The sequence below is a fragment of the Oncorhynchus keta genome, chromosome 30, assembly GCF_023373465.1.
Source record: "Oncorhynchus keta strain PuntledgeMale-10-30-2019 chromosome 30, Oket_V2, whole genome shotgun sequence".
NCBI classification, from domain to species: Eukaryota; Metazoa; Chordata; class Actinopteri; order Salmoniformes; family Salmonidae; genus Oncorhynchus; species Oncorhynchus keta.
The window spans coordinates 37,190,960-37,310,926 of NC_068450.1; the positions used below are offsets into that span (position 1 = coordinate 37,190,960).

General features: G+C 44.9%; 5 protein-coding genes and 1 pseudogene across 8 annotated transcripts; 1 reads left to right on the forward strand and 5 right to left on the reverse strand.

Annotated features, from left to right (window-relative positions):
- Nucleotides 1-438: 438 nt before the first annotated feature.
- Nucleotides 439-23,309, reverse strand: LOC118363107 (neuronal acetylcholine receptor subunit beta-2). The gene is made up of 5 exons (XM_035743818.2): nt 22,824-23,309; nt 9,363-9,508; nt 8,935-9,089; nt 1,092-2,094; nt 439-876 (listed from the first exon to the last, which is right to left on the reverse strand). The coding sequence occupies exons 1-5, from the start codon at nt 22,873-22,875 to the stop codon at nt 721-723; spliced, it is 1,512 nt and encodes a 503-aa protein (XP_035599711.2). The 5' UTR covers nt 22,876-23,309; the 3' UTR covers nt 439-720.
- Nucleotides 23,310-50,187: 26,878 nt separating this feature from the next.
- LOC118363493 (E3 ubiquitin-protein ligase RNF38-like) lies at nt 50,188-72,967 on the reverse strand (annotated as a pseudogene).
- Nucleotides 72,968-73,107: 140 nt separating this feature from the next.
- Nucleotides 73,108-79,251, reverse strand: LOC118363492 (zinc finger CCHC domain-containing protein 7). Of its 2 annotated transcripts, none has more exons than XM_035744403.2 (9): nt 79,089-79,251; nt 76,303-76,740; nt 75,026-75,087; nt 74,791-74,886; nt 74,539-74,709; nt 74,385-74,420; nt 74,189-74,293; nt 73,936-74,053; nt 73,108-73,842 (listed from the first exon to the last, which is right to left on the reverse strand). In XM_035744403.2, exons 2-9 carry the CDS (start codon nt 76,706-76,708, stop codon nt 73,340-73,342), a joined length of 1,497 nt encoding a protein of 498 aa, XP_035600296.1. In that variant the 5' UTR covers nt 76,709-76,740; nt 79,089-79,251; the 3' UTR covers nt 73,108-73,339. The 2 variants fall into 2 exon arrangements, with proteins under 2 accessions (XP_035600296.1, XP_035600295.1); XM_035744402.2 differs by lacking the exon at nt 79,089-79,251 and adding an exon at nt 78,928-79,080.
- Nucleotides 79,252-85,334: 6,083 nt separating this feature from the next.
- On the forward strand, nt 85,335-89,773 carry LOC118363496 (signal-transducing adaptor protein 1-like). Of its 2 annotated transcripts, XM_035744408.2 has the most exons (10): nt 85,337-85,679; nt 85,898-85,969; nt 86,076-86,192; nt 86,338-86,394; nt 86,609-86,787; nt 86,880-87,011; nt 87,235-87,304; nt 87,497-87,599; nt 88,928-89,104; nt 89,209-89,773. In XM_035744408.2, the coding sequence occupies exons 1-10, from the start codon at nt 85,578-85,580 to the stop codon at nt 89,310-89,312; spliced, it is 1,113 nt and encodes a 370-aa protein (XP_035600301.1). In that variant the 5' UTR covers nt 85,337-85,577; the 3' UTR covers nt 89,313-89,773. The 2 variants fall into 2 exon arrangements, with proteins under 2 accessions (XP_035600302.1, XP_035600301.1); XM_035744409.2 differs by lacking the exon at nt 89,209-89,773 and having other exon boundaries at nt 85,335-85,679; nt 88,909-89,054.
- A 65-nt stretch (nt 89,774-89,838) lies between these two features.
- On the reverse strand, nt 89,839-100,938 carry LOC118363495 (ankyrin repeat domain-containing protein 13D-like). Of its 2 annotated transcripts, none has more exons than XM_035744407.2 (16): nt 99,899-100,938; nt 99,628-99,763; nt 97,832-97,956; nt 97,351-97,396; nt 97,042-97,185; nt 96,687-96,876; nt 96,472-96,538; nt 96,298-96,379; nt 96,155-96,216; nt 95,911-96,041; nt 95,642-95,799; nt 93,003-93,116; nt 91,212-91,384; nt 90,963-90,997; nt 90,618-90,842; nt 89,839-90,430 (listed from the first exon to the last, which is right to left on the reverse strand). In XM_035744407.2, exons 1-16 carry the CDS (start codon nt 99,980-99,982, stop codon nt 90,367-90,369), a joined length of 1,836 nt encoding a protein of 611 aa, XP_035600300.1. In that variant the 5' UTR covers nt 99,983-100,938; the 3' UTR covers nt 89,839-90,366. The 2 variants fall into 2 exon arrangements, with proteins under 2 accessions (XP_035600300.1, XP_035600299.1); XM_035744406.2 differs by having other exon boundaries at nt 90,963-91,051.
- A 128-nt stretch (nt 100,939-101,066) lies between these two features.
- LOC118363494 (lysine-specific demethylase 2A-like) lies at nt 101,067-116,696 on the reverse strand. The gene is made up of 23 exons (XM_035744405.2): nt 116,406-116,696; nt 115,636-115,674; nt 113,009-113,147; nt 112,734-112,812; nt 112,535-112,581; nt 112,232-112,410; nt 110,366-110,472; nt 109,617-109,710; nt 109,281-109,434; nt 109,093-109,208; nt 108,817-108,943; nt 108,407-108,720; nt 106,358-106,435; nt 105,960-106,214; nt 105,745-105,885; nt 105,432-105,521; nt 104,551-104,796; nt 104,413-104,445; nt 103,282-104,303; nt 102,966-103,129; nt 102,737-102,883; nt 102,305-102,520; nt 101,067-102,218 (listed from the first exon to the last, which is right to left on the reverse strand). Exons 2-23 carry the CDS (start codon nt 115,669-115,671, stop codon nt 102,037-102,039), a joined length of 3,966 nt encoding a protein of 1,321 aa, XP_035600298.1. The 5' UTR covers nt 115,672-115,674; nt 116,406-116,696; the 3' UTR covers nt 101,067-102,036.
- Between the last annotated feature and the right edge of the window lie 3,271 nt (nt 116,697-119,967).

Here is a 119,967-nt window from a genome sequence, read left to right on the forward strand (position 1 = left end):
ACGAGTTGTAAAGGAGGGATTTGAATCAAAGCAGGGTGGAGGAGAATCAATACAGAGGAAGAAGGAGAGTCCTATCCTGAGTGGTTCCTGTCCTTTTGACCTTCTGTGGGTGACAGAGGGGGAGGAGAGGATAGAGGGATGGACTGATGTGGGGATGACGGTATGAGGGGTGGGGTCACTTTGTTTCATAGACGATGTTATAGTTCATTTAATTTACAAAATTACATATTGATGTCCTTACCCTGTAAACAGTCTATGGACAAGATATGACAGCAATCCATGATTTGGTTTAATTCCAATGGCACTGTTTCTAAAGGCTAATGTTTTAGCATTTGTAGCACAAATCCTAATATCGGTACCATGACTTGAATGGGATTTGTGCTACAAATGCTAAATTATTAGCATTTAGAAACAGTGCCAATTGAAACTAAACCAAAGAATGGATTGCTGTCATACCTTGTCCACAGACTGTTTACAAGGTAAGGAAACCAATGTGTCATTTTGTAATTTGGATGAACTATCCCTTTAAGAGGGAGGATGAGGGGCGTTGGTTGGTGTTGTGGGGGCGGGTGTGCTGTGTGCGTACAGTATGTGAGTGTGTCAAAATGACACAGTTCTGTTTCAAGGTGTTGGTAAGTAGCTGTTTCCCTCGAGGTGTTTTTTCCCCATGAGGGTGTTGGGGGGGGCGTCAGGGTCATGTTTCAGGTCAAAGGTCGTAGGTCAGTTCTGCTCCAGGTCATCTGCCGTGGGTGTGTTGTAGCTCTGAAAGAGGGGCTGCATGAACAGCCCCAACGTCCCGGTGATGCACACAAACACAAATATCCACAGGAACAGCCGGTCTATCACCATGGCAACGTACTTCCAGTCCTCGATGACCTGTGGCAGGAAACAAAAAGAGCGGTCCACGATTTCAGATTTGGAAGACAACAGAAGCACAACAATATTGTGTCAAAACTATTGAAAGGGCTCCGAGTGAATAGACATACAAACTGTCAGAGATACGACGTGATGTACTATATCCGCTGTAAATGTCACCTCAGCTCATATCATCTCAAGGCTATTGCTCCTCACACACACACACACACACTCACCCCCTCATCGTTATCCTCGATCTTCATCTTCTCGGCGACGTAGCGCACCCCGTCCACTGCCTCCTCCACATCTGCGTGACACTTCACCGTCATCCTCTTCCTGAACTCTGTATTCTCTGACAGGTCACTGATCTTCCAGCCGTACCGCTTGGCCGACTCCTCATTCACATAGAAGGAGTCAGCGCTACCCATCCCAGACCCCCCTGCCACCCCCATCCCCCCCGCGGCCACCGCCCCGTCTCTCAGCTTCAGGTCGGAGTAGGAACGCCGCTGGTGCTTCTGGCGGAACCTCTCCCGGATGTTGGAGCTGCCCGGCCGACGCATGAACAGGAAGGAGGGGAGGCGGTGCAGGAAGAGGCGTTTAACCCAGCGGGGCATGGTGTGTGTGGAGGGCGTGCGGTGGTGCACGTTGAGCACACACACACTGGTGACGATGGAGAAGGTGACCAGCACCATGGCAAACATCAGATACTTCCCTATGAGAGGGACAGCCAGGGACGTAGGCGGGACGATCTTGGAGATCAGCAGCAGGAACACAGTGAGGGCCAGGAGGACCGAGATACAGAGAGTCATCTTCTCTCCACAGTCAGACGGCAGGTAGAACACCAGAATGGCCAGAGAGGTGATCAGCACACAGGGGATGATGAGGTTGATGGTGTAGAACAGTGGCTTGCGCTTGATGATGAAGTCATAGGTAATGTCCAGGTAGGTGATGTCAGAGGGGTCTTCGTTCTTGCGTCCCGGCAGAGACACGATGTCCCACTCGCCACTGGGCTTGAAGTCGTCGCGGCTGGCGAAGTCGCTGAGCAGGATCAGGTCGATCTCCGTGTGGTCGTAGGTCCAGGACCGGAACTTGAGCGTGCAGTTCTGCTGGTCGAAGGGGAAGTCGCGGACCTCGATCTTGCAGGCCGACTTGTAGATGGCGGGGGGCAGCCAGTACACCTCTCCATTGTTGGAGACCAACGCGTTGGAGTAGAATGACACCTCGTAGTTCCCATCCGCACTGAGGTGAAGACAAGACAGAAAGGAGTCAGAAGCAGCACATGTACACAGACACATATTAGAAGGATACTTTTTTTTAAAAATACACTTAACTTGCACTTGACCCCCCCCACCTCCCCTCCTAGCTCTGACTCTACTGACAGCTACGTTATTGAGGAAAAATGTACTTTCTATGCGGTTGTCCCACCTAGCTATCTTAAGATGAACGCACCAACCGTAAGTCGCTCTGGATACGAGCGTCTGCTAAATGACTAAAGTGTCAATGTGAAATGAGACCTGGTAGTTCCTATCAGCGTTTACAAGACAGGAGAGCACGGGGAGAGAGAGAGGAGAGGAGTCAGAGACACCGCACAGATACATGCGTAGAAGTCGTCCGTTCAACACACACGATGAAACACACGTGAACAGTACCCACTATAACACAGACCACTCAAAAAGACAAAGGAACAGAAAGTTGAGAGACAACGGGTGGGAGGGGGGATGCCAGCGTTAGATTAAGACACACACAGGAAGAGAGATGTTAAGTGGTGTTGTCGACTGGGCATTTGGGTTGTTGTGCTTGGGGACAAGGGACAGAGGCGGGGACAGGGGGGGAACAGGGGGGGGGCACTGCGTCAGACACACCCCCTGTCACAGGACAGGCCAGAATCTGCGGAGGTTTCGATTTTAGATGCTCACCAGGCTGCAGGTGTTGCATTATACATTAAAGTGTTGTCAATTATAGAGCAGGTCAGGAGGAATCCAGCCATCACACTGCTCTGCTCCTAACAACACACACACACACACGCAGACACACACACACACACACACACACAACACACACACACACACACACACACACACACACACACACACACACACACACACACACACAAACCCGATACTCCTCTATAGTCTCTGCGTGTTCTAAATATGCAGCTGCGTAAAAGTCTCTATATAGCTCTATACACAAACAACTATAGCTCTATACCAAAACAACTATAGCTCTATAAACACACAACTATAGCTGTATACACAAACAACTATAGCTCTATACACAAACAACTATAGCTCTATACACAAACAACTATAGCTCTATACCAAAACAACTATAGCTCTATAAACACACAACTATAGCTGTATACACAAACAACTATAGCGCTATACCCAAACAACTATAGCTCTATACCAAAACAACTATAGCTCTATAAACACACAACTATAGCTCTATAAACACACAACTATAGCTGTATACACAAACAACTATAGCTCTATACCCAAACAACTATAGCTCTATACCAAAACAACTATAGCTCTATAAACACACAACTATAGCTCTATACACAAACAACTATAGCTCTATACACAAACAACTATAGCTCTATACCAAAACAACTATAGCTCTATACCAAAACAACTATAGCTCTATACACAAACAACTATAGCTCTATACACAAACAACTATAGCTCTATACTAAAACAACTATAGCTCTATACCAAAACAACTATAGCTCTATAAACACTCAAACAACTATAGCTGTATACACAAACAACTATAGCTCTATACCCAAACAACTATAGCTCTATACCAAAACAACTATAGCTCTATAAACACACAACTATAGCTCTATACACAAACAACTATAGCTCTATACACAAACAACTATAGCTCTATACACAAACAACTATAGCTCTATAAACAAACAACTATAGCTCTATACACAAACAACTATAGCTCTATACACAAACAACTATAGCTCTATAAACACACAACTATAGCTCTATACCCAAACAACTATAGCTCTATACACAAACAACTATAGCTCTATACCAAAACAACTATAGCTCTATACACAAACAACTATAGCTCTATACCAAAACAACTACAGCTCTCTACTCAAACAACTATAGCTCTATACCAAAACAACTATAGCTCTATACCCAAACAACTATAGCTCTATACCAAAACAACTACAGCTCTATACTCAAAACAACTATAGCTCTATACCAAAACAACTATAGCTCTATACACAAACAACTATAGCTCTATACACAAACAACTATAGCTCTATACACAAACAACTATAGCTCTATACACAAACAACTATAGCTCTATACCAAAACAACTATAGCTCTATACACAAACAACTATAGCTCTATACTAAAACAACTATAGCTCTATACCAAAACAACTACAGCTCTCTACTCAAACAACTATAGCTCTATACACAAACAACTCTAGCTCTATACCCAAACAACTGTAGCTCTATACCCAAACAACTGTAGCGCTACACCCAAACAACTATCTCTACAACCAAATAACTATAGCTCTACACCCAAACAACTGTAGCTCTATACCCAAATAACAATAGCTCTATACCCAAATAACAATAGCTCTATACCCAAATAACAATAGCTCTATACCCAAACCACCTGACCTGGCCCGTGATCACACTCATCACACAGGCATTTCATAATCCAAATCTCCTCTGTACAGATTTCACAGTGCACATCTGTCCCCTCTCTCTAAGCCCTCATATCTGTCTCCTGTTCCCGCCCTTCAAACTGTTATAGTAAGCACATCTTTACTTTAGCTGCTGCTATTACCACCTCCACCTTTCTCATGATGGGACTATAAGCCCACACTTCAATCAAGGTGTTACCAAGCTTTTCCTTTCACTCATTATCCTGATGCCAAGTGACAAATAGGAGGAGATTATTCAGGGACGACATCACTTCAATGATTGCTAGATAGTTTGTGCCTATGTATTTATATGTAGGCTACGTGTGCCTTTTTCAAATGGATGTAGTTCTGTCCTTGAGCTGTCCTTGTCTATTAACGTTCTGTATTTGTCACACCCTGATCTGTTTCACCTGTCTTTGTGCTTGTCTCCACTTATTGACCCCTGCCTGCCCTGACCCTGAACCTGCCTGCCATTCTATACCTTGCCCCGCCTCACTGGATTATTGACCCCTGCCTGCCCTAACCCTGAGACTGCATGCCATTCTGGACCTTTTGCACACTCTCTGGATTACTGACCTCTGCCTGCCTTTGACCTGTCTTTTGCCTGTCCCTGTACTAGAAATACATTTTTGTTTCTTCGTCTGCATTTGGGTCATACTTGAAACCTGATAGTACAAACTGGCCCTGACGGACCCCAGCACACTCGGACCAGCTCCGCAATGCCCTCTCCTCCCAAGGAGCCACCATTGGAAGGCACAGGGAGCTGCTTCGTGGTCTCATAGAATGGTTCCAGACCTTGGCCAAACGATATGACCGAGCGTTTAACACATTGCTGGAGCAATTCCGTGGGTTGTCGGTTGTGATCTCCCAGCCTACCCCAGTTTCCCGAGAATCCCGCTTACCTCCTCCGATACGCTACGCTGGGGATTACAGAACCTGCCAGGATTTTCTCTCCCAGTGCTCCCTCATTTTTGAGCTGCAGCCCTCTTCGTTCCCCACGGACCACTCGAGGATAGCGTACATCATAACGCTGATGTCCGGGAGGGCACTCGCGTGGGCCACGGCAGTATGGGAGCAACAATCCACCATCTGCCTCAGTCTGGAGGAGTTTGTGGAGGAGGTTCGGAAGGTGTTTGATTTTCCATTGTCCTGCTCGCAAGCTGCTCCAGCTATGTCAAGACTCCCATAGTGTGGCAGACTACGCAGTGGATTTCCGCATGTTGGCAGAGGAGAGTGCTTGGAACCCAGAAGCGCTATTCTACATGTTCCTACACAGAGTATCGGTGGAAGTAAAGGACAGAGCTTGCAGCCAGGGAACTACCAACGGATCTCGACTCGCTCATCACCTTTACCATTCAGATCGATGGGCGACTATGGGAACAAAGGAAAGAGAGGAGATTCGATTTCAATCGCTAGTCCAACGATTCCACCTCACCTTCGAGGTATACCGGAAGTCCCCGACGGCTCTGTTGCCAAGAATACCCGAGGCTGTCTCCAGCTGAATGGCTATAAAAGTTTCACACTAAGAGCTGACTGTACTGAGCGACTACTGGTCATTTCGTCTCCACCTGTCCACTAAAAGACCAGGCTCACCGGTAGGAGCGAGTACTCTGGTGGGCCATACGGAGAACTTTTCCTCTCCCCTTACGCGCATCCCTTTTCATGCCATGTTGCTGTGTTGGAACCAGTAGAAATCTCTTCGGGTACTCATCAACTCTGGGGCTGATGATTACTTTATGGACGCTACCCTGGCTTCCGAGCTGGATATCTCCACTCAGCCACTCTTCATTCCCATGGACATTAGAGCTCTGGACGGGCGCTCTATAGGCCGGGTCATCCACAATACCACCCCCATCAACCTACGCCTGTCAGCGAACCACAGCGAGACGATCCAGTTCCTGCTCATTAATTCTCCTCAGGTTCCTGTGGAATTGGGATTCTCCTGGCTCCAGCGATACAATCCCCTCTGACTGGTCTGCCGGTGCCATCATGGGCTGGAGCCCGTTCTGCCACGCCCATTGCCTGAAGTCAACTGTACTCTCTGTCGGGTCCGGAGACCAAAGCTATGGAGACCTACTTTGAGGACGCCCAAGTTGCTGGGTTCATCTGTCCTTCTGACTCCCCCGCTGGCGAAGGGGTCTTCTTTGTGGAGAAGAAGGACAAAACCCTGCGCCTGTGCATCAACTACCGAGGTCTCAACGACATCACAGTGAAGAACCGCTACCCGCTACCTCTCATGTCCTCACCCTCGAGCCACACCAGGGGGCCACCGTGTTTTCTAAGCTGGACCTACGGAATGCCTACCACCTGGTGCGGATACGGGAAGGGGACGAGTGGAAGACTGCCTTCAACACGGCCAGCGTCCACAATGAGTATCTGGTTATGCCATTTGTCCTTACCAACGCCCCTGCTGTGTTCCAGGCTTGGGTTAATGATATTCTCCATGACATGTTGAACCGGTTTATCTTCATCTACCTCGATGACATCCTCGTCTTCTCCTGCTCCACCCAAGATCACGTGCTCCACGTCCGACAGGTTCTCCAACGTCTCCTGGAGAACCAGCTTTTTGTAAAAGCAGAGAAGTGCGAATTCCATTGCTCCACCATACCCTTTCTGGGTCACATCATCGCTGCAGGGAGTGTACAGATGGATCCCGGGAAGATGAGAGCGGTGGGGGATTGGCCCCAGCCTACGTCCAGAGTGCAGCTGCAATGTTTCATGGGCTTCTCCAACTTTTATTGCCGCCTTAACTGGGGCTACAGCACCCTGGCTTCCCCCCCTGTCTGCACTCACCTCTCCCAAAGTTCCGTTCACATGGTCCCCAGCTGCTGACCGGGCATTTCGGGATCTCAAACACCGCTTCACCACCGCACCCATCTTGGTTTCTTCCTGACCCGTCCCACCAGTTCGTTGTGGAGGCCGATGCTTCGGATGTCGGAGTGGCGGCTGTCCAGTCCCAGCGGTCTGCCCTGGACCTCAAGTTACATCCCTGTGCCTTCTTCTCCTCCCGCCTCAACACTACGGAGAGGAACTACAATGTGAGGAATCGTGAGCTTCTCACAGTGAAGATGGCGTTGGAGGAGTGGGGGCACTGGCTGGAGAGGGCGGAACATCCTTTCATTGTGTGGACCGACCACAAGAACCTGGAATATCGCACCGCCACGTGCCTCAATTCCAGGCAAGCTAGGTGGGCCCTACTGTTCACCTGGTTCAACTTCTCCCTCTCATATTGGCTGGGATCCAAGCATGTCAAGCTGGATGCACTGTCACGCCGCTATAGCCCCACGGCTACTACCCCGGAACCTGAGACCATCCTTCCCACCTCGTGCCTGGCGACGGCACTCAGCTGGGGAATAGGGAAGTAGGTTCGTGAGGCACAGCTTTCCCAGCAGAACAGCAGGGAGGGCCCAGATAACCGGATGTTCGTTCCTGGTGCGGTCCGCTCCTCAGCTCCTTGCCTGCCACCCATGCTCCCGTTGGACCCTGGCTTTTGTGCGACAACGCTTTTGGTGGCCACACATGATTCCTGATGTCTCTGCATTTGTTGCCGCTTGCACGGTCTGTGCACAGAACAAGACTCTTCTGCAAGCTCCGGCTGGTCTCCTCCAACATCTGCCTGTCCCTCACCGTCCCTAGTGTCACATCTCCCTGGACTTTGTCACGTGTCTCCCCCCGTCTGATGGCAACACCGCCATCCTTACCGTAGTGGATCGGTTTTCCAAAGCCGCCCACTTCATTCCTCTCCCCAAGCTACCCTCTGTCAAAGAGACGGCCCAGCTCATGGTGCAGCATGTCGTCTGGATCCATGGACTGCCAGTGGACATGGTCTCTGACCGGGGTCCTCAGTTCTCATCCCGGTTCTGGTAGGCGTTCTGCACACTCATTAGGTCATCGGCCAGCCTGTCCTCCGGGTTCCACCCCCAGTCCAACGGCCAGTCGGAGTGAGCCAACCAGGAGCTAGAAACTACTCTGCGCTACCTGGTCTCCGCCAACCCCACCACCTGGAGCCAGCAGCTTGTGTGGGTCGAATACGCCCACAACACCGTTCCGACCTTCCTCAAGACCACCTCCAGGTATCGATGACAAGCAGACCACCATCCAACTTCCGTGTGTCCAGAGTTAAACCCATGTCTCACAGCGCCTTGTCTCCTGTTTCTAGGTCATACCCAAAACCTGATAGTATTATGTCATGTTTCATGTTTTGTGTGGACCCCAGGAAGAGTAGCTCCTGCTTTCCCAACAGCTAATGGGGATCCTAATAAAATACCAAAAAACAACACTTGTATTGAGCAATAGTTTGAGATGACTATAATATATAGTTTGAGATGACGATAAACACACCCATAGTGTCTGAACTATGGATATGGATCATATTCACATAGCACACAGCTCACTCACTTGTTGTAGAGGACGATGTCAGGCAGCCAGATGTGTTGAGACGGGAGGCGAACCTTCTTAATGCCCTCATACTCTTCTGGGTCCCACACCAACCTGTAGTCATTCCATACCTGAGTCAGCCAGCAGTTGGTGGTCATGATCTGTTCTCTTTCATTCTGTAACAAACACACAGACATGGAGAGAAAAGCATGAGAGAGAATGAGAGAGAGAGTGTGTGTGTGTGTGTGTGTCCGTGTGTGTGTGTGTGTGTGTGTGTGTGTGTGTGTGTGTGTGTGTGTGTGTGTGTGTGTGTGTGTGTGTGTGTGTGTGTGTGTGTGTGTGTGTGTGTGTGTGTGTGTGTGTGTGTGTGTGTGTGTGTGTGTGTGTGTGTGTGTGTGTGTGTGTGTGTGTGTGTGTGTGTGTGTGTGTGTGTGTGTGTGTGTGCTCACCACATTAATGAGCTGGGCTAGGGACACCTGTATATGGATGGTGACCTGTTGGCTCTTGTTGACAGCAGGTCTGATCAGTTTGTTGTAGCGCTCTGGAGACAGCAGGTGGGTCACCAGTCGCTCCTCTATCTCCGCACCCAAGGCAGCTACACATACACACACAGAGAGGGAGAGAGAGAAAAAAACGATGTAACAACTGGCAGATAAGGCAAAAATAAACCTTTATTCAGACAACATGCCATGTTGTTGCGCCACACCCACATTTGATGCTCAGTGATTCAAGTGTCCCAGTCTGTGTCTGCCGGGTGAACTTTCCAAGTGGACTCTAAGCCAAATACATAGAGAGCAGCACCCCAAAACACCATTGACAGTATATATTCCTACTGGCCTAATGTCATCATCACTGGTTTGTGTACAACTCATCAGATCACCATTATAGTACATCATCATATTGAACTAATGACCTCTCTATAAATACATACTGAAGACTTATTACCGTTTCATTTTGCCCTATAAAACAAACCCTGCTAGTTCATATTCATACTCATGGTACATATTTCAACTGAGTGGACAAAACACTAGGAACACCTGCTCTTTCTATGACATAGACTGACCAGGTGAATCCATGTGAAAGCTATGATCCCTTATTGATGTCACCTGTTAAATCCACTTCAATCAGTGTAGATGAAGGGGAGGAGCATTTTTAAGCTTTGAGACAATTGAGACATGGACTGTGTATATTGAACTTTAAAAAATCTTATATATTTCACTCTACAACTACCCTTCTACTTGATATTTGTACTACACTGAACTAAAATATAAACGCAACATGTAAAGTGTTGGTCCCATGTTTCATGAGCTGAAATAAAATATTCCAGAAATGTTCCATTCGCACAAAAAGCTTGTTTCTCTCAAATGTTGCCCACAAATTTGTTTACTTCCCTGTTAGTGAGCATTTCTCCTTTACCAAGATAATCCATCCACAGGACAGGTGTGGCATTTCAAGAAGCTGATTAAACAGCATGATCATTACACAGGTGCACCTTGTGCTGGGGACAATAAAAGGCCATTCTAAAATGTGCAGTTTTGTCACACAACACAATACCAAACATGTCTCAAGTATTGAAGGAGCATGCAATTAGAATGCTGACTGCAGGAATATCCAGCAGAGCTGTTGCCAGAGAATTGAATGTAACTTCTCTACCAAGAGCCGCCTCCTTTGTAATTTTTGAGAATTTGGCAGTACGTCCAACCGACCTCACAACCGCAGACCATGTGTAACCATGCCAGCCCAGGACCTCCACATCCGGCTTCTTCACCTGCGTGATCGTCTGAGACCAGCCACCAGGACAGATTATGAAACTGAGGAGTATTTCAGTGTGTAATAAAGCCCTTTTGTACGGCCTCCCGGGTGGTGCAGTTGTCTACGGCACTGCATCGCAGTGCTAGCTGTGCCACCAGAGATTCTGGGTTCAAGCCCAGGCTCTGTCGCAGCTTTCGCGACCGGGAGGCCCATGGGGCGGCGCACAATTGGCCCAGCGTCATCCGGGTTAGGGAAGGTTTGGCTGGCAGGGATGTCCTTGTCTCATTGTGCACTAGCGACTCCTGTGGCGGACCGGGCGCAGTGCACACTGACACAGTCGCCAGGTGTACAGTGTTTCCTCCGACACATTGGTGCGGCTGGCTTCTGGGTTGGATGGGTATTGTGTCAAGATGCAGTGTGGCTTGGTTGGGTTGTGTTTCGGAGGACGCATGGCTCTTCACCTTCACCTCTCCTGAGTTCATACGGGAGTTGCAGCGATGAGACAAGACCGGAACTACTACCACGAAATTAGGTGAAAAAAATACAAAATAAAGCCCTTTTGTGAGGAAAAAATCATTCTGATTGGCAGGGCCTAGCTCCCCAGTGGGTGGGCCTATGTCCTCCCAGGCCCACCCATGGCTGCTCCCCTGCCCAGTCATGTGAAATCCATAGATTAGGGCCTAATGAATTTATTTCAATGACCTGATTTCCTTATATGAACTGTAACTCATTGAAATAGTACAATTGTTGAAATAGTTGCATGTTGCGTTTATATTTTTGTTCATATCATCAAGTCCATATTCATAATGCCCTGGTATCATCCTCACTGTGCATATCTTTACATAACACAGCCTAACAGAATATGTATAAACCTTCCACAGAGGACTGTCATTTTGCAGTGAGCCAGTGAGCCGCAACATTAGACGATGCAGTCTACAGCTGACTCACAGGGTTTCATGGGCTTCTGAACTAACTGCCTCTTGATTAGCATAATTGGATGCTTGATTAGTGGACACACACACAAACACACCCTCGTACACAAAAACACACAAACACACATCAGACACGCACACATATACACACGCAGTGTTTAGTGAAGTGAGATTTCAATCTTGCACAGAGCGAAGATCCTTCTAATTTGGACTGCAGGGTCGTGGGATGTTCTCACCGCCTGTTGCCGCTGCAATGAGTATGCAATATGCAACATCCCCCCAGAGATGTGTATGTACATTATATAGTCTCTGATCTGACAAACAGTTGTGACGTGACTGTGTCTTTACTGACGGTCCGATACACCCACCTACACACACACACACACACACACACACACACACACACACACCCCACACACACACACACACAGCTCACTGTGTTCCACACACACACACACACACACACACACACACACACACACACACACACAGTACTAGTGAGCAATAGTGAGGTTTCTAAACCCCCACAGTCCAGTGGCTGCAGTATGATGGGGAGTTGAGGTTATGGTTTTCTCCAGTTGACTGGATTAGCCACATGGTTCACGTCAGCTCACTGTGTTCCACTCACCCGTTCCCCTCCATTAGGCTATTCTCACCCCTGTAATACACTTCAAATGATGGCACCGTTTACATGTTTGTGATTTACAGTAGCAGACGCTCTTATCCAGAGTGACTTGCAGTTAGTGCATTCTTCTTAAGGTAGCTCGTTGAAACAATCACATCACAGTACTAGTGAGCAATAGTGAGGTTTAAAAAAAGACAAGTGTGGGGCGGGGCGGAGGAGGCATCTGAGAGGTGGTGACATGATGCTGATGCACACAGGAGGCATCTGAGAGGTGGTGACATGATGCTGATACACACAGGAGGCATCTGAGAGGTGGTGACATGATGCTGATACACACAGGAGGCATCTGAGAGGTGATGACATGATGCTGATACACACAGGAGGCATCTGAGAGGTGATGACATGATGCTGATACACACAGGAGGCATCTGAGAGGTGGTGACATGATGCTGATACACACAGGAGGCATCTGAGAGGTGATGACATGATGCTGATACACACAGGAGGCATCTGAGAGGTGGTGACATGATGCTGATACACACAGGAGGCATCTGAGAGGTGGTGACATGATGCTGATACACACAGGAGGCATCTGAGAGGTGGTGACATGATGCTGATACACACAGGAGGCATCTGAGAGGTGGTGACATGATGCTGATACACACAGGAGGCATCTGAGAGGTGGTGGCATGATGCTGATACACACAGGAGGCATCTGAGAGGTGGTGACATGATGCTGATACACACAGGAGGCATCTGAGAGGTGGTGACATTGATGCATGATGCTGATACACACAGGAGGTATCCTGAGAGGTGTGATACTGATGCTGATGAACAATCAGCCAGGATTAGACAAACAGACAGAGACAGAGGCATCTGAGAGAGAGCTGAGACAGAGGCATCTGAGAGATGATGCTGAGAGGCATCTGAGAGGTGGTGAGAGATACACACAGAGCAGAGAGAGAGAGAGAGCAGAGAGAGAGACACAGAGAGAGAGGTGGTGACATGAGAGAGCATCTGAGAGAGAGAGAGAGAGCATCTGAGAGGTGAGACATGATGCTGAGAGAGGCATCTGAGAGAGAGAGGAGCAGAGAGAGACATGATGCTGAGAGAGAGAGAGAGGCAGAGAGGTGGTGACAGAGAGAGAGAGAGAGAGAGAGAGAGAGAGGAGAGAGAGAGAGAGAGAGAGAGAGAGAGAGAGAGACAGAGAGAGAGAGAGAGAGAGAGAGAGAGAGAGAGAGAGAGAGAGACAGACAGACAGACAGACAGACAGACAGACAGACAGACAGACAGACAGACAGACAGACAGAGAGAGAGAGAGAGAGAGAGAGAGAGAGAGAGAGAGAGAGAGAGAGAGAGAGAGAGAGAGAGAGAGAGAGAGATGGGAGAGAGAGCAGTGAGCATTGAGGGGAATAGAGCTCAGTACAACAGAGTTGAGATTTGGAGAAACAGAGACATGGAAACAATGAGCAGATTAGGATAGTCATTTGATTGGGTTATGTTGCCTTCGTTTACAGTCTCTTTCCAGGAACACCATTTGATTTGTAAGATTCAGTGAATCAGGATGAAAACCTGTTAACCTTTTCTCCGTTCAGACACACATGTCTTTATTTTAAACCTAAACAGGACACACAGGTCTTTACTTTAAACCTAAACAGGACACACAGGTCTTCACTTTAAACCTAAACAGGACACACAGGTCTTTACTTTGTAAACAGGACACACAGGACCTAAACAGATGACCTACTGATGAACACAGGTCTTTATTTTCCTCACTGAGACCAGCAAACTGGCACCCTATGTCTTACACTCTTTACTTTGGCTGTCCCCATTAGGAGAACCCTTTTGTTCCTAAACTAGGAACTCTTTTTTAAACAGGGGTTCCAAACAGGAACACAGGTCTTTATTTTAAACCTAAACGGGACACACAGGTCTTTACAAACCAAACAGGACTTTAAACCTACAGGTCTTTACTTTTAAACAGGACACACAGGCTATAGGTTGAGATAAACAGGACACACAACTAAACAGGAAAATACTTCAGACAGGTCTTTACTTTAAACCTAAACAGGACACACAGGTCTTTACTTTAAACCTAAACAGGACACACAGGTCTTTACTTTAAACCTAAACAGGACACACAGGTCTTTACTTTAAACCTAAACAGGACACACAGGTCTTTACTTTAAACCTAAACAGGACACACAGGTCTTTACTTTAAACCTAAACAGGACACACAGGTCTTTACTTTAAACCTAAACAGGACACACAGGTCTTTACTTTAAACCTAAACAGGACACACAGGTCTTTACTTTAAACCTAAACAGGACACACAGGTCTTTACTTTAAACCTAAACAGGACACACAGGTCTTTACTTTAAACCTAAACAGGACACACAGGTCTTTATTTTAAACCTAAACAGGACACACAGGTCTTTACTTTAAACCTAAACAGGACACACAGGTCTTTACTTTAAACCTAAACAGGACACACAGGTCTTTACTTTAAACCTAAACAGGACACACAGCTGTCTACATCTAAACAGGACACACAGGTCTTTACTTTAAACCTAAACAGGACACACAGGTCTTTACTTTAAACCTAAACAGGACACACAGGTCTTTACTTTAAACCTAAACAGGACACACAGGTCTTTACTTTAAACCTAAACAGGACACACAGGTCTTTACTTTAAACCTAAACAGGACACACAGGTCTTTACTTTAAACCTAAACAGGACACACAGGTCTTTACTTTAAACCTAAACAGGACACACAGGTCTTTACTTTAAACCTAAACAGGACACACAGGTCTTTACTTTAAACCTAAACAGGACACACAGGTCTTTACTTTAAACCTAAACAGGACACACAGGTCTTTACTTTAAACCTAAACAGGACACACAGCTGTCTACATCTAAACAGGACACACAGGTCTTTATTTTAAACCTAAACAGGAAACCCAGGTCTTTACTTTAAACCTAGACAGGACACACAGGTCTTTACTTTAAACCTAAACAGGACACACAGGTCTTTACTTTAAACCTAAACAGGACACACAGCTGTCTACATCTAAACAGGACACACAGGTCTTTATTTTAAACCTAAACAGGAAACCCAGGTCTTTACTTTAAACCTAAACAGGACACACAGGTCTTTACTTTAAACCTAAACAGGAAACCCAGGTCTTTACTTTAAACCTAAACAGGACACACAGGTCTTTACTTTAAACCTAAACAGGACACACAGGTCTTTACTTTAAACCTAAACAGGACACACAGGTCTTTACTTTAAACCTAAACAGGACACACAGGTCTTTACTTTAAACCTAAACAGGACACACAGGTCTTTACTTTAAACCTAAACAGGACACACAGGTCTTTACTTTAAACCTAAACTTTAAACCTAAACAGGACACACAGGTCTTTACTTTAAACCTAAACAGGACACACAGGTCTTTACTTTAAACCTAAACAGGACACACAGGTCTTTACTTTAAACCTAAACAGGACACACAGGTCTTTAGGTCTTTAAACCTAAACAGGACACACAGGTCTTTCTTTAAACCTAAACAGGACACACAGGTCTTTATTTTAAACCTAAACAGGACACACAGGTCTTTACTTTAAACCTAAACAGGACACACAGGTCTTTACTTTAAACCTAAACAGGACACACAGGTCTTTACTTTAAACCTAAACAGGACACACAGGTCTTTACTTTAAACCTAAACAGGACACACAGGTCTTACTTTAAACCTAAACAGGACACACAGGTCTTTACTTTAAACCTAAACAGGACACACAGGTCTTTTAAACAGGACACACTTTAAACCTAAACAGGACACACAGGTCTACTTTAAACCTAAACAGGACACACAGGTCTTTACTTTAAACCTAAACAGGACACAAGGTCTTTACTTTAAACCTAAACAGGACACACAGGTCTTTACTTTAAACCTAAACTAAACAGGGACTTTAAACCTAAACAGGACACACAGGTCTTTACTTTAAACCTAGGTCTTTACTTTAAACCTAAACAGGACAACAGGTCTTTACTTTAAACCTAAACAGGACACACAGGTCTTTACTTTAAACCTAAACAGGACACACAGTCTTTACTTTAAACCTAAACAGGACACACAGGTCTTACACTTTTAAACAAACACAGGTCTTTACTTTAAACCTAAACAGGACACACAGGTCTTTACTTTAAACCTAAACAGGACACACAGGTCTTTACTTTAAACCTAAACAGGACACACAGGTCTTTAAACCTTTACAACCTAAACAGGACACACAGGTCTTTATTTTAAACCTAAACAGGACACACAGGTCTTTACTTTACATTAAACCTAAACAGGACACACAGGTCTTTACTTTAAACCTAAACAGGACACACAGGTCTTTATTTTAAACCTAAACAGGACACCCAGGTCTTTAAACCTAAACAGGACACACAGGTCTTTACTTTAAACCTAAACAGGACACACAGGTCTTTACTTTAAACCTAAAACAGGTCTTTACTTTAAACTAAACAGGACACACAGGTCTTTATTTTTAAACAGGACACACAGGTCTTTACTTTAAACCTAAACAGGACACACAGGTCTTTACTTTAAACCTAAACAGGACACACAGGTCTTTACTTTAAACCTAAACAGGACACACAGGTCTTTACTTTAAACCTAAACAGGACACACAGGTCTTTACTTTAAACCTAAACAGGACACACAGGTCTTTACTTTAAACCTAAACAGGACACACAGCTCTTTACACCTAAACAGGACACACAGGTCTTTACTTTAAACCTAAACAGGACACACAGGTCTTTACTTTAAACCTAAACAGGACACACAGGTCTTTACTTTAAACCTAAACAGGACACACACTTTAAACCTAAACAGGACACACAGGTCTTAAACCTAAACAGGACACACACTTTAAACCTAAACAGGACACACAGGTCTTTACTTTTAAACCTAAACAGGACACACAGGTCTTTATTTTAAACCTAAACAGGACACACAGGTCTTTACTTTAAACCTAAACAGGACTCACAGGTCTACATCTAAACAGGACACACAGGTCTTACTTTAAACCTAAACAGGACACACAGGTCTTTACTTTAAACCTAAACAGGACACACAGGTCTTTACTTTAAACCTAAACCTAAACAGGACACACAGGTCTTTATTTTAAACCTAAACAGGACACACAGGTCTTTACTTTAAACCTAAACAGGACACACAGGTCTTTATTTTAAACCTAAACAGGACACACAGGTCTACTTTAAACCTGAACAGGACACACAGGTCTTCACTTTAAACCTAAACAGGACACACAGGTCTTTATTTTTAAACAGGACACACAGGTCTACTTTAAACCTAAACAGGACACACAGGTCTTCACTTTTAAACCTAAACAGGACACACAGGTCTTTACTTTAAACCTAAACAGGACACACAGGTCTACTTTAAACCTAAACAGGACACACATGTCTTTATTTTAAACCTAAACAGGACACACAGGTCTTTACTTTAAACCTAAACAGGACACACAGGTCTTTACTTTAAACCTAAACAGGACACACAGGTCTTTACTTTAAACCTAAACAGGACACACAGGTCTTTACTTTAAACCTAAACAGGACACATAGGTCTTCACTTTAAACCTAAACAGGACACACAGCTGTCTACATCTAAACAGGACACACAGGTCTTTACTTTAAACCTAAACAGGACACACAGGTCTTTACTTTAAACCTAAACAGGACACATAGGTCTTCACTTTAAACCTAAACAGGACACACAGCTGTCTACATCTAAACAGGACACACAGCTCTCTAACCCCAATGATTCTTACAATCCTCCTCCTCCTCTTCCTCCACCTCCTCTTCCTCCTCCCCCCCTCTTCCTCCACCCCCTCTTCTATCTCCTCCTCCTCCTCCTCCTCCACCTTGCTGCACTCTAACTGCTTCAATAATTCATCTGTACTCAAATAAAAACAGCATCATCTCACATGCAGAAAGCCTGAAACTCAAATATTTTACTATGACTCTTTTATTTCCTACCGGGCAAAACAACAACAGTCTCTTCCGCGAAGCACAAACATACAAACACACCTTGGTTGTACTTCAGACAAATGATCAACGTAAGATATTTTGGTTTAATGTGGGAAAAGACACCATCTCCCGCATAATCTGCTTCTTCGTGGGCAGAAGAAGTATCCAGTGTGTAAATGATTTAATGACCTATGTTGGTGATATTGCCTTGTCAGGGTCAACCTTTTCAGCCTTCCCTTCCACTGTGTCTGCCTCTACCCTGCACCTACATCTACCAGAATTCAGCTATATACAGTATATTCAGTGTGAGACTCTGGTTATGATGTATAAGATACTATGTCTGTAGCTGCCTATGGTGGCCTGTTTCGGTTAACCTTGTGTTTTGGCTGCTCTGACTGTGAATCTTGTAATGGTGGTAATTGTGCTGACTGTGATCATTGTTGTAACTGTGCAGGCCGTGTTTGAACTCTGGTTGTTGCTGGTGGTAGTGTGTGTGTGTGTGTGTGTGTGTGTGTGTGTGTGTGTGTGTGTGTGTGTGTGTGTGTGTGTGTGTGTGTGTGTGTGTGTGTGTGTGTGTGTGTGTGTGTGTGTGTGTGTGTGTGTGTGTGTGTGTGTGTGTGTGTGTGTGTGTGTGTGTGTGTGTTCTGCTCCCAGTCTCAGGGGCACTTGTGTTCCAGCTGACAGGCAACATTACACTCCCACGCTGCGAATAACTACACCCTCACGGAACACCCTGCCGCACTTCTTCACATCAGCCCTCCTCCAGCCTGTTCTCCTCCCCCAACTCCCCTCCTCTCTTCCATTGCCCTCAGGCACGTGCACAGACACAAGTCTTTGTGACGTCGTGAAGTTCGCCACAACCCGCCCAGTCCTGTCCATTGGTCTGCCCTGTGCAGAGATTGCATGCGCCCGGTTGTGCCTTTTTCCCAGTATGCCCTGTCCAAACATGCATGGCTTAAGTTGCGTTCACTGGTCCAGTGTGTGTAGCAGGCTACCTAGTTCAAATATCAACAGTATTGCCACAGCAGAATAACACTTGATTTCCATCATCAATATGTCTGCTTGGCTGATACGCGCATCAGAGAGAGATGCAGAGTGACATAGAAATGGACCCAGTGTCACGTTCTGACCTTTATTTCCTTTGTTTTGTCATTATTTAGTATGGTCAGGGCGTGAGTAGGGTGGGCAGTCTATGTTTGTTTTTCTATGATTTGGGTATTTCTATGTTTCGGCCTAGTATGGTTCTCAATCAGAGTCAGGTGTCATTAGTTGTCTCTGATTGAGAATCATACTTAGGTAGCCTGGGTTTCACTGTGTGTTTGTGGGTGATTGTTCCTGTCTCTGTGTTTTGCACCAGATAGGGCTGTTTTTGGTCTTCCACGTTTATTGTTTTGTAGTGTTCATGTTTATCTGTTTTTATTAAACATGAGTCAATATAACCACGCTGCGTTTTGGTCCTCCTCTACTTCACCACAGGAAAACCCTTACACCCAGCTCCATCCCTTCCTGTCGGAGGTTTCACATGTGTATCAGGGCAGCAGAAACACAGCTAGTCTAGACTCTAGCTAACCGCAGGCTATCAGCCAACCAGGCTGAATATATATGATGATGAAAATCAAGTGTTATCAAGTGTTGATCAAATGGTACGCTGCTGTGGCAGTACTGTTATCTTTTAACTACTCCACACAAGCCACTATCCAGACGTATACCAGTTAGAAGATGATTCATATATGTTTTAAAAGCATTGAAAACAAGTCACAATCGGTAAAAAATAAATGGGGGGTGCCGAGAGGTGCCCTTTTTTCATTTTGAGCACCTGCCCCCTGAATGGTCTGTGCACGGCCCTGTTTTCCTCCTCCCATCTCCTCTCTTCCCTTGCTCTCCTCTCTCCTCCCCCTCCTCTCTCCTCTCCCTCCTCTCTTCCCTTGCTCTCCTCTCTCCTCCCCCTCCTCTCTTCCCTTGCTCTCCTCTCTCCTCCCCCTCCTCTCTTCCCTTGCTCTCCTCTCTCCTCCCCCTCCTCTCTTCCCTTGCTCTCCTCTCTCCTCCCCCTCCTCTCTTCCCTTGCTCTCCTCTCTCCTCCCCCTCCTCTCTTCCCTTGCTCTCCTCTCTCCTCCCCCTCCTCTCTTCCCTTGCTCTTCCTCTCCTCTCTTTCTTTGTCCCCCTTTGCTCCGCTCTCCACTCTCGTTTCCAGCGACAGTAACAGGTTACAAGTGCAGGTCGAGCGGAACAAAGGCATGTGAGGGAGAGTGGTTTTCTTCTCTTCTCATTTCCCTGTCTGTCATTCTCACATCAACTAATGTGGCCATGGGAAGGAGCGGGAGTAGAGCCTGGTTTCTAAAACCAACTGATGCAACTCCTGCTGCTGGCTCTCACAGAACGGCATCTACATAAGAGACCACTCTACTTCTCTCTCTCTTTTTCTCTCTTCCTCGCTCTCTCGTTCTCCGATGTCTCTCTCTCTCTCCCTCTATCGTATGTTTTTCTGCTCTATGAAAATGGTCACCTGATTAACCAGGGAAGTATTCTATTCTTTGGGGTGGGTGTGCATGCGTGCATTAAGCTGAAGACTACTAGCGTGTGATTCCCTCTCCTGCACTCCTGGGCATTGAGAACCAGTGAACAAACAAGAGATCTAATCAGAGTTAGCTTTAGCACGCGTTAGCACACCCGCACTATAGGCTACCACTACAGCATGCAGCTGCTACTGGGGGAAAGAGGGGTTAGAGGAGGAGGGAGGGAGGGAGGGAGGGAGCGAGAGAGAGAGAGAGAGAGAGAGAGAGAGAGAGAGAGAGAGAGAGAGAGAGAGAGAGAGAGAGAGAGAGAGAGAGAGAGAGAGAGAGAGAGAGAGAGAGAGAGAGAGAGAGAGAGAAAAAAGTAAAAATAGAGAGAGAGAGAGAGAGAGAGAGAGAGAGAGAGAGAGAGAGAGAGAGAGAGAGAGAGAGAGAGAGAGAGGATGGAGTATATATGAGAGAGAATAGAGACAGGCAGATGAAAAGAAAAGAGTATGTGAATGAGAGAGTTGCAGCCAGACAGAAAGATAGTGAGTAAAAGAGACTAATCTTTACAACCCTCCAAACTTTACAGGCACCCCCCTCCAAAAAAAAGAGAGAGAGAGTGCAAGACAGTAAGAGCATGAAGCTAAACTCTACAGAGGCGGTTGCCAGATTGAGTGGTTTCCAGACAGAGTGAGACAAGAGGTGACAGTGACACAGTCACGCTATGTTGTCTCCCGAGACAGCTCTCGGAGAACAGGCTGAGCATCCAGTCTGCAGGTGCTCACTACATGTCCTCAGGAGGAAGATAAGGGAATTTGAGAAAACATTCACAGGGTGACCACTCATTAGGCTTATCTGAGAATCCAAGTATCTAATCTTGGGAGACTTGTGCTTTTGGAGTGAAACAGTGTTTTCCAACAGCCCCAGTTGAATAGCATGACTAAACTGATTCAGCACCTTGGACAGCGTCTGTAAAAGTGGCCCTTATTCAGCACCTTGGACAGTGTCCTTAAAAGAGCCCGTATTCAGCACCTTGGATAGCGTTGGTAAAAGGGGCAGAAATTCAGCACCATGACTTCATTAGCATACTATTAAAGATGTGACGCACCGACATATCTACAATGTAAAGGTAAGTCAAAGGAACGTATTTTAATTCCTCTTTGGGTTTGAGTAAAACGTATATATTCCAAATCAAGGGTGGAAAGGCACCTTAATGTCCTAATCATCATCAGCAGTGAACCATTAAGCACAATTAGCCATTATGAAATCATAAAAGCCTAATCAAGCAGGTTTATTTGGCATTGTGTGTGTTCAATTAGACACAACATTTAAATGGCTGTCATAAAAGACCTATATTGTCAAAAGATTTCAAAGAAGTGTTATGATGAGTCAGTTTGATCATTTCTACAATTCGGCCAAAAGATTTCAACCTTAGGCCTATTAGCTTCAAGCCTAATAAAGATGAATACTGTGTGTGAAATTCGCAGACCTCTCTCTGGGCCTGTGTGTGTATGTCACACATTGCTGCGTAGTGCATAACAGCCAGCGTGTATGTTGTGTAAAAAGCGAGCACGTTAGTTAACGGAGCCGTTAGAATCACGTGTCTAAACACAATCTGACGCACCGAATACCTGCAATACGTCCCCCCACTGGTCTGTCCGTTGAAAATATATAATGTTATCAAAGCAGGGAAATCATTTGAACATCATCATAATGTACAACAGTAGGCTAGCCTCTCATAGATACAACTATTAACATAACCCCCGTTACGCATAGCCTAGGTGCTATCCAGACAGGAATTCGAATATTTGTCTTTTGACTTTTTATGTCTTGATATTCAAACCAAATTATGAATAATTAGAATCGTTAAAAATAGGCTGCCCCCATCCTGTAACGACCATGGATATGCAGGATGTTTCGCGGCCGAATCACAATATGAAGAGCCACGGTAAGCTATAGTTATGGTCCAGTCTAAGTATACCCAGGGTACCCCGGGGGTCCCGGTCCCGCACAGGGCCGAGTAGATTTGGAGAGATTACTCACTTGCCAAGGTGAGAACCAGGAGAGCGAGCGCTGCTGTCACCGGGTCTGCCATCGCCTCTCGCTCCCTCCACTGCGACCGACAACCCGAAAACTTGGAGATGTACGAGTTGTCTGTTTCCCCCCTTTTCGCCCTCAGTGTGAAAATGAAAAATAATACCAGAGACAGCACACACCAGCGCGCGGTAAGAGGGTGACTTAAAGTGTCATTATAAATCGTTGGTATCCGACGATGTCCGTTGGTTTGATAAAGGGAGAGGCTTCAAATCTCGTTACGAGGCGAGGAGAAGATTGTTCACTCTTCCCAGATGCGGAGGCTTGTTTCTGTCACAAGGCGTCTGAGTGGGGCTATGCGTCCGAACCCACCAGGAACTGTGAGCGCACAGCAAACCCGGGGCGCAGAAAACGTTTCCCTAGTTTGACTTGAGTTTTGAAACGTTATTTTCCCTGAAATATGGCGGCTATGGAGATGAATGACCAGCTACTGGAGATAGGGTGGTCCTGTAGATGAATGATTAAAGGGGTCGTCCTCACTTTGCCCTGCCCGCCTGGTGCGCTCTCCGTCGGGCGGCGATAGGTTCCGGTCTCCATATATCGCTCAGTTTTGATCTACACGGTTGACATTTGTGACAACAAACATGAAGCAATTACAGTAGAGATCCCCGAGGCGGTCGTTCGGGAAAGCCTTTCAGACATAGGCTGCATTTACTTATTTTAATTGAAGGGGGATTAATCGTTGGAAAAATAAATGTTGGTTTAAATTAAACCCATTCTCCATGGGGCGCCACTCCAATAACACAAAATACGGATTTTAATCTGACAAATAAAATAACAACTTTTTCTTTTCAGGCTTCCAAGCAGTCATCACCATAACGCATGATCATGACAGAGACAAAAAGTTGCCCCTAACGATTTAAATAGAGCGAGATTGATAGCCCATGCAGAATAACTATGTGGGCACCATGATGCCCGATATCAACGTTATCTGCATTAAACATATTAGACCCGGCGAATGAGTGCGTCAAGGGGCAGGGCTTTGGCTTTGCGGAAGAATCATCAACCCATCACAGAAATATCCGATAAATTCATGAAGGGTTATCAACAAACAAAAAAACAAGTGGATATTCCAAGGGCCATTTAGAGTGTTGGTTGAAAAGTTGACTCACTCTGGTCGAAATGTCAACTGCCACTTTGGACAAGGTCTGCATTGTAGTATATCACACAAGTGAATGTGCGCTAACCACGCTGCCTAGCATACAGTGACACATACACATTGGATATACCACACTTAATAATTATACTCAAAAATTGTCGGGCCCACTTCACTCAAGCCAATTATGAGTGTAGTGATGGCTGAACGCCTCATGACTGACTGAGTATGCTGTACGGTGAAGAGTGAGATGTCAATGCTGAAACCATGCGAAGCGTTTCAATTTCATTACCCGAGAATTAACACAACTTCAGCCTCGCACTGCGGCCTCAGCTGGTAAGGCACTAAGTAATAACTATGGAGTGAGATTATGCAATTAACTCTGCGTGAACTTAATTAAACACGGTTTAGCCGAGACCCGTGCTAAACCGTGCTAACTTCCCAGGGATATTTCTGTAGTGTGGAATGAAGGGAGGAGGAAGATGAATAGCTAGCGAGGAATTGAGAGAAGAGAAACAGCTACGAACTCCTCTCGTCAACTCCAACCCTAAACCCGCACAACACACAGATTCACAGGACAACAGTATATATTTACGTTAAAGCAGTATATCTCAGCGCAACGTGAAGTGAGCATGACATAGCAGAGACACATCAAATTAGCATTTATCATTATACTTGCCCCCCTTCACTCCCGGTCACCCAGAGAGAGGAACATAATAGTAATGACCATTAGGCCTGCTCCTAAAAGATGTTATGTGGTGGGTGTAGGGAGGGAGGGAGGTGGAGGGCTGAGGATGGAGGGTGGAGAGAGAGTGGAAAATGCATGAAATCTAATCAGAGCTACTTAGAGATCACTGACGGCTGTGCCACAGGACACTGAGACCAAGTCCCTGAGAGGAGCAGCCCCCAACTACAAGCAAACCAACAAAACACTCTAAATCCCTATCACTTTGACCTCCTCACGGGACCAGCCATGACGTGTGGCAATGGCAATATAATGACCACTTATCTACACAGCTTCTACTAGTAGTTCAACACCCGCGCCAAACTCTCTCCTCAGCCACGTCGACACCTTCCCCACCAACCTACCCATAGCAGTATCTACCTTCCTGTCTCTTGCCATTCTCCTCTCCCCCTGACTCACACCTCTCTCCTCTCTTCTCCCCTGACTCACACCTCTCTCCTCTCCTCTCCCCCTGACCCACACATCTCTCCTCTCCTCTCCCCCTGACCCACACCCTCTCCTCTCCTCTCCCCTGACTCACACATCTCTCTGACCCACACCTCTCTCCTCTCCCCCTGACCCACACCTCTCTCCTCTCCTCTCCCCTGACCACACATCTCTCCTCTCCTCTCCCCCTGACCCACACCTCTCTCCTCTCCTCTCCCCCTGACCCACACCTCTCTCCTCTCCTCTCCCCCTGACTCACACCTCTCTCCTCTCCCCCTGACCCACACCTCTCTCCTCTCTTCTCCCCTGACTCACACCTCTCTACTCTCCTCTCCCCCTGCCCCACACCTCTCTCCTCTCCTCTCCCCCTGACTAACACCTCTCTCCTCTCCTCTCCCCCTGACTCACACCTCTCTCCTCTCCTCTCCCCCTGACTCACACCTCTCTCCTCTCCTCTCCCCCTGACTCACACCTCTCTCCTCTCCTCTCCCCCTGACTCACACCTCTCTCCTCTCCTCTCCCCTGACTCACACCTCTCTCCTCTCCTCTCCCCCTGACTCACACCTCTCTCCTCTCCTCTCCCCCTGACTCACACCTCTCTCTCCTCTCTTTTCCCCTGACTCACACCTCTCTCCTCTCTTTTCCCCTGACTCACACCTCTCTCCTCTCCTCTCCCCCTGACCCACACATCTCTCCTCTCCTCTCCCCCTGACCCACACCTCTCTCCTCTCCTCTCCCCCTGACCCACACCTCTCTCCTCTCCTCTCCCCTGACTCACACCTCTCTCCTCTCCCCCTGACCCACACCTCTCTCCTCTCTTCTCCCCTGACTCACACCTCTCTCCTCTCCTCTCCCCCTGACCCACCTCTCTCCTCTCCTCTCCTCTCCCCTGACTAACACCTCTCTCCTCTCCTCTCCCCTGACTCACACCTCTCTCCCTCTCCTCTCCCCTGACTCACACCTCTCTCCTCTCCTCTCCCCTGACTCACACCTCTCCTCTCCTCTCCCCCTGACTCACACCTATCTCCTCTCCTCTCCCCTGACTCACACCTATCTCCTCTCCTCTCCCCTGACTCACACCTCTCTCCTCTCCCTCCCCCCTGACTCACACCTCTCTCCTCTCATTTCTCCCCTGACTCACACCTTTCTCCTGTTCTCTTTTCCCCTGACTCACACCTCTCTCCTCTCCTCTCCCCTGACTCACACCTATCTGGGACTCTCCTCTCCCTGACTCACACCTCTCTCCTCTCCTCTCCCCTGACTCACACCTATCTCCTCTCCTCTCCCCTGACTCACACCTCTCTCCTCTCCCCCTCCCCTGACTACACTCTCTCTCCTCTTTCTCTCTTCATGTATTTTTTTCTTTTCCCTGACTCACACCTCCCCTCTCTCCTCTCCTCTCCTCCTGACTCACACCCATCTCCTCTCCTCTCCCCTGACTCACACCTCTCTCCTCTCCTCTCCCCCTGACTCACACCTCTCTCCTCTCTTCTCCCCTGACTCACACCTATATCCTCTCCTCTCCTCTCCCCCTGACTCACACCTCTCTCTCTCCTCTCCTCTCCTCTCCCCCTGACTCACACCTATCTCCTCTCCTCTCCCCTGACTCACACCTCTCTCCTCTCCTCTCCCCCTGACTCACACCTCTCTCCTCTCCTCTCCTCCTGACTCACACCTCTCTCCTCTCTTCTCCCCTGACTCACACCTCTCTCCTCTCCATTTCCCTTTTAACCCACGCTTCTCTACCCATTCATTTGTCACACTGTTGGCTTGCTTGTAGGTTTCAGTCCTGTTTCTTTACCTTCATGTGCTCATCGACCAAGCCGTTGTGTAGGAGGCGATTCCGATTGAAATTCAGTTGGTGTATGTGTAATATAATAAATTCATATAACTGTGGGACATTTGTGTTCCCATATGACAGGCAGGAACGGGGCGTTCCCTAATTCCAGGCTGATGGTCTGTCACAACCAGACACTGTCCTACTCTGATGACTACAATTCACCCTGATGGTTCAGTCTCTGGACAGGACCTCATACACTCAGTCCCCCTCCCCTGACAACTACTATACTCTTCTTCTCCTCTTTCTCTCCACTTCATGTATTTTCTCCCCCTCTGTCTTTTCTCCATCTCCCTTCCCCTTCTCTCCTCTGCATATATCACCCTTCCCCCTCTCTCTTCTCTGCTCTGCAAATCTCACCCTCTTTCCTCTCTCCTCTGCATATCTCACCCTCTCTCCTCTCCTCTCTCCTCTGCATATCTCACACTCTCTCCTCTCTCCTCTGCATATCTCCCCCTCTCTCCTCTCTCCTCTGCATATATCACCCTCTCTCATCTCTCCTCTCTCCTCTGCATATATCACACTCTCTCCTCTCTCCTCTGCATATTTCCCCCTCTCTCCTATCTCCTCTGCATATATCCCCCTCTCTCCTCCCTCCTCTGCATATATCCCCCTCTCTCCTCTCTCCTCTGCATATATCACACTCTCTCCTCTGTCCTCTGCATATTTCCCCCTCTCTCCTATCTCCTCTGCATATATCCCCCTCTCTCCTCCCTCCTCTGCATATCTCCCCCTCTCTCCTCTCTCCTCTCTCCTCTCTCCTCTCTCCTCTGCATATATCACACTCTCTCCTCTCCCCTTTCTGCATATTTCCCCCTCTCTCCTCTCTCCTCTGCATATATCCCCCTCTCTCCTCCCTCCTCTGCATATTTCTCCCTCTCTCCTCTCTCCTCTGCATGTCTCCTCCACTCTCCTCTGCATATATCACCCTCTCCACTCTCTCCTATCTCCTCTCTCCTCTCTCCTCTCTCCTCTCTCCTCTCTCCTCTCTCCTCTGCATATATCACCCTCTCTCCTCTCTCCTCTGAATATATCCTCCTCTCTCCTCTCTCCTCTCTCTCTCTCCTCTCTCCTCTCTCCTCTGCATATATCACCCTCTCTCCTCTCTCCTCTGAATATATCCTCCTCTCTCCTCTCTCCTCTGCATATATCACCCTCTCTCCTCTCTCCTCTCTCCTCTGCATATATAACCCTCTCTACTCTCTCCTCTCTCCTCTCTCCTCTGCATATATCACCCTCTCTCCTCTCTCCTCTCTCTCTCCTCTCTCCTCTCTCCTCTCTCTCCTCTCTCCTCTGCATATCACCCTCTCTCCTCTCTCCTCTGCATGTCTCCTCCTCTCTCCTCTGCATATCTCACCCTCTCTCCTCTCTCCGCTGCATATCTCACCCTCTCTTCTCTCTCCTCTGCATATCTCACACTCTCTCCTCTCTCCTCCCTCCTCTGCATATATCCCCCTCTCTCCTCTCTCCTCTGCATATTTCCCCCTCTCTCCTATCTCCTCTGCATATATCCCCCTCTCTCCTCCCTCCTCTGCATATCTCCCCCTCTCTCCTCTCTCCTCTGCATATCTCCCCCTCTCTCCTCTCTCCTATCTCCTCTCTCCTCTGCATATATCACACTCTCTCCTCTCCCCTTTCTGCATATTTCCCCCTCTCTCCTCTCTCCTCTGCATATATCCCCCTCTCTCCTCCCTCCTCTGCATATTTCTCCCTCTCTCCTCTCTCCTCTGCATGTCTCCTCCACTCTCCTCTGCATATATCACCCTCTCCACTCTCTCCTATCTCCTCTGAATGTATCCTCCTCTCTCCTCTCTCCTCTCTCCTCTCTCCTCTCTCCTCTGCATATATCACCCTCTCTCCTCTCTCCTCTGAATATATCCTCATGTCATATGTAATCTCAGTATTCAATCGAACTCTCTCCTCTGCATATATCACCCTGCATGCCTCTCAGGCCCTCATAGAAACCTCTCTCCTCTGCATATATCACCCTCTCTCCTCTCTCCTCTCTCCTCTCTCCTCTCTCCTCTGCATATCACCCTCTCTCCTCTCTCCTCTGCATGTCTCCTCCTCTCTCCTCTGCATATATCACCTCTCTCCTCTCTCCTCTCTCCTATCTCCTCTGAATATATCCTCCTCTCTCCTCTGCATATCTCACCCTCTCTCCTCTCTCCGCTGCATATCTCACCCTCTCTTCTCTCTCCTCTGCATATCTCACACTCTCTCCTCTCTCCTCTGCATATCTCACCCTCTCTTCTCTCTCTGCTGCATATCTCACCCTCTCTTCTCTCTCCTCTGCATATCTCACACTCTCTCCTCTCTCCTCTGCATATCTCACCCTCTCTTCTCTCTCCTCTGCATATCTCACACTCTCTCCTCTCTCCTCTGCATATCTCACCCTCTCTTCTCTCTCCTCTGCATATATCACCCTCTCTCCTCTCTCCTCTGCATGTCTCCTCCTCTCTCCTCTGCATATATCACCCTCTCTCCTCTCTCCTCTCTCCTATCTCCTCTGAATATATCCTCCTCTCTCCTCTGCATATCTCACTCTCTCTTCTCTCTCCTCTGCATATCTCACCCTCTCTTCTCTCTCCTCTCTCCTCTGCATATATCACCCTTCCCACTCTCTCCTCTCCCCTCTGAATATCTCACCCTCTCTCATATCTCCTCTGCATATCTCACCCTCTCTCCTCTCTCCTCTGCATATCTCACCTTCTCTCCTCTGCATATCTCACCCTCTCTCCTATCGCTTCTGCATATCTCACCCTCTCTCCTCTGCATGTCTCCTCCTCTCTCCTCTCTCCTCTGCATATATCCCTCTCTGTCCTCCCTCCTCTGCATATTTCCCCCTCTCCTCTCTCCTCTGCATGCCTCCCCCTCTCTCCTCTCTCCGCTGCATATCTCACCCTCTCTCCTCTCTCCTCTGCATATGTCCCCCTCTCTCCTCCGCAAATGTCTCCCTCTCCATCTTCTCCATCTTTTCCACCCCCTTCTCCTCCTTTCTCTCTCTCCTCTTCTCTCTTCATCTCTTCCCCCCCCCCCTCTCTGTAGTAAGCATGTCTACTGTGTCTCTGGTCAGAGCTGTCTCAGTGGAATCCAGTGTTGTCTGTGTAACCAAGAGTCTCTTCATGTCATATGTAATAGTACCCTGCAGTATTCAATCGAACTACGCTGTGATCTTGATAGTCATACATGCACTAACATATAACCACCACGACAGGCTTGCATGCCATCACTGTCCAGGCCTGTATAGCATAGAAACATTAATGTGTTGTCCAAGCCTGTATAGTATAGAAAGATGATTGTGTTGCCCAGGCCTGTATAGTATAGAATCATGAATGTGTTGTCTAGGCCTGTATAGAAACATTAATGTGCTGTCCAGGCCTGTATAGAATAGAAACATTAAGGTCCAGGCCTGTATAGAAACATTAATGGGTTGTCTGGGTCTATATAGAAACATTAATGTGTTGTCCAGGCCTGTATAGAAACATTAATGGGTTGTAGAAACATTAATGTGTTGTCCTGTATAGTATAGAAACATTAATGTGTTGTCCAGGCCTGTATATAGAAACATTAATGTGTTGTCCAGGCCTGTATAGTATAGAAACATTAATGTGTTGTCCAGGCCTGTATAGTATAGAAACATTAATGTGTTGTCCAGGCCTGTGTAGTATAGAAACATTAATGTGTTGTCCAGGCCTGTAATAGAAACATTAATGTGTTGTCCAGGCCTGTATAGTATAGAAACATTAGGCCTGTATAGTATAGAAACATTGTCCAGGCCTGTATAGTATAGAAACATTAATGTGTTGTCCAGGCCTGTATAGTATAGAAACATTAATGTGTTGTCCAGGCCTGTATAGTATAGAAACATTAATGTGTTGTCCAGGCCTGTATAGAATAGAAACATTAATGTGTTGTCCAGGCCTGTATAGTATAGAAACATTAATGTGTTGTCCAGGCCTGTATAGTATAGAAACATTAATGTGTTGTCCAGGCCTGTATAGTATAGAAACATTAATGTGTTGTCCAGGCCTGTATAGTATAGAAACATTAATGTGTTGTCCAGGCCTGTATAGTATAGAAACATTAATGTGTTGTCCAGGCCTGTATAGTATAGAAACATTAATGTGTTGTCCAGGCCTGTATAGTATAGAAACATTAATGTGTTGTCCAGGCCTGTATAGTATAGAAACATTAATGTGTTGTCCAGGCCTGTATAGTATAGAAACATTAATGTGTTGTCCAGGCCATAGAATAGAAACTAATGTGTTAGAAACATTAATGTGTTGTCCAGGCCTGTATAGTATAGAAACATTAATGTGTTGTCCAGGCCTGTATAGAATAGAAACATTAATGTGTTGTCCAGGCCTGTATAGAATAGAAACATTAATGTGTTGTCCAGGCCTGTATAGTATAGAAACATTAATGTGTTGTCCAGGCCTGTATATGTGTTGTCCAGGCCTGTATAGTATAGAAACATTAATGTGTTGTCCAGGCCTGTATAGAATAGAAACATTAATGTGTTGTCCAGGCCTGTATAGAATAGAAACATTAATGTGTTGTCCAGGCCTGTATAGTATAGAAACATTAATGTGTTATAGGCCTGTATAGTATAGAAACATTAATGTGTTGTCCAGGCCTGTATAGTATAGAAACATTAATGTGTTGTCCAGGCCTGTATAGTATAGAAACATTAATGTGTTGTCCAGGCCTGTATAGTATAGAAACATTAATGTGTTGTATAGTATAGAAACATTAATGTATAGGCCTGTATAGTATAGAAACATTAATGTGTTGTCCAGGCCTGTATAGTATAGAAACATTAATGTGTTGTCCAGGCCTGTATAGAATAGAAACATTAATGTGTTGTCCATAGAATAGAAACATTAATGTGTTGTCCAGGCCTGTATAGAATAGAAACATTAATGTGTTGTCCAGGCCTGTATAGAATAGAAACATTAATGTGTTGTCCAGGCCTGTATAGAATAGAAACATTAATGTGTTGTCCAGGCCTGTATAGTATAGAAACATTAATGTGTTGTATAGGCCTGTATAGAATAGAAACATTAATGTGTTGTCCAGGCCTGTATAGTATAGAAACATTAATGTGTTGTCCAGGCCTGTATAGTATAGAAACATTAATGTGTTGTCCAGGCCTGTATAGTATAGAAACATTAATGTGTTGTCCAGGCCTGTATAGTATAGAAACATTAATGTGTTGTCCAGGCCTGTATAGTATAGAAACATTAATGTGTTGTCCAGGCCTGTATAGTATAGAAACATTAATGTGTTGTCCAGGCCTGTATAGTATAGAAACATTAATGTGTTGTCCAGGCCTGTATAGTATAGAAACATTAATGTGTTGTCCAGGCCTGTATAGTATAGAAACATTAATGTGTTGTATAGGCCTGTATAGTATAGAAACATTAATGTGTTGTCCAGGCCTGTATAGAAACATTAATGTGTTGTCCAGGCCTGTATAGAATAGAAACATTAATGTGTTGTCCAGGCCTGTATAGTATAGAAACATTAATGTGTTGTCCAGGCCTGTATAGTATAGAAACATTAATGTGTTGTCCAGGCCTGTATAGAATAGAAACATTAATGTGTTGTCCAGGCCTGTATAGAATAGAAACATTAATGTGTTGTCCAGGCCTGTATAGAATAGAAACATTAATGTGTTGTCCAGGCCTGTATAGTATAGAAACATTAATGTGTTGTCCAGGCCTGTATAGTATAGAAACATTAATGTGTTGTCCAGGCCTGTATAGTATAGAAACATTAATGTGTTGTCCAGGCCTGTATAGTATAGAAACATTAATGTGTTGTATAGAAACATTAATGTGTTGTATAGGCCTGTATAGTATAGAAACATTAATGTGTTGTCCAGGCCTGTATAGTATAGAAACATTAATGTGTTGTCCAGGCCTGTATAGTATAGAAACATTAATGTGTTGTCCAGGCCTGTATAGTATAGAAACATTAATGTGTTGTCCAGGCCTGTATAGTATAGAAACATTAATGTGTTGTCCAGGCCTGTATAGTATAGAAACATTAATGTGTTGTATAGGCCTGTATAGTATAGAAACATTAATGTGTTGTCCAGGCCTGTATAGTATAGAAACATTAATGTGTTGTCCAGGCCTGTATAGTATAGAAACATTAATGTGTTGTCCAGGCCTGTATAGAATAGAAACATTAATGTGTTGTCCAGGCCTGTATAGTATAGAAACATTAATGTGTTGTCCAGGCCTGTATAGTATAGAAACATTAATGTGTTGTCCAGGCCTGTATAGTATAGAAACATTAATGTGTTGTCTGTATAGTATAGAAACAGGCCTGTATAGTATAGAAACATTAATGTGTTGTCCAGGCCTGTATAGAATAGAAACATTAATGTGTTGTCCAGGCCTGTATAGTATAGAAACATTAATTAATGTAGTTGAAACATTAATGTGTTGTCCAGGCCTGTATAGTATAGAAACATTAATGTGTTGTCCAGGCCTGTATAGTATAGAAACATTAATGTGTTGTCCAGGCCTGTATAGTATAGAAACATTAATGTGTTGTCCAGGCCTGTATAGTATAGAAACATTAATGTGTTGTCCAGGCCTGTATAGTATAGAAACATTAATGTGTTGTCCAGGCCTGTATAGTATAGAAACATTAATGTGTTGTCCAGGCCTGTATAGTATAGAAACATTAATGTGTTGAAACATTAATAGGCCTGTATAGTATAGAAACATTAATGTGTTGTCCAGGCCTGTATAGTATAGAAACATTAATGTGTTGTCCAGGCCTGTATAGTATAGAAACATTAATGTGTTGTCCAGGCCTGTATAGTATAGAAACATTAATGTGTTGTCCAGGCCTGTATAGTATAGAAACATTAATGTGTTGTCCAGGCCTGTATAGTATAGAAACATTAATGTGTTGTCCAGGCCTGTATAGAATAGAAACATTAAACTGTATAGTATAGAAACATTAATGTGTTGTCCAGGCCTGTATAGTATAGAAACATTAATGTGTTGTCCAGGCCTGTATAGTATAGAAACATTAATGTGTTGTCCAGGCCTGTATAGTATAGAAACATGTGTTGTCCAGGCCTGTAATGAAACATTAATGTGTTGTCCAGGCCTGTATAGTATAGAAACATTAATGTGTTGTCCAGGCCTGTATAGTATAGAAACATTAATGTGTTGTGTATAGTATAGGCCTGTATAGTATAGAAACATTAATGTGTTGTCCAGGCCTGTATAGTATAGAAACATTAATGTGTTGTCCAGGCCTGTATAGAATAGAAACATTAATGTGTTGTCCAGGCCTGTATAGAATAGAAACATTAATGTGTTGTCCAGGCCTGTATAGAATAGAAACATTAATGTGTTGTCCAGGCCTGTATAGAATAGAAACATTAATGTGTTGTCCAGGCCTGTATAGAATAGAAACATTAATGTGTTGTCCAGGCCTGTATAGAATAGAAACATGAGTGTGTTGTCCAGGCCTGTATAGTATAGAAACATGAGTGTGTTTTCCAGGCTTGTATAGTATAGAAACATGAGTGTGTTGTCCAGGCTTGTATAGAATAGAAACATGAGTGTGTTGTCCAGGCCTGTATAGAATAGAAACATTAATGTGTTGTCCATGACTGTATAGAAACATTGTGTTGAAAATGTTTTGCATAGCCGACTTCAAATGTATGTGTAAGTTGATAGTTTACATACTCTTAGGTTGGAGTCATTAACTTGTTTTTCAACCACGCCACAATTTTGTGTTAACAAACTATAGTTTTCTTAAAACTGACTATCCTACCAATCCTTGACTTCGGCAATGTAATTTACAAAATAGCCTCCAACACTCTACTCAGCAAATTTGATGCAGTTTCTCACAGTGCCATCCCTTTGGTCACCAAAGCCACATATACTACCCACCACTGCGACCTGTATGCTCTCATTGGCTGGTCCTCGTTACATATTTGTCGCCAAACCCACTGGCTCCAGGTCATCTACAAGTCTTTGCTCGGTAAAGCTCTGCCTTACCTCATATCACTGGTCACCATAGCAACACCCACCCGTAGCAAGCGCTACAGTAGGTGTATTTCACTGGTCATCCCCAAAGCAAACACCCCCTTTGGCCGCCTCTCCTTGCAGTTCTCTGCTCCCAATGACTGGAAAGCTATGCAAAAATCACTGAAGTTGGAGGCTTATAGTAAAAATAAAGAAACCCTTGAATAATAGGTAGGTGTTTTTTCAAACTTTTGACTGGTACTGTAGATTACCCCCAAAAGAAATACTAGACAGTTAAAACATTGTCACGGAGAAAAGCACCAGGAATGGATAGCTCTAACTCAGAATTCTATTTAACATTTTGGGACTAGTAGTACTCATATTTACCCAGATGACGACACATTTCACTCAATTCGGTGCTTCTCAGTTCCATGTATGAAACTTATCTCAGTTATGTAAATACCAGGGACATCTGGAGAGTCCACTGCTGACTCCAGACGTTTTATAAATTGCGACAATAAAATAATAACAAACTCATAAGCAATAGAATGGCAAACGTTTTAAAAGACAATTAAACAGGGCTTATTAAAAATAGACAATAGACAAATAAAGTGTCATGTTTCAATGTAATACCGTTCCATGTGTTATTTCATAGTGTTGATGTCTTCACTATTATTCTACAATGTAGAAAATAGTAAAAAAAATCAAGAAACTCTTGAATGAGGTGTTTCCAAACTTTTGATTGGTGCTATAAATATATATATATATATATTACACACACATTCAAATACAAAAACAGTCATGAGAAGCACAAATGGAACATCACAAATCACCTAGTTAAAAAGTGACATTCCTCCACAAATAAGTCCCCAATCAATACCTTAAATTGCCTGTACTGCACTAGAACATCAAGATGAAATGTATTTTAGATTTTGTTCCATCAATACGGTGCATTAAAACTAAAAGCAGATTTACCTAGCTCAGTGGAGAGAGTTAACCAAATCCTGTGAATGGGTTAGGCAACTCGGGTGTCGATACTTCAACAGCAAAGTTAAACAAGACAGAAGTTTATGAAGTAGGGCCTTGTAAACCAAAAGGAAGTCATGTGGAGATCTATGGGTCTTTAGCGAAGTCCAGCCAACCTTTTTATACGGGATGCAGTGATTAGTAACACAACGGTTAAGTTGAGTTGATTGGCTGCAGGCAACTTCTAACTGCTACGTGTCCTTTATGTTGGGTTGGTGTGTACTGTGTGCTTAGTTATTATATTCCTACAGGGAACACTGGGCCTGAGTCTTATAGGGATGATTGTGTTGTCTGTTGTTGATTCCTGTAGGGAGGAGGTGTGTCCTGGACACGGTTATGTCACCAGGATTCATACTGTGTTCAACCCTAGCCAGACAGTTACACACCTGATTCAGACTGCGCCATGACCCAGCGACAACACTGTGTGCACGCACGCACACGCACACACACACACACACACACACACACACACACACACACACACACACACACACACACACACACACACACACACACACACACACACACACACACACACACACACACACACACACACACACACACACACACACACACACACACACACACACACACACACACACACACACACACACACACACACACACACACACGCACACGCACGCACACACACAAACCTTGTCCCTAACACCATCTCAAGCAAACACACACACACATTTTCTCGAACACGCGTTCTAATGCATCAACATCTCACACACGCACACACACACACACACACACACACACACACACACACACACACACACACACACACACACACACACACACACACACACACACACACACACACACACACACACACACACACACACACACACACACACAGACCCTCTCAAACGTGCACACAGATGGTCATGACTTTTTTGTTCTCCTCTGAGACTTCTGCTTTCTCTTTCCTCACATTCTCCTTTTCTACTTTTCCATCGTCGTTCTTGTGCTGTTTCTGTTTTCATCTCTCTAACAGACTATGACCAGTACAGGCCACTGGCGTCCACAGATGCCTGTTTACAGTGGCCGGGGTCAAACTGACCGCTAATAGCGAATCGATGCCGACAGGACAAAAAGACTGCTGCATCCTATGACTCAGCCCAGCCCGGTCACCCATGATTCACGTCGGTATTCCATGTCTGAGTACGTTGGGAGATGGTGTGGAAACCGGCCACTTGGGTCAACAGTGAGCGCTGTTACCTTCACGTAGGTTTCGGTTTTGATAGGGTGTTGTGGATGGCGATGGGTGTAGGCATCTGTCTCTGGCTCAAAAGGTTGCATATTTTGGTTTTAAGCCTATCCCAAACCGAACCCTTACCTTAAACATTGAGAGTTAATGCCTCAACTTAACCCTAACCTTAAAAATGGAGAGTTAATTCCTAAACTTAACCTTAAACATCTTTGGAACAACTTCGACATTTTAAGTTTGAGAAACATGGATGAACGTCTATTCTGACTTGAGTCTGTGAGAGCTTGTTGCTCAGCCAGCATCCTTAAGATGCTGGACACTGTATCACAGGCGCTAAGATTTAGAACCAATGCAAGACCACTCGCCCGTCCCTGTGATCTATACGACATGGTGAAGTGGCCTTTTCGTCCTACCAGAAGGCTGAAGCATTGCTACATCTTTGTGGGCAAAGCATTTCTTGTACTATTGCCCTCGTATCTGTGATCCTCACTTACAAGGTCATCACAGACCTACAGTCTCCGCGCTCGACTGCTACGATCTTTCACGGTTCCGAAGGACAGGACGGAACCGGGAAAAAGGTCATTCCCCTATAATTCTACGTTGTCTTAGAACGAGCTGCAAAACAGTGTAGAACCGGAGGAGAGGGCATCGTTTGAGTTTAAAGCTCTGGTAGAGGACAATGCTTGGGATTGTTTTTAAAGTATTGTATTGTGACCTTTGTATAAACATGCTGACCACTTCCTGCTGACCTCCGCCAGGTCCCCCTCGTAAAGGAGGTTTCTTAGCTCAAAGGTATTTTGCTGGTAAATAATACACCCTACTGCATCTACCAAGAACATCTCCCTCTCTGCTCTCAAAAACCGCCTCCTTCTCTCACACACACACACGCACACACACACACACACACACACACACACACACACACACACACACACACACACACACAGGACCCTCTCCAAGTCTAAATAATCCGTCTGGTTTTTGTCTGTGTGCCACCAGGCGTGTGTTCTGATGCACTATCCTGTTATTTCATGGTGTCCTTTCCTCTACCCCTCTACTGGGAGACCCTGGAAGCTTATAATTCAAATGAAGATCATTAACTAACTACTTTAGGCCATTCCATAACTTGTTTATAACATGCAGTCATAACTTCTAAATGACTAATAAAATAAAGTTGCTCCTTTAAACACGGGAACACTTGGGAGGGAGGCTAAACCAGTTTCATTTAAACATGTCAAAGAAGGTTGATAAGGTCATAGAAGTATTTAACCTTGAAGTTCAAGTTATGGCTCTCTGGCTCAGTGGAGTCTGAGATCGCCCTGCAGGGCTTGAGTTGAGAAGTAAAGCTCAAGGTTTTAAACCTCGGATTATTACTGGTCCCACTGACTGGATCAATGCCCGTTCCCCAGCACAGGCCCAACAAGGAAAACAGATGCACCTCAATATGTTGAAAACAACCATAGATCATAGAGAGAGGAGTGCAGGCAGAGCACATCATATAAACACATTAACACTTGAAGCAAAGCCGACTCCGATAACATTAGCAATGAGACAGAGAGAAAGCAGAGGAGACAAAGACAATGATAAGAGGCTTCTCGGGGGAGGAGAGAGGGTGGGAAAGTTCTACAGATACAGGTTCAGAGGGAGAATGGGGGGAGATGGGGAGAGAGAATTATATATCACATGCTGTATCCTCACTGTTAGGGATGCAGTCCAGGTCTCTCCCAATATTATTTATTAATTCCTCTGTTCCTCAAGAATTACCTCCATTAAATATCCTATAAACCCACTTACAGCAGCCATCCTACTGGCTAGTGCATAGACTGTATCTATCGTTTAATTTAACATATACAATTCTAGATTCTGGACGGTATTATTTCAGATTCCCCCTACATTCCCCAGGTCAAGTTGATGAGCTCCAGACAGTCTACAAGGTCAATTAAAAAATATATATATTCTTGGGGATCAATAAAAAGGGTCAATATTATGAGGGAAACCAGCACTGTGAGGGGAAACCAGCACTGTGAGGGGAAACCAACACTGTGAGGGGAAACCAGCACTGTGAGGGGAAACCAGCACTGTGAGGGGAAACCAACACTGTGAGGGGAAACCAGCACTGTGAGGGGAAACCAACAGCGTGAGGGGAAACCAACAGCGTGAGGGGAAACCAACAGCGTGAGGGGAAACCAACAGCGTGAGGGAAACCAACAGTGTGAGGGAAACCAACAGTGTGAGGGAAACCAACAGTGTGAGGGAAACCAACAGTGTGAGGGAAACCAACAGCGTGAGGGAAACCAACAGTGTGAGGGAAACCAACAGTGTGAGGGAAACCAACAGTGTGAGGGAAACCAACAGTGTGAGGGAAACCAACACTGTGAGGGGAAACCAACAGTGTGAGGGAAACCAACAGCGTGAGGGGAAACCAACAGCGTGAGGGGAAACCAACAGCGTGAGGGGAAACCAATAGCGTGAGGGGAAACCAACAGCGTGAGGGGAAACCAACAGCGTGAGGGGAAACCAACAGTGTGAGGGGAAACCAACAGTGTGAGGGAAACCAACAGTGTGAGGGAAACCAACAGTGTGAGGGAAACCAACAGCGTGAGGGGAAACCAACAGCGTGAGGGGAAACCAACAGTGTGAGGGAAACCAACAGCGTGAGGGGAAACCAACAGTGTGAGGGAAACCAACAGCGTGAGGGAAACCAACAGCGTGAGGGAAATCAACAGAGTGAGGGGAAACCAACAGTGTGAGGGAAACCAACAGCGTGAGGGAAACCAACAGCGTGAGGGAAACCAACAGTGTGAGGGAAACCAACAGTGTGAGGGGAAACCAACAGTGTGAGGGAAACCAACAGCGTGAGGGAAACCAACAGCGTGAGGGAAACCAACAGTGTGAGGGAAACCAACAGTGTGAGGGAAACCAACAGCGTGAGGGGAAACCAACAGTGTGAGGGAAACCAACAGTGTGAGGGAAACCAACAGCGTGAGGGGAAACCAACAGTGTGAGGGAAACCAACAGCGTGAGGGGAAACCAACAGCGTGAGGGGAAACCAACAGTGTGAGGGAAACCAACAGTGTGAGGGGAAACCAACAGTGTGAGGGAAACCAACAGAGTGAGGGGAAACCAACAGTGTGAGGGAAACCAACAGTGTGAGGGAAACCAACAGCGTGAGGGAAACCAACAGTGTGAGGGAAACCAACAGTGTGAGGGAAACCAACAGCGTGAGGGGAAACCAACAGTGTGAGGGAAACCAACAGTGTGAGGGAAACCAACAGCGTGAGGGGAAACCAACAGTGTGAGGGAAACCAACAGCGTGAGGGGAAACCAACAGCGTGAGGGAAACCAACAGCGTGAGGGAAACCAACAGTGTGAGGGAAACCAACAGTGTGAGGGAAACCAACAGTGTGAGGGAAACCAACAGCGTGAGGGGAAACCAACAGTGTGAGGGAAACCAACAGTGTGAGGGAAACCAACAGCGTGAGGGAAACCAACAGTGTGAGGGAAACCAACAGCGTGAGGGGAAACCAACAGTGTGAGGGAAACCAACAGTGTGAGGGAAACCAACAGTGTGAGGGAAACCAACAGTGTGAGGGAAACCAACAGTGTGAGGGGAAACCAACAGTGTGAGGGAAACCAACAGTGTGAGGGAAACCAACAGTGTGAGAGGGAAACCAACAGTGTGAGAGGGAAACCAACAGTGTGAGGGAAACCAACAGCGTGAGGGAAACCAACAGTGTGAGGGAAACCAACAGCGTGAGGGGAAACCAACAGTGTGAGGGAAACCAACAGCGTGAGGGAAACCAACAGCGTGAGGGGAAACCAACAGTTTGAGGGAAACCAACAGTGTGAGGGAAACCAACAGCGTGAGGGGAAACCAACAGTGTGAGGGAAACCAACAGTGTGAGGGAAACCAACACTGTGAGGGGAAACCAACAGCGTGAGGGGAAACCAACAGCGTGAGGGGAAACCAACAGCGTGAGGGGAAACCAACAGCGTGAGGGGAAACCAACAGTGTGAGGGGAAACCAACAGTGTGAGGGAAACCAACAGTGTGAGGGAAACCAACACTGTGAGGGGAAACCAACAGCGTGAGAGGAAACCAACAGCGTGAGGGGAAACCAACAGCGTGAGGGGAAACCAACAGCGTGAGGGGAAACCAACAGCGTGAGGGGAAACCAACAGCGTGAGGGGAAACGAACATTGCGGAAAGTTATTTCACTTATATAAGTTATATTCAGCCCCTGTATTTGAATGTTGTCATTAAGAAACGTGTATCTGCTTAGTGCTGATCAGCCCCGTTATAAGGATCGGCTCTCCTCTTCATCCTTCTCCTCCTCTTCTGCACGTGATTACACATATGAATCAGCATTAGTTCAAGCCAACACACACAAACACTTTGCTCTATCCCGTTTAAGTTATGCCCTTCTGCTCCTCACGAATCACTGGCAGGACCTTCCAAATACCCAGAAAGAGGGAGCGAGGGAGAGAGATGAGAAAGAAGGGTAAAAAAGGAGTATTAAGGTTGGATATGAAGATAAAGCCAATTGGTTCTTCACTCAAATTAGTGAACATGAGCATTAAGGCATAGACACTTCATTAGCAGAGAAAGATGGGGGAAGAGAGAGAGGAGAGGGGGGAGAAAGAGGAATAAGAGGTTGTTTAATTCCTCCTGAGCCCTCAGACTTATGGTCAGGGGTTGACTGAAGGAACATGGGAAAAACAGATAGTGAATCATTTCAACACAGATAGGTCATAACACACACAGACACACAGACAGTGCGTACCTTCTGTCACTGTGTTTGGCCTTCTGTCACTGTAATCAGTTCAGAGTTTCACTGCTTGAACCATGAAAACCCTCTGGCTGAGCAGAGATTCAACATGACTAACTACACACACACACGCTCCATATGACTGTGCCAAGATAAGGTGTGACACGTGACGATGTGCCTCATGCTTTAGGCTTCTGGCCTTTTGCTGCACCTGCTCTCCTGAGTGTGTGTGTGTGTGTGTGTGTGTGTGTGTGTGTGTGTGTGTGTGTGTGTGTGTGTGTGTGTGTGTGTGTGTGTGTGTGTGTGTGTGTGTGTGTGTGTGTGTGTGTGTGTGTGTGTGTGCGTGCGTGCGTGCGTGCGTGCGTGCGTGCGTGCGTGCGTGCGTGCGTGCGTGCGTGCGTGCGTGCGTGTGTGTGTCTGTCCTTGTTTGATATTATTTACTTGGCTCATCGCTCTCTAACGACTTTTGTTGACCATAATATTGCAAACACATTTGTGTTACAGAAAGCCAAACCGCCTCCTTAGCTGGACCCAAACACAATTTCCAACACATTTTGCATGACAGATAGTCTGGAGCCTCCATAAATAACATGAATAAAACCAAAATGTTACATTTGTTTTTGTTGGTCAAAAGAAATCTTTCAAGCAAGCCTACAGCATCCCCCAGGCCAGTCATAAATACCTCTTCCCCCCCTTTTCCTCTCTCTACCCTACTGATGTTACATTTGCAAACCCTTGGTTAACATAGAGATTCTGGGAACATCAGAAGGTGGGGGGAAATTAACTATATTCTGGCAATGCGACCAATTGAACATATGCGGTGGTACTTAATGAATAGGATGTCAGTTCGGTTGTCATCTGAGACATTCTCATCAATGATAAGATGACATAAACTCTACAGTAGAAAGTTTACACATCAGAGTTATCAGATTCACATGGAATTGTTGTTCAATTTAAATGTTTGAATATGAAATGATTCGTGATGGGATGAAATGTGATTTTAGCTTCGAAAATGTGAAATTTGGGTTTTCAGAAGACAGGGCTCTACTCAATCAGTGGTCCGCCCCTGTGAAGGGACATGGGCTATAAAACTTTTCAAACACGCCCTCCTCCCCCTTCCTATATGACGACAATATAACCTCCTGTTCCGAGGACGTGAGGATGATGGTCCTATGTTAGAATGGTTCAGATAATAACTACGGAACGAAGCCAACATCAGCGTGAGCTTTGGTTTGCGAATGGTATGAACTTTGAACTCTTATTCACTACAGAAGTGATACCTCCTAGCCGTTGAGTTAGCAACAGCAGATGCAAATGAGGGTTAGGAAGGAACAGACAGAGTATCCCGTCTATCACACAACGACGTTACTACAACGTATTCAATTGACAACCAGAGACATTCATCAAAGGACTCGGTTGGGCAACACAGCCTTCCATCTACCACCAACTTGCAGCTCAGAGTAAATATTTATTGCATTTTCCTTTTCCAAATGGACGGTAATTTAGAATGCATAAAATACTGTATTTACGATAGCACAGATTCTTCCCTTTGTTCCTCAGTCTTCCTGCTCTGTCACTCAAACCCAGCCCCTTTTCTTTCGTGTAACAAGCTGTCATATCTGTTCCGCCGACTAGCGCCGTTTTCCTTTATGACGTCATTTGTAATCAAGTTATGGTTTAATTATGTGTATGTGTAATTCTGTGTAATTCTGTTCTAAACCCAATTTTGTATTGCTTGTTAGCCAGGGTTCGTGCAGATAACCAAGAATTTACAACTTTCAGATGAGACTCAATTAAGATGACGGTTAATATTGACTGCTATTGATGTAAAATATTACTAGGTCTTTAAGAGTTTATTCGGAAGATAACAGCTCTATAAATATTATTTTGTGGTGCCCGACTCTCTAGTTAATTACATTTACATGATTAGCTCAATCGGGTAATATTAATTACGGAGAAATTGTTTTATAGAATAGCATGTCATAGCACTTAATTCGGCATAGCCAAAGACACGACACTAGCAATAACCCTATCACACATGATTGAATGAATATCACTGACATAGTGTGTATCACACAGTCACATGTACACAAACACAGTTCAGATTTTCGCCATATGTGTCACTTGAAATCAGTGGAGGTTGGTGGGAGGAGCTGTAGGAGGACGGGCTCATTGTAATGGCTGTAATGGAATAAAGTCAAACATGTGGTTTCCATATGTTTGATACTGATACACAGTACACCATGAGTATAGATCAGATGCCACACACACACACACACACAACAGAATCCTCACTGAAACACACATGGTGGATAACTACAAACACACATCGCAAACCACACACAAATATGAAATGCACACGATACAAAAGGAAAATAGGATTGAGAGAGAGAGAGAGAGAGAGAGAGAGAGAGAGAGAGAGAGAGAGAGAGAGAGAGAGAGAGTGTCAGAGAGAGAGAGTGTCAGAGAGAGAGAGAGAGAGAGAGCAACCACCCAAGGACTATTACCATCATCCAGAAACACACATTGATCCAGTCAGCAGAGGGATTTTACTGCTGTTTTGAACAGAAGGAACAGACAAAAGTGTTGAAATGAGGGTGAGACAAAGCGGTGAAACAAAACAGGCAGAAACAAAAGCCTAGCTGGGCCCATTGTGGACCCCAGGGGGAAGCTGATGGAATACCTCTCTATTCTCTCTCAGACTGGCGAGGTGGAATCAGCACAAACGTCTCACCCTGCCATTTTGGCTTTGTTCAGGATGCGTCCCGTGCCTGGGAATGGAGACGCCTTAAGACGCGTTTCTCCTGTGGAAAGAGATTCCTGAACACGTTCATGCGGATGCAACACAGAACACACAGCCACACTGTGTACAGTTGGTGCTCCATTTGATGTGCTACGTTTGCCTTGCCTTGCACTGCAGCAAAACGCGTCAAATGGCGTTCCCCAACATTCCCTCCACCGCAAGCCCCTGTGCTTCTCCTTGCTTGCTCTCTTCAGCAAGAGACTGGGTGCAGAGCATGCATGAGCACACACACACACACACACACACACACACACACACACACACACACACACACACACACACACACACACACACACACACACACACACACACACACACACACACACCTTGTGTGCTGGGGGGGACAGTGATAGCCTGTGACAGCTCAGAACATGATGACATGGCCAGCAGTCACAGCACATGCAGTGTGGGAAATCCCCATGAAATACATATAACAAACAGAAGACCAGAAATCCCCAAAAGGTCAAATGCTATTTATAGGAGGTTTAGGGTTAAGGTTAGAATTAGGTTTAGCTAGGGTTAGTTTTAGGGTTAGGTTTTTGGGTTATGGGTAGGGGTTAGGTAAAATAGGATTTTGAATGGGACCGAATTGTCTGTCCCCACAAGGTTAGTTATACAAGACTGTGTGTGTGTGTGTGTGTGCGTGTGTGACAATGTACCAAGCCGCGTGTAAGTGAATCGGGCAGAGCTTGGCGCCTCGGCTACCTTCTAAAGTGGCAGGATGGATATTCCATGTACCCTGTCAATCTGGGACACTTTGCATAGAAATACTTTGCACAGAAATACACACATACAGGCAGTAGGATTCTCAAAGAGAGAAAAATAGATGGGAGAGGGAATAAGGAGGGGGGAAAGAGTGAGAAACACCTTATAGAGGGACTAAGAGGGAATTGAATGGAGAGAGGTAAGATGTCTGGTTAGACTGTAAACTCTCCTTCCAGACTCACATTAAACATCTCCAATCCAAAATGAAATCTAGAATTGGCTTCCTATTTCGCAACAAAGCACCCTTCACTCATGCTGCCAAACATACCCTCGTAAAACTGACCATCCTACCGATCCTCGACTTTGGCGATGTCATTTACAAAATAGCCTCCAACACTCTACTCAGCGAATTGGATGCAGTCTATCACAGTGCCACCTGTTTTGTCGCAAAAGCCCCATATTCTACCCGCCATTGTGACCTGTATGCTCTCGTTGGCTGGTCCTTGCTTCATACTCGTCGCCAAACCCACTGGCTCCAGGTCATCTACAACAAGTCTCTGCAAGGTAAAGCCCTGCCTTATTTCAGTTCACTGGTCACCATAGCAGCACCCACCCGTAGCACACGCTCAAGCAGGTATCACTCACTGGTCACCCCCAAAGCCAATTCTTCCTTTGGCCGCCTCTCCTTCCAGTTCTCTGCTGCCAATGACTGGAACGAACTGCAAAAATCTCTGAAGCTGGAGACTCATATCTCCCTCACTATCTTTAAGCACCAGATGTCAGAGCAGCTCACAGATCACTGCACCTGTACATAGCTCATAGGTAAATAGCCCATCCAATCATCCCCATACTGTATTTATTTATTTATCTTGCTCCTTTGCACCCCAGTATCTCTACTTGCACAGTCATCTTCTGCACAACCTACCACTCCAGTGTTGAATTGCTATATTGTAATTACTTCGCCACCATGGTCTATTTATTGCCTTACCTCTCTTCTCCTACCTCATTTGCACATGCTCTATATATTTTTTTTTACTGTATTATTGATTGTATGTTTGTTTATTCCATGTGAAACTCTGTGTGTTGTTGTGTGTCAAACTGCTTTGCTTTATCTTGGCCAGGTCTCAGTTGCAAATAAGAACTTGTTTTCAACTGGTCTACCTGGTTAAATAAAGGTGAAATAAAATAAATAAAAGATGGATAGAAGAGGGACAGAGAGAGAGAGAGAGAGACAAGGATTCAGCTCGTTTTGGTATAATAGAACAGTTGTAAGAGTTTGTCTAGCGTGATATGAATCAGGAGTTCAAGACCCCCTCAGTGGCTTGGCACCCTCATGGCATTGTGAGTACCCCCTAACAGTGCCCGAGGGTCTGCCCTATGGAGTACTGTGATGTCAGACCACTTACATCACATCTTGAAATCCAGCATGACAGCAACAGTTGACATCAGTTACTGTACTTAGAATTAACGTTTCCTTCTTTGGGTGGACGCACACACACACTCCAATATTTACGGGCTCAACCAAATGTATAGCATAGTATGGCATAAAGAGACCAATCTATGACATAAGAAATACACAAGAGACAGGAAAAGTGTTTATGTGAGGGACCAACCGAGGAATCCGAGGTCGTTCCGTTCATGTGTCTTCAAATAAGCACAACTCCGCCGCTCCTCTCCCCTACAACAAATCCAAGCGCAGCCCTGAGGACATGCCACCAATCAAGAAACAGCTAGAGGATTTACAGCAAATCAGTGAACAGCTTTAGGAGAGCCAACCAACCAGAGATTCAAAGCCAAAATCTTATGAGTTGGACCGGTAATTGGAAGCTGCAAGTTAAACTAATGTTAATTTCTCCATGTGTGACACGGAGATAATGTATGTGTGGTAATGCTGCGATGGCGCATCAGTTTGAAGGACAACATTATGCGTGCCTGTATCTGTCTGTGTGTGGCTGAATCTGAATAAGAGAGAGAGAGAGAGAGAGAGAGAGAGAGAGAGAGGGAGAGAGACAGAGAGAGAGAGAGAGAGAGAGAGAAAGAGCGAGAGACAGAGCGAGAGAGAGAGAGAGAGAGAAAGCGAGAGACTGAGTGGGAGAGGATGTGAAACATAGTGCTCAGTGAATTCAATCAGATTTAACTGGAGAGAGGCAGAAAGGCAGAAATCCCATATCTCTTCCATTTCATTACTCTGCGAGGGGTGGAGGATGGTTTGGAGGAGGGGATGGGCGGTGGTCACAGTGGAGGAAAGAGGAAAAGAGAGGTATTTAGGGTGAAGGACGTGGGAAGGGTTGCCTCTCCTCTGCTTAATGTTCTGAGTCATCATTTAGACCAAAGGGCATCTGATTCAATTAAACTTGAACTCCCAAACTAAACTCTCGGATTCGCTCTCTTTCATCTCTCTTGGTTTCTCACGCTTCTGTCACACACACACACACACACACACACACACACACACACACACACACACACACTCTCTCTTTCTCTCGCATTCCTGCTTTGCTGTTCGGGAATCAACTGTCAATGTAATGCCGCGGCATAATTAGTGAAAGTGGTACAGTTGATAGAATGTTCATCTGCTGATAGAATCCTCATATTTACACCCGGTTCTGGTCAGGGCTGAGATGCATCTCTCTGTATATAGAAATAAACCTGCTGTTATCAGTTACTCTCGCTCACTCCATCCACATCTCCCTTTACCTACCACTCACTCCCCCCCTCTCTACCCTCCCTCTGCACATTCCACGACACAAGGCAAGTGTCGCCTGTGTGTTTAGGTCCGTCTGCATCTGCGAGCCCAGTGGAATGTGCGGCGGGTCAGATGAATCCCGACAGTATCTCTGTAACAGACAAGAGTTGTGAGCTCCGGTTCCAAAACAGGCCCAACGCACCAGTGTGGCGTGAAGGGACAATGTGCAGAACGGATCTCGTTAACTCTCCATTACATCAGGTTACTTCGAGTCGAGGCATGAAGTGTGGAATAATAACCGTCTCTCTCTGACTCTCTCCTCAGAATCCAGTTTTTTTTTTTTACCCTAACACTATACAGCGAACTCAAATTGTGATGATTAGTTGATTATTTGAATCAGCTGTGTTGTGTTAGCGTGCATCCTTTGGGGTCCCGAGCACCGAGTCTGGGAAACGCTGCTGTCTGATCATGAGTCAGACAAAATATGAAGGAGAGTAAAAGAAATTAAAAAGGTGAGGCAGGCAGAGCGAGAGAAAACAATGAGGCAGCAGGGTGAAATCAAGAAAAATGGAGAGGGAGAATAACAAGAGTGGAAGAGAACTAGAAGATAGAGAAGGAAGAGAGAGAAAATGTCTGCAATGAACGAGACTAAAAGAAGTGAAAGTAATCCTGTATGGTCACATTATGCAGGTCAGAGGGCACATTGCCTGGAGACAGTCTGCCGAGAGAGACACTCAATGGACAATCAGACGACAACCCCCTCCATGTGATGTAGCTAACAGGCGTGCGCTAGGTAACTAACACCACAATGATGTACTGTATATCAACCCTGGATTGCTGATGCTATGCATTGGCCATTGAGGCTTTGACGCCACTGGGCGGTTCTATCAGCACTCCCCATTAGAGGCAATCCTCCATAGGAATGAATGGAATTCTACAGTATTTCAATGACAGTACAAAATAACATGTATTTAAGTATGTTGTACCTCTTTAATACTTGAAGGAAAATGTTATTTTTTTTTTAGCTCACAATTTAAAGTATGCATTAAGGTATCTGTAATAAAATAAATGTGGCAAAAATGTTATGTAGACATTAATAAAAGTCTATAACTTCCAAATATTTTTACAATGGAGGCACAGTAGCATCGACATAGCGCCCCCTATCAGTCATCCAGTGTGCATATCAATCATTGGTTCACACTAGTTATTGTAATGATCATTGCACGTCTCATAGGCCAGACTGGAAATGTACTATTCCTTAAAGTGTCAAACGCATACGCCTATCCTGCTGTCGAGGACTTGCTCATTCTCGTCTTCTGGGACAAATTTGATCTAGTGCCAAATCCTTAACAAACCCCTAAACGTATAACTGGAAGGGTTACTGATCTGAGGATTACATTATCACCACCATTGGTCAATTGTACACAAGGTCCAACCGAAATGTGATTTCAGCTTTTAACCCAACCCTTCTGAAAGACACTTGTTGAGGTGCGGGGGAATGCCACACTGGCGGTTAAGGGCCTTGCTTAAGGGCACAACTGCATGTAGGATTTCATACCAGAAACCCTCCTGTTGCCAGCTCACTTGGCGTTAGATTTTTGTCCCCCGTCGGACCCGGGATTTGATAGCAGAAACCGTCCGGTTGCTCGACCCTTCAATTGAGACCCATCTCCTCTGTAAAATAAATCGTGCCTTACAAAGAACAGTAACGCCGCCTGTTGGCAGTATGCCGTCATTACAGTTGAAGACTAAATACAGAAGTCACCATCTATTGGAGAGAAGAAACACAGCAGAACTACTAACGGCTAAAAGCAGCAGGTGGTCCGTGGGGTAAGGAAATCACCTTCCCGGTGTTGACAAGCATGGAAAATCGTCGGGAAACTGACGGACCGCGTTCCGTGGTGAGAGGCGATAGGACGCCCAGCTTCTACTTTGGAAGTTCACTCTGCCATCGTTTGCTCTGGCGTGTCCGCTCAACATGAACCAGACAACAGACAGATCAGTGTATCATGTATTTTATTAATTAACCACCACGTAAAGTCTAACATCCAGAACAGACTAATCAATCCAGCACAATCAAACCCAACTGCATCACATCTCATAATTCATTTTTAAAAAACGGTCCAAAAATGTGATAAAAAAAAAAAAAAAAGTTAATATCAAGCCTTTTATTTGGTATACAGATATTCATATATTTATACAGTATATAACACATGTGCCACTGCAAAGTCAGACAAACTAATCATCTTTTAAGGAACAAAAATAAAGATAAAAATAATGAGAAACTTCAGAGGAATACAGTGAAGCGTGTCGTCGTGGTAACAATGACCAACAGGAATGATGAGGTAAACTGCCAGGCAGAGAAACTAAACAAAAAGCAACTAGTTCAGGCTACAGAGAGGCAGCGGAGTGGCATGGGCCCTTAAGTGTCAGCTACATGTGGATACCCAAGTCTAAACACACAAATACATGATCGGAGACTAACTAAAAATACAGTCTCATACACACAAACCCAACGCTGGCACATACCAGCGGACAGGAATCATACGTGTGGACATTGGCTTGTGTGCACACACCCACCCACCCTCCAGCAGGTTCAGCTGAGGGACATCCAGAGCTAGAGAGACACAAGGGGGGGGGGGGGGGCTGGACCAGAGGGAATGGATGTGTGAGGATGAAGAGGACAGAAGGGAAAAAGGGCTAAAGGAGAGATGGAGGGCAGAGTTAGAGGAGGCTGAAACACTTCAAAAAGAGATTGAAAGTGAAGTGAGGGCAGTAGTTACAGGAGGAGGAAAAAGAGATGCAGGGGAGGGATGGGGGGGGGCAGTGCTAAAACTGTTTGACAGTCAGTGGTTGTCTCCCCCTGGTGGTCACTCTGAGTCTCGCTGGACCTCAGAGGCATCAGCCCGACAGATGGGACACGTCCTGTTAGCCTGGAGCAAGAGACAACCAGAGAGGGAGACATAGTCCGTTAACATGCAGGGATGACTTGATCATTACAGGAGAACTTCAGATAAAAATTAATATTATATATATATATTAATTAAGAGGGCGCTTCAGTTGGATCAAGAACTAGGTATGAAGACATAAGATGTTTCACAGTATCTAGAAACGTGTGTTTGCAAACTACACAGAAAGAAACGTTAAAAGCAACATGAAAAAAATAGATATATTTCACCAACCTTGGCTTTATACCTGTTCAGATAACTCTCCAGCTGGAGTGTTACCAACTCAGAAGTAAACCGAACAAAAATATAAAACGCAACATACAACAATTTAAAAAGAGTTAACTAACTTACAGTTCATAAGGAAATTGGAAGAAATTCATTCGGCCCTAATCAAAGTATTTCACATGACTTGGTATACAGATATCTTAAAAAATATATATTTTAAAAAAGGGCCATGATCAGGAGTCCAGTCAGTAACTGGTGCGACCATCGTTTACCTCAGGCAGCGCGATACATCTCCTTCGCATCGAGTTGATTGTGGCCTGTGGAATGTTGTCCAACTCTTCAAATGTTGTGAAAGGTTGCTGGATATTGGCGGGAACACGGTCATACACTTTGATCCAGAGCATGGAAGAGCGGACACCTTTTTCAGCTTCCAGGAACGGTGTACAGATCCTTGCGACACGGGGCCTTGCATTACCGTGCTGAAACATGAGGTGATGGCGGCAGATGAATGGCAACGACAACGGGCCTCAGGATCTCAGCACGGTATCTCTGTGCTTTCAAGTTGCCGTCGATAAAATCCAATTGTGTTTATTCTCCGTAGCTTATGCCTGCCCATAACCCCACTGCCATTATTGGGCACTCATGTTCACAACGTTGACGTCAGCAACCCGCTCTCCCACATGAAAAAAAACAGTCTGCCATCTGCCCAGTACAGTTGAAACCGGGATTCAGCCATGACGAGAACACTTCTCCAGCGTGCCAGTGGCAATCGAAAGTTAGCATTTGACCACTAAAGTCAGGTCAAGAACCTGGTGAAGACCACAAACACACAGATGAGCTTCCCTGAGACAGTTTCTGAGTTTGTGCAGAAATTCTTCAGGTTGTGCAAACCCAGTTGTGTCAGGTGGCTGGTCTCAGACGACCACGCAGGTGAAGAAGCCGGATGTGGAGGTCCTGGGATGGCGTAGATGTGGTCTGCGGTTGCGAGGCCGGGTGGACGTACTGCCAAATTCTCAAAAACGATGTTAGAGGCAGCTTATGGTAGAGAAATTAACATTAAATTATCTGGCAACAGCTCTGGTGGACATTCCTGCAGTCAACACGCCAATTGCACGCTCCATCAAAACTTAGAGACAGCTGTGGCATTGTGTTGTGTGACAAAACAGCACACTTTAGAGCTGACTTTTATTGTCCCCAGCACAAGATGCACCTGTGTAATGGTCATGCTGTTTAATCAGCTTCTTGATATGCCACACGTGACAGGTGGATGGATTATCTTAGCAAAGAAGAAATGGTCACTAACAGGGAGGTAAACAAAACATCTGCTCTAAAATTGGAGAGAAATACGCTTCTTGTGCGTGTGGAACATTTCTGTGATCATTTATTTCAGCTCATGAAACATGGGACCAGCACTTTACATGTTGCGTTTTATATTTTTGTTCAGTGTAGTTGATTGTGCTTCGTGAAATACTAGAGTGAGAGACTCACCCGGAGCCACTTGTCGACACACTTCCCGTGAAACTCATGACTGCAGGGCAGAACTCGCAGTAGCTGACGAGACTCAAAGTCACTCATACACACCACACACCTGCAACAGAACTTCATTACAACATTTCAACAAAACCACCAGCTGTATACTCGTCGAGGAGGATAGCATCCTCGGTTCTGGTAGGTCCAGGGGAAGTACTCACAGCGTCTGTTCTGATTGGTGATTGTTGGGGTTGAACCTATAGGAAGGCAGCTGCTCGATGTCTCCCTTAGTCAGTCCTCGGAGTTTGGCCTCTCCCAGACGCTCGGCCAGGTTGAGAAGAGCCTCGTAGTTCTCCACCTCGCCGTCATCTACGTCCAGCTCCAGGCTGATGGCAGGGCCTGTAGGCTGGACTGGCAGCATAGAGCTGACAGACGGGGAGAAAAACTCACTTACCTACAGACACTGCGCATGCACAGCTCATGTGACAGAGTACAAAAGAGCTTGACTGTATTCGCACAAATACGCTATGCCACAAGAGTCGGCTAATTCCAACCAATAGGGCAGAGTCTCCCGATTGTCTAAGCTACAACACCCATGTTGTAGAGCTAGAGATGAATGGTGACTTACAGGAAGTAAGGCAGGAAACTGGGGTGGTAAGGCGAGGGTGGCAGTGGCTGCTGGGAGCGGTAGCGTCGTCCAGGGATACGCCGTGGCATGAAGTTGGGATACGACTGAAAGGGAGAAATAATTACTGGATTTCATATGACCAACTGAAAAAACATCCAACACAGGACTTTAAAGATAATGATGCAACAATCCCTCTGGTGTTGCATGAAAGGGTTACAAGGTAATGAGCAGAGGCAAGAGACACTCACCACGCCAAAGAACTCCTGTGGCAGAGGCTCATGGGAGAGGAAATGGAGCTGAGTGGAGTGGGGGGGCAGGCCGGGGTGGGCCGCAGGGGGGTAGTGTAGACCCGCCCCTAACGACAAGTGCTCCCCCAACAGCTCCACGTCATTCTCTATCCTCTGTAACGGCTAGGGTAAAAAGAGTGAGAGAGATGTCATTAATGAGCTTCAAATGGCTTGTAATGAATGCTAGACTGAACACACACACGCGCCGCACCCTCCCCCATTTTGTAAAACCCTAGCGCCACTCACCGATCTGGCCTGCTGTGTGGGGTAGGATCCAAACTGTCCGGGCTGGGGGATGTGAGGGGGATGGTGGGACAGGTGGGGAGGGGGCAGGAGAAAGGTGGGGTCACTGGAAAGCAGAGAGGGGAACGGGTAGGGCATGGGCAGATGTTGCACAGAGCACGTCTGCAGAACCTGAGAGAGCGAGAGAGAGCGAAAAATACCATATTACATTATGATTTCATCTCTCCTCTATACAAAGTGTATTGGTTGCAGATATTATAGCAGGTGCGGTGAAATGCTGGTGGGTGTGTTACTAGCTCCTAACAGGGCAGAAAAAATGCTGGTGCTGGTGGGTGTGTTACTAGCTCCTAACAGGGCAGCAAAATGCTAGTGGGTGTGTTACTAGCTCCTAACAGGGCAGCAAAATGCAGGTGGGTGTGTTACTAGCTAACAGGGCAGCAAAATGCTAACAGGGCAGCAAAATGCAGGTGGGTGTGTTACTAGCTCCTAACAGGGCAGCAAAATGCAGGTGGGTGTGTTACTAGCTCCTAACAGGGCAGCAAAATGCAGGGCAGCAAAATGCAGGTGGGTGTGTTACTAGCTCCTAACAGGTCAGTAAAATGCTGGTAACAGGGCAGCAAAATGGTGTGTTACTAGCTCCTAACAGGTCAGTAAAATGCTGGTGGGTGTGTTACTAGCTCCTAACAGGGCAGCAAAATGCTGGTGGGTGTGTTACTAGCTCCTAACAGGGCAGCAAAATGCAGGTGGGTGTGTTACTAGCTCCTAACAGGGCAGCAAAATGCAGGTGGGTGTGTTACTAGCTCCTAACAGGGCAGTATAATGCTGGTGGGTGTGTTACTAGCTCCTAACAGGGCAGTATAATGCTGGTGGGTGTGTTACTAGCTCCTAACAGGGCAGTAGAATGCTGGTGGGTGTGTTACTAGCTCCTAACAGGGCAGCAAAATGCTGATGGGTGTGTTACTAGCTCCTAACAGGGCAGCAAAATGCTCATGGGTGTGTTACTAGCTCCTAACAGGGCAGCAAAATGCTGATGGGTGTGTTACTAGCTCCTAACAGGGCAGCAAAATGCTGATGGGTGTGTTACGAGCTCCTAACAGGTCAGTAAAATGCTGGTGGGTGTGTTACTAGCTCCTAACAGGGCAGCAAAATGCAGGTGGGTGTGTTACTAGCTCCTAACAGGGCAGCAAAATGCTGGTGGGTGTGTTACTAGCTCCTAACAGGGCAGCAAAATGCAGGTGGGTGTGTTACTAGCTCCTAACAGGGCAGCAAAATGCTGATGGGTGTGTTACGAGCTCCTAACAGGTCAGTAAAATGCTGGTGGGTGTGTTACTAGCTCCTAACAGGGCAGCAAAATGCAGGTGGGTGTGTTACTAACAGCATAGCTCCTAACAGGGCAGCAAAATAACAGGGCAGCAAAATGCTGGTGGGTGTGTTACTAGCTCCTAACAGGGCAGCAAAATGCTGGTGGGTGTGTTACTAGCTAACAGGGCAGCAAAATGCTGATGGGTGTGTTAACAGGGCAGGTCAGTAAAATGCTGATGGGTGTGTTACTAGCTCCTAACAGGTCAGCAAAATGCTGGTGGGTGTGTTACTAGCTCCTAACAGGGCAGCAAAAACAGGGCAGCAGAATGCTCCTAACAGGGCAGCAAAATGGTGGGTGTGTTACTAGATCCTAACAGGGCAGCAAAATGCTGGTGGGTGTGTTACTAGCTCCTAACAGGGCAGCAAAATGCTGATGGGTGTGTTACTAGCTCCTAACAGGGCAGTAGAATGCTGGTGGGTGTGTTATGAGCTCCTAACAGGTCAGTAAAATGCTGGTGGGTGTGTTACTAGCTCCTAACAGGGCAGCAAAATGCAGGTGGGTGTGTTACTAGCTCCTAACAGGGCAGCAAATGCAGGTGGGTGTGCTAACAGGGCAGCAAAATGCTGGTGGGTGTGTTACTAGCTCCTAACAGGGCAGCAAAATGCTGGTGGGTGTGTTACTAGCTCCTAACAGGGCAGCAAAATGCTGATGGGTGTGTTACTAGCTCCTAACAGGGCAGTAGAATGCTGGTGGGTGTGTTATGAGCTCCTAACAGGTCAGTAAAATGCTGGTGGGTGTGTTACTAGCTCCTAACAGCTCCTAACCAATCCAAACATGACCAGTAACCCAAATGCAATCTATGACCCAAATGCAATCTATGAGTACATGCACCAGAAATATATACTAGGAATGATACACAGAAGTAGATCTACTACAGTGAGCTGTCTAGAATCCAGGATAAATACAGTGGAGAAACAGTAAAGGAAACAGTCCTGAATAGATACACAAAAGGCTCCAATTATTGACACCCATGACAGAGCTGCATTACCTACACATTGATATGAACACACATACTGATGGAAAACAGGGTGGGAAGGAGGTACAGTGCCTTCAGGAAGTTCACACCCCTTGACCTTTCCCACATCATCACTGGCCTACACACAAAACCCCATCATGTCAAAGTGGAATTTTTTTCACATTATTTTTGTAATTCATAAAAAATGAAAATACAACAAAACTGTCTCGAGTCAATAACTATTCAACCCTTTTGTTTTGGCAAGCTTACATAAAAGGTGATGAGTCAAATTGTGTGTTAAGAATTCACATAAGTTGCATGAACTCGCTGTGTGCAATAGTGTTGAACATTATTTTTGTATTACTACCTCATCTCTGGAACCCGCATACACAGAACATTGTGAGGTCCCTCAGGTTGAGCAGTGAATTTCAAACAGAGATTCAACCACAAAGACCAGGGAGGTTTTCCAATGCCTCGCAAAGGGCACCTATTGGTAAAAAAGAAAGTAGCCATTGAATATCCCTTTGATCACGGTGAAGTTTTTAATTAGACTTCGGATGGTGCTGCAACACACCCAGTCACGACAAAGATACAGGCGTCCTCCCTAACTCAGCTCCCAGAGAGGTAGGAAACCATTCAGCCATTTCACCATGAGGCCAATAGTGATTTTAAAACAGTTAAGAGTTTAATAGCTGTGATAGGAGAAAACGGAGGATGGAACAACATTGTAGTTACTCCACAACACTAACCTCAATGAGTGAAAAGGAAGCCTGTACAGAATACACATATTCCAAAACATGCATTGTTTGCAACAAGACAATAAAGCAGTGGTTCCCAAACGTTTTATAGTCCCGTACCCCTTCAAACATTCACCCTCCAGCTGCGTACCCCCTCCAGCACCAGGGTCAGCACACTCAAATGTTTTTTTTGCCATCATTGTAAGCCTGCCACACACACACACACACACACACAATACATTTATTAAACATAAGAATGAGTGAGTTTGTCACAACCCGGTAACAAAGGGCTCTTATAGGACCAGGGATCTAATAATATAATAATCAATCATTTTGCTCTTTATTTAACCTTCTTACATAAAACCTTATTTGTTCATCAAATTGTTAAGGAGGTTAAGGAGAAGTGTGTGCTTGAAAGGATGCACATAATTCTGCAATGTTGGGTTGTATCCCACAGAGTCCGTGCCTGTATTTAGTTTTCATGCTAGCGAGGGCTGAGAATCCACTCATAGGTACGTGGTTGCAAAGGGCATCAGTGTCTTAAAAGCGCGATTTGCCAAGGCAGGATAGCGCAGCCCTATCCAGAAATCTGGCAGTGGCTTCAATTGAATTTTAATAATTCACAGAAGCGCTTGTTGCAATATCGACGAGGCTCTCTTGTTCAGATATCGATAAGTGGACTGGAGGCAGGGCATGAAAAGGATAACGAATCCAGTTTCTGTGGTCCGTTTCGAGAAAGTACCTGCGTAATTACGCACCCAGCTCACTCAGGTGCTTCGCTATATCACATTTGACATTGTCCGTAAGCTTGAGTTAATTTGCATACAATAATGGAAAGACCTGTGTGTTGTCCTTCTTAATGCAGACAGAAAAGAGCTCCAACTTCTTAACAATTGCCTCAATTTTGTCCCACACGTTGAATATAGTTGTGGAGAGTCCCTGTCAATCCTAGATTCAGATCATTCAGGAGAGAAAAATTATCGTCCTGATAGGCCAGTCGTGTGAAAAAAATCGTCACCATGCAAGTGGTCAGACAAGTAAAACTTGTGGTCGGTATAGGAGGACTTTAACCTCGTCTCTCCATTTTAAAAAGTGTCAATACTTTTCCCCTTGATAACCAACATCTCAGCACCCCCAGCAGCAACTTGCCCAAGCCCCACCCCTGCTTCTCCTTCACCCAAATCCAGACAGCTGATGTTCTGAAAGAGCTGCAAAATCTGGATCCCTACAAATCAACTGGGCTAGACAATCTGGACCCTCTCTTAAAATGATTTTCCGAAATTGTTGCAACCCCTATTACAAGCCTATTTAACCAATTTCGTATCGTCTGAGATCCCCAAAGATTGGAAAGCTGCCGCGGTCATCTCCCTCTTCAAAAAGGGAGAGACACTCTAGACCCAAACTGTTATAGACCGATATCCATCCTGCCCTGCCTTTCTAAAGTCCTCGAAAGCCAAATTAACAAACAGATCACCAAACATTTCAAATCCCACCGTACCTTCTCCGCTATGCAATCTGGTTTCCGAGCGTGTCATGAGGGCACCTCAGCCACGTTCAAGGTCCTAAACGATATCATAACCGCTATAGATAAAAGACAATACTGTGCAGCCGTATTTATTAATTGAACTGGCCAAGGCTTTCGACTCTTAGCAGACTCAATAGCCTTGGTTTCTCTAATGACTGCCTCGCCAGGTTCACCAACTACTTATCAGATAGAGATCAGTGTGTCAAATCGGAAGGCTTGTTGTCCGGACCTCTGGCAATCTATGGGGGTGCCACAGGGTTCAATTCTCGGGCCGACTCTTTTCTCTGTAAACATCAATGATGTCGTTCTTGCTGCTGGTGATTCTCTGATCCACCTATGCAGACGACACCATTCTGTATACATCTGGCTATTCTTTGGACACTGTTAACAAACCTCCAAACGAGCTTCAACACCATACAACACTCCTTCCGTGGCCTCCAACTGCAAGTAAAACTAAATGCATTCTCTTCAACCGATTGCTGCCCGCACCCGCCCGCCCGGCTTCACTATATGGAAGGTTTTGACTCGACTTAGAATATATGGATAACTACAAATACCTAGGTGTCTGGTTAGACTAAACTCTCCTTCCAGACTCACATTAAACATGTTCAATCCAAAATTAAATCTAGAATCGGCTTCCTATTTCGCAACAAAGCATCCTTCAATCATGCTGCCAAACATACCCTTGTAGAACTGACTATCCTACCGATCTTTGACTTCGGCATTGTCATTTACAAAATAGCCTCCAACACTCTACTAAGGCAAATTGGATGCAGTCTATCACAGTGCCACCCATTTTGTCGCCAAAGCCCCATATACTACCCACCACTGTGACCTGTATGCTCTCGTTGGCTGGCCCTCAATACATATTTGTCGCCAAACCCACTGGCTTCAGGTCATCTATAAGTCTTTGCTAGGTAAAGCCCCGCCTTCTCATCTCACCATAGCAACACCCACCCTTGGCACGTGCTCCAGCAGGTTTATTTCACTGGTCATCCCCAAAGCCAACACTTCCTTTGGTTGCTTTTCCTTCCAGTTCTCTGCTGCCAATGACTGGAACGAATTGCAGAAAAAAAAGAAAAAAAATCTGAAGCTTGAGTCTTATATCTCCCTCTCTAACTTTAAAGCATCAGCTGTCAGAGGAGCTTACCGATCACTGTACCTGTACACGGCCAATCTATAAATAGAACACCCAACTACCTCCTCCCCATATTATTACTTACCTTCTTGCACCCCAGTATCTCTACTTGCACATCTATCACTCCAGTATTAATGATAAATTGTAATTATTTCACCTCTATGGCCTATTTATTGCCTTACCTCCCTAACCTTATTACATTTGCACACACTGTACATAGATTTTTCTATTGTGTTATGTTTGTGTGTAACTGTGTTCTTGTCGTCGCACTGCTTTGCTTTATCTTGGCCCGGTCGCAGTTGTAAATGAGAACTTGTTCTCAACTTGCTTACCTGGTTAAATAAAAAATATATATAAAATAAAACCAGTGCACTTCTGTACGCTGTAAAAGCGTTCCATGGTCGCTGCCCATATCATTGCATGGTGCAGAAGATTCACGAGAGTTCAGGGGCCTTGCTTTAACAAAGTCCTCGTCAGTGGATGCTGCAATGTACCCAAGTGGCCTTGGGAGCAGCTGCTTGCACGCGCGTTACCACTCCACTAGGTCTTCCCGTCATGGCTTTTGCGCCATCAGTACAGATACAAACACATCTTGACCAACAAAGTGCATTTAATGTCACAAAGCTGTCCAGTAGAAATATCATATATATCATGTTATCCAGGTTTCCAGTGGTTTGCAGAAGAGGTCTTCTTCCTTAATTGATCCGCCATAAATGTAACAGACATACCAGGAGCTGTGCCAGGCCCACCACGTCTGTTGACTAATCCAGCTGTAACGTATACAATTCACTGGCTTATATGCGAAGCAGTAATTGTTTCAAAAACATCTCCTGCCATGTCACTGATGGGTCAGGAAACAGTGTTGTTTGATGAAGACATTGTCTGTATAGTTTTGGCCTTTACCCCCAGCATTGTCCCAGCAGCAAGAATTAAGTCCTCCATAACAGTATTTGGCTTGCCTGTCGTAGCCAATTGGTAGCTCACCATATAAGACGTTTCTAGCCCCTTCACATTAATGGTATCTGTTGCTTTTATTACATGTTTTACTACACAAAAGTAGTCTTTATTCTCACCCAAACTCATGTGGCTTATTTTTTAAATTTTTAATTGTTATGTTTTGTTTCTAAATGTCTGTGCAAGAGTGAAGGTTTCCCATGAGAGTAACGATTAATGTGATTGGATGTTAATTATTTGACATGGCATTATTTTGCTTAACACTAGATGGTTAAAAAAAATATTTGGCAGTGAAACGAGGCTACTCAGGCAAAAGAAAAAACCTCACCCATTGGAAAACATAAATGTACTGTTTGAAAATGTGAAGATTTAAAAAAAAAAAAAAAAAATTTTTTAATATGAATCATATTTTTATTTGGCGTACCCCCGATGGCATTGCACGTACCTTAGTTTGGGAATAGTTTCACTAAAGTAACAGCAAAACAATGTGGCAAAGCTAATCACTTTTTGTCCTGAATACAAAGTGTTATGTTTGGGGCAAATCCAATTCAAGACATTACAGAGTACCACTCTCCATATTTTCAAGCAAAGTAGTGGCTGCATCATGTTATGGGTATGCTTGTAATCATTAAGGAGTGATGAGTTTTCCAGGATTAAAAAAAACCCAGAAAGAGTTAAACACAGGCAAAAATCCTAGAGGAAAACCTGCTTCAGTCTGCTTTCCACCAGACACTGGGATATTAATTGTATTGTTCTGTTAAAAAGGTCAAGGCCAAATCTACACTGGAGTTGCTTACCAAGAAGACAATGTTTGAGTGGTAGAGTTCATTTTGACATAAATCTACTTGAAAACCCCTGTCAAAATCTGAAAATTGTCTAGTAATGATCAACAACCATTTTGACAGAGCTTAAAGAATAATGGGCAAATATTGCACAATCCAGGTATGGAAAGCTCTTAGACTCACCCAGAAAAACTCAAAGCAGTGATTTCTGCCAAAGGTGCTTCTACAAAGTATTGGCTCGGGTGTGAATACTTATGCAAATTAGATATTTATGCATTTTCAATACAATAATATTTCTAAAAACATGTTTTCACTTTGTTATTATGGGGTAGTGTGTGTAGATGGGTGAATTATTTTGTATTAATCAATTTTGCAATCGGGCTGTAACAACAAAATGTGGAATAAATCAAGGGGTATAAATACTTTCTGAAGGCACTGTACATGAAGTAGGCATACGATCAGTGTCAAGAGTATCAAAGAGATACAAGTCAGACAGTCAGGCTAGTTGAACTCACAGATGGAGGGACACTGCAGACAGGGTAGTGCTGCCCACTAAAGACCACCGAGCATGCTGGGAGCTGCTGGGGGGCCGAGTGGGAGGGCAGGCCGGGGGGGCCGCCAGGGGGAGAGACTGGGTACGACACCTGAGCAGAAGTCAAAGATCAGAGTTCAAACAACCACACTACCTGAACTCCCACGTAGAAGGATTAAGGATTACCCTAATCAAATTCAATAATGCTCTATTGACAACTGTAAAAAGCAGCTTCCTGTTTCCTCACTGACCTGGTCATGGAGGTCCAGCACCATACTGCTCTGCTGCTGAGGGGGGTGAGGCTGGGGGTGAGGGTGCATCAGCCTGGGGGACAGGTTAGCAGGGTGGTGGAGGGGGCGAGGGGACAGGTTGGGGGGTGGTAGGGGCGTTCCTCAGGCTGGTTATAGGGGTAACTCTGAGGGGGGACGGGGTGGCGGTAGTTCTCATCCTGAAGTCCTGCTGAGAGGCTGTGGTGGGGGTGATGGTGCGGGTTGTGGTAATGGTGGTGGTAGTGGTGGTGATGAGGGTGAGGGTGGGGGGGGTGGTGGTGGGGGAGACGGTCACGGCGGCCTCGCTGGCGTCTCATTGGAGGACTGGGGGAGGGGAATTCAGATGTCAGTCTCTTTCTACCAAACATCCTCATCACAACAGATAATGTCCCGAGGAAAAATTACTCTACAATGATGCTGAACCAATTTTAACACACACACACTTACCTGCGGCGGTTGCGGACAGGAGTGTGGCATCGCTCTGGCATGTAGTGTGGGTGTGGTCTGCGACTGGGTGGGGGTGGGGCCCAGGTAGTGGGGGTGTGGGGTAGCTCCCAGGGGCGAATGGGAGAAGATGGGGTGGGGGGAGGGGCAGAGCTGAGATCTATCATAGACTGCTGGGAAAGACGCTGTCGCTTAGGGCTAGGACTGTCCTCCATCTACAGAGAGAGAGAGAGAGGGGGGATACTTTTTTTTTTAAGTAGAACCGACAGAACTACTTTGCCGATATTTAAACAGAATTATACATCAAAAACACCAAATTCACAATTTTATGAACAAAACGCAAATTCATAAGGTTTAAAAAATAGCATTTTTAGCGAAATAGGACCTGACGCAGAGTAGGGTACTGTTGGCAGAATAGATGGATGCAGTTTAATATAAATTCACCATTACATTTCTTGGTAGTCCAACAAAGATTGCTCTGGTCATAAATCACAGCTGGTACATTGTTTGCTGCTTACAGCCATTCATACAGATACACAGTTTCAGGTAAATCAATATTTGACAACAAAAAAAACAAGACAAAATGAAGGCCAATACAATCAAACGAGGGCATCACAAGTCTATCATAACGTGGCTAATAGGCTAGCTTATCTATTCATGTTGCCATTTATTTAGTAAGCTAAAAGCACAGAGGCAAGCAAGCTAACTGTTGGAAGGATGTCAAGTCACCAATGAGTGGGTGAGTGGCCAACTTCCCCCATATACATTTTTCAATGGCTGCAGCTAAAGATATTGGTGTCATTTGGTTAGCTAGCAAGAAATGTGAATCATTTGGCTGTTTAGCTAGGCTGAACTTAAAAACGACGTATCCATAGTTCGCATATCTCTCGATTGTAAAATGTATTTGGCATCGATCAAACGGGCTGGAAAGTTCCCATTGACTTGTCAAAACCTGGGTTGGGACAGGCATGCATTGGCAGGCAGGCTACCACTATTCCCCATCATTTATCAGTGCAATTTTGACAGCCAAATACAAGCTGAGAAGGTTTGAGTGGGTTTGTCCACTGTTAGCGTTAGATTTAACCTCATCTTGTTCTGGCTAACAGTTGTTGATCTAATAGTCAAAGGGAGGAGATCCCTTCCTGTTCATGGTTTGATCAATAGGACTGTATATTTCCCAAATGGAAGACGACTCTGTGGTATTTACATACAGTACCAGTCAAAAGCGGACACCTACTCATTCAAGGGTTTCTTTATTTTTTACTATTTTCTACATTGTAGAATAATAGTGAAGACATCAAAACTATATGGAATCATGTAGTAAGCAAAAGAAAGTGTTAAAACAAAATATATTTTATGTTTGTGGTTCATCAAAGTAGCCACCCTTTGCCTTTGACAGCTTTGCATTACCTCAACCAGCTTCACCTGGAATGCTTTGAGAACATATGCTGAGCACTTGTTGGCTGCTTTTCCTTCACTCTGCGGTCCAACTCATCCCAAACCATCTCAATTGGGTTGAGGTTGGGTGACTGCGAAGGCCAGGTCATCTGATTGAGCACTCAATCACTCTCCTTGGTCAAATAGCCCTTACAGTCTGGAGGTGTGTTTTGAGTCATTGTCCTGTTAAAAAGAACAAAGTCCCACTAAGTGCAAACCAGATGGGATGGCGTATCGCTGCAGAATGCTGTGGTAGCCATACTGGTTAAGTATGCCATGAATTCTAAATAAATCATGACAGTGTTACCAGCAAAGCACCCCCCCACCACCTCCATGCTTCAAAGTGGGAACCACACATGCGGAGATCATACATTCGTTCACCTCTGCGTCTCACAAAGACACAGCGGTTGTAACCAAAAACCTCCAATTTTGACTCATCAGACCAAGGACAGATGCCCAACAGTCTAATGTCCATCGCTCGTGTTTCTTGGTCCAAGCAAGTCTCTTCTTATTGTTGTCCTTTAGTAGTGGTTTCTTTGCAGCATTTAACCATGAAGGCCTGTTTCACACAGTCACCCCTGAACAATTGATGTTGAGATGTGTGTTACTTGAATTATGAAGCATTTATTTGGCCTGCAATTTCTGAAGCTGGTAACTAAATTAACTTATCCTCTACAGCAGAGGTAACTCTGGGTCTTCCTTTCCTGTAGCGGTCCTCATGAGAGCCAGTTTCATCATAGCGCTTGATGTTTTTTGCAACTGCAGTGGAAGAAACTTTCAAAGTTCTTGAAATGTTCCGTATTGACTGACCTTCATGTGTTAAAGTAATGATGGACTGTCATTTCTATTTGCTTATTTGAGCTGTTCTTGCCATAATATGGACTTTGTATTTTATCAAATAGGGCTATCTTCTTTATACCACCCCTACCTGGTAAAAACACAACAACTTGGCTCAAACGCATTAAGGAAATAAATTCCTGAAATTAACAAGGCACACCTGTTAATTGAAATGCATTCCAGGTGACTACCTCATTAAGCTGGTTGACAGAACACCAAGAGTGTGCAAAGCTATCAAGGCAAAGGGTGGAGACTGAAGAATCTGAAATATATTTAGATTTGTTTAACACTTTTTTGCTTACTACATGATTCCATGTGTTATTTCATAGTTTTGATGTCTTCACTATTATTCTTAAACTTGAATGAGTAGGCGCGACCAAACTTTCGACTGGTACTGTATGTGCAGAAATCCAGTCATGTGTATTTTGTGGCTTTTGGCAAATGCTTTCTAATGATCTAAAGTCGTGCTGTTGCTACTGCCTGTAAACAGTCTAGTTCAAAGTGAGTGATGGCAGTCCCTTGTGGCAAATGGCTTATTTGCATATAGGCCTACTGTAGCTCTGATTGGCTATGATGCTACAATCTGTGTAGCCTGGATAAGACTGCCATTTTTATTTGGTGTTATTTACTGCACTGTCTTAATTGTCCAAACGCACAGCCACTTTCCCACTCTATATTGCTATAAAATTGTAAACACAAATGCCTTACTCTACATCATTCTATGAAAGTTTGACACAGTGAAAATGACCATATCTATGTGCCCGCTAGACAGAACATGTTCTAAAAAAATTTAAAAGCATCATATTTTTATAAGATTTCATGCTGCTAAAACACTGTCAGTTCCACTTTAACAACATGCTACAGCATTCCAGCTGTCCTGGTACTAGGTGTAATAGGGAAAGGGAAATATACTCACCTTGTCCCGCTCATCACTGCAGACGTTATCAGGGTGGAAGTGAAGGACACCTATAGGCCAGAGAGAGAATAACAGGAGGGTCAAACCAGGCAGTAGGCTATACAAAGACTCAAACAGACCTGGACAGGCCTGGTTAACATATACAGCAGCAGTCATGCTCCTTTTAACCCTCTCTGCGATTACCATCCGTAGAGAAAGTAGCAGCCCAAATTATATTTTAACTTTGAGGGAACATATACACACTTGGTATATTTGGATAAAGTCTGCTCAGTCTAGGTCTGAATGTGTCTTTGAATGGCCTGGTTTAAAAATCAGACAATGTTCTGTCTTCCACTGACAAGAGGGAGAACCATGCTCTCGACAACGTAACAATCTCTCCGATCTCACGTTTAAAACTACCCCCTCTGCTGCCTCACAGACACACTACAATATTACACAGACACACTCCAATCTTTCACAGGCAGATGCCCTTGAACTGTGCTGACGGAGTTTCCTGAAAACCAACCCCCCCCCCCCCAACTAGCCCCCCTCAGTCTCTTCAGAAGAAAAAAAAACAGATCGGAGCGCGCTCCTCTCCCAGCGCTCCTCTCCTTGCGACGCCACAGCTCTATGAAGTCGGGGGAGACTGACAGCTCAAAGACGCGCAGCCAGTGGCAGCAGAACAGAAAAGAGCAGCCAGGCGACTGGCGCTCAGCTCCGACAGGGAGGGACACAGAGATCCAGACACTGAGCCGTGTGATGTGCCACAGGGGAAGGATTGGGCCGGGTTGGGTGACGTTTGCCAGGTTATATAGGCCTTCGTCCTAGTATCTGGGCCTCGGTACAGAAAGGGCACTTATTTGAGCCAGTGGCAGCATGATTCGTACAACCCTGGCTCCGGGATTGAGCCACAAGGCCAAAACATGCAGTCAGTCTGTTCGAGCTCAGACCAAGGGAGAGAAACAGTGGTGAAATTAAGTCCCATATTCAGCACCTCCAAATCCAGTAGACACATTCCCCTGAAAGTAATGTTAAGAGGCGTGACATGCCAAGAGCTCTGCTCACAGCACACTAAACCAAATACGCTGTAACCCCCCCACACACAGTATTCAAGAGACATCTGCTTAGAGCAGGGAGGAGGATCAAACAGCTGGGAGATACAGAATTTCAGTCAAACCCATAAATCCCTCTTTGTAGTGCGTCAGTGTGTGTTGGCAAGTGAGCCTAATGTGTGTAGGTTTGTGAGCCGCACAAGTGTGGAGCCAGGTGTGTCTGTGTGTGCACATATTCCTCTGTGTGGGTTATTTATTAGGTCCGGATGGCGGGCAGAGCTATTACAAAAGCTCTTCATTAAAAGCTTGCATTCATTCATATGCCTTTCTGCCTCGAGGTAATCCAGTCTGTTCTAATGGTATGTTTCCTCAGAGCAAAGTTTTCATAATCTCCGGCTGTCGGCTGAACAGCCGATAACAGACTCATTGTCAGCCAGCTACTTTTTCCACTTCATAAATTAACTGGGCTTCTTTCCATTTAAAAAGTTTCATTTCGCTAGTCAGAGAAGTCTGTATAGCCTTCTCCCGCTAGAATGAACGATACGCAACTTCTATGGATGAACGATAGGACGGCGCCTGTCAATCACAAAGTCGAGCGATGACAGGGAACCACTGCTGTTTTTGTCAGTCTGCTGTCTGTCCCGACTCTCGGCACCCGTGTTATTTTTGTGCGCTGGACTTGGCTGCAGTCAAATGTATTATTTTTCATGGAGGGAGCGCATGATGCTTCATCTCCTGTGAGAGTGAATTTACACATGCCACATCAGTGATAATAATAGAGTTGAAATCCACATTGAGGCACATTCATTTAATTTCTTTGCATGTTTCATAGGCCTACGGCCAGCCACAAAGTCAGGGCGCCTAGGCTATTTACGGTTATTTGAGCAAACAGTTTACATTTCAAGAGTTTTTTTTAAAAAGGTGTAGAACTGACTGAATAAAGTCAACCTCCTATATCCCATTACTAATCTTAAATCCAGTGATGCTGGCGATATCGTGCCGGGGGCGGCACAGGGCACCTGCACAAAAAAAAATAGTATAATAAGTCGGAATAGTGACATTTGCGCAATCTGTTTTCTATCGCTCATTTGCACGTCATGTTAATTATGTCACCGTAATGGACTGTGGTTCAATTAACCAATGGCCGATTTCAAGTTTTCATAACAATCAGAAATCTGTATTTTTGGGCGCCGATTTTGCAGATTAAAGAAAACAAAATGTTATACCTTTATTTAACTAGGCAAGTCAGTTAAGAACACATTCTTATTTTCAATGACGGCCAAGGAACGGTGGGTTAACTGCCTTGTTCATTGGCAGAACGACAGATTTTCACCTTGTCAGCTCGGGGGATGCAATCTTGCAACCTTACAGTTAACTTGTTCAACGCTCTAACCACCTGCCTCTCGTTGCACTCCACAAATGCAGTAGAAGCTAAGGTAGGTTGCTAGCTAGCATAAAACTTAACTTATAAAAAACAATCATTATCACTAGTTAACTACACAAGGTGAATGCACCAATTTGTAAGTCGCTCTGGATAAGAGCGTCTGCTAAATGACTTAAATGTAAATGTAAATATTACTCGTTTATCTAGCGTGTCCTGCATTGCATATAATCGATGCAACGCTGGGGGATGATTTAACAAAAGCGCATTTGCGAAAAAAAGCACAAATGTTGGACGGCTGTACCTAACCATAAACACCAATGCCTTTCTTAAAATCAATACACAGAAGTATATATATGTTTAACCTGCATATTTGGCTAAAAAGAAATCCAGGTTAGCAGGCAATATTAAGCAGGTGAAATTGTGTCACTTTTCCTGCTTTCATTGCACGCAGAGTCAGGGTATATGCAACAGTTTGGGCAGCCTGGCTCACTGCGAACAAATTAGCCAGAATTTTATGTAATCATGACATAACATTGAAGGTTGTGCAATGTAAAAAATAATATTTAGACTTAGGGATGCCATCCGTTAGATAAAATACCGAATGGTTCCGTATTTCACTGAAATAATAAATGTTTTGTTTTCAAAATGATAGTTTCCGGATTCGACCATATTAATGACCAGAGGCTCGTATTTCTGTGTGTTATGTTATAATTAAGTCTATGATTTGATAGAGCAGTCTGACTGAGCGATGGGAGGCAGCAGCAGGCTCGTAAGCATTCATTCAAACAGAACTTTTGTGCGTTTTGCCAGCAGCTCTTAGCAAGCACAGCGCTGTTTATGACTTCAAGCCTATCAGCCTAATGGCTGGTGTAACCGATGTGAAATGGCTAGCTAGTTAGCGGTGTGCGCGCTAATAGCGTTTCAAAAGTCACTCGCTCTGAGACTTGGAGTAGTTACTCCCCTTGCTCTGCAAGGGCCGCGGCTTTTGTGGAGCGATGGGTAACGCTGCTTCGAGTGTGGCTGTTGTCAATGTGTTCCTGGTTCGAGCCCAGGTAGGGACGAGGAGGGGGACAGAAGCTATTCTGTTACACTGGCAATACTATAGTGCCTATAAGAACATCCAATAGTCAAAGGTATATGAAATACAAATGGTACAGAGAGAAATACTCCTATAAATACTATATTAACTACAACCTAAAACCTCCTACCTTGGAATATTGAAGTCCTGAGCAAGGAACTCAAATATTAGCTTTTTTTACATGGCACATATTGCACTTTTACTTCTCCAACACTTTGTTTTTGCATTATTTAAACCAAATTGAACATGTTTCATTATTTATATGAGGCTAAATGGATTTTTATTGATGTATTATATTAAGTTCAAATAAGTATCGTTTTAATTGTCATTATTACAAATGTAAAAAAAAAAAAAAAAAAAAAAAAAAAAGTGGTCCTCCGATAATCGGTATCGGCGTTGAAAAATCATAATCGGTCGACCTCTAGTACTAACGCAATTAGTTGTGCAATTTAGTTTGTGTGTTTCTTGTTTGAAGTACAATATAATGTATGCACTCACTACTGAGTCTCTGGATAAGAGTCTGCTAAATGACTAAAATGTAAATTAGAACGTACCAGAGCCAACCAAAATAGAGCTTGTTCTAAAAAAAAAAAAATGTAATGACGTGCGTCCTCTCTAATGCCCAGGAAGCTCCGGTTCAAAACACCCATTAGACAGCTTTGCAAGCGTAATGTCAAAACACTTTCGTTACTCACAAAATAAGGAGTTTCAAAGAAACCATCTTCATTTAGTCCCGTCACAGCCAATATATACATCCCAAAAATGTCTAAATATCTATTTTACAAGCAACCCAAAAATTGCCTCTTCAATGTATTGAGCTGATACTGTATATGCAGTAATCTATTCTACTGTATTTTAGTCAATGCCACTCCGACATTGCTCATCCTAATATTTGAATATTGCTTAAATTATTTTACTTTTAGATGTCAATCAAATCAAATGTATTTATACAGCCCTTCTTACATCAGTTGATATCTCAAAGTGCTGTACAGAAACCCAGCCTAAAACTCCAAACAGCAATCAATGCAGATGTAGAAGCACGGTGGCTTGGAAAAACTCCCTAGAAAGGCCAAAACCTAGGAAGATACCAGGCTATGAGGGGTGGCCAGTCCTCTTCTGGCTGTACGTCGACAGATGTGTGTATTGTTAGATATGTTAGCATTGTTGGGGCTAGAAACAATCATTTCGCTACACCCACAAGAACATATGCTAAATATGTGTATGTGATCATTATAATTGTATTTGAGAGGTTGTTGACATCTGACCTGTGTGTGACAGAAATTAGTGATTCATGCATTGGAGGTGTGGAATATTTTTTTTAATTCTCCAGTTGCTTGGAAAATGGTCAATTTTTGGAAGTCCATACTGCCTGTAACATGGGTGTAAATAAAGAGTTGCACAGCAAAACTGCATATTTTGTGAGTAACAAAATTACTTTACATAATTGCAGAGCTGTCTAATGAGAGTTTGAATAGGAACTTCCTGGGTTTTAAAAAGAATACGTTGACATCTCGAACGCAAGTGGAACCCACAAAACACTACTGGGTAACTAACACAGATTGAATTCCCTGTATATAAAACAACAAAATTGCTAAGCGCAAATAATGAGCGTCTATTCTTGAAATCAATTTGGGCTATCAATTCAAAAACATACCCCCACGTGCTAATTTACCATGTCCAAAACTGTCTCATTCAGCTCCCATTTGTCCAAAGCTCCCATAAAAATGCTCTTTGGAGGCAGTATGAGTCATCTTTCAATAATTGAAAAATATGAATGTTTGGAAATGTAGGCAATTTATTGATCAAACAGGCAGTTCAGGCCTTTCACAAAAGCAGTGAGGATGCTACTAACAGTTTCTGTCCATACCCCTCAGTCACCTGACTACAGACAACACTGGATGGATGAGAAAATATTTTCAGACAAACAGCTAGAACCCTGCACTGAAGATGCATGTTATACAGCTAAGAGGAACACTACACTGTTTACATGTCAAGCCTGACACCTGCTAAATTGCATGGTACACTCATCCATGCACGAGGTGTGATGTATCAAGATTAGTAGGGAAAGGGGAGGGAGCCGTTGAAGCTTACCAGTGCCGGGGTGTCTGTGTGCTCCATGCGAAGTGTGGCGTTGCGCCCCGCTAGACAGGTAGTTCCCCTGGGTGTGCTGGTTCTCTGTATAGCTGCGCGCTGTGTGCGGAGCCCAGCCGGTGTTGGTCTGTTGCGGGTAGTTCACCCCGATCCCCCCGCTGGCATTCATGTTCCCGTTGTTGATTGCGTTATTGCCGTTGCCACTACCGTTCATTCCATAGTGAAAAAAACCTGACCGTGACCGCGACCGAGTCCTCGGGGGGTCCATGGCTGAAGGGGGCGGTGGTAGGTGGACGTAATGGAAGTATCTGGGCGAGATGGAGGTTTGCCGTAGCCTACTTCCCTCGCCTTGCTATCTTCCTTCGCACGAAACGCTCGGTTTGGGGCGTAGGTACAACTGGAAGCAGCGGGTATTCGAGCCGTCCTCTCTACGGTCGTTCGTGCAGTCTCTTGGTCTGTGTTGCGCGTCACCGTCAGTCAAAAACGTTCCAAATATGGATTTATTATTTTACCCCTATAGGAGGTCAATTTGGTATATTAGTTTGTTCGGTCAGAGCAATGCACATAATGAAAACATCCAAAACAATCCAGATAGGTACATAACACAAATATTTAGTGTATGTATCTGGGCTGTACCCGTTTCGGTTTTTCTATTGTCTCATATGAAGCTTGCCTGCCTACTACTGGCTTTCTAGCTACTTGTCAGTGAGAAATGACACAAGCTCGCCAGTTACACATTCAGTTACACTATTTGATGGTTGGATAATGTTAACGCACAACTTATATTAAAGTAAATAATATTACTACAACTGTAGCTACCTAGCCAGCCAACGAACTTAGGTTGTTGATATTTAATGTTAGCATAGGCTAGTTAACGTTAGCTAATAAACCACAGCTCAGAAATGCAGTTTGTTAACGTTACATACATTTGTAATATTCCCAATTTCCCACATTCCAATTGGTAACCCTCCACAAATTCTATATGGCAAACTAGCTACGTTTTTTTGCTACTAAATTGTTAGCTCAACCCGTCGTTGTCTACGTTAGCGAGCTTATTGCTAACAGGAAAGCTAACGAGCTAGAAAAACAATATAACTAGCTAGCGGCCGAGATGCGTTGCTAGAATTTCTGCTCATTGTTGGCAACCATGCTGCTAACCTTTTCAGGCGGTGTTGGTTGATCCCAGATAGAAGCGGCCGAATGCCTTGTCTGATCTTCAGAGAATGTTGGTCTTCGTCTGATTTAAATCCCCACCACGCATTGTACAATCACTGTTGAAGCTGGTGATGTTTTCTCTGTAGATGTCAGTGTGGAGCGTAAGTGGATATCAATCAATGGGGATGTTAGCATCTCTGGTCAGACCACTCTAATCGAGCACAGAAATATCTGAAGACGCATTTCTTGCGATGTGCAAAAATCATCAGACTCCGCGAGTACATTTATTTGAGTATTTGTTCGATATAAAACGAGTGGTGTCTCTTCAAGCCATATTATTGATTATCCCGAAAACAAACAATCGATCACTGCGTCGATTAACTATGTCTGGTAAGCGAGGGGGAGGAACCAACCAAATAAATAATGTAGTAGTCTTGTTTCAGTATTTGGTATTGTGAACGAATCGGTATAAAGAAAATAAAGACATCGCCCTAGCCTAATGCTTTATTTGTCAATCATTCAAGTAGGGTGAATACGTTAAAAATATATACTTGTTTAACCTTTCCTATACCCCAACAGTGTCCTGCAATGTCACAACCCAGCCATTTCTAGCAAAAAGAGTAAAACCCACATTTGTTCATAAAATGTGACTAAAATTCTCAAGACACTCATCAGCTATTCAAACATAATGGAATACATACAAACACAACATCTCTGTTTTCTTATAAAATTCGCACCCTATTTTGGGGGGAGATGAGGTAATCATTCATGGGTCCCAAGTCATCACGGGAGTACAGGTACCCACGCTTCAGCCCTCCTCTTTTCTTCCACCTCTCTGCTTCTCTATTCTTCCTACTGCTCTCTTTACTTCTGCCCTTCCTACTCCTCTCCTCACTCTTGCTCTCCCTCCTTTCCTCACGGCGTCTCTTCTTCTGAGGGGGAGGTATGGGTTCTCTGTGGAGGTTCTTAAAATGGTCCCTGGTGTAAACAATCTCGTCTGAGCCCCATTTGGTCGTCCCAACCGCCCTCCTGGCTTGGGCCTCTCTCCTCAGCTTCTTCACCTCCCGTCTCTCCCTGCGTCTCTCCGGCCACGTCTTCCTCCTGCCCTCCAGGCTTCTCCTCCTCCCTGGAGCTGGGGAGGGCCGCTCCTCTTCACTACTGCCCCCTGGTGTCACGTAGGTCCTCTGGTGCTCTAACAGAGGCATGAAGCCCTCCACCCTTAGCTCTGGAGACAGCATGCAAAACACATTCAACAACAAATACAATACATGCTGCGACACATTTGTGTGTGTTTGTGTGTGTGTGTGTGGTGCATCACCTCTGGCTTTTCTGTGTATCCTGGTGTTCAGTTTGACGATGTCCTGCTTGTTGTCGTAGTGACAGACGTAGGGGAGCGAGGCAAACGTCCCACTGACCATCCTCCTCTGAGTACACTCCTGAAAGAAGGGGGGAAGGGTGAGCAAAAAATACAGAGGGAAAGGGAAATAGAGGGACAATAAGTTATTTTTTAAAGGACAAACAGAGAAAGAAAGAGAAACAGAAAGACAGACACCGGATGTAGATGGTCTCACATGGCCGAGGTGTCCTCTCCTGGAGCAGTTGTAGCAGTGAGCGGTGTGTCTGCAGTGTTTGTGGGTGTGGTCAACGTGTGGCCTGAGGGGAACCTCCTGCTGAGTCTAAAGCAAGAAGACAAAACAGTCAGGGGACATGTTCCAATATTTTAATAATTCACCCTTCCTCCCTCCCCTCCTTTCCATGGTCACTCACTGTGAAGTGGAATTGTCTCCATGTATCCGGACAAGCCTGGGAAGGACACAGAACACATTAACTCAACACAAAGACACACACATGAACACATACTGCACATGCTCATGGCTACATGCAAACACACACACAAACACACATAAACGCACACACTCACATCTGATAGGTGGCCAGCCATCCCACAGCGGTGGCAGTGCTGGTTCCAGAAAGGGGGTTCAGGGCAGGGCTGGTACCCGTGTGAGGGGAGCCCACAGCTGTGGCAGTGCCGGCCTGGACAGGCCCTCTGGACATGGCCCTGGAGCCCACACAACACACAGGTGGGTCGCCTCTGTTTACAGAGAAACACAACGTGAGCCGTGTTGGAGCACGTGTGTCTGTGTGTGTGTGTGTGTGTGTGTGTGTGTCTTACCCTCGGGGTGGTACAGCCCTTGGCCAGGTGTCCAGTTTTGTTGCAGTTGTGACAGGTGAGACTCCGGTCAGAGCTGAAATAGCGGTATGGGCGTGGCTGGTTTTCACAGGACCGGAACAGGGCAGAAACAGGATAAAGAATCGTTTGAACAAGCCAATCCTCTGAGACCTGAGGGCTTCATGAAGACTGAAACTGACCTAAACTCCAGAGTAGTGATAACTAATGATAGTAGTACCTTGTCCTTCTCTATTATGGCCCAGTTGTGTTTGAGAGCATATTTTGCATTCAGTTCTTCATCTGTGAGAGAGACAACAAGCATAGCGCCTTTATAACACATGCAAACCATTGTGTCCAAACAAGTCATTGATATCCATATACTGCTGCTCTGTGTCACAAATATGTATCTCTACGAGGGATACATTCAAATACGTAGAGGATAATCAACGAGAGGCTATGTGTTCTATGGAAAACAACGACGCGCTAGCGGAGTGGAACTGATCTTCCACAGAGTTGGATTATTTTACATAGAATGCATAGAGTCCCGAGTTGATTATCCCTTTTAAACTACGGCAATAATTTAACACATTTGCTGCTATAAATGTATTAATTTGCAGGTAGAAATGTGTTCAACATCCACTGAAGTAGCTAGCAGGTTTCCTAGATATCTAAAGTAGTTGCCTTGGTAACCAAACAGACTTGCTAGTTTAGCTAACCAAACCATCAGTTCTAGCTTGCTATTATGAAAATCCAATACAACAATGCCTATAATGTTTTAAAATCAACATTATCAAATATAGAACATCTAAGAAAGAACTAGCTGGCCTCCCGAGTGGCTCAGTGGTCTAAGGCTATGTCACTAGAGATCCTGGTTCGAGTCCAGGCTCTGTCGGCCGCGACCTGGAGACCCAAGGGGTGGCGCACAATTAGCCCAGGGTCGTCTGGGTTAGGGGAGGGTTTAGCCGGCAGGGATGTTCTTGTCCTATCGCGCACTAGCGACTCCTGTGGAGGACTGGGCGCAGTGCACGCTGACATGGTCGCCAGGTGTACAGTGTTTCCTCCGACACATTGGTGCGGCTGGCTTCCGGGTTAAGCGGGCATTGTGTCAAGAAGCAGTGAGGCTTGGCTGGGTTATGTGCCTCTCCCAAGTCATATGAGAGTTGCAGCGATGGGACAAGACTGTAACTACCAATTGGATACCATTAAATTATAAAGGTGTAAAAAAAAAAACTATAAATAAAAAGTAAACCTTTATTTTTATTTTTTATGAACTAGTCATTGAATTCTACTGTGCTGATATTCCGTGGCGTTACAGGGAAATAATGCACGCTCTAGCCAACCTTCAAGCCAATCAGAAACTAGTATTCAACAATGGTATAAATCAATATAACATCCATAGAACTCCATCTGAGTAACTCCTTAAGTCTGTGGAATTATCCATCTGCTGAACTTTTCTCTGTCTGAGGAACTCTCATCTGCAGAACTCTGTCAAGTGTTAAACTGTATGGTCCTCACCCTCTGTTCCAGAATGAGACTCTGAGCTGCTGCTGCTCCAGTACCCCAGGTTGAGCTGAATGTCCCCATCTCCCTCCTGCTCCTCTCCTCCCAGGATCATCCACTCCTCTAGGACTTCATCATCATACTCCAGGTCCAGGACCTGCTCTGAGTGGAGGCTTCGCCTGGAGTTCGGGCTTGGGCTCCTGTCCAGTGGCGACACGTCCCGTAGAGCCCGGCCAGACGAGAGAGGGAAGGCCAGAACTAGTGGAGAGTTTCCTCCAGTGGCCTGGGGAGCTCTTGGTGAGCTGGACTGTTTGTACTGACTAAACCCCAGCTCACCTTCTGAGCTACTGGAGGCCTCGATGTAGAATCTGTTGTCTTTATTACCACCCTCTTCCTCATCATTCTGGTGGCCCATCATCATCACACTCTGATGGCAAGGTGTAACAGATCTCCCTGTTTTAAACACAACACCACACAGTCAACAAAATGTGGCAAATTTGTATGGTCCTTTATACCAACCTCAGTACTATCAACGTAACTAACTAAACTACAGCTGTGTAAATATTATAGCTTTGTGTTTCGCCAGTCCGTTGACTTCCATCACCGGCAGACGTGCCACAACTTGTCCTGCTGGCTGAAAAACACATTATCTGTGTCATTTCATCCTGCCTCCTCTCCAACACCCAGAAAGCTCCAATTCAAACTCCCATTAGACAGCTCTGCAAGCGTTATAATGCCAAAATACATTTGTTAAGCACAAAATACGTAGTTTCGCTGAGCAACTATCTTCATTTGATGTAAACCTTTTTTGGAAGTACATACTGGCTGTAACGGGTGTAAATTAAGATAGTTGCTCGGCGAAACTCCATATTTTGTGTGTAACAAATGTATTTTGACATTATAACACTTGCACAGCTGTCTAATGGGAGTTTGAATTGGAGCTTCCTGGGCGTTAGAGCGGAGACAAGTCATACTCATCTCTAACACACACAGATACTGGAGCACCTGCCCTCTATGGAAATGGCATAGGGCGTGTTTGAGTGGTAAGGTGAAGCAACCGACTGGGAGTAAAGTCAGGGGAGATGTATCTGCGACAGCCGAAAGTCTGACAATGTGGTTTTCTGACAGCAAGGCTCAGATCAACATGGCAATGTTGCCATTGTTAATACAACTTTGTCTTTATAATGTCGAAATAAACATGGTTCCAACCCCGATATCACACACTCACAAAATTAACTCATATGTGTGTACATTTTACAATCAGTGACAGTGTCAAATATCACATTCATTTATACTATGCCACTGTATGCATGCATTTGTGGCAAAGTTGGTTCCTGTTTCAGTCATGTCTGGTCACGTTCGCGTGGGTCAAACAAAAACCCTAATGATTGGTTGACAATAGATCCTCCCACAATAAAGATAAATAGTAATGGCGTCTTTTTGTAGGCACTCCGCCATGGTTCGTTGGACAAAGCCTATTGGGAAATTAATGGCATTTTTTAATAAATGCCCGAAAATGAGGTCTGTGGTAAACACAGGCTTAGGAGATTTGATATGTTTTGTTCTATGAGATAATATTCATCAGCTAACATCACTTTTTGTGAATGTAAGCATTAATATAATTTTAAAAAGCACATAAAGGCTTCATAATTAATCAACTTAATGTTAACTGATGAAATATTATCTCACAGGACAAAACGTATAAGATCTCCTAAGCCTGTGTTAACATCAGACATTATTTTAGGCGTTTATCGAACCTGAGGTAACTCATTTCTGAGTTTTAGGACTACAAGCTGGCGAGCTCTATGCAAGGCGATGGCCGTAGGATAATTAATTTTTTATTTTGTACATTTAACCTTTCTTTAACTAGGCAAGTCAATTAAGAACAAATTCTTATTTTACAATGATGGCCTACCACTGCCAAACCCTCCCCTAACCTGGACGAAGCTGGGCCAATTATATGCCGCCCTATGGGACTCCCAATCACGGCCAGTTGTGATACAGTCCGGGATTGAACCAGGGTCTGTAGTGACGCCTCTAGCACTGAAATGCAGTGCCTTAGACCACTGCGCTCGAACGCACCCAATGCTAACTGAAATTTGAATCTCACGATTAATATTTACACCGGACCAAGTAGCCTAGTGGTTAGAGCGTTTGACTAGTAACCAAAAGGTTGCAAGATCGAATCCCCGAGCTGACGAGGTACACATCTGTCGTTCTGCCCCTGAACAAGGCAGTTAACCCACTGTTCCTAGGCCATTATTGAAAATGAGAATTTGTTCTTAAATTACTTGCCAAGTTAAATAAAAACTTCATTAGTGAATTTAGCTTCTGACATTTTTCCAACAGACGTCAGCTAACTAAGTTCATTTCTCATCTTCTTTTGTAAATTATAGCTGACATTAGCATTCGCGAATTTAGCTGCTTACATTATTCCAACTAACGAGACACCCAGCTGACGTTACTGCACTCCATGATTTTGACATCAATTGATTTGACATCATTAGCTTATTTTATTATTATTTGTCTATGATTTTTGTTGTTAGCTTATAGGTTATTCAGTGTTATTTACAACTGTAACTTAACGTTACTATTTAATTTGTGCTGACAGTGTCCTCGTGTAGCGTACTGCTAACTTACCGCGATGGCTTGTTAAAAGTCCACTAAAAATGTAAAATGGGAGAGTTATGAAATAGTGTATTTAAAATATGTTAGCTAGTGTATTTAAAATATGTTAGCTATCTAATTTGGTAATCCAGCTTGCTATCACTTTTAGCTAAATGGGAAATTGATTTACCAACCGTTTCAGTGTTGGACAGACTTCGGGTAATAATGTTCCCGGGGTTTCCCCACCCCTTACATTTGGCTGGACAACAAAAACATCCACATGCTGTCGAGGGGTTTGAAGCTGTCACTTGTCCCGGTAGGAGAAGTTGCACCTGAACCGCAGGCGACCTGTCCTTGACAAAAACGTTTAGTTTTTCAAAGGACGATGTGATGCCTTTAATAAATTCTAAATTATATTTCTGGGCCCATGATAAAAAACTCATATTGGCCTAACTTTGTGTTTATATTCAATGTATTCATACAGTACACAAAACCATTCTTTAAGGTCCAATGCAGCTGTTTTTATCTAAGTTTCAAATCATTTATGGGTAACAATTAAGTACCTTACTGTGATTATTTTAAATTAAAATTGTCAAAAAGAAACAAAAACTGCTTCTCAAGCAAGAATTGTGTTAGGACTGTCTGGGAGTGGTCAGAGTGGTGAGGGGGAAACTGAAAATTAGCTATTATTGCCAGAGGTTTGGAACTCTCTTTCTTGTTGGTCTATTAACCAATTTACCGCCTGGTGATGTCACCAGGCAGGCCAAAACTCCATCCTACCAAAAATGGTGAATATTTCAGACAGTCTTTTCAAAAAGCTTTTACACTAAAAGGGCCTTATCATCATTTTCACAATTTCACAGTATTATTCCAACCTCATAGTGTGGAAGTACAGTGCATTCGGAAAGTATTCAGATCACTTGACTTTTTCCACATTTTGTTACATTTACAACCTTATTCAAAAGTTGATTAAATACATTTTTTTCCTCGTCAATCTACACACAACCCATAATGACAAAGTGAAAATACTTTTTTAGACATTTTTGCAAATGTATTAAAAATAAAAAACAGAAACTTGTTTACATAAGTATTCAGAGATTTTTCAAAGAGACTCGAAATTGAGCTCAGGTGCATCCTGTTTGCATTGATCATCCTTAAGATAGTTCTACAACTTGATTGGAGTCCACCTGTGGTAAATTAAATTGATTGGACATGATTTGGAAAGGCAGACATCTGTCTAAATAAGGTCCCACAGTTGGCAGTGCATGTCAGAGCAAAAACCAAGCCATGAGGTCAAAGGAATTGTCAGTGGAGCTCCGAGACAGGATTGTGTCGAGGCACAGATCTGGGGAAGGGGACCAAAACATTTATATAGCATTGAAGATCCCCAAGAACACAGTGGCCTCCATCATTCCTAAATGGAAGATGTTTGGAACCACCAAGACCACCAAGATGTCAGAGCAAAAACCAAGCCATGAGGTCAAAGGAATTGTCAGTGGAGCTCCGAGACAGGATTGTGTCGAGGCACAGATCTGGGGAAGGGGACCAAAACATTTATATAGCATTGAAGATCCCCAAGAACACAGTGGCCTCCATCATTCCTAAATGGAAGATGTTTGGAACCACCAAGACCACCAAGACTTCCTGGAGCTGGCTGCCCGGCAAAACTGAGCAATCGGGGGAGAAGGGCCTTGGTCAGGGAGGTGACCAAGAATGTGATGGTCACTCTGACAGAGCTCCAGAGTACCTCTGTGGAGATGGGAGAACCTTCCAGAAGGACAACCATTTCTGCAGCACTCCACCAATCAGGCCTTTATGGTAGAGTGGCCAGATGGAAGTCACTCCTCAGTAAAAGGCATGACAGCTCGCTTGGAGCTTGCCAAGAGGCACCCGAAGGACTCTGACCACAAGAAACAAGATTTTCTGGTCTGATGAAACCAAGATTGAACTCTATGGCCTGAATGCCAAGTGTCATGTCTGGAGCAAACCTGGCACCATCCCGATGGTGAAGCATGGTGGTGGCAACATCATGCTGTGGGAATGTTTTTCCGCAGCAGGGACTGGTTGACTAGTCAGGATCGAGGGAAAGATGAACGGAGCAAAGTACAGAGATCTTTAAAAAGAAAGGGGAGGACCAAGGCACTCTTCATATAATTGAAATGCCTTAATTTGTATGGCATGTTCAATATTTATTTTTGATGACCACTTTACCCCTTTTACCAAAATCTACTATTGTTTACCTTAGCAGCGCTTCCCTTCCTCATTTTTTTCTACATAGAGATCCTGGTTCACCTTCCAACAGGACAACAACCCTAAGCACACAGCCAAGACAACGCAGGTGTGGCTTTGGGACACGTCTCTGAATTTCCTTGAATGGCACAGCCAGAGCCCAGACTTGAACCCGATTGAACGTCTCTGGAGAGACCTGAAAATAGCTGTGCAGGGTCGCTCCCCATCAAACATTACAGAGCTTGAGAGGATCTGCAGAGATGAATAGGAGAAACTCCCCAAATACAGGTGTGCCAAGCTTGTAGTGTCATACCCAAGAAGACCTGAGGGTGTAATCACCCAGGCACTTTAACAATGTACTGAGTAAAGGGTCTGAATGCTTATATAAATTAAATCGTTCAGTTTTTTATTTGTAATAAATTTGCACACATTTCTAAACTTGTTTTTGCTTTGTCATTATGGGGTATTCTGTGTAGATTGATTAGGGGGGAGGGGCAATTTCATGCATTTTAGATTAAGGCTGTAATGTAAGAATGTGGAAAAAGTTAAGGGCCTCCACTGGACCTCAAATAAGATGATTGAGTGTCTAAAAAAAACAAGTCCATGGTACCAGGCCATGGTAAGATAGATTTGGTTGGGGGGCCCCACACCTCGCAAAAAAAAAACATTTAGGTGGCACCCCTCTTGATGGCAGAGAAACATTTTAGTACATTTCCTGCAATTATAAACATTTTGCCATGGGGCAGAAAGAATAGAAAACCTGCAGTTTCCTGCAGCTCTACCCATTTTGCCATGACTTACGACATGTTCATATATCTGAGTGACAATGACTAACAAAATCAAGGGGGTCCCCCTAGAGGTCAGGGCCCCAGGGCACGTGCCCGGTCTGTATTCTACAACTTTACAGAGCTGGCTAGAGTAGTTACCGATCTAAAAATTGTTAGCTGACATCGATGGCTAATTGAATGACATAAGAGAAACTGCTGATGCACAACCACATTTTTCTTAATTACACCTGGTGTATTCTACTATTCTTTCTCTCAATAGTAAGTTGAGGCCCCGACTGAGTTCCAAAAAAAAAAGGAACACATGGGGTGCCCTAGCATCCAGGGCCGGCCCTTAATGGTACAGAAACTACCAGGGCAACATTCTGTACATCATATGTTAAGCACTAAGGCTACTTCACACGGCCACCATATCATGCCTGATGTCTGCAATCTTATACAGAATTCAAGGAAAAACCACAAGCACACACAATGGTGTTGAATGTAATGTATGTAACACTGCACAACAGACCAATAACCTGGAAGTGACACGACGTGTTAAACCCCACGCTCAAATAGACCAGGGACAATAGGGTGTAGGTGAGCCACCACAACACTCACAGGAGGAGCCAAAGGATCTGGAGGAGCAGGGATTCAAATCAAATCTAACTTTATTTGTCACATCCACTGAATAAAACAAGTGTAGACTTCACTGTGAAATGTTTACTTACAAGCCCTTAACTCTCCTTAAACTGCGTTATTGTTTAAGAAAATATTTACCAAAGAAACTAAAGCGAAAATAAAATTATTAGTTCTTTTTTGAACTACTACGTTTTTCATAAATAAATACAACAACAAAAATATAACACAATGACATAACAATAACGAGGCTATATACAGGGGGTACCGGTACCGTGTCAGTGTGCGGGGGTACAGGTTAGTTGAGGTCATTTGTACATGTAGGTAGGGGTGAAGTGACTATGCTTAGATAATAAACCATGAGTAGCAGCAGTGTACAAAACAAATTTAGGGGGGTCAATGTAATAGTCCGGTGGCCAGTCTTATGGCTTGGGTGTAGAAGCTGTTAAGGAGCCTTTTGGTCCTAGACTTGGCGCTCCAGTACACTGTAGCAGAGAAAACAGTCTATGACTTGGGTGACTGGTTCTCTCTGACAATTTTATGGGCTTTCCTCTGACACCACCTAGTATATAGGTCCTGGATGGCAGGAAGCTGTTCCCCAGTGATGTACTTGGCCGTACGCGCTACCCTCTGTAGCACCTTACGGTCAGATAACCGAGCCGTTGCCATACCAGGCTGTGATGCAACCAGTGGTGCAGCTGTATAACTTTTATAACTTGAACGCTGAGCTGTAGTCAATGAATAGCATTCTCACATAGGTGTTCCTTTTGTCCCGGTGGGAAAGGGCAGTTTGGAGTGCGAAAGAGATTGCTTCATCTGTTGACCTGTTGGAGCGGTATGAGAATTGGAGTGGGTCTAGGGTATCCTGGAGGATGCTGTTGATGTGAGCCATGACCAGCCTTTCAAAGCACTTCATGGCTCCTGACGTGAGTGCTACGGGGCGGTAATAATTTAGGCAGGTTACCTTCACTTCCTTGGGCACAGGGACTCTAGTGGCTTGAAACATGTAGGTTTACAGAATCAGTCGGGGAGAGGTTGAAAATGTCAGTGAAGACACTTGCCAGTTGGTCGGCGCATGCTTTAAATTAAGTACACGTCCTGGTAATCCATCTGGCCCCGTGGCTCCCATGGGAATGTTGACCTGTTTAAAGGTTTTGGCTACCGAGAGCGTTATCACACAGTCATTCAGAACAGCTGGTGCTCTCGTGCATGCTTCAATGTTGCTTGCTTCGAAGCGAGCATAAAAGGCATTTAGCTCGTCTGGTAGGCTCACGTCACTAGGAAGCTCGCGTCTGGGTTTCCCTTTGTAGCCTGTAATAGTTTTCAAGCCCTGACACATCCGACAAGCGTCGGAGCCGGCATAGTAAGATTCCATCTTAATCCTGTATTGATGCTTTGCTTGTTTGATGGTGTGTCTGAGGGCATAGCGGGATTTCTTCTAAGTGTCCAGATTAGTTTCCCGCTCCTTGAAAGCGGCAGCTCTAGCCTTTAGCTCGATGCGGATGTTGCCTGTAATCTATGGCTTCTGGTTGGGATATGTACATACGGTCTTATTGATGAAGCCGATGACTAAGGTGATATACTCCTCAATATCATTGGATGAATCCCGGAATATATTCCAGTCTGTGCTAACAAAATAGCCCTGTAGCGTAGCATCTACCTCATCTGACCACTTTTTATTGACCGAGTCACTGGTTCTTCCTGTTTTAGTTTTTGCTTGTAAGCAGGAATCAGGAGGATCGAATTATGGTCAGATTTGTCAAATGGAGGGCGAGGGAGAGCTTTGTATGCATCTCTGTGTGTGGAGTAAAGGTTGTCTATATTTTTTTTTACCTCTGGTTGCACAGGTGACATGCTGGTGAAAATGTTGTAAAACTGATTTAAGTTTGCCTCCATTAAAGTCCCCGGACACTAGGAGCGTCGCTTCTGGATGAACATTTCCTTGTTTGCTAATGGCCTTATAGAGTTGGTTGAGTGAGGTCTTAGTATAATAATATAGATGAGAACTCTCTTCGTAGACAGTGTGGTCTACAGCTTATCGTAAGGTACTCTACCTCAGGCAAGCAATACCTCAAGACTTTTTTAATATTAGACATCACGCGCCACGTTGTTGACAAAAAGACACACACCCCCACCCTTCGTCGTACCAGATTGTATAGATACTAGTGTCCAGATAAGTCCAGGCAGAGAGAGACCATCGTGCTGGGCAATATTAAAGAGATATGGGAAATAAGGTCAGGATTATAGAACATAACACTTTTAAATCTAGTTCGATAACACTTTTAATATTGGTTTATAAAATGGATCTGGCCGCAGTTTGGGAGGAGTTGGAGAGGGGAGCAAAGCTGGTTTGGTTGGTCTGATGGGTGATACATTTCCAAACGTGTCAGAGATTCAGGATGTTCTTTGTCTGCAATCTCCCAAAGGTGGACATGACTTCTGGGAAGAGCGCAGTTTGAGGAACACAGTCAGTCATGTGCTCATCTAATGACATGATCTCGATCTATCCAGTTGTGTATTTCCCCCCAACGGTTTAATTACAATTCTATATTGTTAATGGGAAGAACTGGTTTGTATACTCATTGAGGGCAGTGGTCTTTAGGCGATACATCCGGAAAAACAAAGTCAATTTTGGGAAACAGTCCAACATAAAGCACACTTCTAAAAAAATAAAGCAAAAGGAAAGTGAGTATGCTGGTGCGTGTGTATGTGTGTATATATGTGTGTGTGTGTGCGCGTGCAGGCGCTTGCGCGTGTCAGTCCCGGGTCAAAGTGCTAAAGGGCGACCTACCTAGTGGTGGTACATTTCCCTCAGTAAGCCACTACACTGCTTCCTCAGTCCCTATACTGACCGAGGACTGAGGGAGAGAGGAGACGATAAGCTAAATCAAAGAATCACACAAAATGATTCTGCAGGAGTAAAAGTTGAGTGAATCGTTCCAGTGGTGGACTGGGTCACAGAGGGCTATCTCAGGGACCCAATTGGTCTGGGTTATAGTGAACTGAACTAGAACGAACTGACCTGACTTGAACCTGGGAATAAGTAGGATCATGGCAGAATCTCCTGTAGGGGTGTACAAGAGGAGGGACACCATCACAGCTCTACCTCTGTACTATTCCGGACACCTGCTGAAGAAATACACTGGAGAGAAAGTAAGGAGGTAGAGAATGGTGGAGTGGGAATAAGGAATCGTAGAGAGAGAATGACAGACTAAGCACGAGGGAGAGAGGAGAGAATGAAAATGATAGTGAATTTATCAAAGTTAGATTTAGAATTAGGTATGTTTACTGTATCAAGTAAAGCTGTTGGGCATGTCTCTGCTCGTATAGAGTAGTGGACTTCCTTTTGATTCTGGTTTGACAATTTCCAGGACTTCAAGAAATGTTATGGAGAGCTCCGTGGATCTACAATCTTTCTGTACACAGACCAGATGCACGACACAGTAAGAGAATAGCTGCATTCATCTAATCTCTCAGTTTTATTATATTTGAATCAAGTATTGGAATCGATCTATGGCTTGACTAATCGTATACGCAATTTCCTGTCAGTACTCAGAGAAACTGGACCTTCAGATGTTGAAGTCGATGGTGATGGATGCTCCCTATCAAAAGAACAGGTCGACCATCTACACTCTCACCCTGTCCAATGAGGAAGTGCAGCTTAAGGTAATTTATGTTACATTCAGTCATATTGCTGACACTACTATACATAATGTCTTACTGGCAAATAGTCATATAAAATGTGTTGTGCAATAGTGCAGCCATAACAGGCATCTGGGGCAGGAGTAATAACTGTTGATATCTGATGTAGGTGGATAACCCCAACACAGGAGAGGAGTGGAGAGGTTTCATCATGACTGTGGCCACTGTAAGTATAACACACACACTGTCACCGTTAAATACTTATTTTGACCCACATTCCTTGGAGGCAAGTATCAAGAGAGCATTTCCAGATTAAACTAAAGAGCAAAGCAAGCTTGCAATTTTTTTCACTGGTGCGTGATTACAGGCAGAGAGAAAAAATATAAACCTTAGTATTATGCATCTTTTGTGGATGATGATACTGATGATGTGCCCTGCAGAGGGAGATCCCCAGTAAGCTGCAGCTGCTCCCAGGTCAGATACTGAGGCTGGAAGAGGTTCTGTCTGAGGAGCAGAAGAGACAGGCCGCCTGTTCTCCTCTGCTTACCACCACCTACCCTATCCATCCCTCCTCCTCCCCAGGCAACACACATGACAACACCCTCAATGGAATCCCCCTGTGAGTAGTCGTGTTTCGGTTACTTTTTTTATATTAAAATGTATTGTTCTCTCCCAGTCTCCTCTCAGCCTCTTTTCTCCTCCTCCCTCCAGCTGTTTCTTCCCCGTGTCTCGTCAGAAGGCAGAGAAGATGTTGAAAGAGAACACAGAGTACGGCAACATCATCCTCCGTCCCTCGACCGACAACACTAACTACGCCATCACCTTGAGACAGGACAACCCCAGGTCTTGAGCTTTAACACCTTACCCCCGAAGCCTGACCTTTAACCACAGACACCAACACCCTGTAACTCCTGTTACTTACAGACCTCAAGTATTTCACCGTCCACGAAACAAACCTGTATTGACAACAGCAGCCTTACCCTCTAAGAAAACAGTGTCTGTGGTTGAGGGAGTAGGGAGGAGACATTAAGTACTTAAGACTCACCGGACTCTTTCTATCTTTCAGTGGCCCGGTGATGAAGAGCTACAAAGTGCTTTCCATAGACACAGGATTCGTCATAGAACTCAATTCCCCGGTGAGTCCTGCTCCTCCAGCCGGACTCTCATCCTATCAGGATGGGCTCAAAACATAGCACTGATATGAAAGACGACACTCCATATAAGCTCAGTGCCTTGAGTCTGTCAAGTTGTTTTTTGTGAAATGACATGTTTGTCGTATGCCTGCCTCCAATATGAGGTAACTTCCTAATGCATCTCTGTTTCATCAGGTGACTGTCCCTTCCCTGGCGGCGGTGCTAGACCACTTCCTGATGGAGACAGAGTTCCGTCTGCAACCATACCTGGTTCCGCAGACCTACGACACCTGCATTGGTGAGAGAGCATCATAACTCCGTAAATAACTTTATTCACCACCTTTGCTCCCTCAAAAACATTTCAGCACTGAGCAAATTTCAGGTCTGCTGAGCGCAAACTTGAATGTTGTGAAAATTCTGTGCAACTTCCAGGGTGCGTTCACTGTGAACACAGAGGCTGTACCCGCTTTAATTTACAGTTTTAGACAGTGGTCAACTAGGCTACTGTGGCTATTTGATCAAAAGGTAGGCCTACCAGAGTGGCCTACCATCAAAAACAATGGAGAAAATGGATCCCATAACATTTTGCCATGGAAATAGCGGTTCTATCATTCAGCCTACAGTAGCAGCCAATGTGTGGTGTTCAATGTAGGCCTACATTCCATGAGACTTTTGAAAAAAATATGTAGGGTTTAACATTAACCTGTTAATCCACTTTTACTTCAGACAAGGTGACTGCAAATGTTGTGTTTGATGCAAACAAACCACTTTACAAAATACAATGTATAATTATTCCAATACCATTATTACAGAAAATCAGATAAATTATGCTACCCTCTGCCTATTGGATATTTATCTTATTCAAGCCTGTCTCAAAATACAACACTGCCTCTTTAAGACAAAAAAAGCTCTTTACCTGACTTGCTTTTCAAAGATGTCTAGAAATGTACATATTTTGTGCTCTTGTAGTAAGAAGCAATCACTCCACCATTGCTGACTTACAAATTATCTAAGTGGGCTAAGAACTCACTAACTAGCAAGGGATATGAATAAATGTGCACGTGGTTACATGCAGCTCTCACTTTGATCTCAAAACAAGCAAATCTACTCAGAACCGTTCATGCTGTAAACACAGTCCAGTAAAAAGTGAATGGCACAGATCCATATATGGCAATGGCCTATTTGAATACAGGCCTACTGCATCTCTGATTGGTTACAGCGCACCCGTCTGTGTAGAGTACCAGCTGAGTTGTGCCTGTCATTGCAATAGAATCCAACTCCGGTGCGTTCTGCCTACAACAAAATCTCTTGCATACCGTAGTTAGTTTTGTATAGTAAGTTTAGCATCGTTCATTTTGTTTTGGTATGTTGCATTGAAAGTGGCCATTACTGCATTGATTCGATCATAGTACAGGCCAATGTTGATTAAATAAGGGGGGAAATCTAGAAAGTTGAGTAAAGTTCAATCTCGTGCTTCTCTGCGCAGACTGATATTTCTTCTGTGCAGCTCCCCTGGGACACACACACAGTTTAAAGGGAACATTGTTCACCACGTAAGGCTAAACCTATCCCCATAACTATCATATCATTTCTCCTGTATCATACAGTGTAACTTGTGCCCATCAGAGCTGCCACCCGAAAAGCCCACTTTGCCATCCAAAACAGTCCCGAGGGCAAGAGTGGCACCGATGATCCACACACAGTCCCCGGCGGGGGACATCCCTCCCTCCTATCCCATACCCCTAATTCCAACCAAAGCCACGGAGGCAGGGAATGAATATCAGGACGCAGATGACATATCAGGTGTGTCTCAGTAAGCTTCAGAGCATCAGTGTGTTTACAATCGATGTGGGTGAAGTCCCAGACTTGTATTTTAAACTTCTCTTCTGTCGGTCTCTACTCTCCAGACCCCGAACCTAAAGATCTGCATCAGGAGCTTCGCATAGCAGTACAGAGGAGGAAGGAACAGATCTACACTGGGTCACCGTTTTTACGCCCTATACAAAAATAACACACCCCAACAGCAGTACCGTCAAACTGTCACAGAGGAAAACGCCCTCCAGTGTAATCTTGTCTAAATCCCCACGTAGCTACATCATCCACTGTATCTAGCATGGTTTTATGTCTGACATAAATAGGTGAGGCACTATACAAGCAGGGGACTTTGTACCATCAAGTCCCAATGGCAAGGCAACATTCTGAAAATCCTCCGTGTGCCAACGGGTGAAGAACGGGCTTCAGTGAATGACATCTAATTCAAACTACTTTTTCAAATAAGCCCCACAAATAGAGAAACGAATCAAGTTTAAACTGTAGTGATATGTAAATATCATCTTGTTTGTATTGTTTGAATCATGCTGGCTTTTTAATTTTATTTTTTACAGCTCATGCTTCTCTCGAGTTGAAAATAATACAATGTTATATACCAGTAGATTCTGTGTAATATCATTTTGCATAAAAATTAACACTGGCCTAGATGTCTTTGAATGGTTCATCTTTACACACACACATTCAGAAATGGACTACCACACCAATGCTTCAGGGACATTGAGTAAATGTATTTTCCAAGTCACGCGCAAGAGTCAACCAACATAATTCTGTTTTAAACACTATAACATAATTTCTTTTCAATAATTATCTAATATAAGCATTTTTTTGTATCATAGGTCAAAGGTTAAATGATTTTTATCACTCAAAATAATGACAGCAGGGTTGTGAAAAAGCTAAATGCAAAGTGATGTTAACGTTTCCCTCTTCATCCATCCAAAAGTATCTGCTCTCAGAGCCTCAGTGCTAGTTTGACAACCTCTCCCCCTCTCATTCCCACTGGACAGGCGACAGCAAATATGGCAATTGCCCACAAAGCAGTTTCCACCCCATTGCTTTTACCCACCTTGCGGCCAGTACCATGTCTAACTCCCTCCATCCCTGAATACTGTACCCGTACTATGTCAGTGCCCCAGTAAGACATCATCAAATAAACAATAAAATAATTTAACATTGCAGGATTAAAAAAAAGCAATAAATTAACACGTTTGTTCCTCAATCCTCTGCCGTCGCCGTGGCTACTTCTCTAAGAGCGAAAGCTGAAGGATCCTCTCCAGCTCCTCCGCTTCCTGCTGCCTCACCCTGTAACAGGAAACATAAGTCAATTGGCATAGAAACTGGAAGTCAATCACCTAAAATCCTTTTCCTTCCATCCTATTAATACCCCTCTGCATGACTATGTTCAAATTTTCTAAGATGGGTTCCTCTCCTCATCCTCTTGTCAGAGAACAATGGATGAACAAAGCAAGAAAACCCCCCTCTCTCTCACCTGTCCATTTTTTCCTGCTCCCTGCACGAGAGTTCCATGGCGATGCGTAGCTGCTCGTCAAAGCTGTTCACCACGGAAAACGCTCCCGGCATCCGGGGCTCAGCCACTGAGCTGTAGGAGGGAGGGGAGTTGGCTCCGGGGTCCGACGGAGAGACTGACAGGGGAGATGCGGGATCTCCTTCCTCACCACCAGCCAATGAGATCGACATGGACTCCTGGATCACCCTATCAGAGAGAGGTAGCGGGAGGACAGTTTAAAAAGGCCTTGTAATACATAATACAAGCCTTGTAATACATGATCTAACATGGACAAGGGGAAGGGGAAATGGAGGTAGGATTTCTCACCTCTCCAGCTGAGAGTCGTCCTCATACAGTGGTGACTGTATGTGCCCAGAAACAGGACGACTGTTAGTCAAAGCTTCCCATATAGTCACCTACAGAGAGAGGCATTATTATGCATGTCTTGTACTTACTGAACTTCCATGGCAATCATCATGAAAATCTGAAGCTGATAAATATCTAAGATATGGATCAATGACTTATATTAAACAATGGATTTGCCAGCTCTAAAAACACACTTATTTCCTGTCTCACCTGGTCGCTTTCTGTCCCTGCATCTAATAGGCTCTGCTGGATGGCAAACTGCAGCAAGTTATCATCCTCATCTCTCATTGGCTCGCTGCGGCCCGGACCAAGAGTGGTGTAGTCCGGGGGTGGTTGAAAAACAGAGGGGTCCACCTCGCAGTGAAAGGGAGGGGGGGCCTGCCCTGCGAGCAGATGGACGCAGAGTTAGCGTGTGTGCGTGTGTTTATATATATATATATAGTTGAAGTCGGAAGTTTACATACACTTAGGTTGAAGTCATTAAAACTTGTTTTTCAACCACTCCAAAAATGTCTTGTTAACAAACTATAGTTTTGGCAAGTCGGTTAGGACATCTACTTTGTGCATGACAAAATATTTTTTTTGTAACAATTCTTTAGAGACAGATTATTTCACTGTATCACAATTCCAGTGGGTCAGAAGTTTACATACAATAAGTTGACTGTGCCTTTAAACAGCTCCAGAAAATCATTTGAGAAAATACGAGGTGTACCTGTGGATGTATTTCAAGGCCTTACTCTCAAACTCGGTGCCTCTTTGCTTGACATCATGGGAAAATAAAAAGAAATCAGCAAAGAATTGTAGATCTCCACAAGTCTGGTTCATCTTTGGGAGCAACTTCCAAATGCCTGAAGGTACCACGTTCATCTGTACAAACAATAGTATGCAAGTATAAACACCATGGGACCAAGCAGCAGTCATACCACTCAGGAAGGAGACGCGTTCTGTCTCCTAGAGATGAACGTATTTTGGTGTGAAAAGTACAAATCAACTAAAGTACAAATCCCAGAACAACAGCAAAGGACCTTGTGAAGATGCTGGAGGAAACAGGTACAAAAGTATCTATAAAACAAGTCCAATATCAACATAACCTGAAAGGCCGCTCAACAAGGAAGCCACCCCTCCAAAACCGCCATAAAAAAAAGCCAGATTACAGTTTGCAACTGCACATGGGGAAAAGATGGTACTTTTTGGAGAAATGTCCTCTGGTCTGATGAAACAAAAATAGAACTGTTTGTCATAATGACCATCGTTATGTTTGCAGGAGAAAGGGGTAGGCTTACAAGCCGAAGAACACCATCCCAACCGTGAAGAACGGGGGTGGCAGCATCATGTTGTGGGGGTGCTTTGCTGCAAGAGGGACTGGTGTACTTCACAAAATAGATGGCATCACGAGGCAGGAAAATTGTGGATATATTGAAGGAACATCTCAAGGCATCAGTCAGGAGGTTAAAAGTTGGTCACAAATGGGTCTTCCAAATGGACAACAAGCATACTTCCAAAGTTGTGGCAAAATGGCTTAAGGACAACAAAGTCAAGGTATTGGAGTGGCCATCACAAAGCCCTTGTGGGGAGAACTGAGTAAGCCTGTGTGAACAAGGAGGCCTACAAACCGGACTCAGTTACAGCAGCTCTGTCAGGAGGAATGGGCCAAAATTCACCCAATTTAATGTGGAGAGCTTGTGGAAGACTACCCAAAACGTTTGACCCTAGTTAAACAATTTAAAGGCAATGCTACCAAATACTAACTGACTGTATGTAAACTTCTGACCCACTGGGAATGTGATGAAAGAAATAAAAGCTGAAATAAATCCTCCTCTATACTATTATTCTGACATTTCACACTCTTAAAATAAAGTGGTGATCTTAACGTTTACTAGGATTTAATGTCAAGAATTGTGAAAAACTGAGTTAACAAGTAATTGGCTAAGGTGTATGTAAACTTCCAACTTCAACTGCATGTATGTATGTATATATGTATGTATGTGCGTGCGTGCTTACCAGCCTCGGGGGCCTCCTCTGGTGTGTGTACAGTGACAGAGCTGACAGGGTCATCACAGCCACACAGGTTACTGAAGGTCACTCTAGCATTTAACACATGGAACAGAGGGATCTCTGAGAGAGAAAGAAAGAGAGATGTATTGGTAAACCACTTCTCTAATCTTTTTGGCTCTTTAACAAAGAATAAAGAGCAAAAACATATACATGATCAAATACAAATCTTAGAATAAACTATTAAAGACTACCAGAACCCACTGGATTCTCCAATTACCTTGAATGAGCTACAGGACAAAATAAAAACCCTCCAACCCAAAAAGGCATGTGGTGTTGATGGTATCCTTAATGAAATGGTCAAATACACAGACAACAAATTCCTATTGGCTATACTAAAACTCTTTAATATCAGCCTTAGCTCTGGCATCTTCCCCAATATTTGGAACCAAGGACTGATCACCCCAATCTACAAAAGTGGAGACAAATTTGACCCCAATAACTACCGTGGGATATGCATCAACAGTAACCTTGGGAAAATCCTCTTCATTATTATTAACAGCAGACTCGTACATTTCCTCAATGAAAACAATGTACTGAGCAAATGTCAAATTGGCTTTTTAGCAAATTACTGTAAAACAGACCATGTATTCACCCTGCACACCCTAATTGACAACCAAACAAACCAAAACAAAGGCAAAGTCTTCTCATGCTTTGTTGATTTCAAAAAAGCCTTCGACTCAATCTGGCATGAGGGTCTGCTATACAAATCGATGAAAAGTGGTGTTGGGGGGTAAAACATACGACATTATAAAATCCATGTACACAAACAAGTGTGCGGTTAAAATTGGCAAAACACACATTTCTTCCCACAGGGCCGTGGGGTGAGACAGGGATGCATCTTAAGCCCCACCCTCTTCAACATATATATCAACGAATTGGCGCGGGCACTAGAAAAGTCTGCAGCATCTGGCCTCACCCTACTAGAATCTGAAGTAAAATGTCTACTGTTTGCTGATGATATGGTGCTTCTGTCACCAACCAAGGAGGGCCTACTGTTGCACCTAGATATTCTCCACAGATTCTGCCAGACCTGGGCCCTGACAGTAAATCTCAGTAAAACCAAAATAATGGTTATCCAAAAAAGGTCCAGTCGCCAGGACCACAAATTCCATCGAGACACCATTGCCCTAGAGCACACAAAAAAACTATACATACCTTGGCCTAAACATCAGCGCCACAGGTAACTTCCACAAAGCTGTGAACGATCTGAGAGACAAGGCAAGAAGGGCATTCTATGCCATCAAAAGGAACATAAAATTCAACATACCAATTAGGATCTGGCTAAAAATACTTGAATCAGTCATAGAGCCCATTGCCCTTTATGGTTGTGAGGTCGGGGGTCTGCTCACCAACCAAGAATTCACAAAATGGGACAAACACCAAATTGAGACTCTGCACGCAGAATTCTGCAAAAATATCCTCTGTGTACAACGTAGAACACCAAATAATGAATGCCGAGCAGAATTAGGCCGATACCCACTAATTATCCAAATCCAGAAAAAAGTCATTCAATTCTACAACCACCTAAAAGGAAGCGATTCCCAAACCTTCCATAACAAAGCCATCACCTACAGAGAGATGAACCTGGAGAAGAGTCCCCTAAGCAAGCTGGTCCTGGGGCTCTGTTCAAACACAAAAACACCCCACAGAGCCCCAGGACAGCAGCACAATTAGACCCAATCAAAATCATGAGAAAACAAGATAATTACTTGAAACATTGGAAAGAATTAACAAAGAAACAGAGCAAACTAGAATGCTATTTGGCCCTAAACAGGGAGTACACAGTGTCAGATTATCTGACCACTGTGACTGACCCAAACTTAAGGAAAGCTTTGGCTATGTACAGACTCAGTGAGCATTAGCCTTGCTATTGAGAAAGGCCGTCGTAGGCAGACATGGCTCTCAAGAGGACAGACTATGTGCACACTGCCCACAAAATGAGGTGGAAACTGAGCTGCACTTCCTAACATCCTGTTCAATGTATGACCATAGAGACATATTTCCCTCCGATTACACAGAACAATTTTGATAAACTCCCATATCTACTGTGTGAAATTCCACAGTGTGCCATCACAGCAGCAAGATTTGTGACCTGTTACCACAAGAAAAGGGCAACCAGTGAAGAACAAACACCATTGTAAATACAACCCATATCTATGCTTATTTATTAACCCTTGTGACCCTTAACCATTTGTACATCGTTAAAACACTATATATATACACACACGTAATATGACATTTGTAATGTCTTTATTGTTTTGAAACTTCTGAATGTGGAATGTTGAATGTAAATTTTTATTGTTTATTATCTACCTCACTTGCTTTGGCAATGTTAACACGTTTCCCATGCCAATAAAGCCCATTGAATTGAATTGTAGAGAGAGAGATGTGAGGTGGCAAGGGTGAAGAGAACGGAAATCTTCAAACTCTCGTCACTTTGTTTCAGCCTAAATTGTAAAGCGCTTCCTTTTTCTTCTGATAGCACCTCCTCCTCTCAATGTCCTCTCTCTGGGACTGTCTGTTTCAGATCCTGACCCCAGCCTAGGAGGTATGGCCTAGGGGGCAGTTTAGGTATTAAACCTCACCTATTTTGACAGGGAAGCCAGGGGGCAGGCTCAGGGTGATGAAATCACGTAGTTTGGCAAAGTGGGCGTTAGAGATGGCCATTAGGTCAATGATGGGCGTGACCTGCTCAGCCAATGACAGAGGGTGAGCCTCACTCAACCACAGATGGGCCTTAAACCTAGAGACAGAGCGCGAGAGAGACACTTGCATTAAACATGGTGGTGATATTGTGCTTGACTGCGTTTGCTATGGTTATCCCAGTTCTCTGTTGCCACAGCAACAGCGGTACCTCTGGACCTTGCTGGTGAGCTCCACAGGGCGTCCGATGTCTCGTTCGTTGAGTTGGAACTCTGGGTCAAAGTATTCCTCAGCTGTGATGGCTGTGGGGTTATGGGGGCTGGCATACTGACACACATTACTCTGAGAGACATGGGGAGACAGACACACCAATGAGCATGTCAATCTGTCAATCCATCAAAGCACCTATTCACCACATACAACTTGAGGTGATGGTGTGTCTTTGATAAACTCACCCCATTATGAGCGGTATGCTGCTCAGCTATCCCCAGGAAGGACTGAAGAGGAGTCTTGGTGCCTGGGAGGACAGGAGGGTTAGAACCACACTGTGGGTGTATGTATACTATGAACAAATTAAACATAAGAGTGTTCTGTGTACCTTTGCTCTTGGACTTGTCCTGGTCCGACAGGTGCTCTGTTCTTGACCGAGTCACCAACTCCACATTAGTGGCGCTGTATACCTGAAACAAACCAAAGAAAAAAGTATTTTAAATGCCAACACTCTAATTTTTTATGAGAAGCATTTTTAAAGTCCAATAGTCTCTGGGCTCACCTTTGCTTCGTAGCCGCTGACTGCCTCACTCTTCTCAGAGCGCCAGCCCCAAATGCCAGACTTGTTCCTGTGCAGTAAAGAGCAGGAGAGAAGCATAAGGAGAGAGACCAGGTAGGTGAGTATGTTGGCTGTGTGTGTGTGAAGTAGCTACTTTTACTCTTGAAGGCGATGTGTGTGTGTGTGTGTGTGTGTGTGTGTGTGTGTGTGTGTGTTACCTCTCGAAGGCGATGTTGCGTGTGTTGAGGTGTGTGGAGACGATGGGAGAGGTGAGTCTCTGGGCAGTGTTCTCCTGGGTGGGCAGCATGGCTGCCAGGAGAGATGGGGCATCCCGCGGGGAGAGAGACAGAGGCTCGGTGTACACTACCTGCTTGTCATGGTCCACCTCCATCACCATGGCACCATTCTCTATGGAAACAACACATTCCCATGGAGACAAAACACACATCACCATTCAACCGGTAGCTATGGAAACAACACAAACCACCATGAGGCTACTACGCATTCCAAAACAGAAATGCAACAGATGAAACGCAGTGTGGAATAACTAGCCATACCACCAGTGGGTCATACCTTCGCCCTTAAAGATGTAGCTGCGACGGCCCTTGAGCCAGGTCATGTGCTCGAAGCCCAGCAGAGTGGTGTCAACCCGCAGACACGAGCCACTCTTCCACACACGGTACACATCACTGGGACACACCTTGGAGACCAGGGGTACTGAGCGAGGAAAGGAGGGGGGAGATGGATGGGGAGAGGGGGACAGAGAATTTGTGGCATTAATACCACTGCAAACATTTCAGTGCATCACAGTGATAGTAGAATTGGGAGCTAATCTTCTGTGGGGTGCTGAAACCGACCACTGGGAGAACATCGGAAACTCACCCCAACTGGTGAACTCCCATTTCATCTCCACGTAAAAATCCCGGGCCTGAAAGACAGGAGTGTGTTTCAGGTATCTGTGCAATGGTGTATCTGATTGACAGGTGTGTTACCTTTGTGTGTTTTTGTGGATGAACTGAAGACTGCAAATTGTTTTTCTTTAGTTATTTAAAACTTTATTTACCAAGGCAAGTCAGTTAAGAAAATTCTTATTTACAATGACGGCCTAGGAACAGTGGGTTAACTGCCTTGTTCAGGGTCAGAACGACAGATTTTTATCTTGTCAGCTTGGGGATTCAATCTAGCAACCTTTCGGTGTGTTACATTTACATTTTAGTCATTTAGCAGACACTTTTATCCAGAGTGACTTACAGGAGCAATAAGGGCACCGACAGATTTTTCCCTTAGTCGGCTCGGGTATTCAAACCAGCAACCTTTCAGTTACTGGCCCCAACGCGCTTAACAGCTGCGCTACCGGTCTTACCAGTCTTAGCTTGTTGAGCAGTTCTGGGATGCCAGCCAGTCTCTCTGTGGCTCGCTTGAAGTCCCTGTACTGCAGCACCAGCTGACAAAGCTCGGGGTCCCCTGTGCTCACTGCCTCCTGCAAAACTGGACATAGGGTCATTCCATTTGATTTCAATCACTTTTTTTTTGTCCATGCACACTTAGGCATGGTAGAAGTGGTCAGAAAGTAACTGTTTGTACCTAAATGCCAAAACATTCAGGAGCAAGAGGAGTTCAAAGTTGACCCATTTTGCATACCCCACAACACCATGAGACATCCAAGTCCTCATCACTGGAAAATATTAACGGTTGAGTTTGAAAACATTTAAAAAAGGTTACAAACAAGGTTATCAAACTATTTTATCATTTATTTTAAAGCATTTAAAAAATATAAAAATGTAACCTTTAATGGGTGAACTCAGATTTTTTTCATACATGTTCTAGCTTAGACCCTAGATTCAAGTAGCCATACCTTCAAAATCAGTTCGTTGTCACGCCTCCCTTGGAGTTGTGGAGAATTTTGTATTGGCCAAAATGGTTTGAATGGACCACTGATTTACTGGATGTGACATTTCAACAACCCTCCCCCACATGCTTGTTGGTGCTACGTGTTCATCCCTTTTTTCAGACCCGGAAGGACACATTTTGCAGAGTTGTTCCGTATGCTAGTCTGCAACCAGAAAACATAAGAGAACCTGGAGGAAAAATGAGTTCTGTTTTGCCAGAAGTGTGCTCTACGCACAAAATCGGCATACATCGACATATTTTGAATAGGTTTTAAAATAAGCGATTTCCCAGCCACTCTCGTGCACTGTCCCCAGTGGAGGAGCTATAGGAGGACAGGCTCATCGTAATGGCTGGAATGGAACAGTATCAAACACATGGAAACCATGTTTGGCTCTGTTCCATTAATTCCATTCCAGCCATTAATGAGTCCGTCCTCCTTTAGCTCATTACACCAGCTCCATCCAAGCAAGGCATTTGATTGGTTTGACTTGTTGCGAGGTGTCACTGATTTACAGCGGGCTCCAACCCCTATTTAGCTAATTTTCTACCATGGACTTCACCAGGCTTTACATTTAGGGAAGATTGGTTTTCGAATAGGCTATTAAGAATCTTATCTACATAATCTGTGGTGTTTGTGTTGTGCCCGCCCTCGGTTAAAACAGCCCATTTTAACTCATAGAAGTATATTTCATAGAATGGACTTACAGTATCCCTTCAGACCACTGCAATGTAGCTGGTACACCATTCAAATGTTAATTGAATCAACGTTTTAAGTGCCAATTACTTACACAAAGATGTCTGCTGGTCCACCTATGTCATCTTAAATGGAAATGTCTGTTCTATTATCTATATTTCAATAGGTTTCCTATGGAATACCAACTATTATTTAAAACAACTGATATTCTAATTCAAGTCAACATTATCTGATGTGTGGACCTCCAACGATCTTTGTGGTACCATAGACTTCAAGGAGAGTAGGGCAGCTAAACGCCCTTTGAGAACCTTGATCTCCTGAATGTTTTGGCATTCAGGTCCAAAAAGTCACTTTCTGACCACTTCTACCATGGGCAAATATAAATATGTATGGAAAGTTTTGTTCAAACCAAAAGGTGTGCGGTCAAAACGTAATTGAACTCAAATGGAACGACCCCACAGACACACGATATTAACCCAAATAGCTATCCTTCAAACAGACTGCAATATAAATGACTCTGCTTTGTTTATGGAGAACACTATTCTTCCCAGTCATTCCCCAGTTTATACACTCACTAGTCCAACTCTGCGCGTTGCAGTGCGTCGGGTCTGCGCAGTGTCGGAGCAGCACACGGGTTGATTCAAGGTGGCCCAGACACACCGCCAGCTCTAGCGGGGTGCGCCCCCGCGGATCTAAACGCTCCACATTCTCCTGTGGAAAAACAGCCCTGGTGGGTCATGAAAGCCGGACACGCCTCTCAGCGGTGCGGCAGCTGTTAAAATCAAAACATTAATGGCTGAAAAAGAAAATAAACTGATGTTGCTACCTCCCGCCCCGTTGACCTACCTCGTTTTGCTGTAGTTCCCGTTCAAGCTCAATGTATTGGTTGTTCCAAACCAGAAAATGTAAAGGAAACGCCTCTTGAGCCATTGTTTTTCTATAGCTAGCTGCTAGCAAGCTAATGATGTTACCTAGCAACTTGCTGGCCAGCTGTCAGTTTTTCCTGTTACAGAAAACTTGTGATTTACAGCGGGAAGAAACGTGGAAGTACACGTGCACTAAAGAAAAACGCAAGCTAGCGATATTCTACGGGATAAAACTAGCAACGTAGCTAACGCAATTAGCAAGAAGCTATGATTATTACCGTTTGAAATACATGGCTAGCTAGCTCTCTACTACCCGTTAGTCAGGTAAGCTAGCTAACTGGCTAAAATCATGACAGTTCTTATTTTCCATTCCAGCTAGCTGGCTGACATCGCACGCCTGACCATGTCAACCATTAGTCTCGCAATGCCGGTTGTAACAAACGATGGACTCAAGTTCTGACGATGTGTTAGCTAGCTAACTAGCAACTCCTTTCATCACCCTCTCTCGATGTTTTTTTTTTAAATCCTGTGCTGTCAAAATAAGACCAATATACGGCCTATTTGGATTTCACATCCAGTTCACTCGAGTCGATGATACATCCGATGATATCAATGCGTCTTTTCGGTGTTCATTCCAATCACAATATTCCAGGGAACAACAAAACCCTATTACAAACAGTCTAGTATTAACAAAAACAGACCGCGGCATCTGCGACAAAATGCACCCCAGTTTGTATTATTAATTTATTTTTCGCGTCGCTTCAGCTTCAGGTTATGGCTAGCAGTTGGAGGGAAGGGCGGGATGCATATTGCCATACAATCGAAGGGGTACACAACTTCACTATCCCACTTTTACACCAGCTGCTTAGTAGTGTGGTGGTGGGGCCATGGTGAGAATCTCTTAACCTAATAAAAGTAGGGATTACATGTATGCAGGCTTCAATTCTGGTCCTGGGGGACCCAGGCTCTTGTTCCAGCCCAGCACACCGAATTCACCTGACATTGGAATAAAAGTTGGCAAACCCTGTAGATCCCCCAGGACCATATCACTCATGTGCTCATCAACTAACCCAATGTTAAATGAGAGTCTACACATATGTGGACCTGTTCTGTAATATCAGCCCCCCAAAATAATCACTTACATCTGGCACAGTTGATCTTTCATTTTTAATTTTCTAAAAAATAATAATAATAACATAAGTGAAAAAGATTTCTGAAAATAATTACAGTGCTACTGGATTTTCTCTTCATCTTCTAAAATAGGGAGACATTTAGACAAAAGTATATATTTATATTCTTTTTAGATTTGGCAGTGAGGTGGGTAAGAAATAAGTATCCATTAGAAGCACTAGGCTGAATGGTAACAGGGCAGAATAATGACCGCAAATCATACATTTATACACTGAATCTTATCAGGTGAAACGGAAAGGAACTCACATTTTATCCATGGGAAACAGAAAATGCATCAAAGTGGGGTGAGGGGCATTTCCTAAAATAGAGACAGTTGTCCTAGATTCATATTTGTACAAAACAGGGAGAGTTTTGGGAGTGATAGCACCTGAATTCTAACTGTTTGAGAGCACACCATTTACCCCCCTTCTCCCTTGCATTCATACCCCGCCCTGGTTTTGGTCTCGTCATCACGTCGATTGCCCTCTCGCGCCGTCCCTGAATCCCTCATAGGCGCACCCCTCTGTCTCAGGATGGGGCGACCTGACCAAAGTACTCCTGGAAGAGTTAGCCCACAACCAACACCTTTTGGGTTAGAGACGGCCTGTCATAAAGCACTTAGAACCACTAGGGTAAGGAGGGAACCCTGCCGGGCATGACACCTAGCACCCCCAGCCACCTTCACGGGAACCCCCGACCTCCCCACTTTAATCACGTAGCGTCGGCGCCTGAACGCAAACACCTGAGTCTCGTGTCTGGTTTAGTCCAAAAAATGTATACAACATGGAAAGACACCCTTCTCCCACTAAGTGTGTAGTAACTAATCACTCTCCTACTCCCTTCTGAGAGTTTGGGGGATTTTTAGGCCTCCCTTGTCCTTCTACAGTCTTTTCTCTGTACCAGACCTCTCCCTGTAACCCCCCTGTCTCAGACAGAGGCGGTGGGCCTCTAGGATATCCTCTGGATCAGCTTGTCCTCTGATAGGCAGTAGAGGGTGTTGACGGACAGCTCCGAGATGAAGGCCTCGCAGGCTTTGCGGGAGACACCCTTGCATTCCCGCAGGTCCAGCAGGGAGAGGCAGGAGAGCCGGCGGAGGTACCGCAGACACGCATCTGTCAGCTTACTGCAGCCTGGGAGATAGAGACACAGCGATGCTCAATATGAAAGACGACTCAATAGCAATCCTGTGTGTGTGCTGTGCGAGTCCAAGGCTTACCCCCCAGGTTGAGCTCAGTGAGTGTGTTGCGTGTGGAGGAGCCCACGGCAGTGAGCAGGTTGATGGACTGGTCCGTGAGGCCTCCGCAGTGGGACAGGTCCAGACGGGTCAACAGGGGCATGTGTCTGATCACCAGCCTCAGAGTGGAGTCACTGATCTCCAGCCCTGCCAGACGGAAAGACTGCATGTTCCTCAGCTGACTGCGGTTATCACACCCTAGAGAGAGACAGAGAGGGGGACGGGATTAGGGCAGAAAGAGGTGACAGGAGGGCGACAGCGGGAGAGAAGAAAGAAGAAGGAAAGGAGGACTGAGAATATCTGTGTCCTCTGCTGACTCCAGAGGGACATAGCTAATTAACGTGGTATGACAAGGGATTTATCCAAACGGTACTTAATTCAAAACAGAAAACTGTGTTGGGGGGTGGCTCTCACCTGGGGGGTTGAGCAGGTCTCGGATCTGTCCATCTTTCACCCCGTCGGCCCAGCGCAGGTCCAGCGTGCGCAGGAGGGGGCAACTGGTCGAGCTCAGAGCCGAAATAGAAGACCAGGAGCACCCAGACAACATGAGATCCTTCAGCCCTGAGAGAGAGAGAGAATAACCTCTCCAATGTGAGTAATAGTTCAGGTGGGTCTGTCTGTCTGTCTGTCTGTCTGTCTGTACCTGGCAGGCGGTTGACGAGCCACGTGAGTTGTTTCTTGGAGATGGAGGTCCAGGAGAGGTCCAGAGCGACTGGCTGGCGTTTGATGATGCCCGACAGGGCCTGAGGACTGATTGCTTTAGACACGGTCAGATTGATCCTCATCCACAGCCTCTTATCCAGGCTCCTGCACAAGAACACATTTCAAAAGTTTTTTTATCAAGCACCCATACACTCTTGCACATGCAGACACGAATAGTTACCACAGCGCTTACGGAAACAAAGGCAGTTATCACTGCATGTGTGTGTATAAAATGCATTCTAAAATGTTTCTCTTACCATTTGTACCAGTTCTTGCAGACGGCCATGCAGACACAGAGCTCAGCACGAGTCAGGTAACGGAAGACTGATACCCACACCTCCCTCTCACAGCCCGGTTCACTCCCTCCATTCGCCACCTCCCTCTCCCCATCGTGTAAAGCCGACAGAGGGAGGTGTAGAGGAGGAACCCGGGAGGAGGAAGCACCGTTGTTTGTCCTATCTGGTCTGCCCGGCCTCGTTCTCCTCTCGTCTTCATGGGAGCCGCCAGTGTGTATGTTGCTTCCCCGGATGTGTGTGTGTCTATCTGAGCGTGCAGGGTCTGAGGCGTGGTTCCTGAGTGGTGGTCGGGCAAGATTCTTGCGTTGTGTGTAAATCTGTCCGGGAGGGGCAGCGCGGGGGGTGACTGCAGCCTCCAGTTTGGGGACGATGGCCCCTGGATCATGTTTGGCCCTCGACGGCTGAAGGGTCACAGTGAGATACGAGCCCTTCATGAGGTCGTCGCTAATGTCAGAAACTACGAGGACCGGTGGCTCCGCCTGTGCCTGTCCTCCTTCCCTCCAGTCTTCATCCATCGCCGCCTCCTCTTCTTCTTCTTCGTTTTGGTTGGACTCCCCACTCCCCTCATCTTCTTTGGCTGTTACTCGTCTCTGCGGCCGGTTTTCTTTGTCCCCTCTGCCACTCCGCACGCCGTTCTCCCTGTCCTCCTCCTCATCACTACTACTGCTGCTGCTGCTGCTGGTACTGCTATCACTCTCTTCCTCTGCTCCACCGTGTCTCTGTCCTCTTCCTGCTGCTCCTCCTCTGAGCCTTACTCCTCGCCCTTGCCCCCTGCGCCCATCTCCCCTGCCTGCGGGGTCCAGGCTGAGGGAGGGTTGGGGGGGCTGGAGTCGTGCGCCTGTAGGGGAGCCTCTGAAGGACCCACGGCCCCGGGACAGTCTGCCGACAGGGGAGTGAAGGCGAGAGGACACCCCTCTCTGGAGGTGGGCCAGACGCTGGGAGCCCAGGAGCTTGTGAGAACGCTCCAGAGATGACGTCTGCTTCTGTAGAGAGGTGGTGAGGAGTAGAATAGGTAAAACAATGCTTTTAAAAAAATAATCATACACTGTTTTAGAGAGATACGGCGCTTTAAAATAGGCTGCATGTGCATACCGACTGTAAGATTTTGCTGCGCTCCAGTTTGATCTGCAACACAGAGACAGAGATTTAAAATTAGATGATTTGGTGAAAAAGTATTGTACGAATCAAAAAACCCTTACGCCGCCCCCCTTCTCATTCTCCCTCTCTCACACTCTTCCGGAGTCGTAGCTCCAGTGCGCCGGCTCTCTTCCTGTTCTGTTGTTGCTGCAGTAGCAGCCGCTGGGAGGGAGGGGGCGCCCTCCGCTGGGACAGAGAGGACGTCAGGGGGGGTCTGCCACGTCGCCCCTTCCTCACCCCACCTCCTGCCTCCTCTACTCCTATCCCTTCCCGGTGGGCATGCTTTGACGTAGTGAGAGAACCTGTAGACGCCATGCTGTCCTCATCACTGCTGGACGACTGAGACCGAGAGTAAAAGAGAGAGGCAACATCACAAAACAGGTATTAATAGAGTTGGTGGGTATCATCTTACAGGGACAGAAGAACAGACGCGCACAGAGCGCGAGAGACACGCGCACAGAGCGCGAGAGACACGCGCACAGAGCGCGAGAGACACGCGCACAGAGCGCGAGAGACACGCGCACAGAGCGCGAGAGACACGCGCACAGAGCGCGAGAGACACGCGCACAGAGCGCGAGAGACACGCGCACAGAGCGCGAGAGACACGCGCACAGAGCGAGAGAGACACGCGCACAGAGCGAGAGAGACACGCGCACAGAGCGAGAGAGACGCGCGCACAGAGCGAGAGAGACGCGCGCACAGAGCGAGAGAGACGCACGCGCACAGAGCGAGAGAGACGCACGCGCACAGAGCGAGAGAGACGCACGCGCACAGAGCGAGAGAGACGCACGCGCGCACAGAGCGAGAGAGACGCGCGCACAGAGCGAGAGAGACACGCGCGCCTCACACTCTATAATATGACATTTGAAACGTCTCTATTCCTTTGAAACTATTATGAGTTGAAAGTTGACTGTTCGTTTCACTTTGGTTAATGAACATATGTTCCCCATGCCAATAAAGAAATTATGGGATACCTCTGATGAGGAGCCATCTTTGTCCTGGTAACATTTGGGACACTCCCAGCAGCTGGGCAGGTCCTTGTTGATCCTGCCCTCCCCTGGCACCTGAGAGAGGAGAATGAACAGCTATAAACACCTGACATACACACAGAGGACTGTTATAAGCACCTATAACACCGCCATCATCCTCAAGGGCCATTTGAGTTCGGGACCCCCTCGTGTGGGATACGAAAGAAAATATGTATTGGAAGTACATGCTGCACAAGAGGGATTTTACAGTGTACATTGTAGTACAGGTATATCCACGTATCTGCTGGTCCCTGGTCACCTTGATGCAGTCGGGATGGGCGATCTGAGCACAGTTGGAGCATTCCATCAGGGTTGTGGAGGATGGGCTAGCGTCCGCCAGCTCCTGCTTCCCCTGGCCCTCTCCACAGAGAACACACACCGCCGAGTTGGGCAGGCCAGGCTGGAGACGGGGAGAGACAACGGTCAACATGCTTTTCACACACAGGGCGTGAAGGCGGTGCACTGGATACTCACAGCCAGACACTGCCGCATCATGCAGCCCTTCTTCATGCGCCCGGGTCCTCCGAACCTTCTCATGTCTCTGCAGAAGTTGCATTCGCCGCACTCCTCCCTCTGGCAGGCCGCACAGCGTTTGCAGCGCACGCGCCGCCGCCTCAGGGCCGAGAGTGAGGTGGCGGCCCGAGCCGGGCGCGGGATGGCGGGCTTGTGGGGCATGGCCGGGCGCGGGCGGTCCACCGGCGAGGGGGAAGGGGGCCGGTACCACGACGGCTGGCCGGGGAAGGTGGGAGCAGAAGGGAGGAAAGTTGAGACATCTGCCCCGTGTTGTTGAGGGCTTGACTGTGGTGACTAAACGCATGTCGGGTGAGTGTTTGAATGCGTGTGTACGAGAGGCACGTGCCCTCTTGGCTCACCCTCTTGGGCCACTTGACGATGGGCTTCCCAGTGTAAGACAGCTTGGGGTCGTCGTTGCGGTGGTCTTCCAGAAGAGCCTAAACAGGACACAAGACACGTAAAAAGGTCAAGTCAAGACTATTGATTGAAAGACAGACAGACACTGAGACACTGTTCCAACATCCACTGAGAATGAAGCAATGTACTGGTCAGGCACTGAAAGTTGCACGCTGCGTGGATATTAAAACGTAACCCGTAGAATCCCGCTGTCCTCAGACGCCTGCAGACAGAAACGGGTCCTGTGTAGATCAGTTAGCAGAGCCTGGCGCCCTTTGCAGTGTCAGGATCTTGGGTTTGATTCCTGATGGGACCACCCATACCAAGTCCAGTGCTTGAATTGTTCTGCATTTCGTTGCGTTACAAAGTGGTATTAAAATTGTCAACGATCTATAGAAAATACCAATGCCGAAGTGGAAGAAAATTTTGAACATAAAAATAAAAAAAAGGTACATTTATTTTGGATTAGATTAAACCCAGTCAATACTTTGTAGAAGCACCTTTGGCAGCGAGTACAGCTGTGAGTCTTTCTGGGTCAGTCTCTAAAGCAGTGTTCACACTCTGGCAGTGTGAAGTGACTCAAATCCTCTTTATCTGCATATCCGATTCCAATCTGTACTTTTACCTGCTGTCTGAACAGCCAAAAAGCACATGTAATCAGATATTTCAAGCCACCTTTGTAGGATCGTGGTGGCCCAACACCCTATTAAAACCCTTTACACTCGTACCCGTATAAGGGTTGAAAACGGCAGATTTTGGCACTGATAAACGCCTAAATTGGCACGCAGAGGCTGTGCAGTGCAGAGGCTCTACAGTAACGTGCTCTAAACGACATCAGAGCTCAGGCTCTGTGCTTCACAGCGCTATATGGGTTTTCACTGACAGCCGTTCTGAACTTGGGTATCGCAAATTGTCAGAGTGAGGGAAATGCTGTAAATTAAAAGGGCTCTATGTAATTTGAAAGATGAGACGTTGAGGATTTTATTAATAATAGTAGCAAGCCAAACACCTGCGAGTCCAAACATGCACTTCACATTTCCATATCAGAAAGCTTGTGTAAACATTTATGATCAGTGTGTTTGATGGTCAATTAAATGGCGTCATATCCAGGGTTATTCTGAACTGAATAAGACTGTCTATTGTGAAGAAAATTTGCAGCGGAACACGCACCAGAACGCACCCATACCTCCTTTCTATGCTCACCAACACTATGACCCGTTTCTCAGAACTGTCTTGTGAAAGCCTAACCCTAAGGTTATACTTCATAATATGGCTAGTCATGTTGGCAATAGAAAAAGCTTTCAAATGATGCCCACCTGATCCAGATTGTGATTGATAAAAATAGGCAACTTTTTGGATTGCGTAAATATTCATTGGCGGGGATGCAGGGTTGTGTTCCAAACAAAACAACTACAAGTGTACTTGTGCCGTTGAGGAACTAGAACATCTAGGAAAGCTAAAAATAATAACCTTATAGTTGAAGACTCTTCTTTGAGTCATAAAAGGGCATTGAAATGACTCAGGAACAGCACACTCTGGAGAGGGTGTGGCCACTTGGAGACACCAGTTAGTCCCCTCACTCAGACCCAAAGTCATTGTTTTGTCTTATGTTTGCATCTACCGCCACATTTTCTAGGAATATTCTTATGTTACTGAATGTATCCAGAATATTTTCAGATTTTGTTATCAACCAAATGCTTCGAAAAGTACAGTAAATGTAAAATGCACAAAATGTTTGGATTCAGTCTTCTGTCTGATAAACTGTTGTGTCCTCAACTTTGGTCAAATAAATGGTTATGCATTTCATATTTCTTCTCTAAGAAACATTTCAAATTTAGCCCCTTCCACATAACCCTTTACGCTTGTGGGAATTGGCCTAAGACCATGTTGACGTTTCCTTTATTTTGGCAGTTTCCTGTGTGTGCACACTACTGTAAATGACTTGAGGTGAAAGCATCTGCTAAAAGGGATACATGACATTATTATATTCCAGACTGGTGCCCTGTACCCACCCGTATGTCGTGGAGCAGGGCGGGGGCGTTGCGGATGCCTGCGGGGACACACTTCTTGTGGGCTGGCAGCTCCTCCAGCTTCCCCAGCAGGTTCCACAGCCCCTCCAGCTCCAGGGGGGTCAGGTTTACCCTCACCCCCAGCTTAGTGGCACCCAGAGCGGGGGAGACATCCTCGTCGCTCTCTTCCATTTTGACCTTGCTCTCCCTTTCCTCCTCCTTTCCTTCCTCATCATCGTCTCTGTCTTTATTCTCCTCCGACGTGCCGTTTTTCACGTGGCCGTTGAGTTTGTTCTCCGAGGAGTCTCGAGTCAGACCTGAGAGGGAGGGACAAAAACAGAGATTAAAACGAGAAGACAAATGAGAGACAGAAAAATATAAATCGTTGTGTGTGTGTGTGTGTGTACACTCACCAACACCAAGCGAGTGCTTCTGGAACTCAGGGGTGAGGTGAGAGGTGTTAGTCAGACAGTAGAGGTATCTCTCCAGCACGTACCAGCACATCTCATAGTAGAAGGGGTATCGGAACTTAGCCGGGACCTGGACAGCAGAACACATGAGATATTGAAGGGAAGTGACTACTCTCACCTGTAATCAACATGTAATAGTCAGGCCCCCCCCATTGAGTAGTACTAGTGCATGTGCGGTGGAGTTCTGCGTGACACGTGTGCGTGTGGTAGTGTACTCACTCGTGTGCGGTCCTCGATGTTGTAGATGTTGAGCTGCATGGGGATGTTGAAGCTGTGGAGGAAGTTTCCCCCAAACACCAGCGTGTCCTCAGGGGTGTACACAGCATGGATCCAACCTAGACATCAACAGTGGAGGAGGTTAGATGGGGGAACAAAAATGTACCGTGTGTATCAGTGTGTGTACGTACCAGAGGGGATCATGAAGGTATAGCCCTGCTTCAGCTCAATCCTCTGACAGTCCCGAGCCTTGTCTCCCAGGAAGATGTCCCCTTGTTTCCCTGACAACACCCAGTCCTCATACAGCTCCAGGTTCTGGGGTGTGGGTGGGATCAGCCAGAACACCTACAGGAGGAGGTCAAAGGTCGAGATAGCCATAGAGATGCAATAAAATACTAGTATGGCCTAAGTCCTAAACGTTCGTAACTCTAGAATCAAATGGCAGCCATCTTGGTCAGGGATAAATTGTGTTCTATTGAAGTCTGTGGCGATTCAAAACGTGACACGTCCAAGGCTCAAATTCTCACCTTGCCCCCCCGCAGGATGTGGTACCAGACCGATGTACCACCAAAGTCAACGTGGAAGTCTGTGAAGCAGCCCTGGACACTCATCAGACAGTACCTGAAGGAATATACATCTTTACACCGTACATCAACCATCATTAAAAACAAAGACATGTGTTAAATGAACTCCAAGCACAAACACCGCATTGTTATTTTTTATTTTATTTTTTGGAATTCTCCCCAATTTCGTGGTATCCAATTGTTACTAGCTAATTGTCTCATCGCTACAACTCCCGTACGGGAGAGACGAAGGTTGAAAGTCATGCGTCCTCCGATACACAACCCAACCAAGCCGCAATGCTTCTTAACACAGCGCACATCCAAACCAGAAGCCAGCTACACCAATGTGTCGGAGGAAACACCGTGCACCTGGCAACCTTGGTTAGTGTGCACTGCGCCCGGCCCGCCACAGGAGTCGCTGGTGCGCGATGAGACAAGGATATCCCTACCGGCCAAACCCTCCCTAACCCGGACGACGCTAGGCCAATTGTGCGTCACCCCACGGACCTCCCGGTCGCGGCCGGTTACGACAGAGCCTGGGCACGAACCCAGAGTCTCTGGTGGCACAGCTGGCGCTGCAGTACAGAGCCCTTAACCACTGTGCCACCCGGGAGGCCAACACCGCATTGTTACAGAAGGGTAAACATTTTAAAATGAAGTGGTTGAGTACATGTGGAATGAAAGCCATAAAAAGGTGCAGGTTCGGGACTCACTTCTGCACTTTGGGATACTGCATGTCTATGATGGAGTTGGTTGAGTCTCTCTGTCGCTCCTTCAGGTGCCTTGGCCACATGTTGTCCACCCAGTCGATCAAATCCACCTGGTGAGAGGGAGGGAAGGTCAGCAGGGACATGCACCACTGACTGTCCAGGGCTCTGTGCAAGTGATAGCCCAGTGTTTACAATGGTCAGACACCTGAACTTGCTATGTGATTGTTTGGTGTTTGACAAGGTTTTCTGGTTTGTAGTACTGAGTGATTAGTGCTTCGAGGCCGGTTCGGTTTTGGTTCGACTATTTAAAGATTATCACAATTTTTCGACTTTGATTATTTTTTTAAACATTAAATGCATTATGAAATAATGACACTACAGTGATTTGAGCTTTTTAATGGAAATTCCAAAGCCAAAAATAGTGAACATTCAAATTGCCAACACTAACATTTCACCTTGCTTCTGATCAGATCCACATTGCATAGACATCAATAGAAAAATAGGAAATTACTATGAAATACAATAGTTCAGTTGTGTTTATTACTTCGTTTTTATTTGATGACTTTATTATTTCTCATTCCTTGAAGTCCTCTTCTCTGCTCAGCCAGGAGCAGTCAGTCAGCCAGGCCATCTAACATTGTTCTCCCCCATACTGTACCTTCTTTAGTCATCCTACTAGTTTGTCAAAGTAGATAAGATATAACTTCCTCAACCGTCTCTGTCTCTCTTCATTGTGTTGTGTACATTCCTCTCTCATATGGCCTGTGTATATCGAACATAACGTAGCAGGCGTAAACGTGTATCTGTCCAGAGATCTGAATATAATGAAGAAATGCTCATGTCTCCTCATGTCTCCCTAACAATGGGAGTCGTTGTCCCAAAGGCGACAAGGCAGGCGACAAGCTTAGGTCCAAAACACATTGGGCTTATTTTGGACAGGTTTTGGCGAGAGTGAAACCGTTCGCCTCTTCCTCTCCGTTTGACCCAGGAAAAAACAAGTGAAATGGATTATGGACACTAGTCATTTTCTAGGGTTCTGTGCTGAATTAAATGGAATATTTGCTTAATGAAGAACCCCAACTCCCTTCAGTCCAGCGTCCCACATAGTTCTGGACTTGATTTATTTTGTTAATTAAACAGCGAGTTGGGCTCACAAAAAAAAAATGGAATTAAAGTAATTGAACAGACGTTGGTAATTTAGATATTTAATAACTGAAAAAATATACACTACCGTTCAAACATTTCTGGTCACTTAGATATGTCCTTGTTTTTGAAAGAAAAGCTAATTTTCTGTCCATTAAAATTACATCAAATTGATCAGAAACACAGTGTAGACATTGTTAATGTTGTAAATGACTATTGTAGCTGGAAACAGCAGATCTTTTATGGAATTTACACATACGGAGCATCAGCATTTATGGGTTTGATCCCATAAATACTGATGCTCCAAGATACTCAACAAGTCTAAAGAAGGCCTTTTTTATTGCTTATTTAATCAGCACAACAGTTTTCAGCTGTGCTAACATAATTGCAAAAGGGTTTTCTAATGATCAATTAGCCTTTTAAAATTATAAACTTGGATTAGCCAACACAACGTGACATTGGAACACAGGAGTGATGGTTGCTGATAATGGTCTCTGCACTCCTATGAAGATATTTCATAAAAAATCTGCCATTTCCAGCTACAATAGTCATTTACAACATTTGATGTTATTTTAAAATGGACAAAAAAAAAAGTGATTTTCTTTCGAAAACAATGACATTTCTAAGTAACCCAAAACCTTTTGAACGGTAGTGTATATAATGATGGTTCCTCACTCAGCACTACTGGTATGTGTGTGCGTGCGTGCACGCCTGCACGTGTTTTACCGAGGCAGGTCGTTTCACCAGGTTCTCCAGCTTGGTGTGACTGAACTCCAAGCTGATGACGTTATAGAGCTTATCTCGCTCCGAAGGCGGGGTCTCGTAGTACCGCCGCCATTGGGCCATGGACATCTCGATGCCCTTCTGAGTGGTCACATCCATAACGTCGACCATCCTCCGACTGCCTATGACAAAAGGGGTCAGGCAAAGGGCAGGGAGAATTACTTACAGGCCCTGCAGCACTGTTTCAAAATGCAGATGAAATCAGCAGCCATGAGTTCATAAGAGTGTACATAGTTTGGGCCTTACCTACAAACAGCTTGACGTCACTCACACTGAAATCAGAGTCTGGCATCCTGACAGAATAAGACAGAGGAAGGGAGAGAGAGCGAGAGGGGTGTTAAATAAATCTGGAGAATCAGAGTGAGCCAGCAGTTATATTTCCATCTCCCACAGATCTGCAGAGAAGGAGGTGGGCTAGATAATTAGAAGACTAAGAGTGACCTACTCTAAGCCGAGGCCGTCTTTTTTCTCAAAGATCAGAGGGTCTCTCAGCCCCTCCCTCTGGATGTACTCGAACGTGAAGTCTGCAGAGAAACACACGTTACCCTCAACAATGCAGGGCAGGCACACCAAAAGTAATCAAAGAAGTAGAACCATAATTAGGGCCAAGTTCTTTTGCCAGATTACAAAACCAACAAGCTTTTCCAGGTCAAGATCATAACATAGGAGAAACTGGGATAGCATCTTTAAGGGATATCATAGCTTGGTTTGACCCCTGACCTTTTCCCTCCATGTGTTTAACCAGGTTGGAGTTGAACCGGTCACTCTGCAGCTTCTCATCCAGGTCAAAGGTCCTCTTCCCCTCAATCTCATCGTCCGAGATCCCGTCATCGAGGTAGCGCCGCCGCGTCCCCGTACGCTAGTGACACAAAGCAAAAACTCAGCTCGTATCCAGGGCTGTGATGGTAATTGAATAACCGTGTAACTGACGGTTATGGACAAAGAGCGCCATGAAAATAAAATAACTGTCAAACCTGTTTAAATAGTCCTACATTTATTTTAGGATTAAAAAAAATATATATATATACACATATATAGTTTACTAAGTGAGTGTTTACTAATGATTATAAGCAACTGTTTTGCTAGCCTAGTCTGTCTTAAACGGTCTCCATCTCGTCCTCTTTCCAACTCGCCTTTGATGCTCAGGCAGCAAATTCACGAGATGCGTGGGGGTACCTGGCAAATGTCAAATGTAGAAAAGTGCCCAGCTTTTCTTCACCTCAAACATTAAGTCATTCAAATCAAAACAGTACCTCACAGTATTTGAAAAATCTTTCCAATGTGTTCTGCCTTGATAATCATCGTTGTGATAAATAGGCGATGGACATTTTGCGTGTATTTGTTTCTATTTTAATGATGGTCAATTTCATCTTCATAATATAGCTCTGCTGTCCACTTCATACCTTCCTTGTCAATACATTATCTTATAGCGTACTTCCCGAAAGCCTAAGGCAGGCCTAGGTTTTTTAATACGTTTTAAGGAAAGGAGAAATATTTGCTTGTGTTGACATATGCTGGTGGCTTTGATTGACAGGTGCTTTTATGGGGTTGTGCGTGAGTTTGCCGGTTCTCTCTATAGGCCGATGGGCTACTTTTAGGAAACTACCGTCTGGACTGCATCTCTTTCATAAGAATCAAATGCTCCTGTCATTATTGAATCTGGTAAAAGGCCTGTTTTCTGTTGCTCCGGCTACATTATTTCTGTCATTACAGCATCCTCTCTTTGAAGAACACATGCCACTGCCATCGAATGACCACAGCAACAAGGTTTGTAACGTTATGCGAATTTTTCGGGAAAAACCCATCGGACTCCGATTGAATTGTATTCTGCGTCGAGATATATATATACATATATATATTATATGCAGAAAAGCCAACAGACAAGGACAAGGAATGTATGCATCTTTATTTTGACTCTTAATGTTGTCAATACAAAACTGCTACAGATTTGTTGATTAAAGATAATAAGTAATAACCTGAATAATAATAATGAAATGCCATGATAATAATGAAGTGTAATGGCTTGTTTCAAATAGGTTTTATTAATTAGCATATCCATGTAAACAAGTGTGTACATTCGCCTGGCCAATTACCGTAACCTCAAATTCCAAGACCGTCACAGCCCTACTTTTATCACTTTGAATGAGATTTCTGCTAAGACCATGCACATGTAACAGTATTGCCTTTGTCCCTCTTTGCCACAACACTGGCTTGAACCAGGGGCCCTCTGAATATATCAACTGCCGCCACACAAGAAGCATCGTTAACTATCGCTCAACAAAAGCAGTGGGCCTTGAAGAGCAAGAGCCTTTAAGGTCTTTGAGCAAGGGACGTCGCCGATTGACCGCTACTAGCATGCATTGCTAACAAGCTAGCCATTTCACATCGGGAAACACACCAATGTACACTGAGTATACCAAATATTAGGAGCATCTTCCTAATAGAGTTGAACGAACAGCCTCAATTCATCTGGGCATGGACTCTATAAGGTGTCGAAAGCGTTCCACAGGGACGCTGGCCCATGTTGACTCCACAGTTGTGTCAAGTTGGCTAGATGTCCTTTGGGTGGTGGACCATTCTAGATACACATAGGTAACTATTGAGTGTGGAAAAACCCAGCAGCTCTGCAAAAACCGGTGCACCTGGCACCTACTACCAAACCCTGTTCAAAGGCACAAAGACTCATAACAGGAAGATTTTGCAGATCAGTCATTCAGTCACGCAATGGTCTGCGTGGGCATCACAGAAGGAGGGCCTTATCCCCACCCCACTTACTTCCATTCACCCCCTGCTCTCATATCTTGGCTAGACAGATGGGTCCAGCACAACACCCCACCCCCATCCTGTTCCACCAAACCCGGGCTATGCCTGGTATTATCTTTACTCAAAACACCCTGCATGCTGTTTCCTATTGTTCTGCAACTATTCTTATATCTTGACTAACTATACATTCTAAGATCCACACAAACATTCCACTATTATCTATAATTCTGTGGATTATTTTTAATGGCCAATTTGATTTATTATTACTATTATTATTATTATTTTATACACCCTTTAGAAAAGCCTAAATGGGTCTAAGTCACGGCATGGTAACAAAAAGCCCCACCTAATGTAAAGCGACATGAGCAAGCATTATCAGGTCAGACAACAGTGAACTTGAACCTGACCCTACATTGAACCCACTGACACGCATCCAGTCTATCGTCAGGCCAACAGATCCACAACACTCTCGTTGATTTAGCTTGTTACCGATGCAACAGTCATTTTCTTTAGGGAAACTAGCTAAATACAACTTGCAAAACAATTTTAGCTAACACACCAACACGTAATTAGACTGTACTTACCAAGCGTTTGCTGTAACGGGGGTTTTGGTCTTCCATGACCTAAGACAGGAATGAGACCGTTGAGAAACCACAATGCCATGTACAGCCTAAGTTAATTGAGCAGTTAACTAATTTAACAGCAGCTTTTGAGAGCCAAACTATAGGCCAATTGTTTACTTATGAGTATAAAACACTCAACTTCTGGCGCTTGGATTGACATTTTGCCAGCTTCAGTATCCGGACAAGGATAAAAGGTTTGCTAAGTTTTGTCTAAGGTTATAATATATAAACTGACTTAATATTATGACATAGCAAGTTAATGCTAAGTACTAAATAACTGGCTACACGGTAACATGTATTTAGCTAACTAACGTTACTGTAGCTAACAAATAACAATCAAATAACGTTAGTTGTCTAAACGTCAACTAGCCACCGTTAACTAATTATTATTGTTGACAAAAACGGGAACATGCAAATTACTTTTTTTGCAAGAAAATTTAACCATATCGTTATCCTTGGATAATGTTACAGAACTGACCAAGTTGCAGCAGAGGCTGTTAGCGAGTGCTATCTATGCTATTTACATATACTAACGCGTTAGCTACAAGATACTGTTGTTAGCTAGCTAACTTCCCCGAATACATTTGAGTGTCTAGTGGTCCTGCTCTGTTCGGACGCAATTTCAGTTAATAACCTACCGTTACCTAGTCAACATACCCAGCACAATATGATCGTATAATGTTAGTTACAGTTATGGGTTATCTTTATGTAGATAAAATGTTCTAACTTACGTTAGCGTCTTCATTCACGGAACGTTAGCTAGTTAGCCATCATTGCGCTAACGTTAGCTTCCTAATCGGAAAATGGCTAACGTATTATTTTTGAGATAAGTTTCCCACTGAAATAACTCATTGGGTTGTTGTGGTCTGTATGTTATCCCGTGGCGCGGCGTCTAGAAATTATCGCTGAACTTTGAATCCATCTTATATATTTTTTGCTTTGTAGTTTGTTATCCTGGTTATTGTGCGATAAAGTTAAAGCGATCTGCTTCGATCCGCCATTTTCAGCTGAGCATAAAACACACACACACCACCCCCAAACAGAAGGACCCGCCCCAGGATTAACACTGCCATCCAATAGTACATGAAAAATCAACATTTACATTACAACAGGAAGGTTGTGATTGGGTAAACGTTATGTCTTTCCGAGAGATGGTTTGTAGAGCTGTTTAAACTGCGCCCCACGTGGTGTGACAGCCTATGGCAGTAGAGACCACCGACGTGAGCGAAACATTATTCGCTGGGGTGTCAAAATAGGGTCAACAAGAGAGCCTATCATAAGACTACTATGGGGAACAACTTATGTACATAAACCAATCATATCGGAACATAGTGAGGCTGAAGATTCCCAGTAAAGACCATTGTCATAAGGACAAGGGAACATATAGTAAGAGGGACAATAGTTGTTCCATCCCATTCAAAAAGTATTTGAATGCCACCTGTCAACGAAATAATAAAACGTTTCTTAAACAGATGAGGAAAAAGAGAGAATTAAAGACAAGAGGCGCACTAATAGCACACATACAACATTCTATTACAGAACAACCACACTGGATGACTGACAACCACTCATCACTGAAAATACCTTCACTAACATTTCAGCACATTACATACTGACACAGCATACCGAGAAACAACATTGTACGAACGACCACACACACACACACACACATCATGAAGAAAAAAATACATGTGCAATAAAATACATGACTTGGTAAATTAAGGATTTTGACCATGAGTCACAGCTGTAACTATATTTGTTGAATGTTGTGCTCAAGTATATATCATTTCATACATATTTTCTTCTGCACATAAGTTGTTGAATCATTAATCCAAATATCCACCCAATGTTTTCGCCTACATATGGTCCTACTGTCATTGGCAGGGGGCACCAACCTCATTGTGCATGGGATCTTCAAAACCTTAGTTCTAGGTTACCACACTGTCATCTGAATGAGAAATTAGAAGCAGTGAGGAAAATTAAGACTTTTTCCACATTTGTTATGTTACAGCCTTATTCTAAAATGTATTAAATAAAAATCCTCAGCAATCGACATACAATACCTTAGTTCTGGGACACAAAGAATCCTTCACTCATGCTGCCAAACATACCCTCGTAAAACTGACTCTCCTTCCGATCCTTGACTTCGGCGATGTCATTTACAAAATAGCCTCCAACACTCTACTCAGCAAATTGGACGCAGTCTATCACAGTGCCATCCGTTTTGTCACCAAAGCCCCATAAACTACCCACCACTGCAACCTGTATGCTCTCGTTGGCTGGCCCTCGCTTCATATTTGTCGCCAAACCCACTGGCTCCAGGCCATCCATGTCTTTGCTAGGTAAAACCCCGCCTTCTCAGCTCACTGGTCACCATAGCAGCACCCACACGCTCCAGCAGGTATATTTCACTGGTCACCCCCAAAGCCAATTCCTCCTTTGGCCGCCTTTTCTTCCAGTTCTCTGCTGCCAATGACTGGAACGAACTGCAAAAATTACTGAAGCTGGATACTCCTATCTCCCTCACTAACTTTAAGCATCAGCTGTCAGAGCAGCTCACAGATCACTGCACATAGCCCATCTGTAAATAGCCCATCCAACTACCTCATCCCCATGCTGTTATTCATTTTATTTACTCCTTTGCACTCCAGTATCTCTACTATCTCTAAATTCATCTTCTGCAAATCTCACTCGTGTTTATTTGCTCAATTGTAATTATTTCTTCACTATGGCCTATTTTCTGCCTTACCTCCCTAATCTTACTACATTTGTAGTATATTGTATATAGACTTTTCTACTGTGTTATTGACTCTGTTAGGTTATTCCATGTGTAACTGTGTTTGTCGCACTGCTTTGCTTTTTCTTGGCCCGGTCAGTTGTAAATGAGAACTTGTTCTCAACTAGCCTACCTGGTTAAATAAAGGCGATATAAAATACAAATAAAATACCCCATAATGACAGAGCAAAACCAGTTTAGACATAAATACCTTATTTACATAAGTATTCAGACCCTTTGCTATGAGACTTGAAATTGAGCTCAGGTGCATCCTGTTTACATTGATCATCCTTGAGATGTCTCTACAACTTGTAGTCCACCTGTGGTAAATTCAATTGATTGGACATGATTTGGAAAGGCACACCCCCGTCTATATAAAAAGGTCCCACAGTTGACAGTGCATGAGGATGAAGGGATTGTCCGTAGAGTGCCAAGACAGGATTGTGTCCAGGCACAGATCCGGGGAAGGGTACCAAAACATTTCTGCAGCATTGAAGCTCTCCAAGAACCCAGTGGCCTCCATTCTTAAATGGAAGATGTTTGGAACCAGCCAGGCTCTTCCTAGAGCTGGCTGCCTGGCCAAACTGAGCAATCGGGGGAGAAGGGCCTTGGTCGGGGAGGTGACTAAGAACCCGATGGTCACTCTGACAAAGCTCAAGGGCTACTCTGTGGAGATGGGGAAACACTTCCAGAAGGACAACCATCTCTGCAACACTCCACCAATCAGGCCTTTATGGTAGAGTGGCCAGACGGAAGCCACTCCTCAGTAAAAGGCACAACAGCCTGCTTGGGAGTTTGCCAAAAGGAACTTAAAGACTCTCAGATCATGAGAAACAAGATTCTCTGGTGTGATGAAACCAAGATTGAACTCAATGGCCTGAATGCCAAGTGTCACGTCTGGAAGAAGCCTGGCACCATCCTTATGGTGGAGCATGATGGCGGCAGTATCATGCTGTAGGAATGTTTTTCAGTGGCAGACTAGTTTGGATGGAGGCAAAGATTAACAGAGCAAAGTACAGCCATCCTTGATGAAAACCCGCTCCAGAGGACTCAGGACCTCAGACAAGGGCAAAGGTTCACCTTCCAACAGGACAACTAACCCAAAGCACACAGCCAAGAGAACGCAGGAATGGCTTCGGGACAAGTCTCTGAATGTTCGAGTGGCCCAGCCAGAGCCCGATCAAACATCTCTGGTGACATCTGAAAATTGCTGTGCAGCGACACTCCACAACCAACCTGACAGAGCTTGAAGATCTGTATAGAAGAATGGGAATAACTCCCCAAATACAGGTGTGCCAAGCTTGTAGCGTCATACCCAAGAAGACCAGAGGCTGTAATCGCTGCCAAAGGTGCTTCAACACATGTATTAATTTGTCACATTTACATATTTGCTAAAATTTCTAAAAACCTACTTTTGCTTTGTCATTTTGGGGTATTGTTTGTTGATGGGGGATTTTATTTTAATATGGCTGTAACGTAAATGTCAAGGGGTCTGAATACTATCCGTAGATCATTTT

Bases quoted from the DNA above. Each gene is read 5' to 3' on its own strand.
- LOC118363494 (XM_035744405.2), bottom strand. From the start codon at position 115,671: ATGGAAGACCAAAACCCCCGTTACAGCAAACGCTTG. The intron at 108,944-109,092 runs GTGAGTACACTA...TCTGCTGTCCAG, and splicing joins ACATCGAGGACCGCACACGA to GTCCCGGCTAAGTTCCGATA. The intron at 104,304-104,412 runs GTATGCACATGC...ACCTCTCTACAG, and splicing joins GCAGCAAAATCTTACAGTCG to AAGCAGACGTCATCTCTGGA.
- LOC118363492 (XM_035744403.2), bottom strand. From the start codon at position 76,708: ATGATGATGGGCCACCAGAATGATGAGGAAGAGGGTGGTAATAAAGAC. The intron at 74,710-74,790 runs GTAAGACACACA...CTCTGTAAACAG, and splicing joins AGGGCTGTACCACCCCGAGG to AGGCGACCCACCTGTGTGTT. The intron at 73,843-73,935 runs GTGATGCACCAC...TGCTGTCTCCAG, and splicing joins GATACACAGAAAAGCCAGAG to AGCTAAGGGTGGAGGGCTTC.
- LOC118363495 (XM_035744406.2), bottom strand. From the start codon at position 99,982: ATGGCTCAAGAGGCGTTTCCTTTACATTTTCTGGTTTGGAACAACCAA. The intron at 96,539-96,686 runs GTAACACACACA...TTTACTGCACAG, and splicing joins CGCAACATCGCCTTCGAGAG to GAACAAGTCTGGCATTTGGG. The intron at 96,042-96,154 runs GTGAGTTTATCA...CATGTCTCTCAG, and splicing joins AGCATACCGCTCATAATGGG to AGTAATGTGTGTCAGTATGC.
- LOC118363107 (XM_035743818.2), bottom strand. From the start codon at position 22,875: ATGGCAGACCCGGTGACAGCAGCGCTCGCTCTCCTGGTTCTCACCTTG. The intron at 2,095-8,934 runs GTGAGTGAGCTG...TCTTCACCTCAG, and splicing joins GACATCGTCCTCTACAACAA to TGCGGATGGGAACTACGAGG. The intron at 877-1,091 runs GTGAGTGTGTGT...TTCCTGCCACAG, and splicing joins TCGAGGATAACGATGAGGGG to GTCATCGAGGACTGGAAGTA.
- LOC118363496 (XM_035744408.2), top strand. From the start codon at position 85,578: ATGGCAGAATCTCCTGTAGGGGTGTACAAGAGGAGGGACACCATCACA. The intron at 85,680-85,897 runs GTAAGGAGGTAG...GACAATTTCCAG, and splicing joins AGAAATACACTGGAGAGAAA to GACTTCAAGAAATGTTATGG. The intron at 86,788-86,879 runs GTGAGTAGTCGT...TCCTCCCTCCAG, and splicing joins ACCCTCAATGGAATCCCCCT to CTGTTTCTTCCCCGTGTCTC.